Genomic DNA, 126575 nt, shown 5'->3' on the forward strand with positions numbered 1-126575 from the left:
TGAAAAGCGGCCACCACCACACTGATAAGACTAGCTACGTCACACTTCTAGCCTGTCATTTGGTGAGGGGTGGAGGACAACAGTGTGATCTGTTGGAAGAGAACCGAAAACGGGCTGTTTTTACCCAAATATCTTAGACTCTCTAGAAATGCTATTTATATATAAAATAGAACATTACAGCCAATTATCACATAGCGCCTTTTATCCAACTAACAGCCTTGTGCCTGCCGTGTGTGTGTGTGTGTGTGTGTGTGTGTTTGTGTCTCTGTGTGTGTGTGTCCGTGTCCCCACTGCTGGGCCACCCCTCCAACCCTTAACTTAAGCTAGCCCTGCTGCCTTACTATTTGGAATCCTCCTGCCTCAGCCACCTGAGTGCTCAGAAACCAGGCATGAGCCCTATTTCTCTTCTCTGGGTCCCAGGCCTGAAGTTGACGTTCTGAGGCCATGGACACATGAAACACATGGCTTGAAATGCCTGGCCCCAGTTTCCCCATCTGTCAGGGTTGTGCAGCAAGGTCCAAGAATGGTGTCTGTATTTGCACACACTGCAGGAGAGGGCTCCCATCCCCCTACACCTTCCATAGGTCCCCCAAGATAGAGAGATTGCTCTTTCTCCCATGAGGACACTGAAACTCTGAAACTCACAAGACACAGAGGTTCAGTTTGGTGATGATGAATTAAGGGGGAAACTGAGGCCCAGAGAGAGTCCTGGAAGAAGAGAGTGTCAGGACCAGCTCCAGGAAGCTCTCCAGCCCCCATCCGGGCCCCTCCAGGTTCTGGGCTGGGCGGGAGTGAACACAGCTGGGAGGGGCCAGAGCCTTGGAGCTTTGGCCCTTGCTCGTGCCCAGCACCTGCGATTCTTGCGCGGGAGCCAGGAGGCGGCTGCGTCCGCCCGGGAGGCTGGGGATGGGGGGGTGGGGAGGCAAGCAGGGGCTGTGGGGGCCGAGGCTGTGCCAGGGCCTGTCAGCGAGTCCCCAGTTTTATTTATGACGTGAGGCCGATGTCCTTATCCGCTGGCCTGCTGGGGGATGGCTGCGGCTGGGGGTTGGACCCAGGGGCTGGGCTCCCACCTGGCCCTCCCAGCCTACGCCATGTCACACCCCACCATTCTCTCGGGCTTATCTTGGGGATCCGCCCCTTGGGCTGTGCTTGCTGTCTGTCGACCTCCATTTCTGTCATCCACTTTCTCAGAGCCCTCTTTTTTTTTTTTTCTTACACTTTAATATAATTGAAGAACTTTTAAATTTGCCTTTTTTTTTTTAACGATGTGCGTGCCTTCCTGAGCATGCGTGTCACATCATACACTTGAAGGTCAGAGAACTTTTGTGAGTAGACCCTTCCCACCGTGTGGGACCAGGGCTGGCAGCAAGCGCAGTTACCCACTGAGCCATCTCACCCCCTTTTTTGGATAGTCACAGGTAATCCAAGCTGGCTTTAAATTTGCAGCAATCTTGTCTCAGCCTACCAAATGCTGGGACGACAGGCTTGTGCCACCCAGCTTGGAGGAGGGGCTCTTCCTCCCAGAGACTGGGGGGTACAGTCGCTGCTTTCTCGGTCTTTGTCTCAGCTTGTCCGTTGTTTTGTCGTGTCTCTGGCGCCTCTAGTCTGGACCCACTTAAGTCTCCATCGTTTCCTTTTCCTTTTTTTCTTTCTCCTTTTCGACCGAATACTCGGTTTTGCCTCCCACTAACTTGGTCCTCCTTGCCGGGTCTCCATCGCTGTGGCATCTCCATCCTGCTGGGTGACACCCGAGTCCACACCTGACAACCCTTCCCGACTTCCCCCGTCTGGTATGGGAGGCCGGGATCCCGCGCGCGCCCCCTGCCGACCGCGCCCCGACACTGCTGCTCCACTCTCTTTAGAGCGCCCGGGCCCGGGCGGCGGGGTGTGCGAGCCGCGGGGCGGCGAGCCCAGCTCGGGCCCGGTGCGGCGCGAGCTCAAGCAGTTTCTCGGCTGGCTCAAGAAGCACGCGTACTGCTCAAACCTTAGCTTCCGCCTGTACGACCAGTGGCGTGCTTGGATGCAGAAGTCACACAAGACCCGAAACCAGGTAGGAAAGTGGGGGAGGCTTGCGTGGGGGTATGGTAGCTGAGGAGGGGAGGGACCCGGATGTGCAGCCTCCACAACACGGCGCCCTTCTTTCCAAGCACAGGACGAGGGCATCCTGTCCCCGGGCAGAAGGGGCGCGGCGAGAGGTAAGGGGGTCCTGGTGGGTGGGGGCTGGGGCAGTCTGGATGAGGGCTTCTTCCTGCCCTGTGTTGCTCAAAGGGGCGCTCTCCTCTTAGTCGACCGTCTACTGTATAGCACACCTCAGGTTTTACTGCATGATTACCAAGATGCTGAGAGTCAGGTCAGGATTCCCAGGCTTCAAGCTTATTGCGGCCTGTTTTCTGTCTTCAGGTCCTGCCGGATAAACTCTAAGAACAGGCCATCCTCCTGCCGCATGCAGACTTGATGCTCACCGACAACTTGAGCCCTCTGTACTGTCATTTCGGGGCACCAAAGAAATATCACCAGGGACTGGGGCAGGCGCACTGAACTCCCACAGGCACAACTTTGGTCCACATGATGGTCAACCTTGGGTGTAGTCCACTGTGGGTAGGGTTGGAGTAATGACCCTGGTTACCCAGGGCCCTCCAAGAGTCTTTTTAAATAAATGAGTTGTTCAGGGCCTCTGATGCTGTGTTTGTGGCCTGTGTGGTCTGAGAGATCAAACCCCACCTCCAAACTTCACTCCTGCTTTCCGGGACACTACAGGACCTGTCCTGAACTCTCCCCCGGGGGTGTGTGAAATCTTCCACCTGCTCTACCTGTTCCCCTGGGGAGGCCCCTCCCTAGGATCGCCTCATCCCGCACCCCAAGATACAGAGCTGATGGGAAAACAGCAGAGGGAGAATTCTTTATTGCGTGAGGCGCATTGGAGGGCAGCCCGGCGGGGCACGACCTCAGCCAGCTGGCGGTCAGGGCTGGGCTGGATGCCATGGGCCTCTTTTCCCATCTTCCTCTGGTCCCTGGGGAGCCGCCCTCACTCGGCAGATTCGGCATCAAACCTGAGTTCCTGCAGAACCTCGCTGATCGCTTCCATGGTTTTAATTACCCTACAAGAGCGGATGGAAACTATAAATAAAACCCAGATGGGGTGAATTAGCCGAGCTGCACAGCTAGTGGGGAGGGGGGCTATAGCAAGCCCTGGGCCCTCCTGCCTGCCGCCAAACCTCAAGCCTAGCCTGGGAGCATGCCCAGGAGGCGGGGTGGCTCCGTGGGTCACAGTGGGCTCATGGGAAGGGCCACGGTAGGGGGAGGGGCGCATGCCACCAAGAAGCCGGGATGTTCGCGCGTGCCTGCCTATGCCTGGAGACCTGCATTGGAACGAGGGGTTCACACAGGGGAGGCAAGTGTGAATGTTGCCTTGTTCAAACTCCTGAAAGCAGTGGAAACCGTAGGCGACACGGTGTGCATGTCCTGGGAAGGATGCATCTGGGGACACTAGCGTGCAGGTCAGAGCACCCTCTCTGGGTCAGCGATGGGCTGACCATGGCTGCAAGGTGCCAACTTAAGGTGTCAGGCCAAGGGGCCTACAGGGCTCACTTCATTTTCAGCTGGCGCGACTTGTCAGGGTCCTCCTGTTCAGACGCTCCTGGCGTCCTCATCACCTGCAGCAGCGCCACCTGGAGGAAGAAATAGGAGTCACAGTAGGTGACTGCCACACTGACAGGGGAAGGCAGAGCCTAGGAGCGCCGAGGCTTGAGTGGAAGGGAGGAGATGGCTTGCTTTTAGGGGCTCTTCCGTGGGAGCGGAGTACAGAATATGGTCGTAGCTTGGAAAAGTCATGGGACGGTGGCAGGTGTGGGGCTTCAGGCCAGTGGTGGGTAAGGGGTTGTAACTCCAGGATGGAAATAAATCTGGGACTCAAGGCAGAGTTTGGGATTCTGCACTATGAATTGTGGACCAAAGAACCATGTGGGCGTGGCTCTCGGTGGGCGAGCCCCTTCCCTCCCACAGGGTAAGGTCGGGGTAGGTAACAGCCTTGGGATCTCGTAAGCCTCTGAGGGTATTTGTGCAAGTAGTAGCTTGTGGGTCCAGACAGTGAAAACCCAGTGTTGGAGACGGACCTGAATAGCCACAGTGGGCGTTTGGTGTTAAGCCCTGGGGCTCTTGAGATCGCTGCACGGTGGGGATGGTGTAATCAGCAAAATCTGTGGAGTGGGGGGTGGGGAGGAGAATGTAGGCCGACCAGGCGCAGCAGGAGGGGGCCCAGATGGGTGGAGGTGGATGACAAAAAGAGTAGTGGATCGGAGTGGCCTGGAATGGGTTGTGGCCCACGCCCCGCTCTGAAGGAGAGAGGTGGTGGTCTTTACCGTGGCCAAGCGCGTCTGTTCCAGCTCCTGCAGGCTGCGCACGTGGCGGGCGAGCACCGGCTGCTCGCGAGGCCCCGCCAGTTCCTCTTCCACCGCCAGTACCTCCCTCGAGGCAGCGGCGAAGGCCTGGGTTACCTCGTGCACCTCACTCCGGTAACGAGGGAAGTCATCACTGAGCAGGTAGTGGCGGTGAGCTCTGCAGTGGGCGGGAAGGATGCTGAACCACACCCGGGTCGCAGACTACACTCGCAGCTCCAGCCACCTGGAAGGTGCACCCCACTCAGGGAGCCAAACCTGAACCTCACAGACTGGGAGGACCTGCTGCCGTCATGACAGACCCTAGAGCTAGCCTATTTCTGCACTCCGAGAAAAGGGCTGGGGCCGCGGGCCACGCCCCCTCAGGACCATTTCCCCCAGCACGCTCTCCCTCCTCACATGCCAAGCCCACTAACACGTTCTGCTCTACCCTACTTCTGCCCACCGCAACCCCAGCTCCACTCAATTCCTCCCGGTGGACTCGCTCCTCAGGACAAGTTTCAGTGTCACCCACCCAGGGCTTGGTCCCGCCCTCCTAGACCACGCCTCCGAGTACGCCCTGCTCCCGGGATCAGACCTCCCCAAGCCTTCCCCACCAACCACGTCCGCAACCTGAGTCCTCGCAGCCACGCTGGTCAGCCAACTTGGTCCTCACAGTCTCGCCCCCCGCCGCCCCCATCACCCGGGTCCCTAGCGGGCCACCGCAGGTCCCACTCAGCGAGTTCTCCCAGGCTCCGCCCCCGCCTCCAGCGCAGCCGACTCACTGGTCCAGGCGGCGGAAGGCCTGCGCGCGGTCATTCTGCAGCTGCTGGATCCTCCGCACCAGCGTGGAGATCGGGGCGCCTCTCTATGGGGGTGTGGGGCCATGAAGCCGGAGCCCCGAACCCACCCTGCCGCCCCGAGCCCAGCCCTCTCGCACCCGGGCTCACCCAGGTCCACGCCGGCTCCGCAGCAGCCGGCACCTCCGCCGCGGCGGTGAGCATGACTGCGCTGTCCCACGGCGCTTGGGAACGGCTGCGGCGCACCCTGCTGGCCGGGAGGTCCGCGCCCGCCCGCCCCCCCGCGCGCACCTGCCCGACTTTGACCTCTAGCCCTATAGGAACGGACTATCCGGTTAGTTCCTGGACTCGGTGTGCACCCGCCTGATCCTCCAGGCACGCGGCGACCGAATAAGGTCACAATCGCAGTTAAGGTCACAGGCGTTAACCTAAACAACTTCTGCACGGGTGACGTAAGTGAAATGTAGCCGGGGGACTAGACCAGCATCATAGTGGCTGAGTACCGGCTGCTGTTGCAGGACTGGTGGTTCGCATATAGCCAAGCACACCTGTTACTCCCGGGAGACCCAATGCCCTCTTTTGATCTTGTGTGGTGCTCACAAAACCATTCGGATGAGTTGGGCGTGGTGGCGCAAGCCTTTATCCCAGCACTCCCGAGGCAGAGGAACGAGGATTGCTGAGTTGGAGGCTAGCCTGGTTTACAAACGAAGTCTTGGACAGCCAAGGCTACACAGAGAAACTGTCTCGAAAAAACAAAAAACTCATTCTGAGGCCTGGCGTGGTGGTACAGGCCTTTAATCCCAGCAGACAGGTGGTTGTTAGGATTGTTTCAGCCATTGCTTCCCTGCCATGTAAAAGGACAGAGCCTCCTTGTCTCTTACCCCTCTACCCCCTTTCTCTTTGGGTTACCCTGTCCCCCTTTTCCTTCTCCCCCACCCTATGCTTATTCAATAAACTCTGTAATATAATATCTGGTACCTTATACCTTCCTATATCTTACCACTTTATATCTTTATTAAATATAACAGGATCTCTTGTGAGTTCGAGGCTAGCCTAGCTTACAAAGCAAGTTGAGGATAGTCAAGGCTACACAGAGAAACCAAAACACAAAAATTCAGATAAACCTTTGAAATACAGATGGGGTGTCTGGCAGTGGGGTGCACTTTTAATCCCAACACTGGGGAGGCAGAGGCAGGCTTATCTCTGGGAGATCCAAAATAGAAATCCCCAAATACAGCAGGGGTCACTTTGAACTGTTGTAGACCCTGAGGTCAAAGCCTGGGCGCTGGTGGAAGCACACATGCAGGCTGCTGCCAACAGGGTTCAACCCACAGAACCCTGCAGACGACAAGGTGGATTGGGAAGCTGTAACAGGGATGGGGCAATGGACTCCCCAGGCCCCTTAAAGCAGAGCCTGATACACAAGATGGCCTCACACAGTGTGTAGTGCAGCGTGGGCTCTGAAGAGGGGAAGGTTGATCTATCTACAGGCTTGGCGAGCTGACCTGCATATGTTAACCAGCATACGGAGTACTGAGTTAGACACCTCTACAGACCTGAAACTGGCCCACACACATCTCACAGGCATGGTGGGCCAGAGTGAGGCCATGGGAACGGGGCCCTCCCTGTAGCAGTCCTGTGGACTCTGCCTTTGCATGGGTTTGAATGGCTTTAAGTTTTACCTCACTGGTTCAACCTCCAGGCCAACACCAGTGTTTGTCCGCAATTCAGAAGTGTAGGCAGAGACCCAAGCTGGGTGTGGCAGAAGCACATGGAGGTCAAGTCCCAGGGTTGCCACGGTTACATCCCTCCTCCCAGGGAGCACCACCCCTCCTCGCCCATCCCTGAACAGAACAGCCACTCTGGACACCAGTTACTGCTCCAGTCGATGGAAGGGGACTTTATTCGGTCCCAGGGTCACAGGTTAGGTACGGCCCCAGCTTTATTTGACCTTCTTCTTGGGGCGCAGGTTGTTGGTGTGGCCGCACTTCTTCTTGCGGCAGTTGACTGCACGGGGGTGCAGACGTGCGTAGCACTTGCGGCAGATCATCTTGTCACAGTTGTACTTCTGGGCCAGCTGACGAAGGGACGGCTCGATGATGCCACCACGCAGGCGCAGCACCAGGTGCAAGGTGGACTCTGGCAAGGACGACAGAAGGTGAGCCCTGGCCAAGTGAGGTGGGCTGCCCAAAGAACCCCAAGGAGCACACGCTAAAGAGGCTTCCTCACAGAGGCCAGGCAGTAAAGACTCTAGTGAGGGTGGAGAGCATGGAGCCGTGACGGCAGGCACCTGTGAGGCACCTAGAATGTTGGGGTCCTGTGCAAGCACAAGTCAAACAACCCAAGAAGCATGCCTAGAAGAGGCCAGCCCCTCATCCGATATCAGAGCACAGCAAGCATGCAAGTGCAGCCCCACCCCCCAGTGCTGGGCAGGCAGACTGCTTCAGCCAGTTAATGAGATCCCCCCTCCACACTTAAAGGGGGAACTAGCAACCAAGCACGCTCAAACATTCCTTTAATCTATGTAGTGAAACCTTCCTATCTCAGAATGAAAAAAATGCCAGATGGCGGTGTCACATGCCTTTGATCCCAGCACTCGGGAGAGGATGAGACTAAGACTAGCCTGGTCTACATAGTGAGTTTCAGGACAGCCTGAAATTATATGGCTCACACCTGTAAACCTAGCTCTGAGGGGAACACTGTAGGTTTGAGGGCAACATGGACTACAAAGAATTCCAGACTTAGACTTAAACACAAACAAAACCCCAGAACTAGCGGCTTGCCAAGTAAAGGCACACAGACGGGTCTGGTGACCTGGGTTCAGCCCCTGAAGACTAGAAAGGAGAGCAGGGTATGGCAGTGCACACCTTTAATCCCAGCACTTGGGAGGCAGATCTGTGAGCTGAGGCCACCCTCGTCTATAAACGAAGGCCAGGACAGCCAGGACTACAAGAGATGCTCAGTCTCAAAAGACAGAGAGACCCGGGCGGTGGTGGCGCACGCCTTTAATCCCAGCACTCGGGAGGCAGAGGCAGGTGATCACTGTGAATTTAAGGCCAGCCTGCTCCATAAAGCAAGTCCAGGACAGCTAAGGCTACACAGAGAAACCCTGTCTTGAAAAGGGAAAAAACAGAGACTAAAAGGGAACTGACTCCATAAAGTCTGACTTCCACATATACCCATGGTAAATAAATTAGTTAAGGGACAAGACATGCCACTGGCAAGTAAATGAACCATCACCAGCCGCAACCCACATTGGCAGTCAAGCCCTTCCCTTAAGGACACTGGTGCCCTTACCTTTCTGGATGTTGTAGTCAGACAGGGTGCGGCCATCCTCCAGCTGCTTGCCGGCGAATATCAGCCTCTGCTGGTCAGGTGGGATGCCTGTGTACAGGAGAAACCAGGCTTGCCACAGCTCTTCCCTGTAGGTGCTGGGACCACCCCACTCCCAAGACCAGGCCCCGAGCCGCCCTGCCCACCTTCCTTGTCTTGGATCTTGGCCTTGACATTCTCGATGGTATCACTGGGCTCGACCTCAAGAGTGATGGTCTTGCCCGTCAGGGTCTTCACGAAGATCTGCATGTTGGCGTCTGCTAAACAGAGGAAGGAGACCCAAGAGTGACATGCTGCTTGGGTGAGCAGCTGCCTAAGCAGGCTAGCACCCAAGGACCATGGTCTTCCACTCCACATTTTTTTCTTTTTTGGATTTTCAAGACAGGGTTGCTAAGAGCCGGGCGTGATGGTGGCGCACGCCTTTAATCCCAGCACTCGGGAGGCAGAGACAGGCGGATCGCTGTGAGTTCGAGGCCAGCCTGGTCTACAAAGTGACTCCTGGACAGCCAAGGCTACACAGAGAAACTCTGTCTCAAAAAAACAACAAAAAACAATCAAGACAGGGTTTCTCTGCGTAACAGACTTGGCTGTCCTGGACTCACTTTGTAGACCAGGCTGGCCCGGACCTCAGAGCCACACCTACCTCTGCCTCCCGAGAGCCGGGATTAAAGGCGTGCGCCTCTACGATGCTTAGCTACCTACCCTCCACCAAAAAACCCCAACCCTATGCGGACCGAAGTTCAGCATCCTTCGCTAGACAGTCTCAACTGCCCCCCGCCCCCGTCACCCAAAAACCTCCCTCCCTAGGCGAGGGCCTGTCCTCGGCCCTCCAACCGAAGGATAGCACAACAAACAGCTTTCTTCCCAGCAGTCCACGCTTGAGTCGCTGTGACCTACAGCCCCGCACTCGCCACGCACTTTTCTAAGGCATGTGTAACCCAGGCCAAGGTTCCCACCATGGCGCCCCAAGCTCGGGCTGGGCCCGGACCCCTGCGTAGCCAGTCCCGGGCCCGACACCCAGCCCGTCTCGGCTGATAGACCCAGGCCTCGCTCTGTAGTCCAGGCCCGAGCTCTCCGTCCTCCCGGCCCGGGCCGGGCTACCGCGTGCCCGCCCAGGCCCCCCCGCTGGCCGAGTCCCGCCGAGCTTGCGCGACGCCACAGCGGCCTCCGCGAGGCCACTCTGTTCCCCACGCCGCGTCCCCGCCATCCCCCTCCCCGAATCCCCAGCCCGCCTGCGACGCCGCCACCACCACCGACCCGCTCGGCCGCCTCGTTGAAGAGAAAGAGGACGGCGGAACCGGAAACCCCCAGTCTCCGCCGAGAGCGCCTGCGTTCTGAGCACGCTTGCGCGTGACGTCACAATCCGCGCCGCACGTCGTTCCCGCCCTAGGCTTCGCCGGGCGCCATGTTGGGTGCTGGCAAGAGAAGCCCACCTGGCGGGAGCCGCCTCCCGGTAGGGCTGCGCCCTGGCACGTGAGAGAGGGCGGCACCGCCTTCCCGCGTCCCCCTTCCACCCCCCCAGCCAGCGGGGGACGCGAATGGTTCGTCAGAGGTGTGGCTGGCGTGGCGGCGCGCCTGTCACCGCCGCTGGCGGACTGCGGTGAGTACTGGGCTCGCCTAGGCTACCTCGGCTGCGGTACAGTGAGAAGGCTCCGCGGGGAAAGGCACTGACGTCCCGGTGGCCGGAGAGGACCGCCCCGACCTGTTCGCACGCGCGGAGTGAGAGTGGGGTTGTACAGCGCGCGCCTGTGGTCTCAGCCCTCGGGAGGCAGAGGCAGGAGGATCGCTGTAAGTTCGAGTCCAGCCTGGTCTACAAAGTGAGTCCAGGACAGCCCAGGTTACACAGAAACCCTGTCCCGAAAATGAGAAAGCCAAAACAAACAAACAAATAAAACAACAAGAAAGAGTGGGGTTGTGGTGGCACTCACCTTTCATCCAGTGACCTTGATCTTGTAGCTCTTGTTTCTTGAATAATCACCAGGGTTTAATATGACTCAGGAAAAAATTGAAAATAGGCTTCTCAGCCAGGTGCAATGACACACGCCTTTAATCCCAGCACTCAGGAGGCAGAGGCAAGCAGATCTCTGTGAGTTCAAGGCCAGCCTGGTCTACAAAGCAAGTTCAGGACAGCCAGGGCTATATAGAGAAACCCTTTCTCGAAAATCAAACCAACAACAAAAATAGGCCCCTTCCCCAACTATATAGTCTGATCAAGATTTCCCCGCCCCCCAGGTGCTCCCAGATTATCCCCATAGCCACACCCCTTTTCCCTCATTAGAAACCCCGGTGTGGTGGTGCATGGGTTTAATCCCAGCACTCCAGAGGTAGGCAGATCTCTGAGTTCAAGGCCAGCCTGATCTCCAAATCAAGTACAGGACAGCCAGGGCTATACAGAGAAACCTTGTCTTGAAAAAACAAAAAAGGAAAATATACAGACATAGGCTCACATATTTGGTTTTATTTTTAAAATTTCTTTATTATCTATATAGTGTTCTGCCTTCATGTACTCCTGCAAAACAGAAGAAAGCAGATCACATTATAGTTGTGAGCCATCATGTGGTTGCTGGGAATTGAACTCAGGACGTCAGGAATAACAGACAGTGTTCTTAACCTCTGAGCCATCTCTCTAGTCCACAGCTCACATATTTGTAAACACAGAGATGCCATAAAAAGACACAAAAATGCAAACTATAACATTCAGCCAAAGGCCTGTACGGCAAAAAAAAAAAAACCCAAATTACCACTGAGTTCATTTGTTGGCCTGCTCTTAAAAGTGTGGTTTGTGGAGGCTAGAGAGATGGCTCTGAGGTTGAGCATTGGCTGCTCTTCCAGAGGTCCTGAGTTCAAGTCCCAGTAACTACATGGTGGCTCACAACCATCTATAATGAGATCTAGTGCCCTCTTCTGGCAGGCAAGCACACATGCAGGCAGGACATTGTATACATAATAAATAAATTTTTTTTTTTTTTTTGGTTTTTCGAGACAGGGTTTCTCTGTGTAGTCTTGGCTGTCCTAGACTCGCTTTGTAGTCCAGGCTGGCCTCGAACTTACAGCAATCCGCCTGCCTCTGCCTTCCGAGTGCATATAAATAAATCTTAAAAAAAAAAAAAAAGTGTGGTTTTTGCCGGGCGTGGTGGCACACACCTTTTATCCAAGCACTCGGGAGGCAAAGGCAGGTGGATGGCTGTGAGTTCGAGGCCAGCCTGGTCTATAAAGTGAGTCTAGAATAGCCAAAAACCAAAACCAAACCAAAAAGTGTGTTTTGTACACCCAGTAAGACTCCTTTGTGACGGCCGGGCGTGGTGGCTCACGCCTTTAATCCCAGCACTCGGGAGGCAGAGGCAGGCGGATCGCTGTGAGTTCGAGGCCAACCTGGTCTACAAAGTGAGTCCAGGATGGCCAAGGCTACACAGAGAAACCCTGTCTCGAAAAACCAAAAAAAAAAAAAAAAAAAAAAAAAAAAAAGACTCCTTTGTGAGTGGCTATCAACGGAGGGGCAGGGCATGTGTCTACATTTCTTGTCAGCAAGCCCTGTGCATACTGCCTCAGTCTGAGTCCATTTGTGTATTAGTGACGCTGTGTGTAGGGGCCTTGTTTCCTTGGTGTCCTCTGTCCCCTCAGATTTGTCGTTTTGTTTTTGTTTTTGTTTTGAGACAGGGTCTCTCTGTGTCTCCTTGGATGTCCTGCACTTACTTTGTAGACCAGGCTGGCCTTGAACTCTCAATGATTCCCTTGCCTCTGTCTCCCTGAGTGCTGGGATTAAATAAAGGTGTGCACCACCCAGTTTAGGGGAGGGATTTGATGGAGACACCCGCTTAGGGCTCTGACACTGTCCAGCTGTGGGTCTGCTTCTGCTCCGATCCACTGCAGGCATGAGCTGCTCTGATGGTGGCCGAGCACAGCACTCATCTGATTCCCATCCATTCCCAGCTGGAGAATGCCTGGGAAGATTCTTTTAGTGACCAGGCTGGCCTTGAACTCACAGAAATCCTCTGCCTCTGCCTCCTGAGTACTGGGATTGCAGGCGGGCTCCACCACCCCAAGCTATATAGATTTTGGGTATTTTCCCTACTAGTCAGTGTTGCAGAATATTTTATCCCAATGTGATCCCTGAGATTGTGGACTGTAAAATCCCTGTTTCTTGTGAGTGAGCCCTAACACACTTTTAATCCAAGAACTTTGTGTTTATTGTAAACGGGTGGTTAAGGTGTGGTTCAGCCCTAGCGCACACCTTTAATCCAAGAGCTTTTTAAAAAAATAATTTAATTTATTCAGATTACAACTCAATTGTTATCCCATCACTTGTATCATCCCATTCCTCCCTCCCTCCCTCTTTCACCCTATTCCCCTCCCCTAGGTCTATGATCGAGGGGGACCTCCTCCCCCACTATATGATCACAGCCTATCAGGTCTCATCCTGGTAGCCTGCCTATTCTTTCTCTGAATGTCACCAGGCTTCCTCACCAAGGGGAAGTGGTCAAGTATGGGGCACCAGAGTTCATGTGTGAGTCAGTCCCCACTCTCCACACAACTGTGGAGAATGTCCTGCCAAGAGCTTTCTGTACACACAGGATTTAATAAAGTTAACCTCAGGGCAAGAAGCTGAGCAAGAAACCAGCTGACAGGGATTAGAGAGTTGGAGGTAGGAGCCGGGCATGGTGGCACACGCCTTTAATCCCAGCACTCAGGAAGCAGAGGCAGGTGGATCGCTGTGAGTTCAAGGCCAGTCTGGTCTACAAAGCGAGTCCAGGACAGTCAAGGATACACAGAGAAACCCTGTCTCGAAAAACAAAAACAAAAAGACAAGCACCTGCAGGTAGCAGGGGCTTTTAGCCTTTAACTCTTTAGCGCCTCAGCTCCTTGGGCTTTGAGCTAACAAGCCTTTGGCCTTGGGTTTTTTTGGCCTTTTCCTCCTGAGCTGTCAGCTATGAGCCTTTCGGCCTTTTCCATTGGGCCATGAGCTGAGTAGGAAGGTCAGCTGGGTGCTTTCTCTGCCTCTCTGAACTTGCAGGTTTTACACCCCAGCATTTGGCTCCTGAGTCTTTATTGGTAAAATAGAAAGATTGGGATTTTCTTTTAAAACTCGTAAGTGTATCACGTATATGCAGAGGCCAGAAGAGGGCGCTGGATCCCCGGAAATGCAGTTACTGATGGATCCTCTTCAAAAGCAACCAGAGCCCTTCAGCTCTGAGCAATTTAGTTTTAAGTGAATGAATGCTTGTTGGTTTGTCTGTTCATCCCTAAGATAGCTGGTGCCCATGGAGTGCAAAAGAGGCATGAGCTGCCCTGCACTGAGTGTCCTGGGCTGGAGTTGCAGTTACAAGTTTCCATGTGGGCGCTGGTGCTGTTTTCTTTCTGTATTAGCACTGTCCTGCAGTGTTAGCGCTTACCCTGGGACCTAGTGCCTGCTTACGTGGCTCTGAGGCCAGGCTATGATGTGGCAGATTATCAATTAAGAGTGCTTCCGGCAAGCTGGGCATTGTGGCGCACGCAGAGAGTGCCCCCCGGCACTGGAGGATGGCTCAGTGGGTAAAGCTCCTACCATGCAAGTCTGAGGACCCAAGTTCAAATCTCTAGAACCCAAGTGAAAGCTGCATGGTATGCAGTACTGGGCCTCTGCAGTCCTAACTCCTAGGTCTAGGTAGCCAGCAGAAACAGCTTTCCAGAAGCCCCCAGGCCAGTGTGTGTCCACAGCTGGGAAGGAGACTTTCTCAGAGCAGGCCAGTGACAGGCAGGCCATGCCCTCCAACCCCCGCTGGGAAGCGTTGGGACTCCTACCTACCGGCCCTGTCTTATTCTCAGGATCGGGTTTGGCCAGCCTTCTCCAGCAGGGCCCCCTGGAGACATCCACAACTTGCCGGTATTCTGGGGTATGAGACCAAAGACAGAAGCAAGCCACTGCTTGTGCAGTGTTCCTTTTTCATAACAGAGTCTTTATTGATAACTTCCCAACATCTGTAAACATCGGGTACAAAAATATTCCATTTGGCTGTTTTCTAAAGTGGCTGGCCAGCTCTGGAGACACCTGCTGGATCTGTGAGAAACACAACTCCCCAGGTCTGGCTGCCACGCTCTCTGGAACCTTCTACTCCTCCAGAATCCAACATGACAAGAAAAGAAGTCCTCCACAGAGGGCAGAGAGCAGCTGCCAGTGGGCAGGGACAAGCTCAGCCCTGCTGGCACCCTCCGCCTCCAGTGGGCCCAGCAGACCACGGGGACTTAGAAGCACTGTTCAAAGCTGACCCAGGGGAGCTCAGGGTTCCCTGGACCCAGCCCCACCGCCCCAGCCGGGGTGCCTGTGCTGGCAGGAGTTTAGGGACCTGCCTGTGATGGATGGGGCAGCAAACTAACCAGTTGTGACCCCAGAAGGTCCACAGCTGCCCCGAGCCTTTCTGGGATGGAGGGGAGGGGCTATTCTCCACGTGTCTCTTCCTCGTCTGTCTGGCTGTGGCCGTTGATGACAGGAGAACCAGGTCGCATGTGTGACAGATCCTCAAAGCCAGGGCTGAGGGATGGCGAGACAGTGTCAGGGCTGGTATCACAGGAACCCGTGCTCTGCTCCGAGGTGGCAATGGTTGTGGTGATACTGGGTGGGATGGGGTCTTCATCTTCATCCTCTAGGAATGAACCCTCTGGGATGTCTGGGGAAGGAAGCTCAGGCTGGTCAAGTCACCTTGTACAGACCCTGACTTTTCTGTAGGGGTGGCCCTGAAACTCTTCCCCCCATGTGGCCTGATTCAGCCCATTTCACAGAGGAGGAAACTGAGGCCTGGGCAAGTGAAAGGCAGCTCATCACAGTTCCAGAGTGAGGATGCCCGTCTGCCGCCCAGTATGAGAGACTGAGGCAGGAGGCCCGTACCGTGAGGCTCTGCCCGAAGACTTCACCCTTGAGACAAAACCAACAAAAGCCCCAGGTTGGCAGGCGTGCTGTGTGTATGTGTGTATGTGTGTGTGCGCGTGTGTGTACCCGTGAGCTCGCGTGTGCCCTGCACAAATCCCCTAGGCCAGGTACCACACATGCCCTGCCTCACCTTAGCATTCTAATGGTGGAGGCAGGAGGATCAGGAGTTCAAGTTTAGTTACATAAAGAATTTAAGGCCAGCCTGGCATGGTGGCGCACACCCATAATCCCGGCACAGCCTGGTCTACAAAGTGAGTCCAGGACAGCCAAGGCCCTGCCTCAAAAAACAACAAAGAAACAACAACAACAAAAAAAGAATTTAAGGCCAGCTTGGGCTACATGAGAGCACTCCATGCTGTGGTGGAGGGCAGTGGCGGTGGCATATGCCTTTAATCCCAGCCTTTGGAGACAGGCAGGCAGATTTCTTGAGGTTTTGTTTTTTTCCCCTGAGACAGGGTTTCTCTGTGTAGCCGTGGCTGCCCTAGACTCACTCTGTAGACCAGGCTGGCCTTGAACTCACAGAGATCTGCCCACCTCTGCCTCCCTAGTACTGGGATTAAAGGCGTGTGCCATCATGCCCAGCTTGAGTTTTCCTTTTTTCTCTTTCCTTTTTTATTTTATTTTATTTTTTTTTTTTATTTTTTTTTTTGGTTTTTTCGAGACAGGGTTTCTCTGTGTAGCCTTGGCCATCCTGGACTCACTTTGTAGACCAGGCTGGCCTCGAACTCACAGCGATCCGCCTGCCTCTGCCTCCCGAGTGCTGGGATTAAAGGCGTGCGCCACCACGCCCGGCTTCCTTTTTTATTTTAATTTTATTTTTTTCCTCGAGTTTGTGGCCAGCCTGGTCTAGAGTTCAGAACAACTACAGCTACACAGAGAAACTCTGTCTTAAAAAGCCAAATCAAGCCAAACCAAGCAAACAAAACCAAACTCCACCACAAAATCAAAAGAAAACCCAGGGCTGGAGAGATGGCTCAGAAGTTAAGAGCACTGACTGCCCTTGGAAAGGTCCTGAGTTCAATTCCCAGCAACCACATGGTGGGTCACAACCATCTATAATGTAATGTGATTCCCTCTTCTGGCCTGCAGGGGTGCATGCAGGCAGAGCACTATATGCATAATAAATGTTTAAGAAAGAAAGAAAGACACCTAGGTATCACGCCTGGCAATGGGGTGGGCAGAGCACCCAGATCAGGTGAGCATGGAGCATCTCAGGCATGGGGGGGGGGGTGCGGGGCAGGGATGCTACAGGTGGCTTTGTTCACACCAGATAAGTGTCACTTCCCTCTGAATGGGGTCTCAGGTTCCCCTTTGTGAAGTGGAATGCCACCTGTGTGGGTGACAGCCTGGCTCATAGGGCTCCTGGATAACATTGTCATTCCTGAAACCGCCTCCAGAGAGGACACTACAGAGGCATCCCTCCCCTCCCCCACCCCTGTGGGAGCCTGGATGGGCAGCTGGGAAGGCAGCTCTCAGAAGCCAGTGCTAGGCAGAAGGTACTGGCAGTGGGTGGGGGGTGGGTGGGAGGGGGCGCACTTACGGCTGAAGGCCTCTGGATGCTGCCGGGCCAGCTTCCCCTTCAGTGTCCTGTGGAGAAGGGGACAGACAGGGATGAGCCACCAACAGGGGCATCACTGGGCTCTGGAAACTGTCTCACTGCCCGGGGCACTTTTCTCTTGCTGTGCCATGCATGCAAAGGGTTCTTGGCTATGAAAGTTCAGTGTCAGCAGGGCTGTTTGGTCAGCACGCCTGAGGAGCCTCCTGTCTCCACCTCCCCAGTGCCAGGACGACAGGCATGCACCGCTGCACCCAGTAAGGATTTTTTGTTCTGTTTATTTTTAGAGACAGGGTCTCTCTGTGTAACCTTGGCTGTCCTAGAACTCACTTTGTAGACCATCCTGGCCTCCAACTCACAGAGATCCGCCTGTCTCTGCCTCCCAAGTGCTGGGTTCACAGGCGTGTGCCACTGTGCCCGGCCACACCCAGCATTTTAATTAATTTTCTAACTTGTGAATGGATGTGTGTGTGTGTGGGTATGTCCCTGTGCAAGTGCTGAAGGCTGGCCCCGGTTTTCTGGAGTTGAAGTTACAGGCAGTTGTGAGCCACCTGCTATTGGTGCTGAGGACCGAACGCCCATTGTCCCACTCTCAACCACGGAGCCAGTGCTCCAGCCGCTGGGCCTGACTTCTCTGTGTCTGGGCTCTGACCTCAGCTCCACAGGCTTGCTCAGCAAGCACTGTACCCAGAATCATCTCCACAGCCCCCCTTTTGGCTTTCCAACACAGAGTCTTGCTGTGCTGCTCAGGCTAGCCTTGAACTCACCACAGAGCCCCATTGACCTGGAAATCCAGATCATTCTGTCTCATCCTCTGGTGTCAGCACCCTCAGCCAGCTGATCAGCTTATGAGCGGGCTGCTGTCGCTCTGCACTCATGTCCTGCACCCCAGGCCCGACAGGGGCTCAGCATGGGGCAGACTGGTCTTGTCTCCTTTCTGGGGATCTTGGACACATGCTGCTGGCTATCGACTCTTGGGGCTCAAAGAGCCCCTGCCTACTCCCCAAACCAGCTGCAGAGTCAGCCTGGTACTCTGAGCTAGAAATGCGCTAGAGGAAAACCTAGGGTGACAAGGGTGGCAGGCGCCTCAGCACTTAGGAGGCAGAGGCAGGTCAAGGTCATCCTCGTCTACACGGAAAACGGAGGGCAGCCTGGGCAACAAAAGACCCTGCCTCAAACAATATCAAGAATGCAATACCGCCGGGCGTGGTGGCGCATGCCTTTAATCCCAGCACTCGGGAAGCAGAGGCAGGCGGATCGCAGTGGGTTACAGGACAGCCAGAGCTATTGAGACCTTGCATCAAAAACAAAATGAAATCATAATAAAGCAATACTAATTTAAAAACTTAATAAAAGACTGGTCTAGAAGACCTCAGGACTTGTGGGTAGGGCTTACTTGGCTCCCTCAGCTCCGAAGGCCAGAGCCGTGAGCGGAAGCAGAGGGCACGACGGGGCTGCTGCCGCCTCAGCTCTGCTGGGTCTGGGCAACTGACTGCAGCTGTCACACCGCAGTGAAGGTGAGGCTGCGAGGGACACCAGGAGCACTCTGAGAGCCCCGGACATGGATACCACGGTCCTAGAGCCCATGCCACTGAGGTTAAGACCAAAACGTAACCCTAACCAACCTCTATCCAGGATGCACCTGGGGGCCCATTCAGCCTGCCCCCAGAAGCAGAGAGCCTGGCCTGTCTACACAGCTGTCACCACTCCTGACTTGTATTGGGTCCCAGCTGTGTGGCACAGATGCCAACCAAATAAAAGGGAAATTCACCTCTGGGCAGGGGTGTACACCTTTAATCCCAGTACTCTGGAGGCAAAGGGAAGAAGATCTCTGAATTTTAGGCCAGCCTGGTCTACAGAGCAAGTTCCAGGATAGCCAAGACTACAAAGTGAAACCCTGTCTCAAAAAAACAAAACAAAACAAAAAACAACAAAAAAAATTCTTTAAAGGGGAAATTCACTACTTCCAGCTCACTCAGTCCCTCAGAGCTCAGACCCACAATGAAAAACTACCAGAATTCCCCAGGCTGGAGAGGGCAGAGGGCAGGGAGGAGGAGTGAGGAAGGAAAGAGGAGGAGACCTCAGAGGGGAAAGCAGGGCAGGGCAGGGCCTCAGGGACTGAGGAGGCAGGCAGAGGCCAGCTGGGCCTTGGAGATGATGGGCGGGGCTTCAGGGCAGAGGGGCGGGGCATCTAAAGAGAACTGGGTGACAGACCACTGAAAGAGCCAATAGTAGGGGTTGGGGGTGGTGCTCTGGAGATGTGCTGTAAGAGGGCAAGGAGGCAGATGCTGGGGCAGCTGGCTGTGGAGCCACACACAGGGGAGCTGGGGGCGCTTGCGGGGGCTGTGGGGAGAGACACCTGATCCTGCGGAAGATGCTGTCCAGGTCCCGTTTCATGTCCACCAAGGTGCGTGTGTGGTGCATGAAGCGCTCGCTCATCTGTTGCAGCCGCACGCTGGACAGGCTGTTGAAGTTCAGGAGCATCTCGTTGGTTTTCTCGAAGCGGTCCAGCCTGAGTGGAGAGAGAGGGCGAGGGCCCCCCTCGGCCTAAGCTGCGCCCTGAGAGTCACAGCCTCTGCGCTCGGCCTGAAGAGGTTCGGGCCACCCAACTCCTACTCACCCTTGAAAGCCCTATTCAAAGGTACTCTTAGCGGCAGCCTGCGTCTTTCACGGAGGCTTTGTTTTTCAAACCGGGTCTCTCTGTGTAGCCTTGGCTGGCCTGGACTCTGTGGACCACAGTTGCCTGGAACTCACAGAGATCCTCCTGCCTCTGCCTCCCAGAGTGCTGGGATAACAGGCGTGTGCACCATGCAGGTTTTTAGTGTGCATTAGTTTCTTCTGACAGGGTCCTGCCCCACGCTCCGCCCGGTCTGGGACCCACTCCATGTTCTAAGCGGCCCTCAGACTCTAGAGCAGTGCTGGATCTCACTATGTAGCCTTGGCTGGCAGGAATTCAGAGTGCAGAAGTTAAAGTCCCTGTTCCCGGAACAGGAAGTACAGCAGTGCGCCACCGTGTGGTTGCTGGAACAGGACCTCTGCACCCTTTTATTTTTCTTTCTTTCTAAGAGGAGCTACTACTCTTAGCCACTTTACATCTCTCCAGCCCACTTTCTTTTCAAGGCTTAGATTTTTTATTTATTTAAAGCATTTTTTTTTTATCAAGGCTTAGATTTTAAATGTTTCCCAAGGCCAAGATTTTGACGGCATCCCCATCTGGTAGTGATTGATACTGGGAGGTGGGGAACACTGGGGAACACCCACCAAGGGGTGCTGGGAGCGCAGCCTCTCCATGTCTGTCTTGGCTTCCTGTATACAAACAGCTTCAAAAGATGGACAGAAATCTGAGCCAAAAAAAGCCTTTCCTGTTCCATGCCACATTAATAGGAAGCTGGTGTCCTTTCTCAGGGTCACGCAGCCCCCATGCTCACTGCTCCTTGTTGCAGTGTGAACCCCAATGCCGTCCCCACACCAGGCACGACACCCAGGGCTTCCCTTGGCGGTCCTCACACCAGGCATGACACCCAGGGCTTCCCTTGGCGGTCCTCACACCAGGCACGACACCCAGGGCTTCCCTTGGTGGTCCTCACACCAGGCATGACACCCAGGGCTTCCCTTGGCGGTCCTCACACCAGGCATGACACCCAGGGCTTCCCTTGGCGGTCCTCACACCAGGCATGACACCCAGGGCTTCCCTTGGCGGTCCTCACACCAGGCACGACACCCAGGGCTTCCCTTGGCGGTCCTCACACCAGGCACGACACCCAGGGCTTCCCTTGGCGGTCCTCACACCAGGCACGACACCCAGGGCTTCCCTTGGCGGTCCTCACACCAGGCACGACACCCAGGGCTTCCCTTGGCAGTCCTCACACCAGGCACGACACCCAGGGCTTCCCTTGGCAGTCCTCACACCAGGCATGACACCCAGGGGGCTTCCAAGTTGGTTTTGCTATTTCAGGAGTTTACAGGGCCATGTCTGAACACAAAGAACTAGGAGAGAGGTCTGGGTGTGGTGGCACACCTTTAATCCCAGCACTTGGTAGACAGAGGCAGGAGGATGCTGTGAGTTCAAGGCCAGCCTGGTCTACAAAGTAACTCCAAGACAGCCAAGGCCACACAGAGAGACCTTGTCTCAAAAAACAAAAACAAAAACTAGTATATTTATGGCACGTGCCTTTAATCCCAGCACTCGGGAGGCAGAGGCAGGCAATCTCTTATGTTTGAGGCCAGCCTGGTCTACAATGGGAATCCATGAAAGCAAGGACTACACAGAGAAACCTTGTCTCGAAAAACAAAAACAAGGGGACTGGAGAGATGGCTCAGTGGTTAAGAGTACTGGCTGCTTTCCCAGAGGACTCAGGCTCAATTCCCAGCACCCACACGGTAGCTCATAACTGTCTGTAGCTCCAATTCCAGGGGCTCTGGCACTTTCAGACATCAGACATAAATGCACCTAAACACCAATGCACATAAAATAAAAATAAATCTTTAAAAAACAAAACAGAAGACAAAACGACAACAAAAACCTAAGGAAATAATATGAGGCAGAGAGCCCCGGAGGCCGACAGCAGCCGCTGGGCCAGTCTGTGTTATTTTCTATTGTGTGTTTTGTATTTGTGCATGTCTGTGGGATCTAAACAGATACCGCCCCCGCTTCAGAATATGCACTGGAATATGGGGTGACTGGAGGCCTAACAAGGAGCTGGAAGGGCTGGTCATTGGAATGGTCTTGGGGCCTCTGCATGCTTGGCAAACACTCACCACAAGTGACCCCCACAGGCCCAGCTGGAATTAGGATTAGGCTGTACCGTCAACGGAACAAAGCACCCTGGTTCAGGCTCCCTGCTCACCCAGACAGAGCTCCAGGTGTCACCCAGAAGCCAGCCCAGATGCTCCTCTGAATACCCTGTTCCTCTAGCCCTCCTAGCCCTGGCCTGGGGATGCGAGCCCCTTGACCATGCCACGCACAGCTGTAAGACCCTACATCCTGTGCCAGGGCCTGGCCTGCACGTCAGGAATTGGCTCTGGAGCCAGGACCTCATTTTCTCTATCATAGCTCTGGGTACGGTTTGGGGGAGACAGCAGGACCCTTCTCATGCCTCCCATGGCTGCTTACATGTTCTTCTGGGCCAGGATGATGGCATTGACGTCATCAGTGTTCACCATGCTGAGGAAGCGTCCACAGAAGACCCTTGAGGCCGAGTCTGGGGGGTCCATCTCTTTCTCCTCGGCCTCTGATGCCTGAAATGACCAGGACAGGATTTGAGGTCAGCACTGGGCAGGTGAGGATGTCAAGTGCCCCTCACAGCCCTAACAGATGCTGCCCAGCTTCAGGGTATGCGGCATTTGGAGGCCTGACAGGACCTGTCCCCAGAAACACCTAACCCAGCAGAGCTGAGCATGTTGATTCCACCATCCAGGGAGCTGAGGCAGGAGGATGGAGAGCTAAGCTACCTGGGGCTAAAGAGCGAGGCCCTCACTCTGCCACCTTCCACAGCTCATACTGGGCCCAGAACTGAACTTTTCCCAGGCATAGGTTGGGCATCGTCACCACCCCTCTCCTGTCCTCACTAGTTCTGCAAAGCTGTCACCTCACCTGTCAAACTCTGCGCCTGTGTGGCATGGGATATGCGCCAGTGTCACAGTGCTCCTATGACAATGACAGCACAGTCAGACTGCAGAGCTTGGGGGTGGCAGATGCCCTGCACTCAGTTACAGGTGTCCATGGACACCGCAGAGCTCAGGCCTCCTCCAGTGCCATCTCGGCAGCCTCATCCACTGGCTTCCAGGGTCAGCCTGGACCTGCTCCCCACCTCACCGTCTCTGAGCCCGAGCTCCGGGTAGGTTCTGGGGACTGAACTCGGGTCCTTAAGCGTGTCATCAGCTGAGTTAGTGCAGCAAGTACACTCTCTTCAAGACAGGGTTGCACTGCTTGGCCCAGGCTGGGCTTACACTCAGAGACGCGCCTGCCTCTGCCTCCCAAATGCTGAGATCAAGGGTATGTACCACCATGCTCCGCTTATTATTTGTGTTTCTGAGGCAGTTTCTCATGTAGCGCAGGGTAGCCCCTGACTTACAGCAAAGCTGAGGACAACCTTGACCTTCTGGTGTTCCTGCCTCACTTCCTGAGTGCTGAGACAGTGGCAGGTTTGTCATCAAACCTGCTTTCCCTTGACTGACACCTTAATCGTCAAGGGCTGGTTGGCCTCGAAGACCCTGGAAGAGAGGGGCAGGCCTGAGGCTGACCTCCACGCGTGCACTGTGCAACAGGCACACGCACTCTAAACAAGTTTCTGAATTCAGCTCTAAACATGATTTGGGGGCCACCAAGATGATGCCGTGGCTAAGGGTGCTTCCTGCTTGTTGGGCCTTTAATCCCAGCACTCAGGAGGCAGAGGCAGGTGGATGGCTGTGAGTTCGAGGCCAGCCTGGTCTACAAAGTGACTCCAGGACAGCCAGGGCTACACAGAGAAACCCTGTCTCAAAAAACAAAAACAAAAAAAACCTAAAAGGCGATGCTTCCTGCCAAGCACAATGACCTGAGTTGAACCCTGGGACCAACATGTGGAAACAGAACAACTCCACATACATGCCACAGCACACACATGTAATCATAGATGTGTATAAAGACCAAAAAAAAAAAAAGGAGGGAGGGAGGGAAGGAACGATGAATGAACTGTAGGGAGGATGCTGGGCACACGGCTGTGTGTAAAGTACTAAGGAAGGAAACATAATGGCCTGCGGGGGTCCCCAGAACTCATGTGCAGATAGACACAGCAATGCATCCATCTGCAGTGCCAGCATCCTATGGGGAGGCAGGAGGCAGAGACAAGGAAAGACCCTGGACGCTCCAAGGCCAGCTAGCCTGGCTTACAGAGAGGTGAAGGAAAGATGCTGTCCCAAACACGACGGAAGGCAGGCACTGACAGTTATTCTCCAAGCTCCACACAACACACGTACACCAAAAAAGACAAAAAGAATACATACTTAAGCCAGGCACACCTTTAACCAGTACCCGGGAGGCAGAGGCAGGCGGACCTGTGAGTTCAAGGCTAGCCTGGTCTACAGAGTGAGTTCCGGGACAGCCAGGACTACACAGAGACTGTACAAAACCCACTGTGGATGAATGGCATAGTCAACAGTTTAACAGCTGGTATCTCTCAGGCATAATTTTGGTTCCAGAGATTTTGTTCTAGATCAAGGCATCAGTCCCAGGCTGGGCAGGAACTGGTAGCATGAAAAGTCCTATGTCCCTCAGTTAGGAAGACCAGACTGGGCTGACATACTGACATCTACGCCACTCTAAGATGCACAAAACCCTATCTTAAAACACAGTCCTGGTGTGGCAGCTCATATATGTCATTCCAGCACTCAGGTGGCTAAAGAACTGTTGTAAACTCTATCTTAATCTGGCCCACACAGTTTGTTCCAGACCAGCCTGGGATACAGGAGATTGTCCCAGAATAAATAAATAACTATATAAGAAATAAGCAAACTGAGTCAGGTGTGGCGACAGGAGCATCACAAATTCCTGGCCATCCTGTGCTTTGTGAGTTCCAGGCTAGCCTGAGACAAATGAGCCTTCGATCTGAAACAAGACAGCACAAGCCAGGCAAGAGTAGCTCTCGCCTGTCACTCCAGCACTCAGGAGACTGAGGAGGTTGCATTTCAAAGACCGGAGGGCAAGTTGGGATACTATCCGCAAGATTTAATGACTTTCCCTTAACACTTGCGCGGCTCAGGCAGGATTCCCGGGAATTGGAGGCTAAGTTGGACTATTATCTCAAAAACCACTAACTGTTCCCCAGGAATGCAGGGCTGACTGGAAGGGCTCTGCGCCCCAAGGTCACAAATAGGAGGCAAGAGTCGCCCGAGCCCTCTAACCGAATTCAACTCGGCTGCCAAACTCCGAAGAGAAAAAGAAAACAAAAACAACGAAAAAGAACCAAGCCGGATAAGGCGGGGCTCAAACACGCACGGAGGCCCCGCCCCTTCGAGCGGGGGAAACTGAGGCACGCGCGCACTGCACGTCGCTCAGGACTCCCGGTTGCGGAGGGTCACACAACTCGGGTTCCTATCCGAATCCGCCCGCGCCGCGCACCGGGGAAACTGAGGCCGTCTCGGCCGCAGAGGCAGGATGGGCCCCCTCTCCCCACCGCGGCCTCCCGCTGCCCCGCGGTCCCGCCCCTGCCCGGCCCCGGCATCGCCGGCCTCGGCACCTGAACATCTGGCGGCCTGGCTTGCGCTTCCGGGATGGCGACCGCGCCGCTGGCGTCATCACGCAGCGTCCGCGCACTCCTGTCCAGGCGCATACCAGTGAGCGTCCGTCTTCGCAGCAGGAAGAGGCGGAACCAAGATGCAGAGGCACATAAGAAGGGCGTCAAAAGAATGACCAATCATAGGACGATCTGCGTGCATGCGCAGTGTTCTAAACGCGGCTGTCCTAAGCAATACGGAAGTGGGCAGTTAAAAAAGTATATATATTTTTCCTGTGATAGGGTTTCTGTTGTAGCCTTGGTGGTCCTAGACTCACTTTGTAGACCAAGATGTCCTCGAATTTACAGAGGTCCACCTGCCTCTACCTCCCGAGTGCTGGGATTAAAGGCGTGCGCCACCACACCCAGCTAAATGTACTATTTTTATTAATCCAGGTTACATAGGGAAATCCTGTCTCGAAAAACTAACCAACCAACCAAACAAAAAGGACCAGGTCATATGTAGCCCAAGATTACTTTCAACTTGCCGTGTAGCTGAGGTTCCTTGTTAACTCGTGGTGCTCATACCTCTTTCCATAGAAGTGTGCCGCTCAGTGTGACTTTCAGCGCTTTGATGCATCTCTGTAGCCGAGGCTGTCCTCATACTCTCTATTGTGAGAAACAACCAGGACAGCCGAGGTTACACAGAGAAACGTGTAATACTCTTAATAAGAGACTAGTGAAAGAGAAGCTGGACGTTTTATTTGGTTCTTTTTCTTTCTTTCTTTCTTTTTTTTTTTTTTTTTTTTTTGGTTTGTTTGTTTTTAAATTTATTTTCGAAAGAAGGTTTCTCTCTGTATCCTTGGCTGTCCTGGACTCACTTTGTAGACCAGGCTGGCCTCGAACTCACAGCGATCCCCCTGCCTCTGCCTCCCGAGTGCTGGGATTAAAGGCGTGCGCCACCACGCCCGGCTCTACACCGAGGTTTTTTTCCCCCAAAGATTTATTATTTATTATATACACAGCATTCTGCCTGCAGGCCAGAAGAGAGCACCAGATTTTATTACAGATGGCTGTGAGCCACCATGTGGCCACTGAACTCAGGACCTCTGGAAGAGCAGTTGGTGCTCTTAACCTCTGAGGCATCTCTCCAGCCCTCATACAACCAGGTTTTGTTTTGTTTTTTTGTTTTTTGTTTTTTTTGTTTTTGGTTTTTCAAGACAGGGTTTCTCTGTGTAGCCTTGGCCATCCTGTACTCGCTTTGTAGACCAGGCTGGCCTCGAACTCACAGCGATCCACCTGCCTCTGCCTCCCGAGTGCTGGGATTAAAGGCGTGAGCCACCATGCCCGGCTCATACAACCAGTTTTTAATAAGCTTTCTGTAGACAGGTATTTCAGCATAGAAAAAAAATGGCATGCTGATTTGTTGCAAGGCAGCATCTATTTACTCTTTCTCTCTTGTTTTTTCCAGACAGGGTTTCTCTGTGTAGCCCTGGCTATCCAGGAACTCAGTCAATAGACCAGGCTGGCCTGGAACTCAGAGATGCATCTGCTTCTGCCTTCCAAGTGCTTGGATCAAATTGTATGCAACCACTGCCCACCTAAGGCAGTAGGTTTTAAAGTCCTGATTATAAGAAGCCTCTGGTCTTCATCCTGCCGCGCCTGCGCCCCCTCCCCCCCTCTCCCCGGCCCCTAGCCGCACACTCAGAGAGTTACAGCCTTTGCGTACTTTATCACAGTCCCCTTTTAGGTTCCCCATTCTATTCAGGGGACTCAAACTCTTATCAAATGAGTCTTCTGGCCTTGAGCTTGGCTAACTTTTCTCTGACTGTGGCATAGGTCACATAGCATCAACTTTACAACCATCCAGAGAAGCAGACAGCAACTGCCAGTTTGGGGCAAGATGGGCCTAGTCCTTCACACTGCCTGTGACTCTGTGATGGACTCTAAGCATACCTGATAACTGAAGATGCACCAGAGCAAATTATTTTTTACCCACTGGCTCAGGAGCGGGTTTTGAACTCCTGGCCATCCTCCCTGGTGTTGGACGTGGAGGCCTGCTGCACTCCACATAGCATCTGCACTGTTCCTCTGTTTGAGTACTACAGATATGTTTCCCAAGGTGAGGTGCCTGAAGCCTCACCTTTCCCTAGCAACCTGTTTTTGTTTTGTTTAGTTTTTTTGGTTTTTCAAGACAGGGTTTCTCTGTGTAGCCTTGACTGTCCTGGACTCACTTTGTAGACCAGGCTGGCCTCGAACTCACAGTGATCTACCTGCCTCTGTCTCCCGAGTGCTGGGATTAAAGGCGTGCATCACCACCGACAGGCTTGCTTTTGTTTTTTTAAGTCTTTTATGACTGTATGTGCATGAGGCTATGTGCCTGGTGCCTGTGGAGGTCAGGAGAAGTCAATCCTTGGGAACTGGAGTTCCAGGCATGAGCCTTCATGTGGGTGCTGGGTATTGAGCTGGGTCCTCTGCTACAGTAGCCAGGGCTCGTAACTTCTGAACCATCTTTTCAGCCCCACCCGCTTGACTCTCTTTATCTCTAGCTCAAAGTAGCTTACTTCTTCCCTTTGGGGTTTAGAAATAGTCCTGATTATGGCTGCTCACTGCTGTGTGTGTGGTTGTGTACGGACCCTGCAATCCTGCACCCCATCATTAGATGTTAGAAAGACCCATTACCGAGTGATGGGTACCCGAGTGATGGGTACCCGAGTGATGGGTACCAAATGTGAAAGCCGCTCAAGTCCTTTCTACAGGATAATACATTTTCCTAGATTTCATGAGCTCTGAGCAGTCTTAGAGCCAGGTCCAGTGACACACACCTGCATATCTCAGCTGCTGGAGAGGCTGAAGTAGGCCTGTCACCACAACTACAGCGCCAACCAGGGCCACATAGTGAGCTCAGAGCCAGGCTGCGCTATGTATGTAGTGAGACTTTCCCATCTCAAAAAGAAAATTAAGCCGGGTGGTGGTGGCGCACACCTTTAATCCCAGCACTCCGGAGACAGAGGCAGGTGGATCGCTGTGAGTTCGAGGCCAGCCTGGTCTACAAAATGCAAGTCCAGGACAGCCAAAGACTGTTACACAGAGAAAACCTGTCTCAAAAAACAAACCAAGGAAAGAACAGAAGTAAGAGAGGTGCCTCTAGGGTATCGTGAATCCACGTGTGAAGGAGAAGCAGCAGAGGCCAGGGCTGTGGGTCAGGCGACACTAAGAGGCCACTGAGATGGCTCAGCAAGTAAAGGAGCGTGCTACAATCTCTGATGACCTGAGTTCAATCTATAGAACTAACACGTTAGGAGAGAACTGACTCTTGTAAATTATCGCTTGACATTCACATGGGTACCAAGGTACATGTTCCTCCCTCCAACACACACACACACACACACACACACACACACACTCATCCCATATGCAAAAAAAAAAAAAAAAAAAAAGGAAAGAAAAGAAAAGAAAAAACCCAGAGAACAACGAAAGAAGACAAAAACACACTAGGTTTCAGACATTGCCAGATTTGAAGCCCTCTGAACTGGAAGTAACCCAAGGTTTCTTTATTTTTTTAAAAAATATTTTATTTATTTATTTATTTATTGGCAGATCTCTTTTGAGTTCGAGGCCAGCTTGGCCTGGTATACACGTTGAGCTCCAGGACTACAGAGACAAGCGCTCCCCACCCCTCAGGAGGCAAAGAAGAAAGAAAATTAAACAAAGTAATAAGTAAAATTAAGAAAAATAAGCACCATTTTCCCATTGCTGTTTTCCACAGAGCACCCAACCTGGCCACTCACGAACCGAGGTGTTTCTTTTCTTTCTTTCTTTTTTTTTTTTTCCGATGTCTTTTTTTTTTTCTCTGTGTAGCCTTAGCTTTGTAGACCAGGCTGGCCTCGAACTCAGAGCGATCCACCTTCCTCTCCCTCCCGAGTGCTGGGCTTAAAGGCATACGCCAACACCGCCAGGCTGAGGTGTTTCTTGCTTATGTCTAATTCGCAACTGAGCAGGACTAAAGCCGACTCCAGCGTGGAGTCAGATGAGGACGTGCAGCCACCCTGCTGCCCTACAGAGGTCTACAGCCCGGAGCGTTCCCACCTACCGCTCCCGACAGCCCCTCCACTCGAAGGCCACGGCCCCTTTAAGAACAGGCAGCCGAGCCTTGCCGGAAGGGGGCGGCATCTAGGGCAAGAGACGGACGTGCGCAAAAGCCAATAGGCGCGGCGGCCGCGGCGTGAGCAGCCAATGGGTGGGCGGGGGCGGGCCGGCGCGTCCGAAGCTGCTTCCCGAGGCGCGGCGGTCGCGGCTGGGGGCGGGGAGGGGGCACAGGACCCCAAGCGGGGTCCTCGAGCCGCAGGCACGTAGGCGGGGGTGCAGCGCGGAGGCGGAGGCTCCCGCCGGGGTCCCCCCCGGGGGGCTGCGGGAGCCCGGGCCTCCTGGGGCGGTGGTGTAGGCCGGGCGCGGGGCGGCGTTGGGGTGCGGGGCGCGCGGGGCATTGTGGGGGCTCGGGGCGGGAGGGTCTCCGGGCCGGGCCGGATCCCGGAAGGAGCCCCGCAGGTGAGGGTCTCAGGGCAGGGACGGGGGGCTCCGGGGCTTCCTGGGCCTTGGGGTGAGGGCTTAGGGGGGTGTAGGTGCTGCAGCCGGGTTGGGGGGCTCCGCGGAGAGGCCCGCGGCCAGCGACGCGGCGCGGGATTCCGTATTGCTGTCCCCGCCACTCTCTTGCTCTTATTTATTTCTCAGACAGGGTCTCACTGAGTCTGAGCTAGTCTCCCCAGTGGCTGTGCAGCTCAGCCTGGCCTTGAACTCCAAGTCCTCCCGCGTCTACCTCCCAAGTTCTGGGATGACAGGCGTGCACTGCCACACCAGGCTTACAGGGGAGCTGAGCCCGAAGCCTTGTGCGGGCGACTAGTACCTCGGGTTTTGTGCTTGGTAGACAAGTGTCCTGTCGCGTGAGCTGCCTCCTCAGTGCCCTACTATAAAATGCTGGAGGCAGGCTTAATTATAGAGGCAGGCTGGAGTCACGGGTCCCCGCTGTTGGGAGACCCCAGTACTTTCAGGGTACAGAGAGAGAGAGGTCTAGTATCTGGCACCAGTCTTTTAATGCAGGAGCGTGTTTACTGAAGGACCTCTGTTTATTAGAGATTCCCCTTTCTCAAAGTGGCTCAGGAGCTATAAAAATGGCTGTCCCAAGGCCTCAGGAACTGTCCCCACTGCCTCAATAACCCCAAGACCCTTTTCTTGGCATTCAGTCCTACTTTTCAGTCTTGGTCCTACTGTTGGCTTGCTGTGTGACCTTGACCAAGTGGCTTTGCTTCTCTGGGCCTGCTGGATGCTTTTTGTGTGTTAGCTAGGGCTTCCCTAGTGTCTTGTGTTTATGAAGATCACGTGATAAATAGTTCTGATAACAGCCAACTGCAGCCTGTGGCTTGGAGTGTGAGGTCTGTGTTTCACTCTTTCAACGAGCCAGATGGGTAGGCTGCCCAGTGTCTAGATGCTGAGTGCAGGAACTGGTATTGCTGGGACGCCCGAGGGATCCTAGCTGCAAAGGGAATTGCGGCTGAGGGGACTCGGAGGGGCTGGCTGTCATCGTAGCGCTTGACATCCCCTAGGGCCAGTTCGCAGTCCCCCAGCAGCATGGCGTCCTGGGCCGAGCCCTCTGAGCCCGCTGCCCGGCCACCTGCTGGGGTCCCACTATTGGAAGACTTTGAGGTGCTTGATGGGGTTGAAGATGCAGATGGCGAGGAGGAGGAAGAAGAGGAGGAAGATGACCTAAGTGGGCTGCCACCTCTAGAGGACATGGGACAGCCGACAGTAGAGGAGGCTGAGCAGCCTGGAGCCCTGGCTCGGGAGTTCCTGGCAGCCACAGAGCCTGAGCCAGCCCCGGCCCCAGCCCCGGAAGAGTGGCTGGACATCCTGGGTAAGTGTAAGCAGAGTGCCGGTGGGGGTGGGGGGCACCTTGACTCATGGGCGTCTGTTTCTTGAGCTGTGTTTCTTCTTCTCTGAAGGTTGGAAGTGACAGTTAGGACTTTTTGTTTTTTCAAGGCAGGGTTTCTCTGTGTAGCCCTGGCTGTCCTGCACTCGCTTTGTAGACCAGGCTGGCCTCGAACTCACAGCGATCCACCTGCCTCTGCCTCCCAAGTGCTGGGATTAAAGGTGTGCGCCACCACACCCTGCAGCTATGGCATTTTTGAGATAACCTTACTGTGACTCCCAAGCTAGCCTTGAACTTTGGATCCTCCTGTCTCACCGTCTTGGCCTCACTGGTCTCACAGGCCTGTACTCTGTACTGCGTGCTTCTGTGGCTGCTTGGGGCATGTGTTTGTGAACCCCGTTCGGTGGCTCACACCTTGGTATGCACTCACAGTTTGTAACAGATTGCTTTTTACCCCCAGTAGGCTCAGAGAGGCTGAGTCACCTTCCTGGAGCTGCACAGCCTTAGCACTGGGTGCCAGCAGCTCCAGGCCGGCTCCCTCTGTGTAGACATGTGATAGTCTGAGAGCTGTGCCCCGGCTCAGCAGAGGCATCCAGTTCTGGGTGCTGCTGTCAGTGCATTTTATTTCTTTGATTTGCTTTTGTTGTCAGTGGTGGTGGAGAATGGAACACAGGCCCCGTGTGCCAGGCAGAAACTTTTTAACCACTGGGGCTTGCCCCTAGCCCCTCAAAATCTAAACCACCAGCAACTGGAGAGATGGCTCAGTGGCTAAGAGCATTGGCTGCTCTTCTAGAGGACTTAGTTTCAATTCTCAGCACTTACATGGCTGTTCACAACTGTCTGTAATCCCAGTCACAGGGCACCTGACACCATCTTCTGGACTCCGACAGCACTGCACCCATGCAATGCACAAACATATGCAGGCTAAATATCCTTACATATGAAAAGTTTTTTAAGGTTCTTTCTTCTTCTTCTTCTTCTTTTTTTTTTTTTTTTTTTGGCTTTTCGAGACAGGGTTTCTCTGTGTAGCCTTGGCTATCCTGGACTCGCTTTGTAGACCAGGCTGGCCTTGAACTCACAGCGATCCACCTGCCTCTGCCTCCCAAGTGCTGGGATTAAAAGCCACTGCTTGGCTTGAAATTTTTTTAAAAAGAGCAAATCTAGTTTTAAAAACCCAGAATAGCAACGTTGGCCACATATGTTGGTTATATGGTCAAAGGCATATTCAGCTATGCTCAGTTTGAGGCTAACTTATGTAGGCTCAATTTTCTTAACCAATACATTTTATTAACAACTTAGTGACCCAGCATACGTCACTTATAACCCAACAATACCAAAACAATAGGAAATGAGGATATCAGTTCCGAGGAACGATTCTCCTGGCACAATCTGCAGGATTTCTTCTGCTGGAACCTAGAGTAAGCAGAACCCAGAACCTCAGCAGGAGCTGGAGCCCCGAAGCCTTCCCTCGAGGGGTTCTTTCTAGGAGCGTCTCGAAGTGCAGCGATGAACAGCCAAAACTATCCCAAGTCTCCAAAAAACCCCACCTCCAGTTCTGGGCTCATTTATATATCTCCTCCCAGAGTCTGTTCATGGAATCTTTTCAGCTGGCAACAATCAAGCTCCCGCACGAGGTGGTTGCTCTTCTAGTGGATTAACCTCACCTGTTCTCTCACAAGACCGTTCCAATCCCGCACTTGGGATCCTAAAATAGAGATTTATCTCTCCTTCAAACTTGGGCTACGTGCAACCTTGTGTGAAAAATAAAAATACCTCAGGTTAGGCACAAGGTCATGATTCCATTCCAGTGTCACCAAGACAACAGTGGCAGTAGATGCTCACTGCACCTGAGGGTGGCGTGGTCAAGCAGACACCTGTGTGGCCAACAGGCTACAGCCTCATATTCTGGCTCCTGCAGGAAATGGATTGCTGAGGAAGAAGACACTGGTGCCGGGCCCGCCAGGCTCCAGCCGCCCACTCAAGGGCCAGGTGGTGACCGTGCACCTGCAGATGTCCCTGGAGAATGGCACCCGGGTCCAGGAAGAGCCTGAACTGGCCTTCACACTGGGAGACTGCGATGTTATCCAGGTGGGAGCTGGGTGGGCAGGTGGGCGGCACGTCACAGGGCCTGAACTCTTGTGACACTCACTGGCTGTCCTCCAGGCCCTGGACCTCAGTGTCCCGCTCATGGATGTGGGCGAGACAGCCATGGTCACCGCTGACTCCAAGTACTGCTACGGCCCCCAGGGCAGGTGAGAGCCGGCCCGTGTAGTCAGCCGTCCCTACCGTCCTCCCATTTCATAGAAAGGCGAAGTGAGGTTTGGGCTGGCCAAGTCATAAGGCTGAGGGCATCATATCAGACTGTGATGGGTGATTGTCATGGGGTACCCCAAGACCTGAGGTCTGGCCTTCCTGCCTCAAGTGCAACCTGATAAGGAGGGTATGGTGGCCAGGTTGCCAGGTCTGAGTGTCTTTCATTGGCTCTCCCCAGCAGGAGCCCATACATCCCCCCCCATGCAGCCCTGTGCCTGGAAGTCACCCTGAAGACAGCAGAGGACGGACCTGACCTAGAGATGCTAAGTGGGCAGGAACGTGTGGCCCTGGCCAACCGCAAGCGGGAGTGTGGCAATGCCCACTACCAGCGTGCTGACTTTGTGCTGGCTGCCAACTCCTATGACCTGGCCATCAAGGCCATCACCTCCAACGCCAAAGGTGATCACCCAGGGCGGTTGGGCGTGTGTAAGTCAGAGGACAGCTCAGGGAGGCAGTTCTGTCCTTCCATTGTGTGGAAGGGGCTTTGCAGTAAGGACTTTCACCCTCTGAGCCATCTTGCCAGCCTTTAGGACGGCCAAACTTCTGTACCATCATGGGGCCATAGAATATTCTAGAATGTTCCAGAATATAGATTGCCTGCCATCCGTAACCTTCAGGTCGATGGCTCCTTTCAGGCTGTGGTGACCAGGCACAGTAGTGTGTGTGTGTGTGTGTGTGTGTGTGTGTGTGTGTGTGTGTGTGTGTGTGTGTGTGTGTATGGTAAGATAGAAGGATGGTGAGGTGTGGTCCAACCTGGGCTACATAGCAAGACCCTGCCTTAGGCTAGACACCTGGTATTTCCCTCAGCGGTTTCCCACCTTTTCTGACAGGTGATAGGGCCTGTGTCTCAGTGAGAGATGGGTGGTTATGCCTGCCTCTGCCTCAGTGCTGAGATTACAGAACGCACATTGTACTTGGCTCATGTGAGCACTGGGATCTGAACTCACATCCTCATGCTTGTGCACAAGCCTTGGTGGCGTGGGCCTGTGGGCTCAGCGTGATGGCGGACAGGGGAAGTTCAGGAGTTCAAGGTTGTTTATGCCTACACAGGGAGTTGGAGGCCGTCCTGAGCTGCTTGAGACCCTGGCTGTGTGGCAAGGACTCAGGTGGTGTAGGTCCTGGGGGAGGGTTTGGCTCTCTCCTAGTGAACTGTCCCCCACAGTGGACATGACCTGTGAGGAGGAGGAGGAGCTGCTACAGCTGAAGGTCAAGTGTTTGAACAACCTCGCGGCATCGCAGCTGAAGCTGGACCACTACCGCGCAGCGCTGCGCTCCTGCAGCCAGGTGCTGGAGCACCAGCCGGACAACATCAAGGCTCTGTTCCGCAAAGGCAAGGTGTGTTGCAGCCACATGGAGCTCTTGGTGCATGCTTCTGGGGTGTGGTCCTCTGTGGAGGGGAAACTGGTGTTGCCATGTCATTGCCTTGGGAGCCCTGAGCTGGGTGGCTTTCCCCATGCTGTCTCTCCTGCCCAGATTCTATAGACAGGAGCGCTGTAAACAGGGTGTGGCCAGGCTGGGCTGCACACACCGCCTTCTTTCCACACTAGTTTCTAGAGTAGCCCTTTAGCTCAGGTTGTCCCCTCTGGCCAGGTTGTCCAGCCCTGCCTGGCTCCCTCCTACCTGGTGCAGCTGTGTTTTGTGGTGGTGCTGAGGGTGCAGCCCAGGGTCTTCCACAGTTCAGGCAAGCTGAGGTGTGCAGATGGCCAGGCTGTGTGAGAGCTGCTTATGAAGCAGTCACTGTGCAGGCTCCTGCAGGACGCAGCTGTGCTGTCCTAGGAGCCTGCAGTGCAGAGAGCAGGCCCTGTGGCCCAGGCACGGCAGTGTGGGCCACTAGTCCCAACACTCAGGAGGCTGAGGCAGGAGGACTACCGCAAGATCTAGGCCAGCCTGGGCTATAGCAAACATCCAGAAAGATGCTGTTGAAACTGCCTCATCAGGGAGGCTGCCTTCAGATCAGGTGGGATGGATTCCTAGGGCCGTGGGGATGCTAAGTCTGACTGGAGGCCCCTGTGCTCCGACTGCCTGTCCCCTGTCCCAGCGCAGCAGTCATACCAGTGCCAAGGTGTAGCTCTGGATTGGGGAGTCATTGTAGGGCAGAGGAAAATGCCTCTCCAGGTGGGTACTCTCTCCCGTAGGTGCTGGCTCAGCAAGGTGAATATAGTGAGGCCATCCCCATCTTGCGGGCTGCCCTGAAGCTGGAGCCTTCCAACAAGGTAAGCAGGGCTCTGCTGGACTCCGCTGCCTCTCGTCATCGCCACCCTGTCTTCTGGCTTGCCTGCACGTGGGACAGCAGCTCCCACTTTGTTAGCGCTGATGGGGGCACATTTCCTAGGGGCCCCCACACCTGACAAACCTTGGGACCAGAAGAAGGGAGCAGTAGCGATGATAGGCAGGTCAGCTGCCTCCTGCACGTGTTCACCCCCTCCCACCCACCTCCCACAGACGATCCACGCCGAGCTCTCAAAGCTGGTAAAGAAGCGCGCTGCACAGCGGAGCACAGAGACCGCCTTGTACCGAAAGATGCTGGGCAACCCCAGCCGGCTGCCTGCCAAATGTCCGGGCAAGGGGGCCTGGGTGAGCCAGGGCAGGGTTGGGCTGGCCAGGGGGTGCAGAGTCTCTGGGGCTTGAGGGCTCATGGTGAGGAAGGAAATACACTGGGGGACGGGGTGTTGGGGTTGGGGTTTGTGTAGGAGTTTCATAGACAAGGTAGAAGCGCTGGCTCGGAGACCTGGGTGGATCGCGCTGGCTGCGCAGCCATCTTTCACTCTTCCCTTTATCTACAGTCCATCCCGTGGAAGTGGCTGTTTGGGGCGACTGCTGTGGCCTTGGGGGGCGTGGCTCTCTCTGTGGTCATTGCTGCCAGGAACTGACTGTCCTCCTACGCACCTGGACCCTGACCTGTGCTCCCCAACTCCCCCAGGCTCCCTGTCCACTGCCCTCCCTGGCAGAGCTGCCTCCTCTGGGTCGGGGGAGCAAGGATTGAGGGTCACACACCCCGACAAATAGGAAGGACTGGAGGCCCTGAAGGGGGTTATGGGGTGCAGCCCAGAGGGAGGGGCCCTGTTCCTCCAGACCCAGTTGCCCCTCTCCCACAACCCTGCCCTCTGGGGTCAGGCCTCAGCTGGGGCAGCCTCAGTTTTCCCCTCAGTCGGCCTGGGGGCAGTACTACCATTCCTTGCTGCCCGCCTGCCCCTCTGTCCAGGCTCCCCAACCCTGAATGAAATAAAGCCTCACCCGCACCTTACTGCTTCCTGGGCCTCTTTCTGCCAAAGCTGAGAAGCCTGAGCCACACAGCTGAGCCGGGTTCCCACAAAAGCTGCACACAGCTGGACTTTTTTTTTTAATTTAGTGCTTGTTGTGTTGTGGTTTTAAAACATTCACCAGTCTGGCATGCATGAGGCCCAGGGTCCCACAGGGAAGAGGGGGAGGGCCTTACAGTCACAGCATGAGAGAGATGGTGGGTGTGTGTGCGTGCAAGTGTACATGTGGGTGTGCGAGCACGTGTGAGAGAAAGAGTGACTGAGTTGTGATTCAGGCACGGATTATGGTCACCTGAGCGGGGTCCCTGTGTATGGATTAGGAAGGCTGGTCCAAGGAGGTGCTGTGCTTCACAAATCAGTGTTTGTTACACTGAGCCCAGAGCTGATGAGAGGGCTGAGAGGAGAGCTGAGCCCTGCAAGGCTGTCCTATAGGCACTGTCCTGTGCTGTGTCCTGCCCCTGGGAATAAGGACTCCACCTGGACCACCCTGTCCCCAAACCTGTGACTTCATACCAGCTGCCATTACTAGCAGAAGGGTGACAGTTCCTGCAGTACCCAGCTGTTTGGGGCAGTTGTGTTGTGAGGTAGGGTCTTGTAGCGTGTATCTTTAACCCCTCATCCCCTTGCTTGTACCTCTCAGGTGTTGGGATGGCAGGTGGACTAGGTCTACAATATCATACTTTGAACTTAAATGTGTTTAAAAAAGTTTTTTTTAAAGCTGGATTTGTGATGCACTTGAATCCCAGCACCCCAGAGGCAGGAGGATCCATCTCTGTGAGTTTGAGGCCAGCCTGGTCTATAAAGCAAGTCTAGGACAACCAAGGCTACACAGAGAGGCCCTATCTCTAAAAACCTTTAAGAAGAAAAAAAAAAGTTTATATGTTCTGGGATGGAGCTAAAGACCTGTTTGCCCCAAATCCTTATGAGTTCACAGAGGGACTGCGTTTCCTTGTTCACCCAGCAGCTGACATGCTGATCTCCAGAGCCTTGGCTGCTTTTTCTCCCTGATGCTGTGGCCAATGTCAGTATTCCCCTTGGGCAGCCTTGGGGATGGATGTCTGGGCAGCAGTGCGCCTGTCACCAAAGCTGTTCTGATCTCAACTAGGGTGTTGGGGAGCCTGACTGTCTGTTCTTTGCCTGCTCGAAGCCCTCAGAGGCAGAGTTTGTATGTGGCCAAGGCTGATCTTGGGACTGCCAAATGCCTCTGATCCTGCTGCCTCAGCCCTACAGAGCTGGGACTACAAGCTTGCTCTCATGTCTGGCTTATTTTGCAGTGTTGGAAATCCAGGATGTCCTTACACCTTATTAAGTTGTGTGGTGAGGGCGTGTGCAATGGTGCACACCTCTCCTTCCTTTTGGGTCCGAGGGATTAAACTTACGTCAGCAGGTTTGATGCCAGGCACCTTTGCCCATGGAGCCAATTTGCTAGCGACTCCCCTAGCACCTTACTGGGGCATTCTGGGTGTGGCGCTCGGTTTTTGGAGGCTGGGTACATGTTAGGAGGACTCTGGATTCTGTGACGGAGCCTGCCTGCCATCCGAAGACTTGGAACACTGAGACCAGAATATTCTGAGTTCAAAGCCACCCTCAGCTATGTGGTAAGTTGCAGGCAAGTCTGGACTCATGAGAGACCATGTGTCAAAGCAAGGGCCTGAGAGGCGGCTCACACCTGCAAGGGCCTGAGAGGGCTCACACCTGCAAGGGCCTGAGAGGGGGCTCACACCTGCAAGGGTCTGAGAGGGGGCTCACACCTACCAGCACTGGCTGCTCTTGCAGAAGACTTGGGTTCAGTTCCCAGCATGGAGGCTCACAACTCCAGTTCCAGGAGATCCCGAACCCTCTGGTGGCCTGGAGGGCATCAGGCACATAAATAGCGTGTGCACACACACACATATGCAAGCACCCATACACATAAAAATAGCTGGAAATGGGAGCACGCCTTTAATCCCAGCACTCAGGAGGCAGAGGCAGGAGGATCTCTGTAAATTCAAGACCAGCCTGGTCTACAAAGCAAGTCCAGGACAGCCAAGATTATGCAGAGAAATCCTGTCTTGAAAAACCAAAACAAACAAACAAAAAACAAAAACAAAAAAAACCCCAAAAACCAAAAAAAAAATCAAAAAGCTGAAAACGGGTGGTGATCCACACCTCTCATGTCAGCACCAGGAAACAGGCCTGTTTCAGTGAAACAGCATTCCCTGACCCTTTACTCTGTGTGCAGGAAATGACCACGAGAATACCAGAGAGGTGTCCTGGAGTCTGCAGCTAGGCTCCCTCCCTCATAATATGTGAAAAACTTTATTATGGGTATGGTGGTACAAGAATGTAATCCCGCCTGGCAGTGGTGGCCCACGGCTTTAATCCCAGCACTCGGGAGGCAGAGGCAGGCGGATCGCTGTGAGTTCGAGGCCAGCCTGGTCTACAAAGCAAGTCCAGGACAGCCAAGGCTACACAGAGAGACTCTGTCTCGAAAAACAAAGCAAAACAAACAAACAAAAAGTAATCATAGCAGTTCAGAGGCAGATGCAAGCAAAGCTCCAAGTTTGAGGCCCCTTGCTATATAGCAAATTTCAGGTCAGTCCAAAACCCTGTTTCAAATTATATACAATATAAAGATATAATATATATTATGTATCTTTTAAATAAAAAAAAAAGTGTGCGAGCATTTAACATATCCCAGCAATTCGCAATCTCCCCCCCCCCCACCTTGAGACAGAGTTTCTCTGTGTAGTCCTGGCTGTTCTGGACTTGCTTTGTAGACCAGGCTGGCTTCGAAATCACAGAGATCTGCCTGCCTCTGCCTCCTGAGTGCTGGGATTAAAGGCGTGTGCCACCACGCCGGGTGCAATTCATGATTTTATTTAAAAATGTCCATTGGTGGCGCACGCCTTTAATCCCAGCACTTGGGAGGCAGAGGCATGCGGATCGCTATGAATTCGAGGCCAGCCTGGTCTACAAAGTGAGTCCAGGACAGCCAAGGCTACACAGAGAAACCCTGTCTCGAAAAACCAAAAAAAAAAAAAAAATGTCCATAGGTAAGCAGTGAAGAGCAGCTATTGATGCTGCTGGTCATCAGATGGATAAGCAAAGGGGCTTGATCATACATACCGAATATTACCTAGGCCTCAAAGGAACGAAGCTCTGATTCATCTGCAATTGATGACCCTTGGAAGCAGAATAACAACAGAGACGCCAGGTGACAGGGAGGGAGCAGGGAGAGCTGCAGATGGGGACCAGGCTTTCCTTTGGCGTGAAGGAATGTTCTGCGGTGGGGGTTGCGCAACATTGAGGACGTGCTGGCCGGCGCGTTAGAGTGTTGTTTATTGGAAAGCCAGCCCATGACGTGGATGTTTCATCCAGTTGCTGAACTTTTAGCATCAGAAGCGGTCAGCCGTGGCCCTGTTTTCACAGCACTGGCCGCCCCGGGTCTGGGAATCCCCATTAGCCGGACGCAGCAACCCACGCGTACTTGGTTTACATAACCACGCCTACCACGCCAGCCTCTCAACAGCTGCCCACGCCCTCCTGCAGGCCCCGCCTATTTCACGCTCCCGAGGGCTCTGCCCAGTCTCCACCGAAAGAACGATGAAGATAATGTGTAAATATCAAGCATAACCCGTGGCAGTGCTAACCTGCGTCCCTAAGTTTAGGACTCACGAATAATAATAATGAAGACAGAGCTAGGGACTTGGAGAGGCGGGGCCATCAGCGGCTCATGAATATGTATGAGGTAGAGGCGGAGGGGGTGTTCCGTCAGGCGGTCAAGGGGCGTGGCCAGTTGAATGGGGACATCCCTGCCTTTCCCTCCCCCCACTCCCGCCTTGCCGGGGGAGGCAACTCCTGAATAACTCAGCTTGTGTGAGGGGCTGATGCCCCCGGGAGCCTGGAAGCCTGCCACCCTGTGCGGCGGCAAGGGGGCGGGTCCGAGAACCCCCGTGGGGGCGTGGCCAATCGTGTATTAGGCGAGCAAACGCCGGTCTGGGAAACTGCACGCACGCGGCGGGGGAGGGGCCAAACCTGCCTCATGAATAATGCAGTAGGTCAATGGGGCAGGTGTTACAAGCGCTTGGGGGCGTAGCCGCGCGTTGCGCCTCAGTGACGTATGGATCAATGGGTGATAACGGACTGAACAGGTTGGGGGGCCCGGCTTCCCCAGAAGTTGTGGGCCAGACGCATAGAGCTTCTTTCTGCAGGTTATTTTTTGCTGTGGGCGGGCTCCCCGCATACGGGAGGCGTGGCCATCATGCGCGCGTCTGCAGGTCCTCCCTCCGGGAGGGCGTTCCCGGAGACCTTGTCCGCCGCTGCGAACAAACCAGCTCGTCATTCCGAGGTGGCAGGGCACAAACACGTCAGGGAGCGTGGCTGGTCGCTCGGCGATGGCTAGCGCGGCAGAGAGGGCTTTGCTGGAGGCTGGGATGAGGGTGGTTGTCCAGCTCAGTAGGGGGCGTGGCTACCGCCGCCTCATGAATAATGCTCCGCGGTCCTCAGGTAGGAGGAGCACTACCCCTCAGGATTGGGGGGGGGGCGTGTGGCCACCCGCGCACGCGCACCGGAGTTGTTTGTTAGGGAAGTTTTGAGGGTTTGGAGGCGTGGCCGTTCCGCAGGGGGAGGAGCTGTTTCACAGCTAAGACTGGCCTCGCGAGACCTTTGGGGCGTGGCCAATCGCGTCACGGTTAGTTGGTGCAGGCGCGCGTGGGAGGCGTGGCTGGTCTCCCATGAATGACGCAACGAAACTCGCAGTCTATTGGCCCGAGGGCGGGCCTGTCAGCGCTTGGGGGCGTGGCCAGTGTACCGGCCGCGGGCCGCTCGGGCGCCGCCCTCGAAGCGGGGAGGCGGTGCCCGTGCAGGGGGCGTGGCCATCGCCGGTCTCATGAATAATGCAGCACGTCGGCAGGCGACGGGGCGGGGCCGACGTGCGGGCGCAGCCGCCGAGGTGGGGGGCGGGGGAGTGATGGTTGCAAGATGGCGGCGCTGAAGGAGGCTCGGAGCTACGGGCTGTCGTGTGGGCGCGTGAGCGACGGCAGCAGGGTGTCGGTGTTCCACGTGAAGCTTACCGACAGTGCCCTGAAGGCTTTCGAGAGCTACCGGGCCCACCAGGTGAGCTGCGCGGCGTCCTGGCGGGTGGGCTGCGCTGGGGTGGGGGGGAGACACCTGCGGGGACCTGTGGGGGAGCAAGGCCGCGTCCACACCTGGCGACACCTTGACCAACCCCCGTGACATCCTTCAGGTTGAACCTAGTCTTGCTTTTTGTTTTTGTTTTTTAATAAAACAGGTTCTTTCTGTGTGGCTCAGGTTGGCCCTGGTTTGACGGCCATCCGCCTGCCTTAGCTGCTTCGGTGCTGGGATGACAGCCATGCTTGCATCCACTTAGGAGGGGTAGTTTAGACAGAAACTTACTGCCTGGGCCCAGATCCTGCCACCTCATGTCTCTCTGGACTCTTTTCTACAAGGGTGGTGTTTGCCAACACTGACCGAGGCGGTGACGTTAGCAACGGGGTCTTTCTCTGGCAAGGCACTCAGACAGCACTACCCGCCTCATCTTACACTCTTCGTCTGGAAAACATTCGAGGCCTTTTGGTACTTCCTCCTGGCATGGGGATGGTGTTGGGGGACCCTGTCTGTGTCCCTCTCTCTGGGGCCTCACTCTGGAGCACACCTGGAAGCTGCCACCCAAGCCACAGCACCGCCCTGCGTCCATTGGGACAGAAGTTGCAGGTCCCCAGGGGAAGTGGTTTGAGGCTTCTTCTTCCTAAAGTGACTGGGGTGTTGGGTCAGTGTCTGGGACGTGTGTTTGCCTGTGCTGGCGCAGGGGGTGTTGACGAGGGCGAGTGAACAGAGAGTAACTAGGAAGGAATGTGGTTCTCTTCCTGCCTGGGACATGCGCAGCACTATTGGCCAAGCCAGGAATTTCTTCCCCATTCAATGTTCTGGGGGAGCCTACCTCTTTCAGCTGGTCTCCCCATCACTTCTTTGAACCACTTCCTGCCTGTGCCTGGCTCTGTTTCCTCCTTCTTAGAACAGGATCAAATGTTTTTGGGAAAAAAGAGTAGTTCTCCGCTTGTCAGAAAGGTTCCTCACCGAGAGGCAGAAAGCGCCCCTGCAGGTGAGGAGGAAGAGGCTGTGGGGATCTGCGTGGTGTCCACTGAGCAGCAGGCCCAGCCACTCTTCCGGGTTGGAATTCCAACCTGGAGTCCTTCCCCTTGGGCCATCCTGACTAGTCCTGGAGGATCAGGGCTTTTCTCAGAACCAGCTGGGCCAGAGCATGAGTCACCACGGTCAGGTGGACTTGGTACCTATGGCAGCGTCTGGCCCTGCCAGCCTGCCACCCCACAGCCTTCACCAACATCAACGTCATGCTGTTATTTTTAATTACATTCCCTAACTAAGCTTGATCTTATTCATGTGAAGGCGCTCATGGAACTATAGGCCACCATGCACGTGCCCTGAGGAAGCCAGCTATATCTGGCCGCGTGATGGCCAACCACGAGGGAGCCTGGGCAGTGTGGCCAGCAGCATTCAATTTTGGGGCAGTTCAAACCTGTGTTTATCTGGAAGGCTGACAGGGCACTTAAGTGGCAAGGCAACTCTGGAGTTTGATGTGCTGTCAGCATCAGAGCTTCGATCTATCCTGGGTTGGTGTCAGACTCATGACTCTCTGGCTCTAAGTGCCAAGGTAGCAGACAGGCACCCACCATTATCCTGGTTTCAGAGGCACATACGTTGTTTGTTTTAAGTCTCGCTATGTACTCCTGCTCTGCCTGGAACTTGCCAGGTAGACCATGCTGGCCTCCAGCTCACAGAGACCTGCCCGCATTCGCTTCTAGAGTGCTGAGACTAACGGTGTGTGCCACCATGCCTGCCAGGGGTCGTCTTACTCTCTGAGTGTTGGATCTGAGCCACCAGGGTAGCTCTTGTGGCAGGAAGGGACAGGTTTGGGATGGTGGACTGGCCATCAACTAATGCTCGTAGGGCCAGCCCTCGCCCCCATTCCCTCTGCTCTGTGCTCTGAGTTATAAATGCCCTCTTAGAAGCAACCAGCCAATGGACTGGAGAGATGGCTCAGAGGTTAAGGGCAGTGGATGCTCTTCCAAAGGTCCTGAGTTCAATTCCCAGCAACCGCATGGTGGCTCACACCCATCTATAATGAGATATGGTGCCCTCTTCTGGTGTGTAGGTGTACATGCAGGAAGAGCACTGTATACATAATATATACATAAATCTTTAAAAAAAAAAAAAAAAAAAAAAAGCAACCAGCCCAGGTCAGCTCCTTTTGCTTTTCCAGCAGCTGGGTCTTGAGCCTGCCAGGCAGTTCCTTACCACTGAGCTGTGCTACCAGCTCTTCCCTTTTATTTTATTTTATTTTTTAAAGATTTATTTATTTATTGTTTTATATAATATTTTCCCCACATGTGTGCTTGCCTGCCAGAAGAGGGCACCATATCTCATTGTAGATGGTTGTGAGCCATCATGTGGTTGCTGGGAATTGAACTCAGGACCTTTGGAAAAACAGCCAGTGCTCTTAACCTCTGAGCCATCTCTCCAGCTCTTATTTTTGGTTTTTTGAGATAGCCTTGGCTGTCCTGGAACTTGTTCTTTAGACCAGGCTGGCTGGAAACTCAGATCAGCCTGCCTCTGCCTCCTGGGTGCTAGGATTAAAGGCGTGTGTCACCACCTTCCTGCCACTTACTTATTTTTTATTTCTGTTTTTTTGTTTTGTTTTTTTGTTGTTGTCGTTTTTTGGTTTTTCCAGACAGGGTTTCTTTGTGTAGCCTTGGCCATCCTGGACTCATTTTGTAGACCAGGCTGGCCTCGAACTCACAGCGATCGCCTGCCTCTGCCTCCCGAGTGCTGGGATTAAAGGCGTGGACCACCACGCCCTGCATATTTCTGTTTTTTGAGACAGGGTTTTTCTTTGTGGCCTTGGATGTCTTGGACTCACTTTGTAGAACAGGCTGGCCTTGAACTCACAGAGATCCACTTGCCTCTGCCTCCCGAGTGCTGCGATTAAAGGTGTGTACCACCACGCCCAGCGTTACTTTTATTTTTTCAAGACAGAATCCTCTTCTGTAGCCTAGCCTGGCTTTGAACTCTGGACCCTCCAGCCTTAACTTCCCTGTTCATTCTTTCTTTCTTTCTTTTTTAAAAATATGGAACGCTTCACGAATTTGCGTGTCATCCTTGCGCAGAGGCCATGCTAATCTTCTCTGTATCGTTACAATTTTAGTATATGTGCTGCCGAAGCGAGCACTCCCTGTTGATTCTTGTGCCTAAGCCCCATCCTATATTTTAGTGTGAATTGCTAGGAACTTTTTCTTAGATTCAGGTGTAGTGGGAGGAAGGGCTGGAACGGGTGTCTGTAGTCTGGGGAAGACTCGGAGCACGTCTCTGTAGAGAGGGTGGGGAGCGTGCCCTGCTCTGCACTGGTGCCCGGTGAGGGCACAGCCATAGGTGTGGCCGGAGCCCATCCCACCTAGGACTTCTGGTGAAAGAGGAAAACTGCTTGGGGTCCCAGGGCTGGGTAGGATGAGGCAGGAGGGTTGCGGGCTCAAGGCCAGCCTGGGCTAGATGAGACTTTATCTCAAACAGCTTCAAACTGGGGGCTGGAAAGATGGCTCAGATGCTCTTCTAGAGGTCCTAAGTTCAATTCCCAGCAACCACATGGTGGCTCACAACTATCAAAAACAAAAACAAAAAACATGAATTCATATAAAAAAATAAACTAAATTAAAATAAAAATTATGTTTTTAAAAAATATTCTTGAGCTGGGTATAGTGGTGTACACCTTTAATCCCAGCACTCGGGAGGCAGAGGCAGGTGGGTTGCTGTGAGTTTGAGGCCAGCCTGGTCTACAAAGCAAGTCCAAGGCTACACAGAGAAACCCTGTCTTGAAAAACCAAACCAAACCAAACAAAACAAAACCTACCTCAAAAAAACTTAAAAAAAAAAAAAAAGTTCTCAAACCAAACTGGCGCAGAAATGATACTTCATCTGTGTGTTTTGAGGCCCTGTGGGTTGGCTTCTAGAAGAGTTGAGAAAATGTGGTCCACTCATCCTTCCAAGACAACCAGTTGCTATTGAGAGGCATGTTCTCTGACAGACGTGAAGTGGGGACCCCGCGTAGTTGATCATTTCTGGGTGGACTGGTAGGTGGGCTCTGTGGCCATATATCCTCACCGTGTCCTTGGAGGAGGGCACCAGGAGGTCAGGGGAAGGTGACGGTTCCAGGAGGGTCCACGAGGCAGAATTCAGAACCTTACGTGTCTGTGGGCCAGCAAGGACCTGACCTCTCTCAGCGCCACTCTCTTCCTAGGTCTGGGGAGTTGCACTCTCACTTGAGTCCCCGCCACTCCTGCGAGCCACGCTTGCCTGGATTCTGCTGTAGCTTCATGTCTGGGCATCTGTCACTTGCCCGTAGGGGCTGCCTTCCGGCCCATCATGCAGTGTACCTCCAAGAAAGAAACCCCCTCCCATGTCAGCATGGTGCAGGGCTGGCCTTGAGGCCACAGGACAGATGTGCGCCCTCATTTCACACCCTTAGGAAGTGGCAGAGATGGGCACGAGAGATTCACCAGGCTGGGGGTCAGTAAGGGCTGAATATAGGGCCTGGGAGGGCAGTGGAGGTCCAGTTCACAGTGCACACCGTGGGGACGTCTGGGTGGGGGAGGGCAGTGGAGGTCTAGCTCACAGTGCACACCATGGGGACGTCTGGGTGTGGGGTAGGAGGAGCTGAAGTGAGGCCTGCACCTTCCTGGCGTGGCTCCCCCACCCTCTGGAATGCCAGCCTTTTGGAGTTACCAGGAGCCTGCCTGGGCAGGGTGGACGGTGGCTCCCTCTGTGCTCTAAGGCAGTGGGCCCTGAAGCATCCCATCATCCCTTTTGTCCTCAGTGCACAGCAGCCTGCTAGTGTCTTACAGCTAGTGCCTTATGGTGACGGAGGGGCCGTCCCACCTCACCAGCAAGTCTGTGCTGTGCCCTACAGTGGAGCAGTGTCCAGTTTTCAGGTGAGGCCAGCAAGCACTTTTCAGGACCTCCAAGCAGGGAGGTGGCTCAGGAGCTAGGCATCGTGGCCTTAGAGGACTGTGGCTCTGCCAGGCAGGGTGGAGCATGCTGATGTGGGCATCAGGAGTGTGGCAGCCGTGTGCCTGTGGCTCGCTAGGGCATGGGTTTCCTGTGTGTGTGTTGCAAGGTAGGTGCTGGATGGTTCTGAGGCTGTCTCTCTCCAAGGACTACAGCAAAAAGCTGCAGCCTTCAGGGGCTGACAAGTGTGGGTGCTGGGGACCAAGCTTCTCCTGGGCTCCTGTGACCCTTGACTATGCTTCCGGATGCTTGGCTGTGGCCACAGTGACTGTGTGTAAACAGCAGGCACTCAGAACCCACCCCTCTGTTGACTCATCAGCAGGCCAGAGTTCATCACCCTGCAAGCAATTTTGACAGCACATCAGGATTGTGACATCCTGGCGGCCTTGAGGGAAGAACTACCCTGCTCACTCTTCTAGTCTCTAGGCCCATAGGAAGACCATGAGATGGGGCTAGTGGGGCACACACCGGAGCCTGCTGCTGCTTGACCTGCTGGTGCTCTGAGCCACTCAGGTGGATTTGTGTCAGCTCTGCAGTCTCATGGTTCACTCAGAATGCCCCCAATTGACCTCCCACCAGTAGGTAGCTATGGCAGGTGGATATTTTATCTTGTTTTCATTCCCTCTCTTCCTCTTAAGACAGGTATCGTGTAGCACAGGCTGGCCCTCTCCTCTGCTTCCCAAAGTATTTGGATGACAGGTATTTGCCGCCACACCCAGTTGTTATGTCACCATTCAATAAAAATGAAAAGCTGGTGTCCACATAGGCCATGCTGAAGAGACTGTCCCACACTCAGTGTCACAGCACTGTGCTCTAATGACATCCTACTGGCAGGAGCCTCCCTGGCCAAAGGGAGATGTGGCTCCCCACTGAGTCACTAGGCCCAAGGTGCGGGGCTGGGGGCTGGCACGGGAAACTTTGTGTCCCTTTTGCTGTGTGTACAGTTAGCACAGAGGTGAGGCCCACAGAGGACAGTTGTGATTGTCCTTGCAGCCATCCCTTCTACACACTTAGGCAGTGATGTCTCTTTTTCCCTGGTCCTAGATAAAGCATCTGTTGTCCTTGAAGCCGTAAAGCCTGTGTGTGCCCTGCTCCGCGCTGCTGCCCACGCTCTCCCGGCTGCTCTGTGGTGTTAGTATATACTTTGTGTGAATGGATGTTTCTGTGCACATGCCACGTGCGTTCCTGTGCCAGATGAGGACGTCAGGTCCCCTGGAACTGGAGTTACAGATGTTTGTGAGCTACTGTGTGGGTGCTAGGAACTGAACCCAAGTCCTCTTCAGGAAACGCTGGTGCTCCTCGGCTGCTGAACCACCTGTCCAGCCCCTCTGCAGCCCTAGGGGTGGCAGTGACCACTGGAGGCTCCAGCCTCTCAAGCGCGTCCCACACTGTACCCCACATGTCTCGCTGTTTTTCCTAACTTTTTATTTTTTCCTAATTAAAAAAAAAAAGATTCATCTGTGCATATGGGTACTCTGTCTGCATGAACATCTGTACACAAGAAGATAGCATTAGACAGCTGTGAGCTGCCATGTGGGTTAGGTGCTGGGACTTGAACTCAGAACCTTCCAAAGAGCAAGTGCAGTGCTCTTAATCACTGAGCCATTTCTCCAGGCCCATCTCCCTGCTCTTGATTAGGCACATATCCTAGGTGTGGTGCCTGACCCTGGGCATGCCTGCTCTGGGAACCTTGAGTAGCAGCAGCTGCTGTGCTCTCCTGGCGCGCACCAAGGCTCTGGTGAAAGAAGGCCCACGAAGGCAGGGGCCTGTAGTGTCCTGAAGCTGAGGCTCTCTCAGTGTTAGGAGTCGTCTGTGGCCCACAGGAGGTGTATGCTGAGCAGGGAGAGCCTGCCTGGAGGTGGTGAGGCCCAGAGGAGGCCATGACAGAAGCTTCAGGCAGAAGCTCTGAGGTTTGACCTGGGACAGCAGCCCAGGAATAGGCCAGGGGAGTGTGTGAGGCATTTGGGAGGTCCTGTCAGGTCTGAGGAAGTGGATATCTCATTGGAGCCAGGCTGGCCCAGATCTCTCCCTCCTCCTGGCTCCATCTCTTCAGTGCCGGGATGACAGGTATGCGTCATGAAAACCTACTTTTCTTTCCTTTTCCCTTTACCCTTCCCTCCTTTCCCCCTTATGTTACCCTCCCACTTTTGTTCTTGTCTGTCTCTTCCCCACTTTCATTCCTTCTCTTTCTGTGGAAATGGAACCACAGGGCTTGGACTATGCTAGGCAGGCGCTTACCATGGAGTAGGATGCCAGGCCACATGTGTGCAATTGTAATTTTTATTTGTGTGTGTGTGTGCGTGCGTATGTGCATGTGTGTCATGGTTTATGTGTGTGCAGGTCAGAGACCAATTTGCAGGAGTTAGTTTTCTCTTTTCACCACTTGGGTCCTGGGGATTGAGCTCAGGGTGGCAGGTGCCGTCGCCCATGGAGTCATCTGGTGAGCACTGTGTACGCAGTCTGAAGGTGGTTTGAATGGCTGTAATAGCCTGATTCTCAGGTGACTCAGTGTCAGATGTCAGGGTCCTCAGATTGTGTTGGTGCTAACTGGCCCAGTGGCACCACAGATGCAGGTCCCTGAGGCCTAGTGTCCCTCCTAGCCATCTTCTACATGGTGGACCAAGCTCACTGTAGGGTGCCACTTCTTTCATGTTCTTCCTCATTCGGCCCCAGCGGCTGTCCTACATGCTTAGGGTGTGGCAAAGCTATGTCCCCCTTAAAAGGCTAAAGGATTGTCACTGGTTCTGGATCCTCAAAGCCACTGTGCCACCCTGGAATCTTCGTGTCCTAAGGGAAGTGGGATGGTGTCTTGGACTCTGTCTTACTCTAATTTTTTTTTTTTTTGAGACAGGGTTTCTCTGTGTAGCCTTGGTTGTCCTGGGCTTGTTTGTAGACCAGGCTAGCTTCTGCCTCTCTGAGTACTGGGGTTATAGGTGTGCACCACCAAGCCAAGGATGGCCTCCTGTGCCCATGCTGTGAATCGCTCAGGTGGTAGAATGGCGGGCCTGCTTGGGTGCTTGTGTGGCTCTCTGGGTAGGCTGCAGGTCATAAGAAAGGAACCCTGTGGTGTTTCCTCAGGGTACCCCATCACCACCCCTTGGCGTGTGAGCTGCTTCAGCCTCTCTACCTCCTCATCATCTTCTGTTTTTTGTTTATGTGTTTTGAGACAGGGTCTACATAGCCCTGGCTATCCTGTAACTTACAATGTAGACTAGGCTGGCCTTTAACTCATTGAGGACACCCTGCCTTTGCCTCCATAATGCGGAACATGCGTGTGCTCCTGTCACCCCAGTGCTGGAATGACAGGTATGCCACTGTGATGACTGTCCCTGCAATTTTTCCTTATTTATTTATTTTTGAGACAAGAGTCTCACTTTGTATCTCTGGCTGTCCTGGAACTCGCTCTTTAGCCCAGGCTGGTATCGAATTTACAGAGATTCACCTGCCTCTACCTCATGATGCTAGGATTATAGGCGTGCGCTACCATGCCCAGCTAGATTTGTGTGTGTGTGCATGTGCGTGGAGTCAGAGGGTAACACTGGAGACTCTTCCTTCCACATCCACGTGGCTCTCAGGAGCAGGCTCAGTTGTAAGGCTTGGAGGGAAGCGTCTTGACCACTGGGTGGTGGCTCGGCTGGTGCCTCATGCTTGATGGAGTGTCACTGGGAGGGCAGAGTGAGAGGAAGGCCTCGCAGGCTGAGTAAGGGGTGACCACTGTCTAATGATGGGAACGCTTGTAAGCCAGTACCCTCAGGAGGGGGAGGCCTAGGGAGAGCTGTAGTGACTCTTAGCCACAAAGTGGAGAGGAGGCCCTCATAGCTCTCCAGCCTCCCAGCAGCAGGGCTCTGCCCTCCTATTGGCATAGGCCCTGGCAATGTCAAGCCAGCCTCCGTGCATGCCCCTTGCTTGAATGCAGAGTCCTCTGCTCGCCCCTGGACTGCAGGTTGGCAGTGGCTTCAGGCTGGGTGCTGGCCTTTCCTGGCACTGGGAAGCAGAAAGGTGGCCTGTAGGGAACTGAGATTGCTTCCTGGCTGGAGCAGCCCCAGGGCCCCAAGCCAGGAGCTGCCTTCTTGGGGTGTTGAACAGGTGGGGCAGCCTTGTCCCCCAGGCCTCCCTGCCTTTCGTGCCTGGGCCTTGTTCTTTCTCCTTACCTCTGCTCCTAGGCTGCTCTCACATTGCTGGCTGGAGGTGAGTGGGGGCAAGATTTCTGGGTTTCTGTTCGTGGGCTATTGGGAGAAGCCCCAATCTCCAGCAGGGCTGTGTATGTCCTCACACACGTGTACATGTGTGACATGACTGCCCTGTCCTACAAATACTAGGTCAGGCCCCTCAGTGCAGCGGAAGCTGATCTGTGGTCTAAGAGAGCCTTTACCCGTCCTTCCTAGTGGAGTGCCAACCTTCAGGCCCAGATAACTCTCTTTGCTACAACTGGTTGAACTGGTTTTGGGGTCTCTCTCTCTCTCTCTCTCTCTCTCTCTCTCAAGTTTGTTTTTTTGCGGCATGACTCTATATAGTCTTGGTTGTCCTGGAACTTACTTGTTTTTGTTTTGATTTCCAAGACAGAGTTTCTCTGTGTAGCCTTGGCTGTCATGAACTTGCTTTGTAGGTCAGGCTGGCCTCGAACTCACAGTGATCCGCTTCCTCTGCCTCCCGAGTGCTGGGATTAAAGCTACCACGTCTGGCTGTCCTGGAACTTCCTACATAGATCAGGCTAGCCTCAAACTTACAGAGATTTACCTGCTTCTGCCTCCTGGGTACTGAGATTAAAGGTCTGCGCCACCACACCTGTCTCCCACAAGTTTATATCATGAGTTTGTAGGATTAGGGAACACACATGGCATACGTGTGTAAGTCAAAGCACAGGTTTGTGAGTTGGTTCTCCTTCCGTCTTTGTGTGGGTTCCAGGGACTGAACACAGGTCACGAGGCCTGCACATCAGGTGTCACTGTCCACTGGCCAACTCTGTGGCCCACAGTGCTGGGTCACAGCTGTGCCACCAACGCTTGGCTCTTTCCTTCTTGTTCTTAAACAGTGGTTTTTCAGGGAAATTACACTTCCTGCTGTGGACCTCGTGGTCTTCCCACATCCGGGTGTGACTTCAGGTCCTGGCAAGGCTCTGAGATGAGGACATGCCCGCGTCAGTCCTGAGGCTAGATGGTGAGCAGGGCCCTTGGGAGAGGGCTCCAGGCAGCTCCTGTCCGCAGCTTCTAAAGGCCCTGCTGGTCCAGGCTGGGTCCCTCTGTGGCTTGCCCTGTTTGCTAAGGTCTCTCTTTGAGCCTTTTCTGTCTGTCACAGCTGTGTGGTGTCCTGTGTTGTTGCCCCTGGCTCAATAGATGGAGAGGACACTGTCCCTGTGGTTTTTGCTCTAAACCAAGCCAATTAAGTCATGGCCCCAGGGGGTCAGGCCAGGCCACCCTGTCTTTGTAGATAGAGCTTTAGCATGGTATAGTATGTATGAGACTACTGTTAAGCTGCAAGTGTTGGCCCTGCCTCCCTAGGGAACCCCTGCAAGCTCTGGTCTCTCTGTGGAAGCCCCCCTCTCTACCAGCTGTGGTCTCAGGGGTGTATGTTTGTAGCTCTCCTGGGCCTTAGCCCTGATGTACCGTGTGACTGCCCCTCTCAGAGGCTGGAGAAAGTCCCTTGCGTAGTTCTAGTGTTGTCATGTCAGCAGTAGGTGCTTGGGAGGGCAGCACATGGTCCACACACATGGGCAACATTGGGCTTTCCCAAGGTGGTTATTGGGATGCTCCCACCCTCAGGATACTTCACAGACACACAGAAGAGTGATAAGCCTGTGCTGCTTGCAGAGGGACCTAGGGGACACCTGGGTCCTAGTAAGCTCCGTGTGACTTTTGCTGTTGAAAAGCAGATGCATCCCTGGCGGAGGATCCTGGTCTGCTGGAGCGAGGGAGCTTAGCCTCTCTCTGGACTCTGCGGCCCCTCCTCTCCCCACTCTAGCCCAGTGGCTGTGTGAGGCTGGTGTACAGGGCAGAGTTAGCAGTCTGCAGGGGGCTGTCCTACAGCCTGGGGCAGCTGATATACATGGATGTCTGTGAGAACTGAACTCTAGAAGCCCCCTGGTGGGTCTAGCCAAGCTTCCTGCTGTCCTGTATGTCCTGATGCCTTCCAGGTGGCCACCGTTCAGGGTGGTGTAAGTGGTGGAGAGCTCCCTGGGAGCTGTCTGATGGCCGGGCAGGCACACTTAGAAAAGTATCTTCCTTTCCCATGGCCCTATTTTTGGAGTTGGCATGAGGCACCTGCTTCATGTTCCAGGGAAATGTGCTTGGCTCAAGGGACATCTGAGATGGAGAGGAGACAGCAGGGGCTGTGCCAGCCTGCCCCAGGGTTTCAGCTTCTTTAGAGGAGGGCAGGGACCCCTGGTCAAGACCCCCTCCCCCAATGGCAAGACTTTCCTGTTGGTGGCTGTCCACTGGTAGGAAGCCGATTGTGCTGAGCAGGCTGCAGGGGCAGGAGCAGACCCTCCCTGCTGTCCCCTTCTGCTTTCTCCCTTTGTCACAGCACTTCCCGCAGGGAAGATGCCCTGTTTTCTCTCAGCTAGGAAGATCAGGGCTCCATCTGCACAGAGCAGGGGTCTCCAGAGCCTGGTGTGGCCCTCCAGCGAGGTGTCTGCAGGGTCTTTACAGCATGCTGGGTGGCTGTCTGCCTGGGACCAGCTGCTCCCACCAGTTCTCTCTTCTCCCACCCCCATTTTTGTGTGAGTACACTGAAAGCCCTACAGCTGGGGGCCTGGCATGCACCAGTAGAAGCTGCTTACCCCTGTGGCATCTGTGACCCAGGTTTTGCAGGTAGGTTAGCTAGGGCCAGGGCCAGGCCCCTCAGTCCTCACGCTGGAGTCAGCACGTGTGGATCTTGGATGTCATCGAACCTGAAGGGTGGGTTGGTTGCTGAGGGCCTGTGGGCAGCAGGCTGCAGCAGGAGGTGTATGTTTGTGGCTCTCTTGGGCCTTAGCCCTCATCTGCCCTGTGGGACTGCTTCTCTGCTGTGCTAGACAGGTGACCAGCGACAGCCGCGTGCCTTTGCTTTGAAGCCCAGGTCCCTGGCCTCCTTGAGAGGCAGGTGGATATCCTGGCCAAAGCAAGGAAACAGGTGAGAGGGGTGTGTAGCTGGCGAGGCCACACTGACTAGATAGAGGAGGCGTGGCCATCACGTGGCTCAGCAGCCCCACCCTCCAGGGGAGGTGCTTCTAGTCACTTCAGTCTGCTGCTCTCAGGACAGCTCTGGCCCTTAGGTTAGCCATTTGTGATAAAGCAGGAGGCCAAAGTGATGTGGTGTGTGCTGGCAAAGGTGACAAGGGTGTCACAGTGCCCGTGGGAAGTGTCCACAGGCCTGCCTCACTGGCCTCCGGGTGAGCAGCTGACCACAGGGAAACTACAATAGGAGAGTGCAGTGTGTGGCTCATGGGCCAGGTCAGGACTGACCTGGGCCTGCTCCCTTGTGACACACACCTGACATTGATGAGAAGTGCACAGTGCTTAAAGTGGAAGAAAAGACTGGAAGGTAGAGATGTCAGCACACTCTGGGCTTGGGAGAGCCAGTAGTGCTAGCCTCTGCTTCATGGTTTTATTACTTAAAAAAGAAAGAAAGAAAAAAAATGTGAACAGATGGTTCATGCCTTTAATCCTGGCAGAGATAGAGGCACTCCGTGTGCTTAAGCTAGCCTGGTCTACATAATGAGTTCCAGGCCAGGCAGGGCTGCACAGTGAGCTGCTGTCCATATACATGGATGTCTATGTATATATATCTTTATGTGTATGCGGGGGAAGGGGCCCATGCCTTAGCATGTGTGTGGAGCAAAGGCCTTCTCACACTTAGTCTCCACTTCCACCTTGTGTGAGTGCTGGAGGTTGGACTTAGGTTCTGGCTTGTGTAGCAAGCCCTTTACACACTGAGCTGTCTCCTGGACCTCTTTGGTTAGTTTTTGAGACAAGGTCTCACTTTGTAGCCCAGGCTGGGATCCTGTGTGTGGTCAATGGAGTGGGCAGCAGGTTCCTGTTGCCACCATGGATCTGACCATCTGGTGTCCCCTCTCCTCTGGGTACACCCCAGGGCTTTCTCTTCTGCACCTCCTGACTCCTCCAGGGCCAGATGCTGAGTGGGATCCCACCCTGCTCTAGTTTCTGTCTCCAGGTGCCTCCTGTGCACTCCTCCGCATTCAGCACTCAACGCTGGCTGCATGCGTAGCTTCCCACTGGGTGTCTGCCCGTCGCTGCTCGTGCTCCCAGCTCAGGTGCCCCGCAGGTGCCCTGCCACCTTGCTTGTCAGCTCAGGTGCCCCCCAGGTGCCCCGCCACCTTGCTTCTTGTCAGCTTGCCGGTTGGGGGCATGGCTGCTGTTCTGAAGAGCTGGTTCTGCCTGCCCATGCTAGACAAATGTGTCTCCCTGCTCTTGAGCTTTGGGCCTTGGTGTGCATTCTGTCAGGGCATGGAGATCTGGCAGGGGGCAGGTGGAGCTGTGACTGTCTCACCTGAGCTCTGTGAGCCTCCCGGATGTGCTAAAGTCTTGAGTGTGTGTCTGCTGCTTTTTGTGATTTGATGTGGGAGCTGAGTAGCTTCTCTGCTGACCTTGTTCAATCTTGCTGGATGATTTCATGGTCATGGAGACAGTTTTGAGAAAGGTCAACCCACCCTCCTTTTCTTTGTTGGGACATGGCTCATGGAGACTTCAAGTTTGCCCAGCACTTTTCCTCCTGGCCTTTGTCTCTTTGGTCACACTGTGACCTTGGCTGGAGAGAGAACAGGGTGGACACATGGAATTTTGTTGTTTTTTGAGACAGGGTCTCCTACATAGCTTTAGCTGAACTTAAATTCACTGTGTAGTTCAGCAGGCTGGCCTTGAACTCACAGAGATCCATCTGCTTCTGTCTTCCCAAGTGCTGTACACATGGAATTCTGAGGCTGCAGGAGGCAAGCCTGTCACCAGGGTCCCATGCCAGGTTGTGAGTTCTCTTTCTTACTGGGTCCATCTGCTGGGCTAGCCTTGCTCCCTTAATCAAATCAGGTCTTGTTTGAGGATTTTCCCCCCTAGGGACAGAGTTTCTCTGTGGAGCCTTGGCTGTCCTGGACTTGCTTTGTAGACCAGGCTGGCCTCAAACTCACATCGATCCACCTGCCTCTGCCTCCCGAGTGTTGGGATTAAAGGCGTGCACCCCCACACTCAGCTCTTGTTTGAGGATTTTAAAGGAACATTCAGAAGAACAAGGCAGGAACTAAAGGAAACCCTCTCTCTCTCTCTCTCTCTCTGTCACACACACACACTACCACCTCTCTGTGTGTGTGTCTGTGTGTGCATGCATTTGTTGTGTGGTGTTTTATGTGTGGCCCATGTTGAACCAGAACACCCTAAGCTCAGCCCCCAACAACAGCAGCATAGAGTGTACTGGTAGAAGCGTCTTACTCACTTACCTGGATAGCACCCAACCCCATCAGTGTTTGTGTGGCACTGTAAATGGTCCATGCACAGGACAGGCCTGTCACAGCAAAACACCTGCTACTTTGGCCTTGTTTAGGGGGCACAGTAGCTGGCATGGTGGGGAACCCTTGCAGGCAGCACTGGAGCTGGCAGCAGGTCATATGGTGGCGGCAGGTCACATGGTGGCGGCAGGCCATCTTTAGGAGAGAAGCAGGACTGGCCTGCACCTCTTAGTGACCTATTTCCTCCACCTGGCTCTGCTTTGTAAGCACCCCAAGAACAAAACCCAAACCCAGCACCCCTGGTTAGGCCCTCACACGTGGGTCTGTGGAGACAGTTCACTCTCAGTGATCCAGGCCTGGACTCACAGTTACAGTCCTCACAGTTGGAATGGTTTCAACATGGTTTAAAAGTCTGAGTCTCTGTGAAATCAGAAACCATTTACAGGCCTGGCAGCCATGCCTGTTGTCCCGGAGGGCCACCCTCACCTCTGGAGTGAGTCTGGCTTATATGAGACCTTATCTCAGAAAACAAGTCACGCACTCCCAGCGTACAGTGGCACAGAGCAAAACTCAGGCTCCAGAATGAGGGGCAGGTATGGCTACAAAAACCTGAACCAAGAAAGGCACAGGAAGCCGGAGGCGTGTCTAGGCATCTGGGGCTCACAGTGGCACCACCTGGGCTCTGAAGTCTTGGGCAGCCACGTGGCCTGTGGCAGGTGCAACCTGCCCTACTCTGTGTCCGCAGCTTTCCTGCAGCACGTCTGTGTTGCTTTGCTTTCTGTTGCTGTGATAAAACACTGCCAAAGCTGCCTGGGGAGGAGAGCCTTAACTCCACCTTGGTTGTAATTCATTATCCAGGGGAGGCAGCGAAGGACCTTACAGCAGCTTCTGACACAGAGGCCATGGGGCAGTGCTGCTTACCCACTGCTGCTCTGCTCAGCCTGCTTTCTTACACAGCTCAGGACCACCTGCTGGCACCACTCATGGCAATCTCTAATCAAGAAAATGCCCTGTCCACGAACTTGCTTGTAGGCCAGTCTGATGGAGGTGATTCCTCATATGATGCTCCTTTTCCCCGGCACAGCGTCCCATGTTCCTGCTATCCTGGCATCCCCATGTCTCCGTTGTAACTGATGCCTCACCTTTCTGTCTCTGCCCCTTGGGGCCTCCATACAGCATGTGGCCTGGATACACATTACCTGACTTAGACGCTTTTTTTTCTTCTGGAACCTTGGTCCAAGTCTTGATGACCCCGCATGCTTGTGAGGCCATTGTGGGCCCTGCTGCCATCTCCAAGTGTTTTCTTTTGTTTGTTTGTTTGTTTTTTTGTTTTTTGTTTTTTTGTTTTTCGAGACAGGGTTTCTCTGTGTAGCCTTGGCTGTCCTGGACTCGCTTTGTAGGCCAGGGTGGCCTCGAACTCACAGTGATCCGCCTGCCTCTGCCTCCCGAGTGCTGGGATTAAAGGCGCGCGCCACCACGCCCGGCTCTCCAAGTGTTTTCAAGGGCCCATGAACTGCAGCAACCTCTGCCTGTTGAGCCTAGAGACCATCCTTGTAGGCAGTCTCTTCAGACTCTCAAAGGCATGTTTTCCAAAGGGATTCTCAGTCTCCCCGCTGTGTCTCTGGGGGCCAGGGGCTGGGGGGGCCTGCAGCGCACCTTCCTTTTGTTGGAGCTGAGCCCATGCCAGGTTTCCATTGCGTGCCGAGCAGTTACAGCCCCTCTGTGCACACTGTCCTGCGCCGTTCTCAGCTCTCTCCTTGTAGTCTGACTAACAGCAGTGAGTAGTGGCCATCGGAGGGCCCAGTGCTCGTGTACTCGGTGTGGCTGTTTTCTGAGAGAGGGTTTCACTGTACGCTCTAGCTGCCATTGAGTTCGCTTAGTACATAGACCAGGCTGGCCTCAAACGCAGAGACCCGCTGCCTCTGCCTGGAGTGCCAGGGTTAGAGGCTGCGCTGCCATACCCGGCTTACTCTGTTGGCTTCAGGTGCACCATCCCTGAAGGCCTGGCACGGATCCACTGTCAGAGTGCAGCATGAATGTGCCACACAGAGCCTTCTGTGCGCAGGAGCTGCTCGCTCCTGCTGGCACTCTGCTCCATACACCCTCCCTGCAGCCCGGCTCCTGCTGACAGTCCTACAGGAGTTACCGCATCACCGTGGTGGGACACCTGCACAAGAACGTAACAGTGCTTGTTTTGTCTCTTGATTATTGTGTTTTGGTGTAGGGTGGCAGGAGCTGCCTGCGGTTGGTCACACTCTGACAACAGATAGAAGACAGCTCAGGCTACAAGTGCAGCCAGGATACCGAAAAGTCTGGTCCCAGTTTCCCTCTTCCCTAGGCAGCGCCCACCCCTCCAGTGGTGCCACCTTTAAACACAACCCCCCAGTAGGGACAGGGTGTTCAAACGCTGAGCCTGTGGGGGGCTCATCAGGTCCAGGCGTTCGAGCTCTTGTGTGCTTCACTTCTGTGAGATCTGAAAAATGCAGAGCCCTGAAGCAGCCTAGTAGCTGTGCAGAGTTCCTTTACCTTGAAGACATCCTGTCCTGTGTCGCTCACTCAGTCCCCACCTGCTGGGACAGCTAATTGCTTTTGAAACAGGCTCAGGAAGCCTGGTCCTGAAGTCTGTTTTGTGGAAGACGCCTTGCCTTCCCATCCCTACCCTTCTCCTCAGTGCTGGGTGACAGCTGTGCATCTCCACCTCTGGTTGCCCCTTCTGTTTTGTTTTTATGTTTATTTAATTTGATGTGTGTGTTTGTCTGTGTGTGTGCGTGCCTGAATCTGTGTCTGCACCATGTGCCTGCTCCCTTAGAGCTCAGAAGAGGAACTGGAGTCACAGATGGTTGTGAGCACCATGTGTGGATACGGGGAGTGGAACCTGGGTCCTTTTCAAGAGCAGTTGTGCTCCTAGCCAGTGCACTACCTCTCTAACTCCTACTTTTGGGATTTTTGAGAAGGGGTCTTGCTTTGTAGCCTAGAGTGGCCTGCCCCCTCCCTGTGCTGGGGATGCCCAGTCTGTGTCACTAGGGCCAGCGACAGGGCCTGTTGCATTATAATTAGTTCTTCATCTGTCCCAGGACTCCCCCCAAGCCCACGCACCCATGTGGTTTGGAAAACCACGGACATCTTGTTTTTCTCCTTTTTTCCTTTCCTTGTTTGTTTTTTTTTTGTTTTCCCTGCGTAGCCTTTACTGTCCTGGGCTCCCTTCCTTTGTAGACCAGGCTGTCCTTGAACTCACAGCGATCCACCTGCCTCTGCCTTGCTGAGTGCTGGGATTGCAGGCGTGCGCCACCATGCCTGGCTTATTTTTCTATTTTTTGACACATGCTTTTAATCTCAGCACTTACCATGTTTGAGACCCACCTGGTCTGCATAGCAATTTCTGGGCCAATCGTCGTTGCACAGCGAGCCGCTGTCTCTGAACAGAGAAGGACCCTTCTGGAATGGTGGCTCCATCCGGAAGAGCTCCATCTTGTTTCTGGGTTCTGGCCCCCATCTACACACACACACACACACACACACACACACACACACACACACACACACACACACCTGGGATTACAGATGCACATCTCTGCATCCATGTTTTCATCTGTTTTTCCAGGATCTAACTGAGGGAGTCAGGCCTGTGCAGTGAGTGCTTTACCCACGGAGCCATCTCTTTGGCCTGGGATGGCTAGGGCAGGCATCTGATGCTGCTCTACAGAGAGGCCTTGCCTTGAGCTCCTGGATCCCCTGCCTCTGCCTCTGAAGTGGGGATCTTAGGTGTGTGCCAGCATGCTTGCTGAGACCATTGGTGCTATGCTGTGCTGCTGTGTGCGGACACCTGCACTCCCCTGAGGCAGTGCATAGGAGTGAGCTTTTGGGACCTCAAGGTGGCATCTGCCATTTGTCTTATTGAGATGTCACTTGTAGCAGTGGATTGCCACATTTACATTGTGGTGCTGAGGGCTCCCTGTTATCACATCGCCACTGGCACTGGGCACTGTCAGTAGCTTTGGCCATTATCTCAGTTCTGCCATGACGTCTCACCATCATGGGCAGAGAGGCTTGGTGTCACAGGCTCCAGTGAGAGTCCATCTCCTGCCTGTCTGCGCCCTCATGGCCAGGGGCACAGAATGTTCAGCAAAGCTGCTTCCTGCCCTTGACCTTAAGCCAGGAAGACAGGAGGGAGGAAGTGGGCCTGGCTACTTCGGGCCTGGTCCCTGCAGGTTCCATTGCAGGGTGTTTCTGCCTTCCCGAATTGCCTGAGCCCCAGTTCCCTGGACTGTGGAGCACATAGAGTATCAGTGAGTTCTCCCTTGAGGGTCCTGCCACATCCGGGCATTTGCCTGTGGGACAGGTGCCAGGCTCTTGGGAGCCTGAAACTCATGTTCCCACAAGGCGTGCCCTCCCTGGCCGGCACTGTGTGTCAGGATCTTCCTCACAGCCAGAGTGGCCAAGAAGTGTCCAGTTAGAGGCAGCTAATAACCTGGAGGCTTGATGCAGTAAACTGCTCTCCACTGTCTCGGTGCTAAGGGACTCATGAGGTGAGCTGCATTGTGGGCTCAGGCCAGTATTGAATCCACCTCCTTTTCCAGAGACCCCAGAGTGACTCTGTGTGGTGTACCAGAGGCCAGCCGTTCTCCAGGTGTGTCTGTGCACAGATTGCCTCTGTGTGTGCGTGCATATGCACCCATGTGTAGAGTGTGGATGGGTGGGAGGCCTGGCCATGGGCACTCTGATGCAGTTCTGTGCCTGAGGTGGTCTCTAAAACACTCTGGGGACAGGGAGGGCTGTTCTCTGAGAACCAGCCAGCAGGTCACAGGGCTGAGCCTGGTGACTAGGGGTCAGAGGGCACCTGGGCTTATGTGTGGTCATTTGTGTGCCTCTGCTCAGCCCATGCCAGGCTGGTAGCTCAGGATCAGGACTATTAAGGTGGGCTCTGGCACTTGTGCCCACAGTGCCTGCTGTCCATGGGATACCTTGGCAAGGCTGCCAGCAAGCCGGGCCTCAGAGCTGTGTGTGTGAGCCCCACAGAGGGCAGTATGCTTACCTGGGGGCTGCAAGGCCAGGCTGGCCACTGACCACGCATTGGGCTGTGATGGTAGATGCCCTAGCTAGATTTCCTTCTGGGGACTCGTGAAAGCTGTTGGAGGAGGCTGGCACCTGAGATCTCAGGTTGGGATGCTTGAGCCACAGACTCTTTGGCATGCAGGCTGACAAGCAAGCATTCCCCTACTCTTCTCGGTAACCTCCTGACCTGATAGAACTGTTGAGAAACTTCTGGAAAGCAACTGTCCTCTGTGAGGTCAGTCCCACTGCAGAGAGCTCTGCCTGGTAGCAGCATAGCTGCCTTTCCCTCGGACCTTGTCACCTTGAATGAAGATCAGCCCATTCTGACTGAAGACAGTGTAAACGGCTGCAGAGAGCTGAGGCGTCCAGCCTGCGGTACTCCTTGCCACCCCATGGCTAGCCACCACAGACAGCTTTGCAAGTGCTGGTGACACAGGGACATGTGCCACAGCTCTACCTCATACCCTGTCTTGTTTGGGTTGGGCCTGCTTGGCCTAGCTGGTCAGCTGTGTGCCCTGAGCATCTCTGCTGGCTCTGAGCAAACTCTGGCTCCTGCCGTCAGGCTTTCCCATGGGCCCTGAGCTCAGCGATTAGGCTTCTGTGCTTGGGGCAGGGGTCAGGCTACTCTTGACCTCTTGATGCTGCTGTCACAGCCAACTGAGTAGCTGGGGGGGGGGGGCGGTTTCTAGTGTCTTCTAGTATTGTGTGTTGTATGTAGCTTTCTGTGCTGGGCGTTGGTCATCTTCCTGAAGAAATGCCAGTCAGCAGCCCAGAGATGAGGATGTCACCCCAGATAGCATACGTAGGAGCGTGCAGCCAGGGACACTCTCCTCACTGATGTTACTGCTCGTGAGGCTCTGCTGGCCACAGTATGGGAGCAGTGGACACAAGGGCCTTGCAAGGGAATGTGGCAGCAGTAGCTGGCATTGAGCCTGTCACATAGCAGGTCCATGAATCTATGAGCTCAGTGGAGGTTGCAGCTGCCCTGCTCCCACCACACAGGTGGCTAGAGCAACCTGAGTGCATGGGGCCGCCCCAAGCTGCAGTACAGAGACAGCAAGCATCACACCGCACGCTCTCCTTAGGAGGGAGCTGAAAGCAGTGCGTGACTGGCATTCTGAGCCTCCTCAGGCCAAGGTTCTAAGGAAGGAGCAGGTGGCTTATGTGCAGTGGTTATGACTTTCTTTGACTTGGGAACTCAGGCTGAGGGAGTGCTGTGTCTGAGGAGTGGGAAGCCCTGGCCAGTAAGGCGGGCACCAGAGCTTGTCTTTGTGTCTGTAGGTGGTCTCTTTGCACTTTGATGTGAGGAGGGGTGGGAGCAGAAGGTTTGAAGCAAAGTAGAGCCCTGGGTTGAGCCAGGATCCCCTGCTCTCTGGAGGTTGGTCTGGGATGTGTACAAGGAGGTGCCCTAGGGAGGTGAAGGGCTGTGGCTGAGTGTGCGGGCCTGCTGGACGATGTGCTGTTTAGCAGAGCTCTGGAATCGCATGCAGGTCATGAGTGGAGCTCAGTTGCAACATTCGGGTGAGGTCAGATGGCGTGGTGGCCAGGCTGGGGCTCTCAGGGACAGCAGAACTTGTTGTCCTATGAGCTGGGTCTCCACGTCCTTGACTAGCCCATGTTCTCTCTCCTTGTCCTGTGGTTGATATTGGGGGTGGTCCTTTCAAGTTAAGGGGTACAAAGTGCCTTGATTGTGCCTGATTTGGCTGTGGTTTCCTCAGTGAGCTCATCAGGGCAGCCCAGCAACTGCCCTGACACCCAGAGGGAATGGCGCAGGAGTGGCAGGCCCCAGGTGACACCCAGAGAGAATGGCGCAGGAGTGGCAGGTCCTGGGGGAGGGAGGCCAGTGCCTTTTCTATGTGCTTAGCAGGGTCTTTAGAGCTAAATCTGGGTAACGTCCTGGGTATGACTGCAGTGGGGTGGGCAGGACGTGTGGCTGCTGAGAAAGCTGCTCCCAAGGTAGGGACAGCCACTGCAGGGGGCATCGTGGATGGTGATTTAGGAGATTGTTATAAAACCTGGCTTTTCAACAGGGTGTGCTGGTGCATGCAGGCAGATTTCTGTGAGTTCAAGGCCAGCCTGTGAATTCCAGAACAGCCAGAACTATACAAGTGAGACCATGTCTCGAAAAAAACAAAGTACTAATAAAACATAGCTTTTCAGCTGGGCATGGTGGTGCACGCCTGTAATGCCAGCACTCTGGGAGGCAGAGGCAGGTGGATTGCTGTGAGTTTGAGGCCAGTCTGGTCTACAATGCCAAGGCTACACAGAAAAAAACAAAACAAAACAAAAACTGTCTCAAAAAAACCAAACAAACATAGCATTTCAAAAAATAGGTTTGGTTTGTTTGTTGTTTTTTAAAGAATTGCTGGGGATGGTGTCACATGCCTGTCATCTCAGGGAGATGGAGGCAGGTGAGTCAGGAGTTTGAGGTCAGTCTGGGCTGCATGAGACCCTTCTTTAAAAATGAAACAGCGTCATTCAGAGCAGGAGCTGACCACATGGGATAAATGTGCTCAGAGTCAAGGATAGGACCTGGGCTCACCTGAGCAGTGCATGCAGCATTTAAGCCTTTGGCACACACCTTCCTTAGCACCCAGAAACAAATGCCCCTTACTGACAGTAAAGGGTGTGTGTGTGTGTGTGTGTGTGTGTGTGTGTGTGTGTGTGTGTGTGTGTGAGAGAGAGAGAGAGAGAGAGAGAGAGAGAGAGAGAGAGAGAGAGAGAGAAGATGACTGGAGGTGGTGGGGCACATTGTCATTTTAGCAGGTGGAAGCTGATGCAGAAGGATCAAGGGTTTGAGTAGCACAACTTTTTTTTTTTTAAGATTTATTTATGTATTATTTGTACTCTATTCTGTCTGTATGTGTGCCTGCATGCCAGAATAGGGCATCAGATCTTATAGATGGTAGTGAGCCACCATATGGTTGCTGGGAATCGAACTTAGGTCCTTTGGAAAAACAGACAGTGCTCTTAATCTCTGAGCCATCTCCCCAGCCCGATAGCAAAACTCTTTGATTTTAAAAACCAAAAAGGAAGGGCTGGTCATGAGACCCAGCGCCCTCTTCTGGTATTCAGGCATATACGCAGGCAGAACATTGTATCTTTAAAAAAAAAAAAAAAGAAAGAAAGAAAAAGCAGGGACTAGAGAGATAGCTTGGCAGTTAAGGGCACTGGCTGCTCTTCCAGAGGTCCTGAGTTCAATTCCCAGCAACCACATGGTGGCTCATGACCATCTATACTGGGAACTGATGTTCCTTTCAGACATGCAGATGTACATAGAGATAGACGGGCACACACACACACATACACACAAAGGAAAGGTGTTGATACACACCTGTCTTCTTGGCACTTCAGATACAGAGGCAGGAGGATTGCTGAACACTGGGCGCTGTCCTGGTGCATGCCGTGAGTTCTCGGTCAGCAAGACTTCCAGAGCTGTGAGAGGATAGCGGCGCCCTGGCTCCATCCAGCACCACATAGCCAGGCATGGGGCAGCAGGGGATAGTCCCAGCTCATTTCCAGACACACAGTAAACTTGAGGTCAGCCAGGGACCTGAGAGACCTGCTCACAAGAAAAAGAAAATTGGGCTGGAGAGATGCCTCAGCAGTTCTGGGTGCTCTTTCAGAGGACCTGGGTTCAATTTCCTGCACCCACATGGCAGCTCACAACTGTCTGTAACCCCAGTTCCAGGGGATCTGACTCTCTTACACAGACAATCAAACAAGCATAACATCAATGCACATGAAATAAAAATAAAGAAATTAAACAAAAACAAACAAACAAAACCCCTAGTGTTCTTGTAAGAGGTAGGCAAGAAGCCAGTGTGGCCACCTGTGGCAGTCACAAGGGAAAGGTACTGGGTGGGGCTGTCCCTGCTACAGCCCAGTGACACTGACCCAGGACAAAACAGTTTTGGTGTTTGCAGCTTCCAGGTCAGAGGCTTTTGTCGCACAGCCACAGATCCCACATTCTGTGACCTCATGGACATGACTTCAGAAGGACGCTCACATTCACAGGGAGAGAAAATGAATTTGAGGGGGCTTGACAGCAGGGCTGGGCTCTGGGTGGGCTGAGCATGGCCACAGCGCCAGCCTTGACTGCCAGGGCTGAGCAGGGTGCTGCTCTCTGCTGGATCCGGCCTTAAGAGTCCTCCATTTCAGTGTCACTTTGGGAGGCTCTCTGGGTCCCTCCTTGAGTCGGCCGTGCCCTGCTGCCCTATCTGACTGGCCTGCTGGCCCGCTGCCCTATCTGACCGGCTCAGGTGAGCAGGACAACCCCGCGAGAGCCACAGCTCTCGGCCTGGTTCTCAAGCCCACGGAGGCGCCTTTCCAGCAGGGTCCACAGTCTTGGCGACCGCACTTACCCTGCCAGGAAGCTGTGGAGGATTCCTGGACAGCATTTCCCAACAGGCTGGGCTTTACTGGAAAGGGACGGCTGCCAGGAGGTCACTGGCCGGGCCTTAGGCTCTGCAGCCCCCCTTCTGCCTGCAAGGCTCTGAGATGGCAGGCTGTGGCCTGGCAGCTGGAGTGCTGGAAAAAGGGGCCCTGGTCAGTGTCAGGAGTGGAAGGAGGAGCGCAGTGCTCAGCAAGGCTGTCTGTGACAGGAAAGAGCGCAGCACACGTGGCACCCTCACCCAGCCATCTCCAGCTCTAGAGTGACCCACGCATTCCACGTCTGCCGCTCTAATGCCTCAGCCACAGCTCTGCCCTTCTAGACGTGGCCCCCTCCCACAGCACACTGCCTAGCTGGAGCTGTGGTCTCCATGGCCACCACACTGAATTGGGGTCCATAGGCCTCAAGCACGTGGCAACGTTCATTTTATTTATTGTTTTGGTTTTTCAAGACAAGGTTTCTCTGTGAAGTTTTGGCTGTCCCGGACTCACTCTGTAGACCAGGCTGAACTCGAACTCTTAGTGATCCACCTGCCTCTGCCTCCCGAGTGCTGGGACTAAAAGTGTGTGCCACCACGCCTGGCCTATTTTATCTTTTTTATGGTTTGTTTATGCTGGGCATTGGTGATGCACACCTTTAATCCCAGCATTCAGGAGGCAGAGGCAGGCAGGTCTCTGTGAGTTTGAGGCCAGCCTGGTCTACAGAGTCCAGGACAGCCAGGGCTACACAGAGAAACCCTGTCTCTCAAAAAACCAAAAACAAAACAAAAAACAAAAACAAAAAGAAAAACGGGGTGGGGATGGGGATTTATTTTTGCATGTGGATGTCTGCTGCTTGTGTTTAGGACCTGTGGAGGCCGGAAGGGCTCACATTCTCCGGAGCCCCTCTGCCAGTGCTGAGACCCAAATTCACACCCTCCTAAGAACAGTGCTCTCAGACCCCGTAGGACGGTGTGCACGGATGTGTCTGCACCATGTGCTTATCTGCCTTGGGCTGAGGCCAGAAAATGGTGTTTGCTGCTCTGGAACTGGAGTCACAGATAGCAGTGAGCCACCATGTGGGTACTGGGATTGAACCCTGGCCCTCTGCAGGGGCAGCCGTGCTCTTAACCACTGCACCAGCTATCCAGCCCCCTCTTGTTTGTTTTTGAGGCAGTTTTATATAGGCCAAGCTGGCCTGTAACTCACTAAATAGGCAAGGCTAGCCTCATCTCCTGCCTCCACCTCCCAAATGCTGGGCTTACAGGCACGCACCAGTGTACTTAGTCCATGGGTTCTAGGGATGGAATTCAGGCCCTCATCGTGCTGGCTGAGCCCAGCCCCTCAATCCCCCTCCCCCTTTTTCTTCTCTCCTGGGGTCCACACTCAGTTTGCTTTGCCAACCACCAAGAAGCCCAGGCACTGTTAACACTGTCCTTTAGTCCTTTAGTGGTCCTGGAACTCTGTAGACCAGGTTGGCCCTGAATTCAAGAGAAAGTGCCTGCCGCTGTCTCCTCAGTACTGAGATGAAAGGTGTAGGCCACCACTGCCCAACATAAACAAATCATTAAAAAAAAAAAAAAAAAAAGTTGGCCAGGTGGTGGTGGTGCACACCTTTAATCCCCAGCACTTGGGAGGCAGAGGCAGGTGGATCACTGTGAGTTTGAGGCCAGCCTGGTCTACAAAGTGAGTCCAGGACAGTCAAGGCTACACAGAGAAAACAAACAAAAAACAAAACAAAACAAAAAACATTGCCATGTGCTTGAAAGGTGGTGACCATGGAGACATGTGGCTCAGTCTGGGCACTACACTGTGGCAGGGTCCCCCGCCTGTCATGCTGTAAAGTTTCCAAGGTGGTCAAGCTTCCCCTCTGGGTGTGAGTGCCTTCCCCACCGAGGCCTGTAGTGCTCACAGAGAAATCAGTCATGTAAACTGTCGCTGCCTTAGGGCTTGCATAAACACTTCCTGTTGCCTCACTCAAGCTGCTCTCCTGAGACAGAGAGGGGATTCCCACGCGTGCATCGCGCACGTGTGTGTGTGTTTTGGAGCCAGCTTTCTGGGGGACTTTGCCTATTCCCGATACACTACTCTGTCCCAGGCATGGGTCAGTGCTGAGAGCATTCAGGCCCAGTGACCACGACACTCATGTCTCTGCCCCCACAGGACTGAAGCCAGCTGGCTCTCAGCCAAGTGTAGGTCCTGTTGCTGCTGTCAGCCAGGTGCTGTAGCCCTGCCATTACTGTGTCTCACAGCTGTGTCTTTGGCTTCATCAAGTTTGAGGAGTGAGGCCTGTCCTCAAAGACTGTGACTTTGCTGCTGCTGACCCAGAAAACACAGGCAGGCTTGTTAATCTGATGGGATCAGGGAGGGTGGTTTGACCCCCTATTCACATTTGCTGCCCTCCAGCACCCACCAGGACACTTCAGGCCAGCAGTGGCCTTCCACATGCACCCAGGTGCCAGTCTAGGAATTCCTGAGATCACCAGGGTGTCATACCTGCTGTCACTTGGTCCACAGGACCTTGTCTTGCTGTGGAGGTGGCAGCGCACACTGTGGGACCCCAAAGGCAGCAGCTAGATGGAGACTTAGCCCTGAATCTCAGGGCAGGTACCAGCAGTGTTCACTCAGTGAACACTGTTCACTCAAGCACAGCAGGAACCTGGAGGCTGCAGCTGATGCAGAGGCCATGGAGGGATGCTGCTTAGCCACCAGCCCTATCCATCACTAATTCAGAAAATGCTTTACAGCCTTGCTTACAGCCCAGTCTCATGGAGGCATTCCTTCCTCTTAGATGACCCCAGCTTGTGTCAAGTTGACATAAAACTATGCAGCACAATTGATCCCTTGTCGGCTTGACATACAAACATATCACTGCTGAGTCACAGCCTTTTCTTTCTTGTTCTTCTCCAAGATCACATGTTAATGTCAACAGTACAATATAAATATTCCAAAATTTGAAAGTCCCACAGTCTTTAAAATTTCAGTCTCTTTAAAATAGCCGGACATGGTGGCTCACGTCTTTAATCCCAGCACTTGGGAGGCAGAGGCAGTCAGATCACTGTGAGTTCGAGGCCAGCCTGGTCTACAAAGAGTCCAGGACAGCCAAGGCTACACAGAGAAATCCGGTCTCAAAAAACCAAAATAAAAATAATCATCTCTTCTTAACACCGCAGATGGTTCAGCCCCAGCTGACCAGCAAAGCTCCGGTCTTACCTCCTGTCATCCACAGCCAGTTCTCAGCTCCAGCTGGTTAGATACAGCTTGTTCACACAGAAGGCCCGCGAGAGTCTTTGCTTCCCTCTGAAACGTCACAAGCCTGGCTTCTATTGTTTGGACTGCTCTCAATGCTCTTACTGTATTCCACACTCCTACAGGGCTCACTGAGCTCTCAATACCAGTGCTTTTCTCACTCAAAGTCTCAGAGTCCTTGCATACTCCTCTCAGAACATGGCCAGGTCTCCACAAAACCCGTTATCCTGCTGCCAGTTTCTGTATTGCCCAGGATTTCCACTGCTGTGTTGAAACCATGACCAAAAGCAATCTTAGGGAGGAACATGGTTCATCATTGAAGGTGGGACCAATGCCAAGCATTGGCCCCTGGGCCAAAAGGAAGCTGAGTTCCACACTCCTGCCTTCACCCCATCTCCCGTGCCCTCAGGTGCCACCTGCCCCCAGACTCTGTAGCCCCATGTTTCCGCCATCACACAGTGCCCACAGAACTCAGCTGCACTGCCCTCGCACGTCTCTCCATGCAGAGAGCTTCCCGTCACCTGCACTCTGGTCGATGCTCAACACACTTAGATCTTTCACAAACATACTTTGTTTAGGGTTCTTAGATGCCTTTACCTCCCTTCTAAGCCCCCAACTCTAGGTAAGAGAGAGAAGGTTAGAAGGAGGAAAATGGGACAAAGACCTCTACTAATTCTGGCTGGGTAGGGTCCTTGGGTTCTTTTGGGGCAATGCCAATCTCAGTTGTCAGCAGCAAATGCAACAGGCAGTCCTCCTCGGTCTCCTCCAAACCTCTCCTGCTCTCCTTTAGGCTCGCTGCTCTCTTGTCTTTTTAAATTATTTATTAGGTACAGTGCTCTGGCTGCATGTACACCTGCAGGCCAGAAGAGGGCTCCAGATCTCATTCTAGACGGTTGTGAGCTGCCATGTGGTTGCTGGGAATTGGACTCAAGACCTCTGGAGGAGTAGTCAGTGTTCTTAACCTCTGAGCCATCTCTCCATCCCCAGGCTCTCTTTTTTATACCTATCAGGGGCCTCAGAATTCAACTAACTCCAGCTTGCACAAGGCAGTTATCAGCTGTGGACAAACTAAAATCTCAGATTTGGGATTAAACCAAAACATATTTACATAGCTGAGTTTTTAAAGAAACCAAAACTTCTATTAAAGCCCTGCCACTACTCATAAGAACAAACCTGGAGCCAGGCGGTGGTAGTGCACACCTTTAATCCCAGCACTCAGGTGGCAGAGGCAGGTGGATGTCTGTGAGTTCAAGGCCAGCCTGGTCTACAAAGTAAGTCCAGGACAGCCAAGGCTACACAGAAACCCTGTCTCAGAAACAAACAAAACAAACCAGGTGTCACAGTGGCACTCAGGTGTGGGGTCCCAGGAGTCAGTCCATTTTTGGGAGGGGCTGCTGTCTGGGCGTCCTCTACCTACCTGCCCCAAGATGGAAGTCCCCCCCCCCCCCTCTTCTCCACTCACTCACCTCCCAGGTTTGGTGGCCATGTTATCAACTAGACCTCTTGCTTGTCATGTGTGACCAGCTTTCTTTCACTCACTCCAAGGCCACATTGGAAGCAACCTTACAGAACTCTGCCCAGCTCTTCTCAGTGAGGGGAGCTAAGAGAAGGCACCACCCAAAGACCCGCGTCACTCTTTGGCTGGGGACCTGGATGCAATGTGGACATCTTTTGAGTGTAGCAGAGGCCTGCAAGTGTCCCCATGCCCTGTCCCCTTCCAACTCACTAGGACATGTTGGGAACCAGAGCTGGGAGAACTGTCCTTTCTACATAGTTGCCAGTGGGAGGCACAGTGGGCCCTGACATGGTGCCTTTGCATCTGCCCTTACCCTGTTTGAGTGCCATGATGCTTGGGTGAGTGACTTTGTGGATGTACACCTGTGTGCAGGTGGCTGTGGACAGCTGTGATGGGTCTCCTCTGTTGTGAGTAGAGGAGCCCTGGGACCCCCTGGGACCCAGTGCTTGCAGTGCTGCTGTGATCACTTGTAAAGGTCTCAGAGCATAGCATGCAGACATGTTGCTAGGAGTCCTGTGCCCCTTCAGGGTGGTGCTGAGCGATGTGTTAGTGGAGGGCAGGTGCCAGCCACCACAGTTAACAGTACCTTGCCTTGGGTGGCAAGTCCATGTTACTTCCTGAGCTGCCACCACACAGTTCAGAGTCCCCAAGCCCTGCCAATCACAGGCCTGAGCTCCTGCCACCAACTAGCACCACTGCACCCTGCCCTGATTGGGGTATAGGACTGGTGGTCGGTGTGGCAGGAGCAGGCAATTTAGAACACAGGACACCTTTGCAGAAACTTAGCTCCTTGGGCTTCTCAAGGCCTTTGAGTCTGTGCTGTGAGAAGAGATTGGATGTGAGGCACCTGCTGTCCTTCGCATGGCCTGGCTGCACTGACAGGTGACAGCCACCGCCAACCAGGTCTGTCTGCCAGACCACCTGCTGACTAATGGCTGGCACTTACAGGCTCACCTGTTTCCTCGATCCTGCCTCACCCATAGGGCCTCCAGCTGTCAGGCTCATGGGCCAAAGCTGTGGTGAACAGCTGTGGTCCTCCGATTGTTGTGGGACACTGAGACCTCTTGGTCTATCTTTTGTTAATCTGCTTTCACTCTGTGAGGCCACTGTGACCTTGTGACAGGTGTGGACATGGCACTCTGCCCAGAGGCACTCTGCCCTGTGTGGCCCGGGGCCCAAGTCTGGGGGGAAGTGGAAGGGGCAGAAGCCTGCAGACAGCAGCATCTCTGAGAAGGTGGCCTAGCCTGTTGGGCACAGGAGCAAACCTGATGGCATCCAGGTCACTGGGGTCAAGCCATAAGGTCATTCTCAGAGCTGGCCCGCTGTGAAGACTCCATGCACGTCATGGAGGATGTGTCCTTTCCTGCCTTGTCCCTGGCACTCAGAAGTCTTGCTGCACGGTGAGTCCTGTGCTCTGCTTCTGCACTAGCCTCTGGGGAGCTTGACCCTGGCGTGGCCGTAGGCCAGGCCATGCACCTACTGTTCCTCCCCTTGAGCACCATCTAGGCCTCAAGCCCAGTTACACAGTGTCACTGATGTTTCAGCCAGCAGGGCTACCTGACCTGTCTCCTTTGCACTGAGTGGCTCTTGTGTCTCTCAAAGACTTCCTTTAACCTGTTTGTCTGCTTACGTTAAGAATCGGCCCCAGCGGCAGAGTCCCCACATGTGTACAGGTCCTGAAAAGAGACTGGAAGGTAACGAGTGACACTTTCCTATCTGTTCAAGGATCCACTAATCCACAGGGACGTGTGTGGAAGGCAGTGCACACTGCCACAGAACTGACTCCCATGGGAGTGCCTGGCCAGTGAGGGGTTCTATGTTCTGAATATCAGGCAGGGTCTCGTGTAGCCCAGGCTAGCCTTAAAGTTCTTATGTAGCCAAAGATGACTCCAGACTCTGTCTCATTCTCCTACGTGTGGGGATTCACATAGGCAGCCTGTGGGCTCGGGCCACATCCAGGTCACATTCTGCTTCTGGGTGTTTCTACCAGTTGCTGACCCTTTAAACTCCGAAAGTGTGAGCTTTGGCTATAAATTTTCCTGGTCTCCCTGGTATGACATCCCAAGGTGTTGGGTGGGGCTGGGGTTGGCTCAGTGACACGTGTGTACCTGGTGTGCCCAGCATCACACAGGACTGACCAGTCATACCACCCTATCCAGCATGTGCATGTGCGTGTGTGGGTCTCATTTGTGTGTGTTGGGGGGCTGCCTGCTCACACTTGGGCTGGATACTCTGTCAGTTTGTCTTCTCAGCACCTGCCATTCCAAAACTTGCCTTGTGTCTTAAGGCATCCCGACGAGTACCTGTTTCTATAGCTGAGGACTTGACCAGGTTCTGTGCTGCTAATTGGGCCACTGGGTGGAAGGCCACCCTGCAGGGAGCCTTACTGTGTCTTTGTACGGTGACACTCATGCATGCTGCCTCCTGTATATGGTCCCTGTGTGAAACAAGGTGGATGCTGGGTGTTCCAGAACATAGCTGGGCAGCTGGCCTGATCCTGAGGGGCTGACCCTGTAGAGCAAGCCTGCTGAGATGTGACCCATGGGTCTGTGGAGAGCAAGGGGGACTCTGAAGACAAAGGCGGGGGCAGGTACTCTCTGCCTCCACCCTCAGTGCCAAGTGTGGGCCATTTTGTAGGGCCACAGGTTGCCTTAAATGTCCACCTGTCCTCTGGCTGGCTGCTCCTGCCATGCTAGCTGGTGACAGTGGTTTTGGCTCTGGCCCAGTGTGCAGCACACACCACAAGAACTCCACCTGCTCTGATTGGGAGGCAGTGACACTGCAGCTAGCTGTACAGCGCAGGAGCAGGAGCTGCAGACAGAAGGTGGCCTGGCCCCTTGGGCACAGGAGCAGACTTGGGGCTAGGTGTGGGCAGCTTGTCCTGGGCTGAAGCCCTTCACACAGGGCTCCTTCAGAGGCTGTCCCACAGACACGGTGACCCAGCCCCAACTAAACCAAAGGGTGCCCACCCCCAGCAGCAGTAGCATGTGTGATGTGCACCTCAGCTGGGCTCACACTCTGCTGGATCCTGCATCTGGCAGAGCATTCTTGGCTGGGGACAAGCCCCGTGTGATCTCCTTCTTTCTCTTTCTGGGAGGAGCCTGTGACAGCATCCAAGGTCCTGGCCTATGTCTCAAGGCTCTACTTCTCTTGCTTTGGCCCTGCCAGCTGGAGGATCTCCTGCTGATCCTTCAGAACCCTGCAGGTCTCTGAACATGCTACGTGGCTGGAAGCGCATAGATTTTCTGTCCATTGAAGCTTTCTCTTTTTGTTCTCTCGTAGGATTCTGTGTCACTGAAACCATCCATCCGATTTGAAGGAAGCCAAGGGGTGAGTGTTCCCTGTCCTGACAGGGACTGTGGAAGAGGGCGGGCACAGGTGGGCCCTGCTTCATAGTGATCCTTGGGGTGCCCTCTTGAATATGGATGACATTCCAGCCCCTCTGGGATGGGCATGTGTGTGGTATTCCATAGAGATCGAAGTGCCTCCATGTAAGACCCACTCCGCATCCTCACCGCCTTCTGGTTCTGGGGAGGGAGCCCAGTACCTGCCACATGCCAGGCAGCTGTTCTGCCACTTAGCTGGCAGCTCCGGCCTCCACCTTGGTCACTGTTCTACTGCTGTGAGGAGGCACCACGACCATGCAGCTCTTAGAGCATTTAACTGGGGCTGGCTTACAGGCAGATGGTTAGTCTATGGTCACCGTGGTGGGAGCATGGTGACAGGAAGGCAGACGTGGAGCTAGAGCAGTAGCTGAAAGTCCCACATCCTGGTCTATAAGCGGACAAAGAGGCTCTGGCCTGGCCTGGTCTTCCTTCAACAAAGCCACGCCTCCTCATCCTAAGCAGTCAAGTATATGAGCCTGTGGGGGCCATTCTGATTCAAACCACCCCAGTCAATTTTTACTTTATCTCCACCCCACCCCCTTTTTTTGTTGTGCATGTTTGTCTGTGCACTCAGTGCCCAGTGCCCACTGAGACAGAAGAGAACTCTGCACACCCTGGAACTGGAGTCACGGGTGGTTGAGAGCCACCATGTGGGTGTGTGGGTTTGACTCCAGGTCCTCTGTACAAACGCGGGGCCAGTGCTGCAGCCCCCACCTTTTACCACATCTAGCTTTATTACCCAGAATTGTAAATGGTACTGAGAATCCTCCTGCCTCGGCTTCCTGAGTAGCTGGAGGAGCCCGTCTGTTCCCAGTCCTGTCTTTGTATCTTTTTACTTGAAGTTGCTGCCTTGTTGCTGCCTTGGTAGGCACATGCCAGCCTGTGGGGTGGCATGGCTGGGGTGGGTTCCCTGGGGCTCTTAGGGCTCTAGGGCTATTGCGTGTCTGAATGGGAAGAGGTCATCCTGGCTGCCGCCCCTGCCCCCCCGAGGTGTTGGCTGTGGGGCTGCAGTCTCCAGGGCAGGCTGGACACTGGGGCCAGCTCTCCTGTGGATGCCCAGCCCCTGCAGGTGAGTGGTAGCTAGGCATACGGTGTGCCTCAGGGGCCCACACGGCCCACAGTTGCTGGCAGTGGAGCCCTAGGGAACTCAATAGTGAGCGACACTTTTACCCCTGTGTTAGGCAGGTTCTCCAGAGCGTAGGCATGGACGGGGTTCATCAGAGTGGCTCCATGGGCGCTCCCACAGGCCTTGGGGCGGGATGATGTCTCAGCTGGTCTGCAAGGTGCTCCGCAGTCCTGAAGTAGCTGCACTCGTTCAGCCAGGCCTTTTCCCAGCTCTGTGTGTGACGGGGACACGCTGCCCACATAGCAAGCCCGGACACTAGTGTACTAGCATGCTCCTGCCCCGCTTGTCTCGGCTGGCTTCGGTGTCATGATTCCTCTGCCTCAGCCTTCTTAAGAACGTGCCACCTGTTGAGGATCTTGATGTCACACTGGGGTGGATGTCTGCGTGCCTTATCATTGCCCCTGCAGTCAGTGTGGCCAGAGCCAGGCTCCAGAAGGCTGTGTGCTCAGCCGCCTGACGATGGCCACCCAGGGTCTGTACCAGCAGGTTCCCAGGCACGGGCCTCATTCCCCAGACCCCTGCAGCGTGTGCCTGCATCACTGCTCCTTCAGGGACCTGGAGCTGGTCTCTGCCTGCAGAGTGCAATGAGGCCTCTGAGTGGTAGTGACTCCCACTGGCTGACCCTGTGACAGACAACACACGCTGTCTGTAGCTGTACACCACCATGCAACCTGAGCTCACAACTCATGTTTGCAGCTGGCAAGGCAGGATGGTCAGAGACTGAGATGCTGTCTGTGTGTCCAGGGTTGGACGCTGCAGAGTGACTAGGATTGCCACTGTGTGTGCCTGTTGTCCTATCTCCTAACCAGTGGTTCTCAGCGTTCCCACTGCTGCAACCCTTTAGTATAGATTGTTGTGTTGTGGTGACCCCAACCATAAACTTATTTCCATTGCTACTTCCTAAAACTGTAATTATGCTTCCTTTATCAACCATAATATAAATACCTGTTTTCGGATGGTCTTAGGCAATCCCTGTGGAATGGTTGTTTGACCCCCAAAGGGGTCAGGACCTACAAACTGAGCAAGCAGGGACAGCAAAGGAAGGATGTGGAAAGGTCCAAGTGTTAGCCTGTGAGGAGGCTGGGCGGGGAGGGGAGCCAAACACCCATGCGTTCTCCCAGACCTTCATCATCAGGGTGACCCTGGAGAAGCCCAGCCTCGCTTTATCTTGTTTTAAACTGGGAAAGGATTATAAATGATCCTCAACCTGCCACCCAACTGAGTTCCCATGGAAGACCCCCTTTCCCCTCCCACAGAGCATCTTGAGCAAGGGTTATAGTGAAAGCTAGAAGGGGTCTGGGTGGGGCCAGTGCCCCTGGTAGCTGTGCCTCAGACCAGCAGGATGTCCCCCAGGCCTGGGTCCTCAGGCACTCCAGAGGGCATCTCACCCACCTCACCAGACTGCCTGCAAATGCTGAATTTAGGCCACCCGCACCCTCAGCCTCGAGCCAAAGTTGGTCAGTAGGCCTGGCAGCTGATACCCGCTCCCTAGAAGTTGCAAGTAGCAGCCGCATTGCCTGCCATCCCAGCAGCAGCTCTGGCTACACTGTCAGGTTATGTTGCCCCTACCCACTGGGCAGCTAAAGCATTCACCGTGGCACATCCAGCTCCCCTTTGAGCTCTGGCCCCACACAGCTCCCCCACCTGTCACCTCCATCATAGCCTGGATGATATGGCCCCAGCACCCTGTATGTTCTTTCTCAGGTTCGGTCAGAACCCCCAACACTGACCCTTGCAGAGCTCAGGCTGCTAACTGTCACTGGTTGTGACAACAGCCACATGCAGCTCAGGGCTTGTGCCAAGGGAGTACCAGCCCCAGCCTGAGCCAGGAATACATGCAGGGTCGTGTGGCATGGAGGCTCCACATGCTGGGCACACTCAGAAACCCCTTGAGTTCCTTGAGCCCCATAGCCAGGCGGCTGCTTCCTGCTGCTATTTAGCAGAGTGCTAAAGGTACACCTGTGGGACAGCTGCGACCTGGGCAGGTGGGAGCCCTGCAGGCTGCAGCGCGTGCGTGAGTGCGCAGGCTGCAGTGTGTATTCCTGTGTGTACTTGTGTGTGTGTGTGTGTGTGTGTATGCAGGCTGCAGTGTGTGCGTGTGTGCGCGAACACGTGTGTGTGTGCAGGCTGCAGTGTGTGTGCATGTGTGTGTACTTGTAATTGGTGTATGTGTGCACACCTCACCTGAGGTGTGAGAGGCAGGCTAGGCTCTGGCTTCTCAGATTCAGGGTACAGGCCACTTTGTCCCTCAGGGCTGGAGTGAGGGGTCAATGGATAGAGCACTTGTCCGGCAACTTTCCTGAGGCTCTGAGATCTATCCTCAGTGCCAAGCAAACCAGGGGTGCTGCACACTTGCCACCCCAGCTTTAAGGAGGTGGAGGCAGGACAGTCAGTAGTTCAAGGTCAGACTAGGCCACATTGTGCATTTTAGGCTAGTGACCCTGTCTCAGAAAACAGGCACATCTGATCTAGGAGATGGCGGTGCATACCTTTAGTCCCAGTACTCAAGAGGGAGAGGCAGGTGGACCTCCGAATTTGAGACTAGCTTGGTCTACATAGTGAGTCCCAGAGCAGCCAAGGCTATACAAAGAAAGCCTGTCTCACCCCCCCCCCCCCACTTCCATTTACACTAAGGCAGTAACGGGCATGGGGCTGTTTGGTAGCTGAGCCGTGCAGGCTGTGGGGTTGGGTGGAATGCACCGAGTCTGCAGGCATGTGCTGAGAGGGACGCAGGTGTGTGTTTTACCTTCATGGATGTGCCAGGCCAGTGGGAACCTGAGTGACAGACAGCCCAGACTAATGGGCTCTCTAGAGGCCAACGGTTAGGGTGATCTCCTGCACTGTCTAAGTGACCATTCTGTCCCTCATGCCAGCAGGCGCCACAGAGGAGGGTGCCGTGTGTTCCTGCTGTGCAGGCTGCACATTGTGACTAGAACATGGTGTCTGTGTGGGGTGAGTGCTGTCTCACGCTGCCACCTCCCATGCCAAGGCTCACAGTGACGCCCCTCTTCCTACAGCACATCTCTGTACCCCAGCCCGACTGCCCTGAGGAGGTGCGGGCCTTCTCCTTCTACCTCTCCAACATTGGCCGGGACAGCCCCCAGGGCAGCTTCGACTGCATCCAGCAATATGTATCCAGGTAAAGCTACTTGCCCTTGAGCCCCCAGGGACCCCAATACTAACACAGCTAGTCTGCTTCCTCATGCAGTGGCTAGGGGCACGCTTGTGGTAAAACTTCCTTTTGTTTTGCAGCCATGGGGATGTACACTTGGACTGCCTGGGCAGCATCCAGGACAAAGTCACAGTGTGCGCCACTGATGACTCCTACCAGAAGGCACGACAGAGCATGGCGCAGGCAGAGGAGGAGACTCGGAGCCGAAGTGCCATTGTCATTAAGGCTGGAGGCCGCTACATGGGTGAGTGGCATGCTCTGCCCTAAGCAGGATCCATCTGTGCATACACCAAAGGAAGGTTCATCCTGGAGGGTGGGGCTGGGGCTACAGATGGGTGTGGTCCACCACCTTCTCCCATTCTGTGGCCTTGGGGACCTTCAGAGGGGTACAGGGCTGTGGCTAGCTCAGGGCACCACTTAGCTGTTCTCTAGCTGTTCCCAGCCACTCCTGCAGAGGCCACTGTGACACCCTGCAGCCTGGGAGGGGAGTGAACTGGTGACATGGGCAGCCTGCCTCTTCAGATGCATGCTCTTAAGGCTGACCACTGTGCACTGGGGAGCTCAGTATTCCTTAGCTCCCTGTAATTCTTTGTGTAGGGTTGAGGCCTTGTGGTCTTTCCTTGTCCACTTCAGCATATGTAGTGATATGAGGCCAGCCTGGTCCACATGAGACTCTGCCTGGAGGGGCCGGGGAGTGGAGGCTGAGGAGATGGCACAGTGAAAGACCTAGGTTTGGTTCAAGGCAGCTCCCAACTGTTAACTTCAGTTCTGGAAGATCTGGTGCCCTCTCCTGGCCTTCTTGCCCACTGCGTGCACGCGTATGTACACGTGCACGCGCGCGCGCGCGCACACACACACACGGAAGCAGACACACACACGGAAGAACATTCATACATATGAGATAAACATAAGTAAGTCTCTAAATAATAGTGGGAATTTCACCTGGTAGGTGGTGTCACACACCTTTAATCCCAGCACTCAGGAGGCAGAGGCAGGTAGATCTCTGAGTTCAAGGCCAGCCTGGTCTACAGAGAGAGTTCCAGAACAGCCAGGGCTAAACAGAGAAACCCTGTCTTGAAAGGGGGAGGAGTGGGAATTTGACAGTGCTAATGCCCCACCCCACACACTTGGCAGTGGGGCAGCTTTGGGTTGGACTTCAGTAGTTAGAACATGGCTGGGCCCCATCACTGGCACTGCGGCCTGTGCTTTAGGGCTTTGTGCTGTTCCTGGTGACAGAGGCACTCTCTCCAGGCCAGGATGGGGTGTGCACACATGGGACACCATGGATACAAATTGGTCAGCCACCTCATCTTTGTTGCCTCTTGTCTGGATACCACGGTGACTTCTAAGACAGTCACTGTTCAACTAGGGAGCACACTTAGCACCAGGGGTCTGAGGCTAGAAGACAGTGAATCAAGATAGCTTGGGCTACATGGAGAGACCCTGTCTCATGCACCAAAACCTGCATAGCTGTGGGTATACCCAGCCCAGCCCAGAGTGTCTCGTGGCCTCAGCTCTGAGGCTCGGGCACACGGAACTGAACCGGGTTATGAAGCACTGGAGGAAGTCCTCCTGGCTTAAGACCTCTAGGTTCCTGACTTGCTGTGTCCTGAGGGGCTGCTCAAAATGGCCTCCTGAGCTATAGCTGCCACAAACTACTAGGTGAGGCGCTGGCTTTCGGGTCTCTGCTGCAGCTACTGGAGCAGACTGAGCCTGCTTCTAAAGCTACAGAAGCAAGCTGAGTTGGCTGTGGCGCTGCTGGAGGGCGCGCGTGCCACAGAGGAGGGCTCCGACTTCTGTATCCAAGGCCACAAAGATCCTGTGGTGTCTGGTGTTCTTGTTTCTTAGGCTCTGGGACTATGTCAGCCCCCAGTGCCTTCTGCCTTTGGGCTGTAGCAAGACGCCTATACACTCACACAGAATCTGTCTGTCCCCACCTCTCTCCTGTGGCCTCATGCTGGCTGTGCTGTGCTCTGCTATGCTGTGGACAGCTGGTGTCCCTATGGCATGGCATGCGGCTGCTCCCTACACTCCAAACCACACTCCCATTTCAGGCAGAAAGGTTCAGTTCCGGAAGCCGGCGCCAGGGGCAGCCGATGCAGTGCCCTCCCGGAAGCGGGCCACCCCCATCAACCTGGCAAGCGCCATCAGAAAGAGCGGTGGGAGTGGAGCCAGCAGTGTGGTGCAGAGGCCCTTCAGAGACCGAGTGCTGCACCTCCTGGCCCTGCGGCCCTACAGGAAGGCAGAGCTGCTGCTGCGGCTGCAGAAGGACGGGCTGACACAGGCAGACAAGGACACCCTGGACAGCATGCTGCAGCAGGTGGGTACAGAGCAGCCCGCGTGCACGTGCTGCAGGCATTCCCAGAACACTTCTGCAGGCTTCCTGGCTCCCTGGTGGCCTCAGGCCCAGCCTCCGGGGACCTTGGACATGTCCTCCCGAGCAAGGTCCCTGACAGATGATGCCTGCAGGCCTGTATGGTGTTGGAACACCAACTTGGTAGGTGGCCACTGCCTGGAGACATGCTCAGAGCTTGTGTCTGACTGGCTATCAGCCCTGCACTATTCATGGGAACAGTCAAGCACACCTGGGCCATGCCTTTCTGCTGTCCCCACCCACAGGATCTCCTAGGGCTTTGGAAGGTGAACACTCAGGCTGACTTCATGCCCAGTGGGGAAAGGAGCTTGCTGTCTGGTCATCTGACCTCACAACATCCATCCTAGTAATAGTTGAAAAAAAATACTCAGGGCTGCAGAGACGGCTCAGTGGTTAAGAGCGCTGCTCTTGTAGAGGACCCAGGTTCCCTCCTCAGCACCACATGTTGGCTCACGACTGTAACTCCAGTTCCAGGAAATCCACAGCCCTCTTCTGGTCCCCATGGGCACCAGGCATATAGGTGGTGCAGAGACACACATGCAGGCAAATACCATGCATGGAAGAAAAAAAAAGCCTGGGGGTCATGGCACACGCCTTTAATCCCAGACCTGGGGAGACAGGGGCAGGAGAATTTCTGTGAGTTTGAAGCCAGCCTGGGCTGCGCAGAAAAACCCTGTCTCAAAAAACAGGGAGCTGGAGAGATGGCTCAGTGGTTAAGAGCACTGGCTGCTCTTCCAGAGGTCCTGAGTTCAATTCCCAGCAACCACATTCTGCCTTATAACCCTCTATAATAGGATCTGATGCCCTCTTCTGGTATACATATACATAAATATTTTTTAAAGATTTATTTATTATTCATACATGTGTGTCTGCAGGCCAGAAAGGGACCCCAGATCTCATTATAGATGGTTGTGACCCACCATGTGGTTGCTGGGAATTAAACTCAGGAACTTTGGAAGAACAGCCAGTGCTCTTAACCTCTGAGCTGTCTTTCTGGCCCCATAAGTAAATATTTTAAAACAAGATTGTTAGCACCAGCCAGGCTTCAGGGACAGCATAGAGGTGGATTGGAGTGGACTGGCTTCTGGCCTCTGGGTGACAACATAATATTAAGAGTCTGACAGAAACCTTTGGAATCAGGGGAGACGACGGTCAGCCTCAGGCCTGTGGGGTACACAGATGCAGCGTGCAGACAAGAGGAGAGGCACCAAAGGCTCTGCGTCACTCCGGAGGCCTCTGATCAGCGGCGTTGGGTCTGACCTTAACTAGTCCTACCAACCTGGCACTCTGAATGTATGATTCATCTTGTAGAGGTGGCAGGACCCTGACAGACTTCTAGATCACTGTCTTGGGGGTGGGTCACCGGCCTGGGCTGGTCCTTAACAGCCTCCATGGGCCACCAGAGGCCCTGAGCACCTACAGTGAGGAGCCATACCCTTGCATGGCTATGCCTTTTAACACAGGCAGGCAGCCCAGATGGGTCCAGATAGCCAGAACCGCCCTAGGGCGGAACACTGACAGTAGCGCTGGTCAGCGGGAACACATGACATCATGGAGGAGCCTAAGAGTGAAGGGCATTGCAGTACACCATTGAAATCTCAGTGCTGTCACACCAGGTCGGCATGCTGCTGTACCTCCAATCCCAGCTTCCTCAGACAAGAATTTTCTTTTAAAGAGTTACTTATTTATTATTATGTATACAGTGCTCTGCCTGCATGTGCACCTGCAGGCCAGAAGAGGGCATCAGATCACATTACAGATGGCCGTGAGCCACCATGTGGTTGCTGGGAATTGAACTCAGGACCTCTGGAAGAGCAGACAGTGCTCTTAACCTCTGAGCCATCTCTCTAGCCCACAGACAAAAAAAATTTAAGTTGGAGGCCAGCCTAGGCTACAAGGCAAGGCTATGTCTCCAAAGCTCAGGAAATACAACCTATTCCTCTCCGTCCTTACCCAGCCTTGGCATGGTTGAGTGGTGGGTGTTTACTGGCACGTGGCAAGATCAGCACAGATGTGGCCTGAGCCCTTTCAAGGCCTCTGATCAGATTCCGTGAGCCTCAGCTGATAGTCTAAGGTGAAGCAGTCTATGGAGGAGACAGACAGATGCTCAGAGAGACAGAGACAGACCGAGACCTGGCTGGTGGCTACCATCTGCAAGGTGGGAGCTGTAAGGAGCTGTGAGCATAGGAATGGCATGCTGTGCCTCACCCGGAAGACAGTCTGGACCTTCCGTGGCTCAGTGCAGGGGACCTGAGGTGGCTGGCATGGATCCACAGCTGCTGCCACCATCCTGTGCAGTCCTGTGACCCCTGAGCACTCACCACCTTGGCTGGGTCCGCAGTGACAGTCAGTGAGAACTGGGTATCTTGCAGGTGGCCAGTGTGAACCCCAAGGACAGTACATGCACACTGCAGGACTGCATGTACAAAGATGTGCAGAAGGACTGGCCCGGCTACTCCGAGGGCGACCAGCAGCTGCTGAAGCGCGTGCTCACGCGGTAAGGCCCTGTGCAGGCATGGGTGACAGCAGCCGCCACACACTGGTCTGGCTCCAGCCTCTGAAGCCTCAAACAGGCCTCAGCCTGCCAGATGGCTCTCAAGCAATGGCTGTCCCCAGCCGACTCTGCAGCCTCCTCTGGGCCAGGGTGTCCCATCCACGTCCCCATAGCTTCTGATGAGCCTTTGGGGCCCACAGGGTGTGTGAGGCTGACTCCAAGGGAGCAGCGCAGTAATTAGCCGCTTCCCCAGGCGCTGGAGCACTGGATCCCAGAGCAGAGCAGCTAATTGGTTCTTGAGTGATTTCTTGCTGAGAGGTTGCTTCTGATTCCTCAAGTTCAGGGGCACCAGCTCACTCTGGGCTAGTCCCCTGCCCTGTGCCTTGCCTGGGCCTGGGGTTCCAAGTGCTTGAAGAGGCTGGGAAGGACACAGAAGTCCTAGGCTTGCCACCCATCACATGCTTTCAGACAACAGACCCAGCTTTCTTACTTGCTTTGCTCCCTTCCTCCCTCCCTCCCTTCTTTCCTTCCTTCCTTCTTCTGACAGGCCTGTAGCCCTGGCTGTCCTGGAACTCACTTTGTAGGCTTCAGACTCATAGATCCACCTTCTGCCTCTGGAGTGCGAGGATTAAAGGCATGGGCCACCATGCCTAGCTGCTGCTTTTCCTTTTTTTGTTTTTTGTTTTTTTGTTTTTGTTTTCCGAGACAGTGTTTCTGTGTGTAGCCTTGACTATCCTGGACTCACTCTGTAGACCAGGCTGGCCTCGAACTCACCGAGATCCACCTGCCTCTGCCTCCCGAATGCTGGGATTAAAGGTGTGTGCCACCACGCCGGCTTGAGTCAGGGTCCTACAGAGACAACGCAGGTCTTAACTTCTGACCCTCCTCCTGTCTCCACCCTCCTCCATTAGTGAGTGCTGTGCTAACAAGTATATGTCCTGTTACCAGGATGCTGGAGGTGTGCACACCAGGCCTGTCACTGTTCCCCTTGCCTGTGCGGATGGTTTGGGCAGGGCCAGCATGCCTGGGCCTAGTCTTCACCCCTGTGATGAATGATGAGCCACTGGCTGCTCGGTGCTGGGAGTGAGGGGGACCTCTCTGTGCAAAGTGGGTCCACACTAAGTTGCATGCAGCTGGCATACAGGACTGGGTGCTGGTGGTATCCTGGTGTGCTGCAGGCAAGGTGTGTGTTCTCCATCCCGCCTGGGCACTGACTCCCTGTACCTCAGGACCCACGTGAGCTCTGCTTGGCAGTTGCCCTGAACACAGCCCAGCTCTGGTTCTGAGAACCTGGCCATTCTGTGCAGATCTAGTCCCTAGGGCACAGAGGCTGAAGTGCCTCTACCACTTTTCTGCAGGAAGCTGTGCCAGCCACAGAGTGTCACCACAACAGACTCCAGCCCACCCCGAGAGCATGGGCGTTCAGCCTCACCCTCGCAGGTACCTGCCTGGGGTTGGTTAGTGTGGGGTCCTCACTGGTGTCCCACAGCCTTTGTGGCCAGTGTCGACTGCCTGGGCCATCCTCCCTTGGGGGACTTGCAGCCTTTGGGCCAGGAAGTGCTGCAGAAAGCCTTGCTTCCCTCAGGTCACTGCCTTGTCCAGCTGTCTTCTCTTGTGTGTGGCCAGCTGTGTGCGGGCGCCCCCGTGTGGCCACAGTAGACCCTGTGGGTGGCTCCTGGTTCCCACAGGCATCTCTTCTCAGCCTAGTCTCCATCACTTTTAGAAGCGGCCACAGCACGCAGACTTCATTGACCCCCTGGCCAGCAAGAAGCCCCGGATCTCACATTTCACACAGCGAGCACAGCCAACCCTCAATGGCAAGCTGGGCGCCCCCAATGGTCACGAGACCCCGCTGCCCACCGCAGGGCCCACCCCCACAGAAACCCTGGCCTCTAGCCATCTGCCGCCACGGCTGGAGCCCCCACGGACCCACGACCCTCTGGCTGATGTCAGCAATGACCTAGGCCACAGCACCCAGGAGGCCACCGCAGCCCCAGCCCCAGCCCCCCACCTTGGCCTGCCCCTACTGACGGACTTTCCCCACTCTGAACGACCCGTGGGCTCCTGCCACATCCGCAGCCGACCCAAGAAGAAGTCTAAGAAGCACAAAGACAAGGAGCGGCCTCCCGAGGACAGGGCCCCTGCCCCCCAGCCTGCTGCACCCCCTGCCCCTGCGCTGCCCCCAGACGCCCCAGGTCAGTGCCACCTGGCTTTCAGTCTGAGAGCCTGGGGTGTGTAGGATGTGAGGGCACCACTGGGTCAGGACATCAACTGGCCTACCTAGTGCTTGGGGCTGGGGCTTGAACCACCCAGGCAGGGGTAACATGGAAGCCAGTGCTTTCTGGGAACGTTGAGGTGCCTTGGGCCAGAGGCAGAGGGAGTGCGAAGAAGAAAACAGCTATATCCTGGGTGTGGGGGCGGCAAGGCATGGAAAGATGAACTGAGCCCAGGGAGCAAAGGCTGCTGGGACTGGAGGACACTGAGAAGTGTGTCAGAGGCATCTAGAGCCCTGACTGCCAGAAGACCTTGAGAGGGGACCTCTATGTCCAGAATATGGTATCACAGGCCCTGGGCTGGCTGTGCCCTTCAGACCTGCACTGTCGGCAGGGCCCTCATGACACCTGTGACTGGATGTGCTCCCTGGGCAACCAGAGCTGTTAGAAAGTGGCTTAGAAGAGGAGGCAGCTGAGTTGGTTCTAAGACTTTCAGGGGCTGGTGGGGCTACTCTGGGGCCTGCATACAGTTGCCACACCTGCCAGACGCTGTTTGTGAGAGGCTCAGCTACCACCAATGCTGGGAGGGCTTTGTCTCACAGGGGCACTTTAGATGGTCAAGAAGACACAGCCCCACCCCAACTACAGACAGTGCCTCCTCTGTGATAGATCATAGACACAGCTCATACCTGTGACAGATCCCAGACACAGCCCACACCTGTGTGACAGATCCCAGACACAGCACACACCTGTGTGACAGATCCCAGACACAGCACACACCTGTGTGACAGACCCCAGACACAGATGGGTGCCGGGTGTCAGAACTAGTCACTGGCTCCCTGGCCCCATGTGCTTACTCAGGATGATGGGGCTGCACAGGACACTCCTGTTGTCCATCAAGGCACAGCCAATAGGCGGAATCTGCTCATGTTCAGTGGGCTTCAGTAGATGCCTTAGGGTCCCACCAACACCTGACCTCTGTACTGTGTGGAGCCATTCTTTTTTGGGGGCCTGGGTGTTTCAAGACAGGGTTTCTCTGTGTAGTCCTGACTATCCTGGACTCACTCTGTTGACCAGGCTGGCCTCAAATTCACAGTGATCTGCCTGCCTCTGCCTCCCAAGTGCTGGGATTAAAGGCGTGTGCCACCACACCTGGCTTGTGGAGCCATTTTTAGCCTGATCAGCTCCACAGTGCAGTCAGTGAGCACCTGCCTGGGGCCCCGAAACAGGGAGTGTGGGGACCTCGAAGCTGCTGGCCCAGGGAGCTCGGGCTCCAGAGGGAGACCCTGCTTCAGAAAGCCAAATAAATGGACTAAATGGCTGTAAAGTGCTGTTCTGTCTGGTAGGCAACCTATGCCCAGGCTCTGCGTGCACCTTGCTTGCCCTTCCTAGGCTCCAGCAGCTCCTGGTGCTAGGGTTGGTCAGGGCGGCTGTGTGGAAAACCCCGCTTGCCACTGCAGCCTGCAGTGTGTGCCTCGCAAAGGACAGTAGGGTGTGACTGGGACCTCAGGTGAAAGCCAGTGCCGGCAAGGTCTGCAGCTATCTGCAGCCAGAGGACACGCTTTTTTGTCCTTTCTGGGTGGCCAGAGTTTGTGTCTCCAGCCCACTACAGGTGCCCCACACTGCCAGACACTGGATGGCCTGCCTAGAGGCCACAGGCATAACAGGGCTGTGTGGCTGTGACCTGGGCAATGGGTTCCTGTTGTAGCAGCTGGTCTTGGTTGCTCTACAGGTGTGAACGGAGCCTGTGCCACTGTCCTCACATCCTCTTCAGAGACCCCGGACTACTTGCTGTGAGTATCTTATCCAGGCCCTGCCAGAGCCAGGTACTACTGCCCACTGTTGCCCTTGAATGCCAGGAACCCTTCTTCTCCCTCAGGAAATACCCAGCCATCTCGTCGTCAGAGCAGCGTCAGAGCTACAAGACCGACTTCAACGCTGAGTACAGTGAATACCGCAGCCTGCATGCGCGCATTGAGCAGATCACACGCAGGTTCACACAGCTCGATGCACAGCTGAGGCAGCTGAGCCAGGGCTCCGAGGAATACGAGGTATTGTAAGCCACCCGGAGCTGGCAGTGGTTCACGCACAGGGTTTGGCCACAAGTCTCTGGGGTGGGACCTGGGCCAGATTTGGTGCCAGGGTCAAGGTTGTGTGACCCGGGCTGGGTCCCAGCCTCAGGAGTGACGGGACCTGTAGCATCCAGGGGTCCCCTGCCCTCCTGGAGCATTAGACAGGCCAGAGAGGTAGCTGCTTCCTGCGCTCCTGTTGGTCACCTCCAGAGCGGGCTGGCACCTGGGCCTTCTCCAGGTAGGACATTAGTTCTCGGTGCTTCCTCCCCAGACAACTCGTGGGCAGATTCTTCAGGAATACCGGAAAATCAAAAAGGTACGTGAATCTCAGCGAGTAAGCCTGCCTGGCCCAGGGGTGCTGTGTGGATGTGTCTCACCCGCCCCTTGGTTCCCCACAGACCAACACCAACTACAGCCGAGAGAAGCAACGCTGTGAGTACCTGCACCGCAAGCTGGCGCACATCAAGCGGCTCATCGCAGAGTATGACCAGCGGCAGCTGCAGGCCTGGCCCTAGCGTCGGTGGGCTGTCCTGATGGCCCCGCCTGCCTTTTCTAGTTTTATATGGACTTGGCCCTTTAGCTGCGCAGAGACTGTCTATTTTTGTACCTTTTCTACTCCGTGCCTCCTCCACGGCCCACGTCTCCAGTGTGAGAGGGTCCAGGGAGAGTCAGCAGCCGGTGCCAGGCCTGCTGCCTTCAGATCCCCAAGGTCACGGCAGCTTCCCAGCTGTGCCCAAAGCCTCAGCCCCGGCTTCGGTGGCATGTGGTCCTCAGCCCCACCCCCCACCCCACCCGTTCACGTCACACCGAGGCTGTGCGGTCCTGGCTGCTGCCTCGCTCTGTCTCTCCATCCATTTGTGGGTCCTGGGGTCCACCCTGCTGGGTTCCCACTTTGGGGGCCCTGCTGAGGGTGGCACCTTGCTTGCCTTCTCCAGGGCACAGGCCTTTGGCCCCCAATTGCTGCTTTCTTACTGTGCCTCGTCTCCTCAGACCCCAAATCTTAGGGGCTATTGGTGTGCATGTGTCTGTCTTGTGTCTGCATGTGGTGTGAGTGGGTGCTGAGCTGTGCACACTCAGAGGGAAGCCATTCTGGGGAAGAGGTGGGGGCCTCAGGGTCTCTCAGCTGCAGCGAGAGAAAGGCAAACACAGATGCCTATTTTTCTAAGCCATGAGGGTGTCTCCAGATGGCTTCCAAAGAGCCTGGCTGCCTGTCCAGCCCCACTCCACCCAGCTCCCAGCTTTCCTTGGGGTCCCTGGGGCCCCCAGACCCTAGAGGAAACCAGCCCTTCATGTTTCAATAGTCGTTGGCCCCTAAATGGGGGCCAGGCCAGATCCTGCACAGCGCACCTTCCACACAGCCACACTGCGCAGGCTCTGGGTGGACCCCAGGGCACCCCTCTCCTGCCCTGAGCTCCATCCAGGACTATCAGTTGAATTGGTCTGTCTGGTTGTTTTGTCTGTCTGAGCTTTGTGAGGGAAAGGAAAGGCTATGCTCTGGGCTGCAGGTCCTGGCAGGCTAAGCATGGTCTAACTTACTGGGAGTCTCCCCGCCTTTGAATTGTACTGTGGAGAAAGTCTACTTTGAGCCATGGAGTTGGTGTTTACAAACTCTTCACTTTTTGCCAAAACGTTACAATTGACAGGAGAGGTGGTGCCTCCCGATGGGTTCCTACAATCTGTGTCTTCTACAGTAAGCAGGAGAACCGCTGACTTTTAAAGTCTGTAATAAACGTGATGGACTCAACCTGCTGCGGCTTGTGTGTGTCACTGTGGGGTGGCCCTAAGTTACAGCATGGCCTAGAGCCCCCTGTAGCCAGGTAAGGGGGAGTTCCATCAGGCAGGCTGGGCTAGTGGGGAGCTGCAGTACACGGCCATAGACGGGGTGTGTTCTCCTGCAGCGCCAAGGCCGGCAGGCGCAGAGGGAGAGGGCCCTCTACCTGGAACCCTTGGCTTACTTGGGTTTTCCAGACTAGATTTCTCTGTAACCTTGGCTGTCAGAGCAGGCCTGCCTCCCGGTGCACCACGCCAGGCCTGACACCTGTTTTAAAAACAAGAGGTGATGACAGTCTGGTGTGGCACACACCTTTACTCCCAACCCTCTGGAGGCAGGCAGATCTCTGAGTTCGAGGCCAGCCTGGTCTACGGAGAGTTCCAGGACAGTCAGGGCTACACAGGAAGATCCTGTCTCGGAAAAACAAGGAGTGATGAGTCTCTTAGAGCTGCTGAGGCCATGGAGGTTGAGAGGAGGGCGCACCACCATCAGCCCCTGGCTCCCCGCAGACAGCAGAGGCTGGGCTTGTGCCTGAGGCACAGTCTTAGCGTGTTTGTTTTCAAAGGGAAAAGCCAGAGACAGCGCAAGGGAGGGTCAGGATCAGCGGGCCTCCCTCGAGGCCTTGGCAGGACTTCTGACAGTTCTGAGGGGGCGGAATGAGAGCTAGGCGCCCTGCGGGCTGCTGTGTACCCACCACCTGGGAACAGCGTGGCCATTCTCTTCCAGGGCTGACCCTTGTCCCCACGCACCTCCCCCCACCCCGCTCAAGAATGTCCAGGTCTGAAGGGCCCTCAGAGGACTTAGCCTCCCAAGGACAACCTTTCTGCGTCAACCTCCCAAATGATGCAATGCTAGGTGTTGGCCACCAGCTTCATTACCTAAAAGAGACTGATTAAAAATCATCTGCCATTTCTATTTCAGTAGACCACAGAAAGGGCCAGTGGTCTTTTTTTTTTTTTTTTTTTTTTCCGAGACAGGGTTTCTCTGTGTAGCCTTGGCTGTCCTGGACTCACTTTGTAGACCAGGCTGGCCTCGAACTCACAGCGATCCGCCTGCCCAAGTGCTGGGATTAAAGGCGTGCGCCACTACCGCCCAGCAAGGTACAACCGGATCCCCCATGATGTTCCTCTGCCCTAGATCAGCCCCATTTGCTTCTGAGCCTCTCCGTGAGTCTCACTTCAGGGGATGCAGTGGACTCCGCCTGTAGTTTTCCCTTGACAGTCTCCTCTTCATACCTCAAAACCCTTCCCAAAAGCCCACGCCTCTGCTAACCCTGCCCAGGTCTCTTCACCCGGGTGAGCTCGGTGCCCCTTTCAGTTCCTTCGTGGCCTCTCTCTCCCTCCGGTGCAGATACTGCGGACAATCCACCTTTTTGGCCCAGATCCAGCGGTGGAAAGTTTCCGCTAGGAGGCCGCTTGTTTTGGAAAGTTCTGGGGTCGCCTCCCCCGCTTGCCCGCCCGCCCGCCCGCCGGGTTCCCACGTTCCTTATCGCTGTGCCCGCCAGTGGGGGGGGAGGCCGCGCTGGTCTGGCCATCTTGTCCCCTCCCCTCTGCCGGGCCACGCAGCCCGGTGCTCAGGGCTGGGGGGTTGGGAGCGGGAGGAACAGGCAAGGCGCGCAGCCTAGTTCCCAGTTCCGGGACCCCCCAAAGGCTCCTCAACCACCTATGCCCCGCCTCCCCGGCGGTGGCCGTCGCTTATTGGCTGCCGTGCGCAGTACAAGGGTGCGCGGCGAGCCAATGCGCACGGCGCTTCCGCCACCTGGGTCCGGAGCACCTCGAACCCGGTCCCCCAAGCCACGCCCCTCGTGGGCGTGACTGGGCGTGGTCTCGGGTTTTTCTCCACTGCCCGCGCGTCCACGGCCGCGCTGTTCACCGCCGCAGTTCAAGCCGACTCTGCGACGGTGAGTGTGGTTCTGTCCTAGGGCATAGGGCGGGCTCCTGGGCGGGGATCCCGCGCTCACCCGCTCTGGCCCGCAGCTCGCCGCGATGGAGCCCGTCGCCGAGATCCTGGTGGACAGCCCCGACGTGGTCTACAGCCCCGAGGCCATCGAATCGCGCTACGAGTACCGGACGACGCGCGTCAGCCGGGAGGGCGGCGTGCTGCGGGTGCGCGCGGGGTGCGGGCGGCGGCGGCCACTGGGAGTCCCGAGGCCCCGCGACTCACTCTCCCTCCCGTCCTTAGGTGCAGCCCACGACTACGCGCTTCACCTTCCGCACCGCCCGGCAGGTGCCCCGGCTCGGGGTCATGCTGGTCGGCTGGGGTGGGAACAACGGCTCTACGCTCACCGCGGCCGTCCTGGCCAACCGGCTGCGCCTTACCTGGCCCACGCGCACGGGTCGCAAGGTGGGGGCCGTGGCCGCGGGGGGAGAGGTTGGGAAGGACCCCGAGGGAGGGGTGGGGCCGGGTGAGGCGGTGTCAGTAACGTGACCCTCCCCCCACGCGCCTCTCGCAGAGATGGGGGCGTGGCCAGTGGGGTAGTGGTTCTCGCGCGCCCTTCCCGGCTCCACGCCTCTTAACACCCTACTCCGCCTGCTGTCCCCCAGGAGGCAAACTATTATGGCTCGTTGACCCAGGCGGGCACCCTGAACTTGGGTCTGGATGGCAACGGCCGGGAGGTGTTTGTGCCCTTTAATGCGCTGCTACCCATGGTGGCCCCCAACGATCTGGTGTTTGACGGTGGGTGAAGCCTCGGTGCGGGGTCGGGGTATGTGTGGGCGGCTCCGGGGTCCCGGATAGATCCGGTGTAACAGTCCCCACAAACCAGGCTGGGATATCTCATCGTTGAACCTGGCTAAGGCGATGCAGCGCGCGCAGGTCCTGGACTGCAGTCTACAGGAGCAGCTGTGGCCCCACATGGAGAGCATGCGCCCGCGGCCCTCAGTGTACATTCCTGAGTTCATCGCTGCTAACCAGACAGCGCGTGCGGACAACCTCATCCCTGGCACACGCGCGCAGCAGGTGGGGTCATCATCTCTTCCCAGGGCTCACTGTCAACTTGCCACTTGGTCCCCTCCCTTTGGCTACATAACCCACCCAAACACACACACACACACACACACACACGGGTAACGAGTGCCCCAAGCCTCTGGACACCTGGGTCAACCTCTGCCAAATCTTCCCCCCTTGCCAGCTGGAGCAGATCAGAAAGGACATTCGAGACTTCCGGTCCAGGGCGGGATTGGACAAGGTCATCGTGCTGTGGACAGCCAACACGGAGCGCTTCTGCGAGGTGGTCCCGGGTCGAAACGACACGGCCGAAAACTTGCTGCGTACTATCCAGGTGGGCGCTTGCCCTGGATTCTTGGAGGTCAGGGCCATTTCAGATGGATCTCTGGCTGACTGCCTCTCTGCCCTCAGCTTGGCCTGGAGGTGTCACCATCCACACTTTTTGCTGTGGCCAGCATCCTGGAAGGCTGCGCCTTCCTCAATGGGTCCCCTCAGAACACACTGGTGCCCGGTGCCCTGGAGCTGGCTTCCCAGCGCCATGTGTTTGTGGGTGGCGATGACTTCAAGTCAGGGCAGACGAAGGTCAAGTCTGTCCTGGTGGACTTCCTCATCGGCTCTGGCCTCAAGGTATCTGTGGGCTTCGAGAGGTGTTGGGAGGAAGGAGACCAGGACCCCAGGCTAGTGAGGGTACTGCAGAGCTGGGCACACGTGCATCCACTGTGTCTCTGACCACACAGACCATGTCCATCGTGAGCTATAACCACTTGGGCAACAACGACGGGCAGAACCTATCTGCCCCGCAGCAGTTCCGTTCCAAGGAGGTGTCGAAGAGCAGCGTGGTGGATGACATGGTTCAGAGCAACCATGTACTCTATGCCCCCGGAGAAGAGCCCGACCACTGCGTGCGTGGGGTTTCGGGCGCGGGCAAGGGGTGGGCTGGCGCGCTTTGGTGAGGGTATGTGACCTGATGAATTTCCGCAGGTGGTGATCAAATACGTGCCTTATGTGGGTGACAGCAAGCGCGCCCTGGACGAGTACACCTCAGAGCTGATGCTGGGTGGAACCAACACCCTGGTGCTCCATAACACTTGTGAGGTGTGGTGGGTGGGACTGGGCGTGGAGAGGGAGGGGGCGGGAAGGGTGGGCGTTGATCCCGCAGACCTTCATCGCACCAACCCCCCATCCAGGACTCGCTCCTGGCCGCACCCATCATGCTGGACCTAGTGCTGCTCACAGAGCTGTGTGAGCGTGTGAGCTTCTGCACGGACTCAGACCCCGAGCCTCAGGGCTTCCATCCCGTGCTATCCGTGCTCAGCTTCCTCTTCAAGGCTCCGCTCGTGCCCCCTGGCAGCCCTGTGGTGAACGCGCTCTTCCGCCAGCGCAGCTGTATCGAGAACATTCTCAGGTGTGCCTGATGGAGGGTGGGGCTCGGGGCTGGCAGGACAGTTTGTGGGGTGGCCCTACTGAGCCCGCGCTGTCCCCGCAGGGCCTGTGTGGGCCTTCCGCCCCAGAACCACATGCTGTTAGAGCACAAGATGGCGCGTCCGTGCCAGGGTGTCAAGCCAGGGGAGACGGCAGTTACCAGCCCGCTGCCTTGTAAGAAAGAGCCAACGCCTGCTGTCACCAATGGCTGCACAGGGGATGCCAATGGGCACCCGCAGGCACCGACACCAGAGGTGTCCACTGCTTAAATCAAGGGATCCTTCCCTTTCCCACCCCCTCTTACCCACTGTACACCAGACCTCAGCGAAGACAATAAAGTGTCCCCATCAGGCAAGGCTCCTTGTGGCTTTTTACAGGGTCTCTGCCTTCCCGGTGCCAGGACCTGGGTTCTGGAGTGGTGGGCTCCCAGCTTCACACCCACCCATTCCCATCTCTAGGGATGGAAGCCTTGTTACAGGCTAAGTGAGGGACACCAGCAATACCAAAAAGACAAAACTGAATGGCGTTTATTGGCAGTGCCCCTGCTCCCAACCCCAGTCCTGTGACAGCACAGAGGTCCGAAGGCCCGCACTTTTCTGAGGTCCTTGCGTTTCTGTGTGTGGTGTGTGTGTGTGTTTAGAAAATGAAAAAGTCTTTCGTGGGGGCCCTGCCGGCCATCCAGGCTGGGCTGGCCAGGAGTCCGGGTGGCAGGGGAGTGACCCGAGACCTCCCCAGCAGGACAATGGGCTCAGGCCGGGGCTATCACACGCTCATGGTCATGCCGGGGGAGTACTGCGGAGAGAGGGCGGCGCGCGGGGCGCGGCTCAGCTCCGGCCGAGGCTGGGGCCCGCCCTCCCGGAGACAGGGAGAACCCGGGGAGGAGGGGAAGGTGCCGCGGCCGCCCCCCCACCTGGCCCGCCGCGGTCACGGTCTTGCTCTGGCCCCGCGGCCGCCCCTCCGGGGTCGGCCCGCCAGGCCCCTCCGGCCGGCCGCGGGTGGGGAGTCGACGCAGGCGCTTACGCTTTCGCTCGGGAACGGGTGCAGGAAGGTCCCGGCGGCCGCCATCTCGCCGTCGTCGCGCGGGGTCCCCGGGGCGTTGCTCAGGCCGCCCACGGCACCGGGGGAGTTCTGGGGGTGGCGCCGGTCAGGGCGTGGGTCCCCTGCCCCAGGCCAGTGCCCCGCCACCCAATCCCCCGCCCACCCAGCGTGCAGGACCTCACCTTCGGCAGCCCGTCCATGTCGCCAGAGCCTGCGGAGAGAGGCGGCCGACTCAGGAGAGCTGCACCCACGGAACACCCGAGAACTTGGGGACCCGGGTCTCTCAGAGCCGCCCCCTCCCCGTGGCGTGGAATTCATGGCAGTTGGTGTAGGCGCCGGGGACCCTACCGGGGACCCTCGTAGCCTCTCGTGTGTGTTGGGGGGCCGTGTCAGGGTGCCCACCAATGAGGCCGCTAGGTGGCGCCCGGCCACTCACCCAGGGATCCGTTCACGTGGTGCGGCTCCATCGTACTCATTGAGGCCATCGGGCCCTCGGGGCCGGGGCCGAGCGGGAACTGCGGGCACAGGGCAGCGTGGGGCTCGAGCCGGCCGCCCCCCGCGGGGTCCCCGTCGGGTGAGGCGCACCGGCCCCCACTCACGTTAGCCCTGCCGGCGCCCGGCCCGATGGGATTCATGATGGTGTACATGTTCTCGCTGGAGTTGGTGGAATCTGGGGGGACAGCAGGGGCTGCGTGGGTGGGTGGGTGCGTGGAATGGGGGGGGGAGCCCTCCCACTCCAACCCGCATGCTCCTTACCCCCAGGGCTGGGCATGATGGGTGTTCCGGGGGCACCGCCGCCTCCTGCGGGTCCCTGAATGGAGACACGGGGACTGTGAGGCAGGGTTTCTCCAGCCTGTACCCTGCAGGTCCCGCTGCGCACGAGCGGGGACTCACCGTGTAGCTGCCTGGAGATGAGGAAGAGTACGGGATCTGGGAACAGGCAGAGCAATCAGTGGTAGGCAGCGGCCCCGGGCCCTCCTTCCCCGGTTCACCCTGCCTTGCCACTCACCGAGTTACCGCTGGGACTGGCCCACGGGCCACGCACCCCCGGACCCCTGTAAGAGATGGGAGCGTTGCAGCAGGCCAGGCACTCTGGGACCGGAAACCCCGTCACTCCCTAGGGCTAAGTGGCACGTTTGGCCTCAGTTTCCCCCTCCAAACGGTGGAATAAGCAGGTTGTCCCTGACACATAGCCTGCCTCTGCAGTGGGGTCTAGCTGGGTGACCGCACGCCTGAGAGGCCTCTGGGGCCTTCCTTACATGTTCATGGATGGCAGGACCTGGTTGGTGGCAAGAGAATTTGGTGGGGGCCGCATGCCAGCTCCATATCCCTGTGGAGGCAAAGGGTTAGTTACAAAGAACCTAGGGTGTGTCCTTTCTGCCCCCCCCCCCCCTATGGTTTGGGCCACCCCTTACCTGGGGCCCAACACTGGCCACGCCCCTTGGAGGTGTCACTCTCTGCATGGGGCCTCCCAGGCTGGGGTGCCCTGCGCAGAAACACAAGGAAGAGGGCTCAGACTTGGGCCCAGACATGGACGCCACACCAAAGAGGGGCTGCAAGGGAGGACGGAGTCCTACGGAACAGCAGCTGGAGTGTCCCTGTTACTCACCCTGTGCACGTGGGATGGGGTCCATGGCACCTGGGATGAGGGGCTGGGAGCCAGGGAGGCCCACAGGAGGCTGTGGCGAGGGACACAGTACCGAGTTAGGGGACAACACCCCCCCCCCAGCTCCCGTTCCTTGCACACCTCCCCCTCACCCCCCCACCCCCGCTCCTCTCTCACCTGGCCTGGCATCCTTAGTGTTGGCCGGGCACTCCCTGGGAACCGTGGTGACATAAAGGGCTGGAAAAGGTGGGTGGGACTCAGTACCCTTCAACCTGTATTTGCCTTAAAGAAACCCTGTTCTTGCTGTGTCTGGAGGTGGGGTGAAGGGCTGGGGGGCTCCTCCAACCTTACTAGTCCCCTGCTGCAGAGCCAGCCTGCAGACCACAGCCGGCTGGCACTGCTCCGTGAGGAGCTAGCAGCTCAAGGGACCAGCACGTGAGGGCCACATCTGGCTGTGGGGTCCACCACTGGGGGCGAGAGACACGGGACGGTTGGACATCTTGTCCAAGAGGAAGGGTGGGGAAAGCTAGTGAGCTTGAATGAGGCATCACAGGAACACACACCCATGCCTGTCACTGGCTATGACAAGGTGCACACATGTGCACACCCACCGTGGTGACAGCCTTTCCACCGAATCCTAGTCTGCAGCTTACTCCTACCTCAGCTGTGGGGACAAAGGAGCCCCCAGGCAGCCATACCTGAAAGAAACCTGGTGCCATTGGACCTGCCGCCATTGCATCATTAGGGGCCATGACGCCCATCACCGGGCTGGAGGCTGCTGCTGTACTCTGCAAGAATAGAAGACACACGATAGGGAGAGCCACAACAGGTGACTTCCTGAGCAGGGCTGCCCTTCCTCTCTGCAGACCCACACCCCAAAGATACGCAGCCAGTCCTTGCCCCAAGAGCCCCCTCCTTCCTTGTCCCCCACCGTAGATGCTGACCCACCCCTCCAGGAGGGAGGCGCAGGACTCTGGGTAGGGTCCCCAGCCCCCAACCCTCCACAGATGGTCAAGGGCCAGGCTTGACAGGCCACTTCCGCTGCCTGCTCCCATTCTGGCGACCACAGGACGGAAAGCAGGAGTGCATGTGAAGGGGCCCTGGCTGCTGACCCCTTCTTCTCAGTGCCTTCCCAGGATGAGGATGTGTCCCTGATGCTGCGCTGGCTAGCACAGGAATGCTTAGGACTCTAGAGACTCCTGGCTTGATCTCTGGGAACAGCGGCTCCATAGCTCAGAGCCAGGTCTCTAGTGGCCTTTTCTTGTCACTCTCAGAGGTCGCTGCAAGCACTCTAGTTTAGACTCTTGGCCTAGCTCCGGGGAATAAATGACAGGAGCCTACAGCGAAAGCGCCCTGGCAAGGACCCCTGAAATAACTGTAATCCCGAAGGATTTAGACGACGTCATGCATGGCCAAAGCCCCCCACGCACGCCTGGCCTATCCCCAGTCCCAAACACCAGGCCCCTCGGTGCAGACCAGCCCAGCTCTGCGGGAGGGCAGCCTGAGCGGGAACTCTCCCCGCCCCCGCCCCGTCAATCATCCCACAGCGGCGCCGGCGCCCGCCCGCGTTACCATGACGACGGGCAGGGCGCACTCGCGTTTCCAGGAGACGCCAAGGTCGGGGCCTGAGGCGCGGGGCGCCTAGGACCAGATTGCTTTGGCCATGCCCTCCCGACGCCCATGCTGTCATGGCAACCGGCGCCTCAGACTGCGGGGGGGGGGGGGGGGGTTAAGGCGAGTCGCGGACCAGGGGCTGCCTGGCGCCCACTCTGCAGAGGGAAACTGAGGCCAGAAAATGGCTAGGCCTTTAACTCCATTCTCCAGAGTCGGAGGCAGAGAGATCTCTGTGAGTCTAGGCCAGCCTGGTCTACATAGGAGTTCCAGGCTAACTAGGACTACTTCGTGAGACCATCTGAAGTAAAACAAGACAAAACAAGCCAGGCGGCTGGATAGATGGCTGGGGAAGGGGGGGCGCTAAGAACACTGACTGCTCTTCCAGAGGATTGGGATTCAGTTCCCAGCACCCACAACCCTCTCTAACTCCAGTTCCAGGGGATCTGATGTCTCTTCTAGCCTTCCAGAATGCACCAGGCACGCACGTGGCACACAGACGAATGCCGGCCAAATGCTCAGACGCATGAAATAGAAAGTACTTTAAAACACAGTAAGTCAGGGCGTGGTGGCGCACGCCTTTAATCCCAGCACTCAGGAGGCAGAGGCAGGTGGATCGTTGTGAGTTCGAGGCCAGCCTGGTCTACAGAGAGAGAGTTCCAGGACAGCCGGAGCCACACAGACCCAGTCTCAAAACAAACAAACGAAAACAAAAAAAGTGGCCCAGATTCCCGAACCCTGTAGACTCACGTAGTCCTGGAAGACTTTGGCCTCGCTGGAGTGCTCGCAGGCCTCTCTGCGGTCTGGTGCCGCACAATACAGGTCCCAGAAGACACTGCGGGCAGAAAGAACAGGGTGATCCCACGTACCCCCCCGAATTTCCTCCCCCCACCTGTCCGCTCCCACACGGGCACATACCACCACCAGGAGTGCAGGAAGCCAGGAGGCTCACCCAGTGTGATGTTCTTTTCCCAGCGGATCTATGGGGGAGAGGCGGAGTGAGGGACAGGCACCCTGGAGGGATCCACCAACCCTGCCAAGGACAAGCTGTGCCACTCAGGACGGCATGGGGTGGTCAGATGCTCACTCACCTCGGACAGGAAGGTCTGTGCCGACTTCTGTGCCCCCACATGCAGCAGGTACTCGTAAACGTACAGAGCAAGCCTACAGGCAGGGCAGGCAAATGGGTTCAGGCTGGGGGGCTGGGGGGCTGGGGCGTGCCCACAAAGCCTGGCCCACCACGAGGCTGTAGGCAGGCTCCCCAGCCAATCGAATCCACAAAGCTTCATTCACTGCCCAGTACTAGATCCTCAGCTCTACCAATAACAGAAAACAGCGTCTGCAACTCATTGATCTGGGCCAGCCAACTCCTACGCACCCATCAATACCCCACCTGTATGCCCCTCCCAAGAGCCCTATCTTCTTGCTTTGGTATCCAGTGGTAACCATACCCTCCTTTCCTGTAGACTAATAAAGGAGATAGTAACGGTGTCTCTGGGGATGGAGAGTGGGGAGGCAGAGGTGTGGCTGACAGTGCCACCCACCTACCATAGGGCCACTGCCTTAACACCAATGCCTTGTCAGAGCAGAGCCTACAGCCTTCTGGAAGCCCACTGCCATGAGACAAAAGGGTGGGCTAGGCCATCCCACCCAGCCAGCCTCCTTCACAGCAGCTACCTGTCCCTAGGTCACCCACTCACTGGGCACTGGCCCCTCTAGCTCACATGTGTCCTCTGGGTGTCCCCACTGACCTACCAGTCCAAACAGGGACATGCCAGGTGCTGGAGAAGCAAGGCTGTAGGGCTCCAGGGCTTCCCACAGCTGCTCTGGTCCCATCCTCCCTGGCTGAGGGCTTCACCCTAAAATAACCTGCCTTTGAACCTGCCCCACCCCCACCCCAGCTTCTCCTCCCTCACATCTCAGTGTGCTTCCCACTGGCCTTTCTGCCCAGGACACAGTTGGGAAACAGGGACCTGGTACCCCTAGCTGAATCCCTTGATATTTTTCATCCGTCTGTTCGTCCATCCATCTACCCACCAACCTAACCCATCCATCCACCTGTCTGCTCACCCACTCACTATCCACCCACCCGTGTACCCACCCACCCGTGCACTCGTCTGTCCTCCTTGGGCAGCAGCACATCCGCCATCCTCCCAGGTCCATGCTCTCACGGAGACACGCACAAGCAGACCAAGGAAGGACAGAGATGGCCGACAAGGACCAAGGTGGGCTGGCCTAGGATGAGGGCCACGCTTGCAACTTGTAACACAGGAGCTGTGACAGCTACCGTATCACCCCATGGTGACCATCCTGGACCCCCAGATTCTGACTCACACCAGGCAGTTAGCTTTTCACAGAGCCAAGCCATCGGTGTGGGCTGGCGGCATGGCCAGGGTGGCGTCCCAGCCCTGTCCTCCTCCCGACAGCCAAGAAGCAGCTGTGGCCGCCTACACCCACCATTCTGTGGTCAGAGACTGAGGTGAGGCCTGAAAGGGCTGAGGACTGAGGCGACAGCTCAGTGATACCTCGACGGTCACTCCTTGACACTTTTCTCCACCCTCCTTCCCACAGCCCACCCATCAGTAGCCTGACCCCAGCCTTCCTGCCCCCTCCTCTTCCTGGTCTTTTCATCCTTGGGCCCTCAGCGGTCACTGGAAACTTCCCTACATCCCAGGGAAACTGAGGGATTGGGTGTCACAGGGTGAGCAGGCTCCCACCAGCACCCTAGTCACGAGGCGGACACAAGAAGGAAACCCCATGGACCCAGCCACAAGGGAGGTTGGGAGGGAGGCAGCAAGGCCAGGTCTAGGGGTGCTCAACTGTCCCCTCTCCTATCTCGTCTCAGATCTGCCTGCACCCCTTCCACTAGAGCTGTTGCTCCAGGCCTTGTGGTGTCTGAACTCTCCTCCTCCCTTGGCTCCCCCTGCCTCCCACTTCCGGGCCTTTACCCAGGCTGTGCCTCTTGACTCCAGGGTCAAAGGTCTGAGGTGCTCCTGCCATACCCAAGTCTGCCCATGCCCCACTCACTCATCCTATTGTCTCTGAAGGCAGGGGTTGTCTCCTCCCCCCTCCCCCCATCCCAGACATAGATTCTGAGACTCCACCCACTGACTCACTGTTGTGGGTCAGCCCAGCCCCAGAGAGGCCCCAAGTGCCCCATAGCAAAAAGCAAGCAGACAGAGGGATCTTGAGAGGCCAGAGCATGCTCAGTGCCCTTCCTGCGAGAAGGGCTGAGGGGCTCAGAGCTCAGGCAGGGACTAGGCAGCACCGACAGCTCCCTAGCTGGCTCCTGTGGCCCAAAACATCACAGCCGCTGCCACCATAATTATGGGAAATTACTGTAAAGGCCACCCCTGCCAGCGCCCCTCAGACAGGTCGCTGGGAGCCAACAGTCGCACTCCAGTCACTGTCTAGCCTGTCACCAGACCATGCCAGTCTTCCAGTGACTCTGTCACCCATGGTCCTTCCTCCCTAGGTGAGGGCCTTAACATCTTATCACCAATGTCCAGGGGAAGGTGGCTGTCCTGTGCCATCCTGAAGGCTGTTCAGAGAAGCCACCTCAACTGCTGGACAGCACCAGACAGACACGTGCCCCTGGCCAAAGCTCCACTCAGGCCCCTAGCCTTATCCCTGGTACCCAAATGTAGGTGGGCACCCAGTAGGTGGTGCACCCAGTAGGTGGGCACCCAGCAGGTGGTGCACTGCCCCTTGCTGCAGCTGGCTGCCCAGGCCTAGCCATACAGGCCTGCCAGGTACTGGTTGTTCAGGGGACAGAGGACAAAGCACTAGCTGGCTAGGAAGGTGGATGGAGGCCACAAGCCACCGAGGCCAGGGTCCAGGCAGGGTGACCCCTCACTCCACTGCTCAGAAAGAGAAAAGCAAGGCTAGATCAGCCAGTAACTGACACTGGAGTTGGAGGTCCTGAACCCAGAAAGGTCAGCAGACCAGGCTGCAGTGAGGAAACTGAGGCAGGGCCACCAGCCTACCCTCTCTTTGGGATGAACCCCACTCCAGCCATAGTGCCGAGAAGAGGCCTCATCTACCAGGATCGGCTCCCACGCAGGCCTCCCGCCCACTCGTCGTCGTCCCAAGCCTAGTTGGTCTCTTTCCGGTTCTCTGTGAGTGTAACACGTGCGCGCTGTTTTCAGACAAGGTGTTGCTAAGTAGCTGGGCTTGGACGGGAGATCTTCCTGCCTCGGCCTCCTGTATGCACTTTCAGAAACACAGGCCTCCCTGTGGCCACACCAGTCTCAGGATTTCTGCTAATCCCTGGCCCAGCCGCGTTTCATCTGCTCCTACCACAGGGGGCCTTTGCACATACACTCCCGTCACCCTCTCCCTCTGCTCCCCCTCCAAGCCTACCCTGGGGTTCCTGGTGGTCCCCACTGGTGCTTCGCTGCCTCTGGGATGAGAGCTTCCTCTTAGATAGGCCCAAAGTCCTCATATCCCCTCACCCAACACACACACACACACACACACACACACACACACACACACACACCTTAGCACAGCACTGCTATTCCCCAGGCTGGGGACTCAGCGGGTGTCAAGGACCCAGCCAGCCCCTGATTCCCACCTGGGCAGCAGCCCCATGCCAGGAAGAGTCACCAAGTTAACTGACCACAAATACGGCCTAACTGCGGGCTGGCACGGGAGGCCTGAGGGGCCTGCCTTGCGTGGCATCCCAGCGCCCCAGACTTCTCTGGGCCAGGTGATCTGTCCCGTACCCAGGGCTGCACTGGGCAGCCCAGCTTCTAGGCAGCCAGCTATGTGCCTGCGCAGGCTTTCCCACAACCCCGGCCTCCGCTCTCACCACAGTTCAAAAGTAAGTGGTCGGCTCCCCGCACACTTCAAATGGTCCCATCTTCACCCACTCCCCTGCATGGGCACCCAGGAAAGGCGGGCCAGCCCAGATGGGGGTGCTAACCAGGTGCTAGGGCGGCCGCAGGCTGTCCACCCTGGCCACTCCTCCTGCACCGTGAGTGCAGGGTGTTGAGAGGCAGATGGTTCACTAAGACTCCTGGGTGATGGCCTGGGACCACATGGTCAGACACCAGCCTGAGGCTGCACCTCTCCTCCTGGCCTTGTGCTCACAAGGAACAGTGGAGTCCAGGTTGGGTCACACGTGTCCATACAAACCTCCGGAACCCCAACACCTCACGTAGCATTAGGGTCCCACACAACCTCCTCAAATCTGCAAGCCACAATAGACCACGCGTGTCCAGATTCAAATCTCAAGCTTTGGGCTTGTATACATGGGACTCTGAGCCCCGTGGTGTCAAAGCACACACTTAAAGCTCACACCTGTCAGGTCTGTGTGACCCTGGAACCACCGGGGCCAGGCACACCTCGGAGGCTGTGCCTGCCCTGGGCATCCTGTGACCACTCAAATCCCATGTCTGGTATACCAGACTCCTTACAACTCATAGCTCCTTGATCCCGCACCCCAACAACTGCCGTGTGACCCCGACACCCCCTTGGGTCCTGTTTGACCCCTTGATCTGCTGTACCCTTAGGTATCCTGAGACCCTACGCCTCCTTGGATCTCTTATGCTGCAGCCTCATGCCTATACCCTCTATCTCACGTGACTGAGCCCCTGGAACCGGAGCACTTACTATGTTCTGCCCTTTGTGTCTTCTGTGACCCCAACGCACCCTGAGGTCTCGCACGCCTACAATCACACACCCTTCTGGTCTCGCGTGACCCCAATGAGCCCCTTGATCTCATGTATACCCCTGAAATCCCGCACCATTCTGGTCCCCAGTAACTCCAGGAGCCTTCGGGACCTCGTGTGTCCCCCTAAAATCCCGCACGCGGGATTTGGTCTCGCGTGACTCCACTGCCCCCCAGTCCCGCGTGGCCCCCGCGCCAAGCACTCACTTCTCCCGCGCTTGGCCGTCCGAGGGCGCGCAGCCCTTGCCCGCCTTGCCGTACATGCTCCGCACCTGTCAGGCGCGCGTGGCCATCGCCGCCCGCGCCCGGGGCCCCGCGGCCATGTCCGCGCGGGAGCTGCGGCCGCGGGTGGGTTCTCGCCGCGCTGCCCTCCGCGGGCTGTTCCGGGAAGCGCGCCGCCGCCGCCGCCGCGCGCTCCCGCCTCTCTTAAAGCGGCGACGGCGGGCGCGCGGGTGGGCCCGGCGCTGGGAGCGCGCACGCGCAGAACCCCCGGGGGGGGGGGGTACGGCGTTGCCCACCGGCAGGCTGCGCGCCGCTTAGCAGCGCCTACCGTACCTCCCGCAGTGACACCCACTCCAGGGACACGCTCCAGCATTCCTGTAATGCCATTCCTGTAATCGGGAAGCCGAGGCAGGAGGATGACCGCTAGTTCCCGGCCTACCTCCGATGCGGATCGAGATTCTCCTCTGCAGACACACGGGGCAAGCACCAGTTTCCTGGGCTCACGGTGCGTGCGCCCACGACATTCTGCACCCAGGACACACACTGCGAGCCAACAGGCAGCGCTGCCAGCTGTCAGGGGCCCCATCTTTTTCGTTTGAGAGAGTTTCACATAGCCCAGGCTAGCCTCGGACTCATTAAACAGCAGAGAAGGACCCTGACCTTCTGCTCCTCCCGCCTCGGCCCCCCTGGTGCTGGGCTGGCGTGCACCACTTATGCTAGTTTGTGTGCTGTGCGTGGAACCCTGGTTTTGTGCACGCAGGCGCAGGACCAGTTGAGTCCACACCGAGCACGTTCTGTTTTCTGAAACTGTCTCTTCACTGGGAGGCAGAGGCAGGCGGATCTCTGTGAGTTCGAGCCGAGCCTGGTCTACAGAGAGTGAGTACCAGGGCTACACAGGGAAACCATGTCTCAAAAGGCGGAGCGAAACCTAACAGTGTCACGTAGACCAACTCCCTATGTCACCAAGGTTCTCCTTCAACTGATGGTCCTGGAGCACTGCAGTGACACGGTGCACGCTGGGCCGAGGGCGTGCTTCCTCCCCCACGCACACTCGAGCCTCGAGAGCGCGGAAGTGATCGTGGCACATGGGGGTCGGGAGGCATCCAGCCGAAAGCTCGCTGTCCCTGCAAGTGTCCCCGGCTGGAGATTGTGCCCAAGTGGGTCCACATCTCCTGGAGCCCCGCGTGGCACGGTCACAGGCTCAGGTTTCCTGTGGGATGTGAGTGTGACAGCCTGTAGGTCACTGCGGCCCTGTGTCCCGCGTAGCAGCCCCGGGGCAGGCCGATTCCCCCCTCCCTTCCCTACCCCCCCAAGCCCTGGCCACCCCGCCCCCATCCAGGCCCGCGGGAAGCCGAGACTCGGAGGTTCCTGGAGCTTCCAGGCGCTCAGGAAAGGCTGTTGTTGGGGCGCGCCCCGCCTCCTCCCCGAGGGCTCAGCTGGGCGGACACCGGCCTTTTCCCATTTCCTGCCGGGCGAGCTTCCCCCTCCCCCAGCTTCCTCTCCCCACTGCCGGCCTTGGCAACTGCTGGGTACCTAGGAGGCCGTCGGGGCGCCCGGGCTGCCTAGCACAGCACCTCTTTGCAGCCCTTGCTCTGAGCGAGGTACAGAGAGGGTGCGGGTGCACCGGGATGCACAGCACGCAGCACGAAGGTTCCTTGCACTCTCGTGTGTGTACCCAAGCTGCCCAGGACGCCACGGTTTCCCCGCTCCCTCAGCCACAGATTAAGTGTCGTCACCCACCCCTGGAACTGTGTATTGAGGGCCCGCTGTCTACTACCACCCTAGGGACCCAGTGGGGAAACTTTGTTACGACTCCTGGAGAAGAGAGGGCTGGGGAAAGCTGGCGGCACTACCCGGACAGGAGGGAGGGACGGAGGGGGCGGGAGCACGGGCGGCGGCGAGGTCGGCGGGGCTCCCGGAGGAGGGTGGAGGCGGGCGCGGGGAGGAGGGAAGTGCGAGGCGGGGGCGCCCGCAGCCCTGAAGGCAGCTAGGGGAGGCTCTGCGGGCGGGAGCGACTGCACGGTCGTCATGGCAACCGAGGCGCTCCCAAACACCGCGAGGAAAGTCGGGGGAGCTAAGCACGCAGGACACACACACACTCTCACACACACACACACACACACACAGAGTTTGGGCACAGACGGGCCCGCCCACGCGAGGGAGAGGAAGGGAAGAGGGAGGGTTGGCCCCTGAAGGGCGTGGAAGCCACAGCAGTGCGAAGGCTCTGGGGCACACGCGTGGGTAAGGTGCTGGAGGCAGCGGCGCCCGGGTGCTGGGCTCACAAAGCAATTCCGTTGCCTCCGTCGGTCAAGGCGCTTGCCACCAAGCTTGACGACCTGAATTCAGCCCCCTGGACCCACACTGTGGAAACTGTTGACTAATCATGTGACGTTCGTGCGCATAATGGCACGTGTGCTCCCACGCATAAGCACACTAAGTAAATTTAGGTCAACTAAAAGGAAGTGATTAAAGCCAGGCGGTGGTGGTGCACTCTGGAGGCAGAGGCAGGCGGATCTCTGTGAGTTCGAGGCCAGCCTGGTCTACAGAGCGAGTTCCAGAACAGCCAAGGCTACACAGAGAAACCCTGTCTCGAATCCCCCTCCGCCTCCCAGAAAAAGAAAAACAAAAACAAAAACAAGTTAAAATGTTTACAAAGGAAGCGATTCTGGTCACCGTCTTGGGCTAACAACAGGAATGGAAGGCGTTCGAAGCGAGGCGCCTCACCTGCTCCCCTTTCTCTCGCGTGTGGCAGGGACCAGAAGGCCTGCAAACTAGACCCGTGCTCCCCCAAAGCACGCAGAGGGCCTGGCCTCCGTTCCTGTCGCACAGAGGGAAAAAAATGACCCAAAAGGATTAATCTTGATTCTTTCCAAGAACATCCTGCCCAGAGGAGCCGGCTCCGCGGCGCCCCCGTGTGGCGGGAACGGGCACTGCAGGGCTGCTTCTCCCACTCTGCCCTTCCTCTGATGTCCTTCATCCCTGGCCCCTGCCTGTACTTCCTTCCTCCTCTTCCTCACCCTCCTCCTCTGCCGCGTCTCCCAGGTCTTCCCTGCCCCCTCTGGGTTCCCCGAAACGCCTTGGTAGTCACTATTCGACGGCTGGTGCTCACCCCCACCCCCACCCCGGGCCACAGCTCTGGGAACCGCACCCACCTCCCGCTTCGCAGCCCCGCCCAGCTGTGCATCGGAGGCCGCACAGCTGGAGCACGGCTGCACCCGGAGACTGTTTCCTCTCCGCAGCTGTAATTATGGGTAATTTTCTAAGTGCAACACGAAAATTAAAAACCCAAACAACACCGGGAAGGGAGCAGCTGCAGCTGGTGCACGCGGCGAGCTCGTCCCGGGGGCCTGGGCCTGGGGTCGAGGGAAGGAAGGGGTCTGGGGGCGACCTCAGCCTCTGCGGGTCCAGCCAGCCGGCCGCGGGTCTCTCCGCTCTGCGCTTGAGAACTTCTGAGCTGCGCGGATCCTTGGATCCCTGCCGGACAGGTCCCCCGGAGGACCGAACCCCTGTCACCCAGCAGCACCCCATTCCACCCGATCCTTAGCGCGGAGCACAAGGCTTCGTCTTTTGTTGGGTGCCCCCTCCCACCCGCCAGAGGTACGTCTGCAGAGGAAAGAGACTCGGAGTGAGAAAGCAGCCTGCCCAGTAGGGACCAGAGTGGGGGTCCTCATTTGGAGTGTGTTGGTAACGCGCGCTCCCCTCACAGACTCTCTTTTCGTGAGAAGAACTCACTAAGTATTTGCTGAGCAGATGGACCAGCACCCCCTTCTCTCCTGAACCCGCGTGGGGCCTGGGTTTTCTCAATGCTGTCGGGGTTTCCAGCCCCTCCAAACAGCTATGGGCTGTGGTTCCAGATGCGGCCACTCGATGGCAGCAGAGGACGCTGACCGGGGCAGCCAGATTTCCCTAGTCCAGGGTCTTAAGTGACCCAAAGGCCTGGCGCATGCGCCTGTGTGGGCTTCCAACTAGATATTTACATGTTTATGCGTTGACTTACCTCACGGCAGAGGGCTAAAGTCTGAGCGATCGTATACTTTTCCGGAACTTGCCATCTCCTGTCTCAGCCTCCGAGGGCTGGCATCACAGGGCTGCACTAGTAGGCGCTCTGGCTGCTCTTCCAGGGGGACCCTGGTTCAATTCCCAGCATCCATATGGCCTCTTACAAAGGTTGTTAATCCCAAAGATGAAGGGAGAAAGACCACGACCCAATTCCTCACGGTCACGTTTACTAAAACGAGCCGCTGTTAAAGCTGCTTTGTTGGTTGCCCACGGACTGCCTCCCTCTTAGCCCGGGTTGGAAAGGTCAGTATTGGATGTGAGGAAGACAAAGTTTTTAAAGCCCAGGGTTCGGGAATTTGGGGAGGCGGGGCTCAGGAGCAGGACATCAGGGTCACAAGTTAGTTACACAGGCTCCTAGAACAAAGCCACAGCTGCAAGGTGCTGCTAACAAGGCAGCCACAGGCAGCCACAGGACCTGAAACAAGGGTATGGCTGCAAGATGCTTATAAACCACGGTTTGAAATAAAGACACAGTTGCCATTGCTGGACCAGGCAGTGCAGAAAGAACCCTGCATGGCTACGGTCACAGGTGGGACGCCGCAATCCGTGGGAAACAGATAACAGGAACCAGCCTAGTTTGTCTTTACAATAAGATGGCTTTCAAGCCCAAGACGGAGGCAAGCTGGTTCTTCCCTGTCTGTAACCCCAGTTCCAGGGCATCTGACACCTCACACAGACACACCTGCAAGCAAAACGTCAATACATGTAAAATAAAACTAAAATAAAAAGCAGGTGTTTTACTATGACTGAATCGCCCTCAGCCAAATGGTGAAGTTTTGCTGCATCCAGTAGGCGTTTAATAAATGTTCCAAGAGGCAGGCAGATCTTAGAGTTTGAGGCCAGCCTGGTCTACAGAGCAAGTTCCAGGACAGCCAAGGCTACACAGAGAAACACTGGTTTTTTTTTGTTGTTGTTTTTTTGTTTTTTTGTTTTTAAATTCACTCTCTCCAGACATAAAACGTGGTACATTGCTTATGCAGCATGCACCAGGCCCTGGATCCCAGCACCACGCCTGTTAACTGCTAACTGAGGTTGGGGGTGGGGTCCCTCCGTGGCATTCGGTCGGATCGTTGGAACCGATGTCGAAGAGTTGGAGTGCTGCAGGTCTGCAGCCTAGTTATCCTAAGCTTTGACAGCCCTAAATAACCAGTCACTGTCCGCTCCTGTGCGCAACTCACAGATAAACCATTTTGTTCCCGAAAACAGGGTGCTAGGGACCGCTAACCCGAAGGAGCGGGGTGTGGCTGGAAAGGTGGCATGACTCTTGCTAAGAGGCCACAGGTTCCCTTCCCGCACCTGCCTCTGAAGGCTCACCACGGCAGGGGATTGGAATCCCTCTTCTGGCCTCCTGGGACACACACACACACACTTTTTTTTTTTTTTAAGATTTATTTATTTATCACATATACACAATGTTTTGCCTGCATGTGCACCAGAAGAGGGCACTAGATCTCATTATAGATGGATCTCATTTTAGATGGCTGTGAGCCATCATGTGGTTGCTGGAAATTGAACTCAGGACCTTTGGAAGAGCAGCCAGTGCTCTTAACCTCAGAGTCATTTCTCCAGCCCCAACCCCGACAATTTTTAAAGTCTTTTCGAAAAGTCTCGGGGTCACTAAATATAAATAGTAATAAAGGCCTTACTTCCGGGCACTCTGAGATTGAGCACGCCAGATGCAGACGATCTCCCAGGTCCCCAGGGCAGCCCTCAATTGTGAATGGATCCACTCTAAAAACTTGTGGGGTCCGTAGAAATGATCCTCTGTGAATCCAGGCAGCATCAAGGTGCCCACACAGCTGTGATCAGGCCCTCTGTTTACTGAGAGAAACCGGTCAAGCAGCCCGGGCCTCAGGAGGTGCTGTTCCTCCCCTCTCAGGAGCTCTAGGCAGAGGCTGCACCTGAGTAGCACCCCCAAGCCCTCACTGGGGGGAGCCCCATCTCCTTGGATAGCCCAGGCTGGCCTGTGACTCGTAGGAGGCTTCCAAGCAGGCAGAGGGTCCTCTGTCGGGGGTCTGCAGCGCTGGGAGTGTCCATGCTCCTGCCGTTCAGAGCTGTTCTCCAACCCCCTGCTCAGGAATCCCATGGACCCCCACACAGACACGCGGCGCTGTCGGGGTGCACAACCGTAGCCACCTTGGCCTCAGTCATACAAGTGGCTTCTAAGATCTGAGGGTCTCTGCAAACACCGGAGCGGGCAGAGAAATGACCCTTGAAATCATGACCAGCAGGGCTCGGCCGCTGGAGTCTGTAACCCGGGGCACTTTATTGTAGCAGCCATATTTAAGCGTCATTTTGGAAAAACACTGTCTGATGATAATTAACCGAGCCCCTGGTGAACAACAAAGCTTAAGGCATGTTGACACTGCAACTCGAGTCCGTCCACAGAGCACATACGGGCTCTTCCGTTCCGTAAAGATGGGTTCTGTGGAGTGAAAAAAATAAATGCCCGAGCTGGGCGTGGTGGCGCACGCCTTTGATCCCAGCACTTGGGAGGCAGAGGCAGGCGGATCGCTGTGAGTTCGAGGCCAGCCTGATCTACAAAGCGAGTCTAGGACAGCCAAGGCTATACAGAGAAACCCTGTCTCAAAAAAACAAAATAAATAAATAAACAAATGCCCACGATAAGGGTCTAGGGAGCGTGTGACGGGGATTCAGGCGAGGCCTGGCAGTGCAGACAGCACAGGGCACCAGGCTGTGAACCACACCCACTCCCAGCCTCCTGGGCGGAGCGCAGCTATACAACACTTTTGTTGAAGCATTCGGGGTTTATCTGTGAATCCTTTACAAAATTCCACCGTGGGCGGCAGCTCAAGCCCTGCTACCCCAACACTGGGCACGCCGAGGCAGGAGGATGACGGTTCCAGGGCGATCTAACATACAGTGGCTTGATCAGATAGAAATCGCTTTAACCTTTAAACTCCTTGGGAACGAGACATTGGGTTTGCAGGTCTCGGAGTCGGCTCTTGCCCCACAGAAGCAAACGCAGCCAGAGTTTGTCCATCTCAGTCCAACCGACCCATTACTCTCAAAGTCTCCAGGCACCCAGCCAGTCGCCTGGTCTTTGCTGGTCAGCAGCCTGGCATGCAGACAGCCCCCTTCCTGTGGAAAAGAATGAAGGAATATGCTCATTGCTGAGTCCTCATGGGCCCTGTAGCCACCACAGGGAGGCAGGAAGGGGGCCACCGGGGTGTGGGACCTGGGGCCTGGCCACAGGGAGGGCTGTGGGCAGGGGTAGGCATGGTTGTGGTGTCCCCGACATAGTTGGGGCAGAAACAGGAAACTGGGGGGACTGATGCCAGAGGCTGGGGGACTGGTGGACACAGGCTCTTCCAGCACAGGGCCTGAAGGGACACTGGGACAGGAGGGCTCAATTATGGGGTGTCATATATTGGGGAGCTTGTGCTGAGGGCTCCATGTCTATCTGTGTCGCTGTCTCTAGGGGGTCTTAGGATTACATGTGCTACTGACAGTTTGGAGATTTGGGGGGTCTCCCAAAATCTCTGAAGGCTTTAATGGTGTCTCTGAGAATCATGGAATATTTTGGGGTGTCTCTAAAGCAGGATTGTCTATGGAGCACCTGCTCCCAATAAAGATGCAGAGACTTTTGATTAACTGTGGAAGTTTGGCCTTAGCTTAGGCTTGCTCCCTACCAGCTCTTATCTTAAATTAACCCTTTATGGGCTGGAGAGATGGCTCAGAGGTTAAGAGCACTGGACTGTTCATTCAGAGGTCCTGAGTTCAATTCCCGGTAATCACATGGTGGCTCACAACCATCTGTAATGTGATCTGATGCCCTCTTCTGGCTTGCAGGTGTACGTGCAGGTAGAACACTGTATACGTAATAATAAATAAGTAAATTTTTTAAAAAATTAACCCTTTATGTTAATCTACTTCCTGCCACGTGGACCAGTCACGTCTCACCTGTTTCTTCCCACCTCAGATTCCTTCCCAGAGTTCCTATCTCTGCGGGAAGTCCTGCCTCTCTCTCTCTCTCATGCCTTTGCTATAGGCCATTCAGTTTTTTATTAAACCAATCAGAAGGCCAGGGAACTGAATGTTTACAAAATACGACACAGCCAAAGAAGAACAAAACCGAAGTCTGGCCTGTGCTCGGCTCTCTGCCGCGGAGACACTCCTTACGCAGCGCACAAACACATCGCCCTACACCTCCCCCCTTTTAGTCCAATAAAAGTCTCTTTTTCTAACATCAATAAACTACATACAATGATAGTGGAAACTACCATGTGAGAGTCACACTCACAATGTCCAGTCCGTTTGTATTTGGCAAGGTTGAAGAAAGTGCTCCACTATCCTGTTGTGGTGAGTTCAAAGCTGCACACGTGATAATTTTCTATTATAACTTGCATTTATCATATCAACATAAAAACATATTTGTGGGCCTTAAAACATACTCTTAAATCCTAAACAATTTAAGCTTAATTGTGAGGCTATAACTTTCTAGTCTCCAGCCGGGCAGTGGTGGCGCACGCCTTTAATCCCAGCACTCAGGAGGCAGAGGCAGGTGGATCGCTGTGAGTTTGAGGCCAGCCTGGTCTACAGAGTTATTCCAGGACAGCCAAGACTACATAGAGAACCCTGTCTTGAAAAACCAAACCAACCAAATAAACAAACTTTCTAGTCTCCAACTCTATCAGAGACCCTGAGAAGGATAAATATTACCTGAGTAGACAGGAAGTGCAGAGCAAGCCGCTTCCAAAACTATAGATATGACGGAGACAGCTGGCTACCTGGTCAGTTGCCCACGATTCGTCTGCAACATTGGAGCCTCGCCTTTGGCCTGAAGGCCCAGAATATCTGACAGACTTTTCTATGAAGAAGGAAATAGCCTTGGCTGTCCTGGACTCGCTTTTTAGACCAGGCTGGCCTTGAACTCACAACAATCCACCTGCCTCTGCCTCCTGAGTGCTGGGATTACAGGTGTATGCCACCACACCCGGCTAGCAAGTGACTTCTTTCACGTCCTGCTTGTCCAAAGCTTGGACGGCACAGTGTCTGCAGTCGCAATAAGGGCGGTTTCTTGCCCAGTGGCTGCTTTGCCACATTAGAAGCAAACTCCATATGGAGGTTCTTCGATGCCCTTCTTCTTCTTCTTCTTCTTCTTCTTCTTCTTCTTCTTCTTCTTCTTATTCTTATTCTTATTCTTATTCTTATTCTTATTCTTATTCAGGCCAGGCATGGTGGTGCACAACTTTAATCCCACCCCTCGGGAGGCAGAGGCAGGCAGATTACTGTGAGCTTGAGGCCAGCCTGTCCTACAAAGTAAGTCCAGAACAGGCAAGGCTACACAGAGAGAGATCTTGTCTCGAAAAACCAAAATAATAATAATAATAATAATAATAATAATAATAATAATAATAATAATAATAATAATTTATTCAGATTACATCCTGATTGTTATCCCCTCACTTGTATCTTCCCGTTTCCCCCTCCCTCCCTCTTTCACCCTATTCCCCTCCCCTAGGTCTGTGACAGAAGGGGACCTCCTCCCCCACCATATGATCACAGCCTACCAGGTCTCATTCTGGTAGCCTGCTTCCCCTTCCTCTGGGTGCCACCAGGCCTCCCCACCAAGGGGAAGTGGTCAGATTGGGGGCACCAGAGTTCATATCAGAGTCAGTCTCTGCTCTCCACACAGCTGTGGAGAACCTTGCTGTCCACTGGCTGGATCTGAGCAGGGGCCATCATCTTCCTTACAGTAGCATGGGTGTGCTGCCAGGAGCAGACATGTCTCGCTGTCAGAAAAAGTCTTTTATTATAAAAACATCTTTAAAAAGCACACTTGGTAGGTCTCTGGGGTTTTTGAAGACCAACTATCTATCTACCTATAGTATGTCTGCATAAGCAAACATTGCTTGTTCCTAGCTAGTTACTACCTTGTTAACTTTTAAAACATCTACAGGGGACTAAATAGAACTTATTTCTGTAATTAACTAAATTAGTATGTAAGAACACAAGCTTGGTTGGTGGACTGCTTGCCAGGGACCAGCGCCAGCTGTGGCCAGGTCCTGAGAGGAGCCATAAGGAGCAAGCGTGGGTGGAGTAAGGCAGGCACAGCGGCTGGGGAGTCCTGCATCCCGACTGGTCAGGCAGCCAGAACTCAGAACTCAGCAGGCAGGGATCAATGCATGTTGTTCCAAAGCATAGATCAGATCATTTTTGTCCCGGGAAGTGTTTTAACTTCCTCCCAGCCATAAGTTTAGTTGTCACTGATGAACCGTGACAGGAGAGTTAACCCTTACAACCACTTCCCCCAGCGACCCCACAACCCAGCTTTAAAGAATCTTGATGTTTCAAGGGCACTAGACAGAAAGAAAATCTCCGAGGCAGCCTGGGAAGATTGTCATGTCCCAAACAGTGCATTATCAACTTTTTGTTTTGTTTTGTTTGGTTTGGTTTTTGTTTTTTTGTTTTTTGAAACAGAGTTTCTCAGTGTAGCCTTGGCTGTCCTAGACTCGCTTTGTAGACCAGGCTGGCCTTAAACTCACAGTGATTCACCTGCCTCTGCCTCCTGAGGGCTGTAATTAAAGGCGTGCACCACCACTGCCCAGCTACATCATCCATTTTTAATAGTCAGGGTGACAAGCCAGGCACTTGGGAGGCAGAGGCAGGCAGATCGCTGTGGGTTCGAGGCCAGCCTGGTCAACAAAGTGAGTCCAGGACAGCCAGGGCTACACAGAGAAACCCTGTCTCGAAAAATCAAAAAAAAAAAAAAAAAGAAAGAAAGAAAGTCAGGGTGACAATCGTCATTAGGCCCAAGAAAAATCCTCAGGCCAAAGGTGCTTTGGTTATTACTCAATTTCTACTGTAATACAATGTTTATACTTTATATAGTTTTAGAATTTATTTGTATATCTAATCTTGGTATTCTTTTGTTCCTTAATCATATGACACCACAGTGACCCTGCATGAGTTAACTGTTCTTTTTTTTTTTTTTTTTTTTGAGATCTATTTATTTATTATTATGTACACAGTCCTCTGCCTGCATGTATACCGGCACGACAGAAGAGGGCATTAAATCACATTATAGATGGTTGTGAGCCACCATGTAGTTTTTGGGATTGAACTCAGGACCCCTTGAAGAGCAAGCAGTGCTCTTAACCACTGAGCCATCTCTCAGCCAGAGTTAACTGTTCTAAGAAAGGGGGGGGGGTGGGTGTCTCAATACTTCATTCTTTTTTTGTTTGTTTGTTTTTGTTTTTCTTTTTTTTTTTTTTTTTTTATTTTTTTTTTTGTTTTTTTTTGTTTTTTTTTGTTGTTTTTTTTTTTTGTTTTGTTTTGTTTTTTGTTTTTTTTTTTTTTTTGTTTTTGTTTTTCGAGACAGGGTTTCACTGTGTGGCCTTGACTGTCCTGGACTCACTTTGTAGACCAGGCTGGACTCGAACTCACAGCGATCTGCCTGCCTCTGCCTCCCGAGTGCTGGGATTAAAGGTGTGTGCCACCACTGCCCCGTGGCAAACTAGTTTTAAAAAGATTTATTTATGTACATGAGTGCTTCTGTCTTCACGGTGGTCAGATCCCATCACGGATGGTTGTGAGCAACCATGTGGTTACTGGGAATTGAACTCAGGACTTCGGAAGAGTGGGCAGGGCTCTTAACCCATGAGCCATCTCTCCAGCCCCCAAAGACAGGCGAATTTAACGCCGTGGAGGAAGCGCCGCACCGGAGGCAGGGACTTTCCAAGTGTATCATTTAGCTCAGCGTGCTTAGGTTTTCTACTACTCGGAAGAGTAACACTTTAGGTTTCCAAGAAGAGGGCAGGGCCACTGACGAGGACTGTGTGACAGCAGCCACAGGGAAGAATCGCTCCACGGTTCTGCTGCCTGATTCTGTGCAAACAATGGATATCTGCGGGACGTGATGGCGCACGCCTTTAATCCCAGCACTCGGGAGGCAGAGGCAGGCGGATCTCTGTGAGTTCGAAGCCAGTCTGGTCTACAGGGTGAGTCCAGTACAGCCAAGGCTACACAGAGAAACACTGTCTCGAAAAACCAAGAGAGAGAGAGGAAAAAAGAAAGAATGAAAGAAAGGAAGAAAGAAAAGAAAACCTAAACATTTAAAATGTCATATTTATTCAGCAGATCTCAGGAAGGTTTGAGGACCGTAGTCTATTAAGTACATCTGAGAGACAAAAACTTTCCTAGTTACCTGCTTCAGACTCACGCCAGGAAACACGTACAGGAAGCCAGATGAAGATTATTTCTAGTGTTACTTAGTGCTCTGTGTGACTACTGCCATCATGACAGAAAGGTTATATACATATCTTATACATTTTAACATAATATTTATACCTTAAAAAATAGAGTTAAATGAAAAGCAAAAGATTATGAGATCAATGGCGACAGAATCTCTTTCTTTCTTCTCCACCCCACTTTTTTGGTCCCTTATTTTTGTTTTCCTCTGACCCATCCCAGGAAGGTCTTCTAATATGAGAAAGAGATTCTGGATTTCCCGGGAACAAGCGTGGGTGGGTTTAGAGTGGGAGAGAGCCACGCTCCTGCCCCTCCAAGGCACCTTTAATTTTTTATTGAATTGGGACCACATAAGGACCATTTGCCACTTCTGTCTGTAGAGGGCAGCAGAGATGAGCTGGGTGTGGGTGACACCACTTAGCCAATTTACTCTTGGGGCGTTTTCTTTCTTTTTCTTTTAATATTTATTTATTTATTATTATGTATAGTGTTCTGCCTGCATGTACACCTGTAGGCCAGAAGAGGGCATCAGATCACATTACAGATGGTTGTGAACCACCGTGTGGTTGCTAGGAATTGAACTCGGGACCTTTGGGAGCAGGCAGTGCTCTTAACCACTGAGCCACCTCTCCAGCCTCCGAGACTTTTTTTTTTTTTTTTTTTTTTTTTTTATGATCCGTCCTTTTTCTTCAGATGTTTCATTTGTCGGGTGGCTTCTGGATTCCTTGGTTGGATGCATCTACTTTCCTGGGAAGACCAAATCCTGCCCCAACCCTAACTCTGGGGGCTTTCCTTTTTTGACAGGTCATATATTTTCCTAGGGCAAAATGGTTTTTAGCAACAGAAAAAGTTTTATCTTTCAATTGAAAATTTAAAAATTTAGCAGGGTGTCATGGCACACGTCTTTAATCTCAGCACTCGGGAGGTAGAGGCAGGGGGATCGCTGTGAATTCGAGGCCAGCCTGGTCTACAAAGTGAGTCCAGGACAGCCAAGGCTACACAGAGAAACCCTGTCTTGAAAAATGGGGGGGTGGGGAGAAAGAAAAAAATTTTAATTTGTTTGAAATTTTGAAATATACCTTAGTGTGGGTGGACAACTAACCCTATATCTCCTCCTTCTATAATATATTATATATTCTCTTTATATGTAAATTCAAAGTTTAAGCGCATTTATATTTAGGTCACAAGAGACATTCAATGTAGGCTCAGTTTTCTTAACAATTATATTTTATTATGAACTTATAAACTGAGAGCACCTCACTTATAACCTGACTAACCTAAACAATAGGAAAAGGAGATTAAAGAAGACAAGAATGAAACCTTCTGGGTATCAGTTCTGAGGAACAATTCTCCTGGCACCATCAGCAGGATTTCTGCTGGAACCTGCCTGGAGCAACCGTAATGCAGAGCCTCAGACAGAGCCCGGAGCCCCGAAGCCTTCCCTCGAGCGGTTCTCTCAAAGTGGAGCGATGAACAACCAAAACTATCCCAAGTCGCTCCAAAAAGCCTCCTCTTCTGTTTTGGGCTTAGATAGATAGATAGATAGATAGATAGATAGATAGATAGATAGATCTCCTCCCAGCGTCTGTCCACGGATCTTTTCAGCACCCGCAGGAGGTGGTTCGTCTTCCAGTGGGTAAACATCACCTGTTCTCTCACAAGTCCGTTCCTCATCCCACTCCTGGGATCATAACAAAAAACATGTTTATCTCTCCTTCAATTCACTATGAATTTGAGCCTATCCTTTGTAAGCAGCTTTTAAATTTAAATCACTGGGACTCTTGTGTAGCTGCCTCTGCCATCCAAGTGTTGGGATTAAAGGTGTGAACCAAAAGTTATTCTCATAGGGTTGTCCTGGTTTAATCTGGTTCTTCGTTTCCCCTCATTTTTCAGGACTAGGGGTAAATGTAAAAGGTTTGCAATGTGTAACACATCCTTCTTGTTTATTATTATTATTATTATTATTATTATTATTATTATTATGTATTTGTTCTCTCACAGATTTTAATATTCTAGTCTTAATTAAACATGATGTCAATTTGTCCACTGTTTTGTTATTTCCAGACATTTTGTCTGTCTTGGCTGTACGAGCTGCATAAAATCTGATGTCTTTGCTAAGTCTTGCTAGATTTTCCCTTTGTGCCCCCCGTGACCAGATGTCTTTACCGTTTATCTGCCAGCTCGTGGTTTTCCATTTCAATGGCCGTAGAGCAGGGGTGACTGTGCTCACTCCACTAACTGGAGAGGACAGTCCTTTTTTCTCCTGGTTGTCCGTCTTACAGTCAACAGTGCTATGCTGACTGTGGTTCCTTCCTCAGTGATGGCCAGTTCACCTTGGCTGCCATTTTCCGCTGGTTTTGGTTCCGTCGCTGGTTGCTGAGCCGCCAGCAGACCATGTGTTAACTAAGTGCTGTGACCGTTCCGTTGCCATCACAGTTCAATCGATGCCTCTTTTCCAGGAGGGATGAGCAGATTAGGAGTAGGGATTCCAGGCAGCTGAGCCAGTTCCTTGCTGTGGGAAAGCACAGAGCCCTTTGCTACTACATCCTGGCCACGAAGGAATTCAGGCAGGTACCGTTCCTCCCGAGTCTGAGCCTGCGAAGGACTCAGCCTCTGAATGGATCGAACCCACCACTGTAAGGCGCACCCTTGTGACCCTAGGGTGGCTGGCAATGACTGAGAATAAGGCTTTCCGTGCCTCATAAAATATCCAGATTTGTTTCTCAGAGAGAGAAAGAACACACTTATTTTCTGTATATGGAAAGTGTCTGCAATAGATGCCAACAGGCAAATGTTGGTGGACTCCTTTCTGCTTTATGAAGACTCCTCAGTCGCCAACTCACCAATAAACATGTTATGTATAATTAGGGCCATCATCTGGTCAATATTAGTCAGGGCTGCGTGCACGGAGACGCGCTCACCTGCAGTCAAAAAAGCTGCTTCTTGTTCCTGTCCTTGTCAGAAATTAGCTGCCTCTCTAGAAACCCTGAAGAGGACTTTTTTTGGGGGGTGGGGGAGGGGTAACAAGTTTTTGTTCTGTTTTGTTTTTGTTTTTCAAGACAGGGTTTCTCTGTGTAGCCTTGGTTGTCCTGGACTCACTTTGTAGACCAGGCTGGCCTCGAACTCACAGTGATCCCCCTGCCTCTGTCTCCCGAGTGCTGGGATTAAAGGCGTGCACCACCATGCCCGGCAACAAGTGTGTTTTTAATTGATTTCATGTAAAAAAAACTACACAGAGAGAGGGATTCATTATTAATTCTGGCCCTAATTTATCAGAGGCATATAAAACAAGCAAACAGAAAGCCAAGGCATTATGTCCTCCGAGATCCCACCTGCGGCTGGGAACCAAGTCTGGAGTTTTGCGTTCCGAATTCCTTCTTTGGCCCTTCCGCGCTTTCCACACAGGCTTCCATGGCAGCTTCCTTGGAAGCCCGTTTCAGCTAATTACACAAATCCCACATGGCCTTGTCTTTGAGGTCCCTCAGCCCAGGCTGCTCTGTATTTACGTCGCCCACGGTGGCTTATTTATCTGAAGTGGCTGAGTCCTGAGGCACTTACCTCCTCAGCAGCTTGGTCGAAATCCGCCGGAGACATTCTGGCGAGGTAACCTGGGTCCTGAAAGCACGGGAGGAGGCTCACAGACAGCAGCAATAAGGGTTTTTATAATAATCTATAAATATGGTATGTGAAAAAAAATAAATATGGTATGTGATTTCTCTAGTGTGCGAGCACAACCAATTCGGAGCTGTCCAGACACCCCCATAACAGCCATAACTTCTAATGGACGTGTAATTACAGAATCAGCCTTTTCAGAACACAAATGAGTTGCCCATTGGAATCTGTCTATCGTATGATACACATATTTCAGTTTTCCAAACTCTGCGAAATGAAGCATCCGTTTTCACAGATGTCAGCATCTGGAAACAGTGCACATGATGATCCCCAACAGTGAACCGAGAGTCACATCTGCTTCTGTGTCTACTAAAGCTTCAATTTCAAGGTTATTTGTTTTGATCCCAAGTGTGGGATAGTTAATGGATGTAAACATGTTCTTGTTTTGATCCCAATAGGTGGGGTGGGTGTTTTTGGTGGGTTACCAGTGTTTGTTATTGTCAAGAGGGGCTGGTTATAAGTTAGTAGAGGTTATATTTAGTGATTTCTTTCTTCCTCCCCTCTATCCCTTCCTCTCTTATCTTTCTATCCTATCTGGTGTTAGGGGAAAGAAAGGAAAAGGGAATGATAAAAGAAAAGAATATAGCCGGGCCGTGGTGACGCACACTTTTAACCCCAGCACTCGGGGGGCAGAGGCAGGTGGATCGCTGTGAGTTCGAGGCCAGCCTGGTCTACAAAGTGAGTCCAGGACAGCCAGGGCTACACAGAGAAACTGTGTCTTGAAAAAACAAAACAAAACAAAACAAAACAAAACAAAACACCCTCCCCCCCCAAAAAAAAAAACCAAAAAAACAAAAACAAAACAGGACGGAGGGTGGAGTCGGGGGGTCAGGGAGGATATAGAACTATAGGATAAAAGGTAGATTATTGAATCTATTAGGCTCAAATAGTTTAAATTGGTATTGTAGAGCGATAGAAATTTAAGATTATTTTTGTTCAATTTTTCTTTTTCTTTTTCTTTTTCTTTTTTTTTTTTTTTTGGTTTTTCAAGACAGGGTTTCTTGTGTAGCCTTGGCTGTCCTGGACTCACTTTGTAGACCAGGCTGGCCTCGAACTCACAGCGATCCGCCTGCCTCTGCCTCCCGAGTGCTGGGATTAAAGGCGTGCGCCACCACGCCCGGCAACTTTTCTTTACGTATTGTACATATTATATATTGATAGATTTTGTTCATCGTTTGCTTACTGTATTGTACATATGCAACTCATTTAAGATGTGATGTAAAGTGATAGTCTTATGAGAGCTAATTACTACAAACTGTTCAGGATGATTGGAGCTACAGGTTAACAGTTTGGTACCTATAAATCTTACTTGTAGCCTTGTTGGGTACTAGTTTACTTAATTACAGAAGAAGCTTTATTTAGTGTCTTGTGTATGCCTTCAAGGTTAAGCAGATAGTGCATCGCTAAAAAACAAGCAATGCTTGTCTATTTAGCTATACTGAGATAGAGAAGTCCATCGATCGGTCGATAGATACATAGAGAGAATAGATAGATATGGTTATGCACTATAGCAAATAGATGGTTCTCTTTTTTTTCTTTTTCTTTTTTCTTTTTTTTTTTTTTTTCTTTTTTTTTTTTTTTTTTTTTTTTTTTTTTTTTTTTTGATAGATGGTTTTCAAACACTTCAGAGATCTACAGAATTTAGCATTTACTAACAAAGGGCTTTTCTGACACAGAGACACATCTGCTCCTGGCAGCACATCCCGTCTACTTCAATGAAGATGATGGGCATCAAAGAAACAATGTGGCGGAGCAGCCACCGGACCGAGGGACTGTTCTTATCCCTCCTGCTGACAGCAGACTGGCTGTCCACACTGTGATCAACCTTGACACTGAGAAATTGGCTGTCCAGCTCTGCAGAGACTAGGTGGGCCAGTCCTTCAAAATTCCTGCTTCACAGAACAGTCTATCATATATTTTGAGCTTGCAGGCTGAAGCCTGGATGCCCCAATGATAGAGAAAAACCTGTGACTGTCCAGGCAGTCACCTCTCTGTCCTGTCTACACTTTGGAAGTTGCTTGCCTGCACTGCCTTCATATTACATAATATTTCCTTCTCAAGTCTCTGATGGGGTTGAAGACTAGATAGCCATAGTATTACTGTAAGCTTTAGTTTAAGAGCTAAAAACATGTTTAAAGGTTCATAAATGTAAATTATAATAAAGTAATTTAGAAAAGCTTTGGACATCATAATAAGACTCAGTAGGATAGGAAAGACGGCGGAATAACTTCTCTAAGAATTACCAACTATGAATGCGCTGGTCATGGTAAATGTAACTTTTACTGTATAATTCTCATAATTATTTTTATTGCATATACTTTATTATTTTTAATAGAAAGGGAGATTTGTGGTGAATATAAACATGTTTTTGTTTTGATCCCAAGTGTGGCATAGGTCTCGGATGTAAACATGTTTTTTGTTTTGATCCCAAGTGTGAGATGGGGAACAGACTTGTGAGAACAGGTGATGTTTATCCACTTAGAAGTCCAGCCACTTCGTGGGCGGGGGGCTTGTTTTTTTGCGAGCTGAAAACATTCTAGTACAGACCCTGAGAGGAGACATATATATTTATGAGCCCATACAGGAGGTGGAGCCGTTTTGGGTCTTGCTACTGTTTGGCTGTTCATAGCCTCCACTTCGAGAGACGCTCCTGAGAGAACCGCTCCAGAGGAGGCTTCCGGGCTTTCTGGGCTCCGGCTGCTGTTCCAGGTTCCAGCAGCAACTTTGGTGGAATTGCTGGTCTGCTGAAGTCCTGCCGACTACGCTAGGGGAATCGCTCCCAGGAACCGAGTCTAAAAAGGTCTGCTTCTCCTGTTCCCATTAACCCCTCTTCCTTCCCATGTAGAAATGGTGAAGCCTACAGTGACTTATTTGTAGTTTTAGCGTAGGTCTCTAATCGCTTATAGCAGTTTGCCGAAATACTTATTTTTGTGGTCTCTCCTGAAGTTTTTGTTTTATCTACTAAGGCTGTTCTGTTAACAACAGAACACGGAATTGGTATGTGTGTGAGCCTCTCCTAACAGGAAGCAGCTAAATCCAGTTTTATGCTGGGGCCTGTGGGAGGCCGCCTCGGGCGTTTCCGGAAGGCAAAGTGTTACCTCGCCTATCTCTTGTTGATCTGTACGCTTAGTCTGCAAACTCCAGAAGTGAGTACTCCACAGTGCATGCGCCTTTCTTGATTATCTCTAGGAGGAAAAAAAAAAGTGTTTCTAGAAATGCCTTGGCTAAAATCTCTTTTCAAATGACCTTGTTTACCACAATTAAAACGTCTGACATTTTGATTTTCCTTAAAACTTTCGGAAATCCCTTCTCCTCTCTGAGCAGCATCATAACCCTGAGACTCAGCATCAGCTGTGTCTCATCCATCCCTCCACTGGTGCTGATCCTGCCCTTAAAGGCCTGATCAACCTTTTTCATTCTGAATTGGCCTTTTGAAAAGCAGAGGACTCAGGCTGGAGAGGTGGCTCAGTGGTTAAGAGCACCATCTGCTCTTCCAGAGGTCCTGAGTTCAATTCCCAGCACCCACATGGTGGCTCACAAACATCTATAATGTGATGCCCTCTTCTGGTGTAAAGGTGTCCATGTAAACAGAGCACTCATATACATAAAAAGAAATTAATAAGTCTAAAAAAGAAACAAAAAAGAAAGAAAGAAAAGCCAAAGATTCAATCAGTATTTTTCTGACTTCTAAATCTGATACGACTCTATTTACAGCTGATGTCAATCTCTACAAAAAAAGTCGGCCGGGTGGTGGTGGTGCACGCCTTTAATCCCAGCACTAGGGAGGCAGAGGCAGGCAGATCTTTGTGAGTTCGAGGCCAGCCTGGTCTATAAAGTGAGTCCAAGATAGTCAAGGCTACACAGAGAAACCCTTTCTTGAAAAACAAAAAACAAAAACAAAACAAAATTTAGTGAAGGCTTCTTTTGGGTCGTTAATAATTTTGGGAAACGACTCAGACCTCTTTCCTGTTCTTCTACCTTGTCCTAAGATTAAAGCTGCTAAAAGACACAGCGCTGAAGTGTGATCATCAAATTCAAGCTTTGTAACTCAGCATATTGATCCTGGGAGATATCAATACCTCCGGCTTCTATCACTTTTTTTCCCCATTGCTCTAGTTTCCTTTTCTACCATGTTTTCCACTGTAGCTGAGAACCCCTTCCACTAATGTTCTTGCCATTTTTTTTCTAGTTTTGGGAGGATAATTCTTTTCTGAGTTGCCCATGAATTTAATATTTCCTTCACACAGGGCGAATGCACACAGTATGAAATGACAGCTTCCTTAAATCGCCTCAAATCTGATTATGTCACAAACTTGGGTTTTCCTGGTAGGCCTTGTATAGGAATCGGATAGACTAATGTTGCTGGATATTTGATCTCAGTGTGGTCCTTGAGACTGTGAACTGGAAAAACCTGCCATTGATTCCTTTGTGATCCCTGAGACTAAACTGTAAATCCCTGTCTCTTGTGATTGAGCCCTGACACATCTTTAGTCCAAGAACTTTCTGTGCATTGTAAACAGGTGATTAAGGTGTTTTTTGGCCAGCCTTACACACACCTTCCACCCAAGAGCTTTCTGTACACTGGATTTAATAAAGTTAACCCTAGGTCGAGAGGTGGAGCAAGAAACCAGATCACAGAGATTAAAGAGTAGGAGAGACTTTGAGTTGAGGGCTAATTTACAGCAGCACGAGAAACAGAAGAGTCTTTGGTGCTTTAGCTCTTTAGCTTGGGATTTTAGCTCTTAGCTCTCTAGCTCTTGAGCTCCTCAGCTCCTTGGCCTTTGGCTTTTTGTGTCTTGGGCTAGCAAGTCTATGACCTTTTTCTCCTGGGATGTCAGCCGAGCTAGTGAATCTCTTGGGCCTTTTCCATCAGGACATGAGCTGAGTAGGAGGGTCAGCTGTGTGCTTTCTTTGCCTCTCTGAACTAGAAGGTTTTCACCCCAGCATCTGGCTCCTGAGCCTTTATTAGTAAAATATAACAATCAGGGATTTTCAATTAAAACAACAAACTAAAGGTGGTTTTCTAACAACCTTGGGCCACGCCCTTTTGGTTTCCTCACCCAGTGGCACAGTAGGTTCTTGTCTAAGTTTCTCTGTCTGTGTTTGAATATTTTTCTCATTATCATTCATAACTCTAATTTTTCTTCTATGGCTTGTATCTTATCAATCCAATTTTCATGTTTTTCCTATATCCCAAAAGCTTTTTTTTTTTGAGAGGGTACAGAAAGTCACTGTCTCTACTAAGGATAATATATGGAATATTAAAATGATAATATTCATAATTGGTATTGAGCCAATTTCAGTTAAGTCAATTTACTTTTTCCTTTTCTGCTTCTATTTTCAAGACATCTAAAGGATCACTTTACAGGGTCCTAGAGCCTTGTATTATTGCACTTTCCACCCTGACTCTCCCTTGGTGGCCTTCCCAGACCACTCACCAAACCTGATGGCTGCTCAGTCTGTCTGCACCTGGTATGATCCCTCTGTCTGTGCCGCCATGCCACGTGTTGGATTTTTAAACAAAATACCAATCATTCAATTTTACAAATAAAGCCTCAGGTGAAAGGGGTGGAAGAGATGGCTCAGCAGTTAAGAGCACTCACTGCTCTTCCAGAGGACCTGGGTTTAATTCCCAGCACCAAGGTGGTAGCTCACAACTGTCTGTAACTCCTGTTACAGAGGATCTGACAAACTCACACAGGCATATGTACAGTCAAAACACTAATGTAAATAAAATAAGAATAAGTAAATTATAAAAAAAAAACCAAAACAATAAAGACTTGGGAGCCAGATGCCGGGTGAAGACCTGTCTCGGAGAGGCACAATAAAGCACCCAGCTGACCTTCCTCAACAGGACAAGGTGATATCTCAACAGGAAAAGGGATGCTCCTTTTCCACACCATCATAAAAAGTCCGCAAACTCAATGTCCCTCCCTTCTACCTTGTGTGCGTCTCTCTATCCGTCCTCCTGACTTCCTCTTACTCTCTGTTGTTTTTTTTGTTTTGTTTTGTTTTGTTTCTCCTACATTTACTCTCTGTCAACGGGTTGCTTTCTCTGCCACTGGACCTATAGTAGATTTTACTTCACTCATGCAGAAAACTCTTGGATTAACGGTGTGTGCTGAGGCTAAGCCAACTCACTACTAGAAACAGATTCTCCCAGTAAAGAACACAATCCTGGGGTTTACAGTGTGATTAAATATTCTGCAACAAGTCTGAGCAAGTAAAAGTCATAAGACTTTGTAAGCTCATTTGGACTGTATAACCAAAGTGTAATATAAATAAATCTCCATCCCCCTCCAAACAAAACAAAACAAAACAACTCCCCCAAACCAAAACCAACCAATCAAACAAATCTTAAAAGCCGGGCGTGGTGGCGCAAACCTTTAATCCCAGCACTCGGGAGGCAGAGGCAGGTGGATCGCTGTGAGTTTGAGGCCAGCCTGGTCTGCAAAGCAAGTCCAGGACACCCAGGGCTACCCAGAGAAATTCTATCTTGGAGAAAAAAAAAAACTCCATCCGTGCAACATGAAAGAATGGCATGAAATAATAAGTCATGAGGACTCTCTAGCCAAGATTTATTGGCTATACAGAGACATTTCCTGTTATGCCTCAGCCCACGTAGAGGGACCAGCATATATGTTATTTGTTTTGTTGTTCTCTTGGTTTCTTCCCTCATGTCTGCAGCCAAAATGTTCAGGATTTCTCCTCTGGCCAAATCTAATCATAATTAATTGTGAAGAAACCTATAGTGCTTCTTCTCCTGTGGAGATGAAGGCATAAATAACCTCTGCCCACACTCCACATCGCCTGACTTCTGATCTGATGTTAAGACATCCTAAATTATGTAGGTTGATTTTTTTTTGGTTTTTGGTTTTTGGCTTTTGGTTTTTCGAGACAGGGTTTCTCTGTGTTAGCCTTGGCTGTCCTGGCCCCGCTTTGTAGACCAGGCTGGCCTCGAACTCACAGCAATCCCCCTGCCTCTGCCTCCCGAGTGCTGAGATTAAAGTCGTGCACCACCATGTCCAGCTCTATGCAGGCTGATTTTTTTTTTTTTTTTTTTGGTTTTTCAAGACAGGGTCTCTCTGTGTTAGCTTTGGCTGTCCTGGACTCACTTTGTAGACCAGGCTGGCCTCGAACTCACAGTGATCTGCCTGC

The 126575-nt window shown here is 54.1% G+C and overlaps 8 protein-coding genes and 1 non-coding gene across 16 annotated transcripts in view; 4 read left to right on the forward strand and 5 right to left on the reverse strand.

Annotated features, from left to right (window-relative positions):
* Crlf1 (cytokine receptor like factor 1) overlaps positions 1-2519 on the forward strand; it is an 11827-nt gene extending 9308 nt beyond the window's left edge. Inside the window, exons 7-9 of one of the 2 annotated variants that reach the window (XM_051169841.1) lie at positions 1863-2050; positions 2148-2195; positions 2401-2519. In XM_051169841.1, the coding sequence (XP_051025798.1) occupies positions 1863-2050; positions 2148-2195; positions 2401-2421 (257 nt within the window). In that variant the 3' untranslated portion in view covers positions 2422-2519. The remainder of the gene's footprint in view (positions 1-1862; positions 2051-2147; positions 2196-2400) is intronic. The other variant, XM_051169840.1, reaches the window with a different exon arrangement.
* Positions 2520-2884: 365 nt separating this feature from the next.
* Rex1bd (required for excision 1-B domain containing) lies at positions 2885-5377 on the reverse strand. The gene is made up of 5 exons (XM_051169824.1): positions 5324-5377; positions 5159-5241; positions 4359-4554; positions 3589-3668; positions 2885-3098 (listed from the first exon to the last, which is right to left on the reverse strand). Exons 1-5 carry the CDS (start codon positions 5375-5377, stop codon positions 3026-3028), a joined length of 486 nt encoding a protein of 161 aa, XP_051025781.1. The 3' UTR covers positions 2885-3025.
* Positions 5378-7046: 1669 nt separating this feature from the next.
* Uba52 (ubiquitin A-52 residue ribosomal protein fusion product 1) lies at positions 7047-9918 on the reverse strand. 2 transcript variants are annotated; one of them, XM_051169777.1, is made up of 4 exons: positions 9764-9918; positions 8653-8766; positions 8471-8557; positions 7047-7312 (listed from the first exon to the last, which is right to left on the reverse strand). In XM_051169777.1, exons 2-4 carry the CDS (start codon positions 8753-8755, stop codon positions 7116-7118), a joined length of 387 nt encoding a protein of 128 aa, XP_051025734.1. In that variant the 5' UTR covers positions 8756-8766; positions 9764-9918; the 3' UTR covers positions 7047-7115. The 2 variants fall into 2 exon arrangements, with proteins under 2 accessions (XP_051025734.1, XP_051025733.1); XM_051169776.1 differs by having other exon boundaries at positions 8653-8763; positions 9764-9801.
* A 4474-nt stretch (positions 9919-14392) lies between these two features.
* Positions 14393-25294, reverse strand: Kxd1 (KxDL motif containing 1). Its single transcript, XM_051169752.1, has 5 exons — positions 25179-25294; positions 22076-22200; positions 19322-19474; positions 16948-16994; positions 14393-15147 (listed from the first exon to the last, which is right to left on the reverse strand). The coding sequence occupies exons 1-5, from the start codon at positions 25269-25271 to the stop codon at positions 14918-14920; spliced, it is 648 nt and encodes a 215-aa protein (XP_051025709.1). The 5' UTR covers positions 25272-25294; the 3' UTR covers positions 14393-14917.
* A 4114-nt stretch (positions 25295-29408) lies between these two features.
* Fkbp8 (FKBP prolyl isomerase 8) lies at positions 29409-36629 on the forward strand. 3 transcript variants are annotated; one of them, XM_051169618.1, is made up of 9 exons: positions 29409-29502; positions 30755-31062; positions 32996-33165; positions 33241-33329; positions 33569-33789; positions 34553-34725; positions 35526-35603; positions 35833-35964; positions 36174-36629. In XM_051169618.1, the coding sequence occupies exons 2-9, from the start codon at positions 30780-30782 to the stop codon at positions 36258-36260; spliced, it is 1233 nt and encodes a 410-aa protein (XP_051025575.1). In that variant the 5' UTR covers positions 29409-29502; positions 30755-30779; the 3' UTR covers positions 36261-36629. The 3 variants fall into 3 exon arrangements, with proteins under 3 accessions (XP_051025575.1, XP_051025578.1, XP_051025576.1); XM_051169621.1 differs by having other exon boundaries at positions 33572-33789; XM_051169619.1 differs by lacking the exon at positions 29409-29502 and adding an exon at positions 29649-29702.
* Positions 36630-41590: 4961 nt separating this feature from the next.
* Ell (elongation factor for RNA polymerase II) lies at positions 41591-87962 on the forward strand. Its single transcript, XM_051169985.1, has 12 exons — positions 41591-41747; positions 73628-73675; positions 77875-77996; positions 78110-78273; positions 80084-80349; positions 82776-82900; positions 84256-84337; positions 84621-85092; positions 86843-86903; positions 86990-87161; positions 87454-87498; positions 87581-87962. Exons 1-12 carry the CDS (start codon positions 41613-41615, stop codon positions 87695-87697), a joined length of 1809 nt encoding a protein of 602 aa, XP_051025942.1. The 5' UTR covers positions 41591-41612; the 3' UTR covers positions 87698-87962.
* Positions 44792-44898, reverse strand: LOC127210375 (U6 spliceosomal RNA). The gene has a single exon (XR_007833285.1). It is a non-coding gene; the product is annotated as a U6 spliceosomal RNA (small nuclear RNA).
* Positions 87963-90564: 2602 nt separating the features above from the next.
* Positions 90565-93599, forward strand: Isyna1 (inositol-3-phosphate synthase 1). Its single transcript, XM_051169987.1, has 11 exons — positions 90565-90853; positions 90930-91058; positions 91135-91296; positions 91497-91629; positions 91718-91911; positions 92084-92233; positions 92311-92526; positions 92637-92801; positions 92881-92994; positions 93087-93304; positions 93386-93599. Exons 2-11 carry the CDS (start codon positions 90939-90941, stop codon positions 93588-93590), a joined length of 1677 nt encoding a protein of 558 aa, XP_051025944.1. The 5' UTR covers positions 90565-90853; positions 90930-90938; the 3' UTR covers positions 93591-93599.
* A 231-nt stretch (positions 93600-93830) lies between these two features.
* Ssbp4 (single stranded DNA binding protein 4) lies at positions 93831-103567 on the reverse strand. 4 transcript variants are annotated; one of them, XM_051169990.1, is made up of 16 exons: positions 103458-103561; positions 98668-98740; positions 98495-98556; positions 98327-98411; positions 96664-96753; positions 96143-96202; positions 95969-96038; positions 95775-95845; positions 95619-95689; positions 95369-95414; positions 95254-95289; positions 95116-95170; positions 94796-95029; positions 94542-94570; positions 94342-94449; positions 93831-94113 (listed from the first exon to the last, which is right to left on the reverse strand). In XM_051169990.1, exons 1-16 carry the CDS (start codon positions 103511-103513, stop codon positions 94084-94086), a joined length of 1176 nt encoding a protein of 391 aa, XP_051025947.1. In that variant the 5' UTR covers positions 103514-103561; the 3' UTR covers positions 93831-94083. The 4 variants fall into 4 exon arrangements, with proteins under 4 accessions (XP_051025947.1, XP_051025945.1, XP_051025948.1 ...); XM_051169991.1 differs by lacking the exon at positions 93831-94113 and having other exon boundaries at positions 94210-94449; positions 94796-94874; positions 94959-95029; positions 103458-103555; XM_051169989.1 differs by lacking the exon at positions 93831-94113 and having other exon boundaries at positions 94210-94449; positions 103458-103567.
* Between the last annotated feature and the right edge of the window lie 23008 nt (positions 103568-126575).

The sequence above is a fragment of the Acomys russatus genome, chromosome 27 (genome assembly GCF_903995435.1).
Source record: "Acomys russatus chromosome 27, mAcoRus1.1, whole genome shotgun sequence".
In the NCBI taxonomy this organism is placed as follows: domain Eukaryota; kingdom Metazoa; phylum Chordata; class Mammalia; order Rodentia; family Muridae; genus Acomys; species Acomys russatus.

What these genes read in the sequence shown, in the direction of transcription:
- Rex1bd (XM_051169824.1), bottom strand. Translation starts at nt 5,377, where the DNA reads ATGCTCACCGCCGCGGCGGAGGTGCCGGCTGCTGCGGAGCCGGCGTGG. An exon ending in GCCTTCCGCCGCCTGGACCA is followed by an intron (nt 4,555 to 5,158) that starts GTGAGTCGGCTG and finishes CGCCCACTGCAG; the next exon opens with AGCTCACCGCCACTACCTGC. An exon ending in TCGCGCCAGCTGAAAATGAA is followed by an intron (nt 3,099 to 3,588) that starts GTGAGCCCTGTA and finishes CCGCTCTTGTAG; the next exon opens with GGTAATTAAAACCATGGAAG.
- Uba52 (XM_051169777.1), bottom strand. Translation starts at nt 8,755, where the DNA reads ATGCAGATCTTCGTGAAGACCCTGACGGGCAAGACCATCACTCTTGAG. An exon ending in CAAGATCCAAGACAAGGAAG is followed by an intron (nt 8,558 to 8,652) that starts GTGGGCAGGGCG and finishes TCCTGTACACAG; the next exon opens with GCATCCCACCTGACCAGCAG. An exon ending in TGACTACAACATCCAGAAAG is followed by an intron (nt 7,313 to 8,470) that starts GTAAGGGCACCA and finishes CGTCCTTGCCAG; the next exon opens with AGTCCACCTTGCACCTGGTG.
- Kxd1 (XM_051169752.1), bottom strand. Translation starts at nt 25,271, where the DNA reads ATGCGCCTGGACAGGAGTGCGCGGACGCTGCGTGATGACGCCAGCGGC. An exon ending in CCAGGCCGCCAGATGTTCAG is followed by an intron (nt 22,201 to 25,178) that starts GTGCCGAGGCCG and finishes TGGTCATTTCAG; the next exon opens with GCATCAGAGGCCGAGGAGAA. An exon ending in ATCCTGGCCCAGAAGAACAT is followed by an intron (nt 19,475 to 22,075) that starts GTAAGCAGCCAT and finishes CTCTCCACTCAG; the next exon opens with GCTGGACCGCTTCGAGAAAA.
- Fkbp8 (XM_051169618.1), top strand. Translation starts at nt 30,780, where the DNA reads ATGGCGTCCTGGGCCGAGCCCTCTGAGCCCGCTGCCCGGCCACCTGCT. An exon ending in CATCACCTCCAACGCCAAAG is followed by an intron (nt 33,790 to 34,552) that starts GTGATCACCCAG and finishes TGTCCCCCACAG; the next exon opens with TGGACATGACCTGTGAGGAG. An exon ending in AGCTGGAGCCTTCCAACAAG is followed by an intron (nt 35,604 to 35,832) that starts GTAAGCAGGGCT and finishes CACCTCCCACAG; the next exon opens with ACGATCCACGCCGAGCTCTC.
- Ssbp4 (XM_051169989.1), bottom strand. Translation starts at nt 103,513, where the DNA reads ATGTACGGCAAGGCGGGCAAGGGCTGCGCGCCCTCGGACGGCCAAGCG. An exon ending in CACTAAGGATGCCAGGCCAG is followed by an intron (nt 96,039 to 96,142) that starts GTGAGAGAGGAG and finishes CCCTCGCCACAG; the next exon opens with CCTCCTGTGGGCCTCCCTGG. An exon ending in CATCTCCAGGCAGCTACACG is followed by an intron (nt 95,171 to 95,253) that starts GTGAGTCCCCGC and finishes GTCTCCATTCAG; the next exon opens with GGACCCGCAGGAGGCGGCGG.
- Ell (XM_051169985.1), top strand. Translation starts at nt 41,613, where the DNA reads ATGGCGGCGCTGAAGGAGGCTCGGAGCTACGGGCTGTCGTGTGGGCGC. An exon ending in GTTCAGCCTCACCCTCGCAG is followed by an intron (nt 84,338 to 84,620) that starts GTACCTGCCTGG and finishes CATCACTTTTAG; the next exon opens with AAGCGGCCACAGCACGCAGA. An exon ending in AGGGCTCCGAGGAATACGAG is followed by an intron (nt 87,162 to 87,453) that starts GTATTGTAAGCC and finishes CTTCCTCCCCAG; the next exon opens with ACAACTCGTGGGCAGATTCT.
- Isyna1 (XM_051169987.1), top strand. Translation starts at nt 90,939, where the DNA reads ATGGAGCCCGTCGCCGAGATCCTGGTGGACAGCCCCGACGTGGTCTAC. An exon ending in CAACGATCTGGTGTTTGACG is followed by an intron (nt 91,630 to 91,717) that starts GTGGGTGAAGCC and finishes CCCACAAACCAG; the next exon opens with GCTGGGATATCTCATCGTTG. An exon ending in ACTTGCTGCGTACTATCCAG is followed by an intron (nt 92,234 to 92,310) that starts GTGGGCGCTTGC and finishes CTCTGCCCTCAG; the next exon opens with CTTGGCCTGGAGGTGTCACC.